This window comes from Rhinolophus sinicus, chromosome 17 (assembly GCF_057876585.1).
Source record: "Rhinolophus sinicus isolate RSI-liver-muscle chromosome 17, RSI-T2T, whole genome shotgun sequence".
Taxonomy (NCBI): Eukaryota; Metazoa; Chordata; class Mammalia; order Chiroptera; family Rhinolophidae; genus Rhinolophus; species Rhinolophus sinicus.
The window spans coordinates 420,305-563,132 of record NC_142517.1 but is presented as its reverse complement, the minus strand read 5'-3'; the positions used below and the strand labels follow the sequence as shown (position 1 = coordinate 563,132).

The following is a 142,828-nucleotide window of genomic DNA, read 5'->3' as shown; positions in this document are numbered from 1 at the left end:
CCCCAACAGTAGACTGCTGTCCTGAGGGTGAGAGTGACCGTTGTAAAGCACCCCGGGATCCTAGACAATGCCCAGGGCATAGTAAGTACAATGGGCAGTGCTTACATTCAACCCAATAAAATGCCTATCCCATGGCTGTACAGTGAAGGGACCAGGGAAGGATGACTGCGACTTGCTCTCCGGAAGTGCTCAGTGCGAATGAGCCAGGGCCGTCCACTGTCTTGCCTGTTGCAGGACATGGTTCCCAGGTCAGAGTCCCGCTCCGTTTGCCTTCATGTGGTTTTCTGTGGGTTCAGTCCCTGTGTTCTGCATAGTTGTTCGTCTTTTGCCAGTTGGATCTGATGGGGTTTCCTTTCAGGCTTGTGTTTGATCTCCACTTCTCCCAGATGGTCCCCAAATGTGACAGGAGAGGCTGTCAGGGCAGCTGCAACAGTGTTGTTCAGACTTCCCTCTGAGGCAGAGCACGTGTGGCATCGCTGGGCTGAGGATGGCAAGTTCTGAACTGCTCCAGGAGACAGAGGACCTATTTAAGCAAGACGTCCCAGACACAAAAGGGACTCTCCAGGTGTCAGGCCACACTCCACTAACTGGGGGAGCAGAGAGGAGCACGCAGACGCAAAGCGCAAGTTGGGCAGGGAACTGGAGTCAGCATATGGACTCCACGGCTGCTGTCTCTTCCAGGGGCCCTCAGACCCCCTCGCATGCAGCCTCCAGAGCAGAGGGGCTCCCCTGACTGCACATGCGCACAATGCAGGGGTGGGAGGGGCCCTAAATGTCTCCACGCCAGGCCCCGCCCCGCCCAAGTGGCTCCGCCTCTGGACTGGAGCCCAGGTGCGTGTAGTGCGCAGCCACTGACTCGGAGAAGAGGCCCAGCAACCTCACGTGTTCCTGCAGCCACGGAAACCAAACGAAACCCTTGGGCCAACGCCACTTGGAGGACGATGAGAGCCTCGCATTCCTTCGGCGAGGGCGGGGTGGAAACGCTACGATGCGGCCTCGTCTCCCAGACAAGTGTCCCGGAAGATGGAGTCCTCAGCTGTCGCCCCGGGCACGCGGCGCTCGACACCGGGGCCCAGAAAGCAAGCGGATGGGGCTCCAGGAGGAGGGTCTTCCTGCTACAGAGGCTGCTGCGCTCCCTACGCAGAGCCTGCGGCTGGTCCCGGCCTGACGGGACCCCCACAGGAGCCCCTCAGGGGACCCCGCAGGAGGACCCGCCTTCAGCCCAAGCAGCCCCGGCGCTCACTTCTCTCAGTGACAGGAGGGAAGCCCTGTCCTGGAGCCCCTGGAACTCCTTCACATCTCATTGGCCAGAGAGGCACCACGTGTGCATTTCTGAGCTAATCACAAGCTGGGAGATGTCCGTCCTGGCTCCGCAGAGGAGTCACCTTAGGGTCTCAGGGTGGGCCCAGCGCTGACGAGGCGTGACAACCCCAGGGGGCGTTGTTGAGAACCCCTGCCTGAGGCCACTCAGTCTGAACCCGGACCTGGCACAGCGGAGGGTGACTATCTGACCAGTGTGGGACTCTCCGAAAGGACGGGGGAGCTGGTCGGAGCCCTCGGCCTCTGACCCGGACACTCTCGCCTCCAAGTTTGCGGGCTTGAAGCTCTTGCACTTTCTGTGGTTGGTGCAGCCGTCACCCCCTTTATTGGAGGTTCCACAATGTGGTGCCCGTTCTTAGCGGTTCAGGCATGTCAGGTTGTGTGACTCCGCAGCAGCCGCGGCAACAGGCTGCAGCATGCCCACAGCACTGATGGCAAAACTGAGGGGCACACTAACTGGGGGAGCAGAGATGACCACATAGACACATGGAGAGTCAGTCCATTGTATGTCTAGTTCCAAAACCTGTGGTGCTGACGACCCCACCCACAGTCCCATGAGCATTCTGTCACTGCTCGAGGTCAGTCGTAGCTTAGCCTCTCCCGAGTCCAGCACCTTCACCCTCCGCGGAGATTCACTTAGGGATGAAAACCACGATCACGGTGTAGCAGCGTAACTGTGGGCCATGGCTGGGCACTGTGCCAAGTGCTCCCGTACGGCCGTCTTTTGAAGGGACTCATCCCTTTCTGTATTTAGCAGATGAGGAAAACGAGGCGTGGAGAGGTTGATCTTACCCAAACTGACAAACACGGTTAAAGAGCTGAGGAGCCAAGACTTGAATTCTGAGTACATCGCCACAGTCCAGAGTGGCTTTCAGAATGGTTCCTGGGCCAGGTGTGCCATTCATTCGCAGTCATCTCAAGTTTGTCCTAACCTTCCAGTGTTTGAATGGACTCAAAGCTCTCTCAATAGCAGGAACTTAAAAAACGAAAGAGTCCCTCCAGGTTTAAATGTAGGAGACTTTCCTGATGTGATTGGAGCAAAGTAATCCTGGTGAGGGAGGCTTCTAATTTCCATCTTAGCAGCATGAATCAGGTGGTGTGGACGAAGGACAGAGATTGCAAGACCTGAAATCCACAGGAGACTTGTAAGCTGGATAACGTTCTCTAGTGGGTTTCTGTTGCTGCTTGTTTGCTTTGCTGCAGTGACAGGCAGAAAAACTGCTTGGGTTATTTATTTTTATTTTTATTATTTTTTAAATGCTTTGCTTTAAAGAGTATCCAGGAAGGGAAATGCAGGGAAATGTGTCCTATACCTGCTGATGCCAGGAGGGATAGGGACCCCAGGAAAGAGCATTTCAAGAAATAGGAGATGAAAACACAGCTTGAAAGTGGCTTTGAGTTTGGCACGGGGAAGGCCTCATGTTTCCATGATGTTTTGGTTAGGCTGCCGCATCCCCCAGGACCCCCACTCGGCCTGGGCTCCCTCCCCACCATGTCTGGTGGGACAACGCAGCATAATGCTGGACAGGTGGCTTGTGGACAGGCTGTGAGGGCTTTGCATGACAGGCTTGTTCTCAAGAGCTTTATGATACAGTATCAAGTGCCTGGGCCCAGCAATACTTCATGTGTGTCTAAGGTATCAGTCAACGGAGTATAATGCCACAATGTTTTAAAGAATTAAAACTGGAAAGAAAGATAATATCCATCAATAAGAAAATGGCTAAATAAGTTCTAGACCATTTGTTCTGGAGAATATCAAGCAGCCATTACAAAGAATGGGAGAGCATCAGGGAAGTACAAGTTAAATTTTGATGAGGCTCTACTATACACCCAAGAGAATGTCAGAAATCTAAAAAGACTGAGAATACCAAATGTAGTGAGGATATAACAACTGCTGGAATATAAAGTGATCTCATTACCTGGGAAAACTGGCCATTTTTACTAAAGCTACATATATACTCCTGTCCCTTTGATATAATGATTCCACCCTAGGTAAAATTAGAAAAATTAGTTACATGTCTACTAAAAAACACATATAAGGTGTGATCAAACAATATGGTGAATGTTTAAATTTTAAAAATTTATCACAGTAAAAGACACTGCCATTAATCCCCTTCAAAATACTCCCCCTTGCTTCAAAGACAATTATCCCATAGTTCTTGCCACTTTCTGAAGCAGTTCTGGAAGTCTTCTTTTGTGAGTGCCTTTAATTGTGCTGTCATGGCTGCTTTGATGTCCTGAATTGATTCAAAACATTTACCTTTCATGGTCATTTTGACTTTGGGGAAGAGCCATATCCAGTGAATAAGGTGGATGAAGACACACTGTAATGTTTTTATTTGATAGAAATTGCCGTGTACCGGAAGTGATGTGTGACACGGAGCGTTGTCGTGATGGAGGATGATTTACAGCACACTTTAAAACACACCTCCCCTCAACCATAGCTCACACCCAACTGACTGCACCAAACAAGTTGAAACTTGTCGCACACTGTTACTAAGGTTCAACATGTCACTTCCCGTATTGAAGATCCCTGCCTTTCCATTGGGTGGCACTCGGCAGCAGCATTCACCATATTTTGTGATCACAATGGAAAGACTCCAGGTCACACATCGCTTCTGGTACAGCAATTTCTGTCAAACAAAAACATTATGGTGTGTCCTCATCTACCTTATTCACTGGATCTGGCACCATGCGACTTCTGGCTCTTCCCCAAAATAAAAATGACCATGCAAGGTAAACATTTTGAATCAATTCAGGACATTGAGGCACCCACAACACCACAACTAAAGACACTCACAGAAGAAGACTTCCAGAACTGCTTCAGAAAGTGGCAAGAATGCTGGGGTAAGTGTGTTCGAAGAGAGGGGAGAATTTTGAGGAGGATTAATGGCAATGTGTCTTTTACTGTAATAAATTTTTTATTTAAACATTCACCATATTGTTTGATCACACCTTATATAAGAACATTCAATGTTGGCTTTGTTCATAGCAAACCAAACACTGGAAGCAAGTCAGTTGTCCATCAACTGAATAATGCATAAATAAATTGTGGTATAATTCATCAGTGGAATATTATATTGCAATAAAAAATGACAGAGGCACATGAAAATATGCTGATTCTCATAGACATTATTTGAGCAAAAGAAGCCAGACACAATAAAGTACATAGTATATGCTTCCAATTAAATTAAACTCAAGAACAGGCAAAACCAATCTATCATGCTAGATATCAAAATGATGGTTATCTCTGGAAGGTAGTATTAACTGGGAAGAGTCATGATGTAAACGTCTTATATCCTGATCTGAGTGGTGGTCACAAAGGATAAATGTATATAAAATTCATTGGGTTGTACACTTAAGATTTGGGCACTTTGCTGTATGCAAACTATTCCTCAACAAAAAGGAAGGCAAGAGAAGTTAACAGTAGTTAACTTAGAGATTATTTTTATTTTGTGTGTGTGCTTATAATACTTTACCAAGTTCATTACTTTTGGGGGAAAAAAGTGTTTAAATTCTAAAATTATGAGGTAAAATTTTTTGTGTTCACAAACAAAGATATCCATGATATTCTGTTGACTGGAGAAAGCATGTAGCAAAATGCCAAGTGCAGGAGATTTCTGATTCAGATTAAAATAAGAAAGAACTTCATTCCCATGGGAAGAACATGAAAAACCTAGACAAAATAAAAATTGTACTTTTCTATAAAAGTAAAAAGAGGACAGGCCAGAAAGAAGCCTTGAGAACTGAATTCCAGGAAAAAAGAAACAAACAAACAAACATGAGTGAGCAGAGACACGACAGCTCCCTGCTACCATGCTGAGGTCTAGGTAGGATTGACCTGCCATGGATGAGAAACTGTGGGAACAAAGGACTGTCAGCTGGATTTTGGATGGTCGCATGGGCTGATGGGACAAACTGGAGTCTATAAGAGCCACAAAGGCACGATTAGAGCACTCGACCAGAACAATTTTCCTCCTCCCCCACTCCAGCTTTTGCCATGAAACTGGCACAAAGTCCATATTTTCTTTTGGTTAATAGATTCTATGCCACTGCCTGAGTTGAAACTGAATCAACCTGTTCCCAGCCCAAACAAAGACAAGATAAAAAAGACTAGAGCTCAAGATTTAAGGTTCAGCTAATCACAGATGAACTCAGCTTGAGGAAAGCTGCAACTTGTCTGGCTCAACTCAACATTAGGATAAAGCTGAGTTCTTATCTCCTCATCTTTACTACATTTGAAAGAAAGGGACTGCAATCTCTAAGGAAAAACAACATAACAAAAATACATCTGTCTTTATTATCCTTTTCTGCACAATACAAAATACAATAAAGACAATTATAAGACACACAAATAAGCAGAAAAAATATGACCTGTACTTCAGAGAAAATATGTTCTTTAAAAGAAAACATTAGACGTCATCAAAATGGCAGTGTGAGGTGAGCCTCTAAAGCTCCCCTAGAATTTGCAACTGGTCAAACAGCAATAACTCCGCAGGGGACTCCCTGCACAGCAGACGGGCAAGATGAAGAGGCCCACTACTGAATTCACCTAAAGGTGGGTGAATCATGCAAGCTGGGGAGGAGGGAAGGGAGAAGTGCGGAGACGGAGCCGCGCGGGCACAGGACGCAGACCTAGCTCAGTGCTCCGAGCTCGCTGTATCCCAGAACTATCGCAGCTGCGGGAGAGGGAAGAACTTGGACTGCTAGGGCTCCGCTTATGGCCCACAGGGCTGAGGGGGCAGCATATAACATGGCTGAACCCAACGCTCACGGCAGAGACCTCGGAGAAAAGACTGAGGGAAGAAGGCTGAAAACTGTGGTTTAAGCCCTCACTGCCGAGCAGAGAACGGAAGCCTTAGGCACTGAGACTAGCCGCCCCCTCCCTACCCTCCCAGAGCTCGCCCTGCCCCCAACTGCCCGGTGCTAGAAGCGGAACAGTAGTAGTGTCAGATCAAAAGACCAGAATATTTGCTGTTCTGAGAACTGTGGACCGCAGACACAACTAATTCCGCCCAACTAATTCAGGAGTAAAGAATAATGGGCATACCAGAAGAAGAAGAAAGAGCGAAGGGAACAGAGAATATATTCAAACAAATTGTTGATGAGAACTTCCCAAACTTGTGGACATAACTGGATCCTCGAATCCAAGCCCACAGGCCTTCTCCAAGGCACATGGCATTGAAGCTGTCTAAAATCAATGACAAAGAAAGAATCCTCAAGGCAGCCAGGGAAAAGAAGACGGAAAGCCCATTAGATTATCATCAGATTTTTCAGCAGAAACTCTACAAGCCAGGGGGGAGTGGAACCAAATATTCAAACTATTGAAAGAGAGAAATTATGAGCCAAGAATAATATATCCAGCAAAGATATCCTTTAGATATGAAGGAAGAATAAAGACCTTTCCAGACATACAGAAGCTGAGGGAATTTTCTAATACATGACCTGCACTACAAGAAATACTGAAGGAGGCTATTCGGCCACCATCAACAGGGACAATTTGTGGCAACCAAAACATAAAAAGGGGGAGAGTAAAGGCCTGAACCAGAATATGGGAATGGAGAAAGTAAGCGTGCTGAAGAAAATGGAATACTCTAAATATCAAACTTTCTTTTACATAAACTTAAGGGTAACCACTCAAAAAAATCCAGAACTGAAATATATACTGTAATAAAAGAAGAAACAGAGGGAAACATCATAGAATACCACCACACAGAAATAATAGACCACAACAAAAAGGCAAAGAAACAATGGAGACACAGCCTTACCAGAAAACTAAAGATAGAATGACAGGAAATCCTCACATATCAATAATCACTCTAAATGTAAATGGACTGAACTCACCAATAAAAAGGCACAGAATAACAGACTGGATCAAAAAACTAAACCCAACCATATGCTGTCTCCAAGAGACACATCTCAGCTACAAGGACAAGCATAGACTCAAAGTGAAAGGGTGGAAATTGACACTCCAGGCAAATGGTACCCAGAGAAAATCAGGTGTAGCCATAAAGATATCAGATGAAACAGACTTCAAGGTGAAAAAGATAACAAGAGACAAAGATGGACATTTCATAATGGTAAAGGGGGCTATACAACAAGAAGACATAACAGTCATCAATATTTATGCCCCCAAACAGGGAGCACCGAAATATACCAAGCAACTACCAACAGAACTAACGGGAGAAATTGACCAAAACACAATTATACTACGGGACTTAAATACATCATTGACAGCTATGGATAGATCATCTAAACAGAAAATAAATAACGAAATAGCAGCCCTAAATGACACATTAGATGAAATGGACATAATTGACACTTATAGAGCACTTCATCCTAAAACATCAGACTATACATTCTTTTTAGTGTACACAGAACATTCTCAAGGATAGACCATATATTGGGACATAAAATCAGCCTCAGCAAGTCTAAGAAGATTGAAATCATACCAAGCATTTTCTCTGATCACAAGACTTTGAAATTGGATATCAACTGCAAAACGAAAGCAGGAAAAAACACAAATACATGGAGATTAAACAACATACTTTTAAAGAACGACTGGGTCAAAGAAGAAATTAGAGAAGAGATCAAAAGATACATAGAAACGAATGACAATGAAAATACATCCTACCAAAATTTTTGGTATGTGGTGAAAGCAGTTTTAAGAGGGAAATTTATATCATTACAGGCCTATCTCAAGAAACAAGAAAAATCCCTAATAAATAACCTCATGTTACATCTTAAAGAACTAGAAAAAGAAGAACAAGTGAAACCCAAGGTCAGCAGAAGAAAGGAAATAACAAAAATCAGAGCAGAACTAAATGAAATAGAAAACAAAAAGACGATAGAAAAAATTAATGTGACAAAGAGCTGGTTCTTTGAAAAGATTAACAAAATTGACAAACCCTTGGCTGACTCATTAAGATAAAAAGAGAGAAGACACTAATTAACAAAATCAGAAATGAAAAAGGGGAAGTTATCACGGACACCACAGAAATACAAAGGATCATCCAAGAATACTATGAAGGACTATATGCCACCAAATTCAATAACCTAGAAGAAATGGACAAGTTCTTAGAAACATATAGTCCTTCGAGGCTGAACCATGAAGAACTGGAAAATCTAAACAGACCGATCACCAGTAACGAAATTGAATCAGTCATCCAAAACCTTCCCAAAAGCAAAAGTCTGGGACCAGATGGCTTCACCAAACCTTCAAAGAGGATCTAATACCAATCCTGCTCAAACTCTTCCAAAAAATTGAAGAAGAGACAGTACTCCCTAACTCATTTTATGAGGCCAACATTACCCTGATACCAAAACCTGGTAAGGACAACACAAAAAAAGAAAACTACAGACCAATATCTCTGATGCATACAGATACAAAAATCCTAAACAAAATTCTAGCAAATCGAATACAACAATGCATTAAAAAGATTATTCATCACGACCAAGTGGGGTTCATCCCGGGGCACAAGATGGTTCAACATCCGCAAAACCATCAATGTGATACATCACATAAACAAAATAAAGGACAAAAATTATATGATTATATCAATTGATGCAGAAAAAGCATTTGACAAGATACAACATCCATTTATGATTAAAACACTTAATAAAATAAGTATAGAAGGAAAATACCTTAACATAATAAAGGCCATATATGACAAGCCCTCTGCTAATCTCATAATTAATGGTGAAAAACTGAAGCCCTTTGCTCTACGTTCAGGAACACGACAGGGCTGTCCCCTATCACCTCTGCTTTTCAACATAGTGTTGGAAGTCCTCGCCAGAGCAATCAGGCAAGAGAAAGAAATAAAAGGCATCCAAATTGGGAATGAAGAAGTTAAATTATCACTCGTTGCAGATGACATGATGCTATATATAGAAAACCCTAAAGACTCCACCGAAAAGCTATTAGAAACAATCAACAAATACAGTAAAGTTGCTGGCTACAAAATCAACGTACAAAAGTCCATTGCATTCCTATATACTGACAATGAAATCTCAGAAAAAGAAATACAAAAAACAATTCCTTTTGCAATTGCAGCAAAAAAATTAAAATACCTAGAAATAAACTTAACCAAGGATGTGAAGGACCTATATGCTGAGAACTATAAGACATTTTTGAAAGAAATTGAAGAAGACACAAAGAAATGGAAAGACATTCCATGCTCATGGATTGGAAGAATCAACATAGTTAAAATGGCCATATTACCCAAAGCAATATACAGATTTAATGCAATCCCCATCAAAGTCCCAATGGCATTTTTTAAAGAAATAGAACAAAAAGTCATCAGATTTGTCTGGAACCACAAAAGGCCCCAAATAGCCAAACCAATCTAAAGAAAAAAGAACAATACTGGAGGTATCACACTCCCTGACTTTAGCTTGTACTACAGAGCTACAATAATCAAAACAGCATGGTATTGGCAGAAAAACAGACACATAGACCAATGAAATAAAATTGAGAACCCAGAAATAAAACCACATAAATATGGACAGATAATTTTTGACAAAGAAGCTAAAAACATACAATGGAGGAAAGACAGCCTCTTCAATAAATGGTGCTGGGAGAATTGGCTAGCCACATGCAAAAGAATGAAACTGGACTGCTATCTGTCACCATGTACCAAAGTTAATTCAGAATGGATCAAAGACTTAAGCATAAGACTTGACACAATAAACTGCAAAGAAGAAAACATAGGTACTAAACTTATGGACCTTGGGTTCAAAGAGCATTTTATGAATTTGACTCCAAAGGCAATGGAAGTAAAAGCGAAAATAAACGAATGGGACTATATGAAACTTAAAAGCTTCTGCACAGCAAAAGAAACCATCGACAAAATAAAGAGGCAACCAACTGAATGGGAGAAGATTTTTGCAAACAGTGCCTCCGATAAGGGGCTAATATCCAAAATATACAAGGAACTCATGCAACTCAACAACAAAAAAACAAACAACCCAATTGAAAAATGAGCAGAGGACCTGAAGAGACATTTATCCAAAGAGGACATACAAATGGCAAATAGACATATGAAAAAATGCTCCACATCACAAATCATCAGAGAAATGCAAATAAAAACCACAATGAGATGTCACCTCACCCCAGTCAGAATGGCTATCATCAACAAGACAAATAGTAACAAGTGTTGGAGAGGCTGTGGAGAAAAAGGAACCCTCATACACTGTTGGTGGGAATGCAGACTGGTGCAGCCGTTATGGAAGGCAGTGTGGAGGTTCCTCAAAAAATTACGAATAGAATTGCCATATGACCCAGCAATCCCTCTCCTGGGTATCTACCCCAAAAATCTGAAAACATTTGCACATAAAGACACGTGTGTTCCAATGTTCATTGCAGCTTTGTTTATGGTGGCCAAGACATGGAAACAATCAAAGTGTCCTTCAATAGATGAATGGATAAAGAAGTTGTGGTATATATACACAATGGAATACTATTCGGCGATAAGAAAAGATGATATAGGAACATTTGTGACAACATGGATGGATCTTGAGAGTGTAATGCTGAGCGAAATAAGTCAGACAGAAAAAGCAGAGAACCATGTGATTTCACTGATATGTGGTATATAAACCAAAACAACAAAAGAACAAGACAAACAAATGAGAAACAGAAACTCATAGACACAGACAATGGTTTGGTGGTTGCCAGAGGGAAAGGGGGGTGGGGGGTGGGGGGTGGGAGATGAGGGTAAGGGGGATCGAATATATGGTGATGGAAGGAGAACTGACTACTGACTCTGGGTGGTGAACACACAATGGGATTTATAGATGATGTAATACAGAACTGTACACCTGAAATCTATGTAATTTCACTAACAATTGTCACCCCAATAATTTTTTTAGAAAAAGACAAAAAAAGAAAACATTGATGGTGCAGTTATTGGAATAAGAATAAACTAAAACAATTATTTCAAACATGAGTGAACAAATAGTATATTTCAGGAAACGAATGGAAACACTTTTAAAAAGTGGAAAAATAGAGTATGTGAAAGAAAAACAATCAATAAATGGGCTTAGATTGGCTAATGCAGAAGAATAAATCAGTGAACTTGAAAAAAAGCAAATGGAAATTATCAAACTGGAGAAGAGACAAAAAAAGATTTTTAAAACATGACAGAATATCTGTAAAGTGTAGGGTCAATATCAAATAGTCTGAGATACAAGCATTTTGGAGTCCAAGAGGAAAGAGATAAATAATGCAATAAAAATATTTGAAGAATTAATGGCCAAAATATCCCATTCTGATGAAAAAGATCAACCTATATATCCAAGAAGTGAGTGAATCTCAAACAGGATAAACACAAAGAAATCCACGCCTCGCCATACACAAAATGCTGAAAGCGAAATATAGAGAATATCTTAAAACCAGACAGAGAAACAATATGTGTTGCATAGAGAGAATAATGATTTTTTTTTAAGATAGCTGATTTCACTGGAATCTTTGGGAGGAAAAAAGCAATGGGGGCAATATGTTTAAAGGGCTGAGAGAAAAAAATCTTCAACCTAGAATTCTATAACCAGCAAAATTATCCTTCAAAAAGGAAGGCAAAATAGGATGGCTATAATAAAAAGACAGACAATAACTAGTGTTAGCAAGAATGTGGAGAAATTGGAACCCTCATACACTGTGTTGGAAATGTAAAATGGTGCAGCCACTTTGAAAATAGTTCGGCAATTCTTCAAAATGTTAATCATAGAGTTACCGTATGATCCAGCAATTTCATACCCAAGAGAATTAAAAACATGTCCACACAACGGCTTGTACGTGAATATTCATAGCAATATTATTCATAATAGCTCTCAAATGGAAACAACCCAAATGTCCATCAAATGTTGAATGGGTCAATTATGTGGTATACCCACATGCTGGAATATTATTCAGCTATAAAAAAGGAATAAAGTATTGATACATGCTACAACATGGATGAACCATGAAAACATCATGCTAAGTAAATAAATCCAGTCACAAAAGACTACTGCATGATTCAAACTATATGAAATGTCTGTAATAGGGAAATCCACAGAGACAGAAAAAGAAAGTAAACTAGTGCCAGGGGCTAGGAGGATAGGGATGGAGCATAAGTGCTGATGGGTCTGGAGTTTCTTTTGGTGATAAAATCTGATATTAGATCATGGTGATGATCGTATAACTTTGTGAACATACTGAAAACCACTGAATTATATACTTTAAAAAGTGGGTTTTATGGTATATGAATTATATCTCAATAAATCTGTTACTAAAAATAGTGGAATATTATGAATTACAATTTACATCAATAAATTCAACAGCTTAGATTAAATGGATAGAAACCTTGAAAGACAAACCTTACCAAAACTGATCCAAGAATAGATAGAAATATAATTCATACTTTTAAACATTCCAACAAAGAAAAGTACAGGTTCATATGACTTCATTGGTAGATTATATCAAACATGTAAGGGCTAGATATTATGTATCATTCACAAACTTTTTCAGGAAAAAGGAGCATGGAATGCTTCCCAAATCATTTTAGGAGGCCAGAATAATCCTGATACCAAGTAGTCTTCATGAGGATTTTAACAAAATGTTATCAAATCAAACAGAAAAACATAAAGAAATGATAATCCATCATGACCAAGTGAGATATATTACAGGAATGCAATTCAAAAACCAATGAATATAATTCACTGCATTAACAGATTAAAGACAAAAATTAACAAAATAATCTAAATAAATGCATTAAGAACCTTGTTATAGAATTCAAAACCCATTCGTGATAAAACCTATCAAGACACAGGGACAAGAAAAGAACTTTTTCAATTTATAAACTTATAGATAACATCATACTTTATAGTAAAATGCTGAATGTTTTCAACTTAAGTTTGAGAATAAGACAGTGACGTTAACTCTTACCACTTCTGTTCAGCATTGTACTGGAGTTCCTAGCTAAGTGCACTAAGGCAAAAAAAAAAAAAAAATTATAAACACAGGAAAGGAAGATGTAAACCTGTTTTGTTGTTAGAGGATTTGATTGTGTGTGTAGAAAATCCTGAGATCAACAACAAAAATTTACAAGAATTAATAAGCTAATTAAGCAAGGTCATGGGATGCAAAGTCAATATATAATAACAAAATTAATTTTTATACACTAGCAAGAAACAATAGGAAAATGAACCATTTAATGAAAAATACCATTAATAACACCAAAATTTAAAAATACTTAGTATTAAATTTAATGAAAGATATGCAAGTCCTATTCACAGAAAAATATAAAACACTTGAGAAAAATTCAAGAAAACCTAAATAAATGAAAATATATACCATGCTCATGGATTGCATGAATCAATACTGTTAAGATGCCAATTAATATATAGATTCAACTAAAATCCCAGCCGTCTTCAAAAATATAGTTTTTTCTAAAGTTTACATGACAATGCCAAAGGACCAAAAATTTTTGGAAAAGAGCAACAAAATCAGAGAACTTACACTACCTACCAGATTTCAAGATTTAGTAAGGCTCTAGTAATTATGAGAGTGTGGTATTGATGTAAAGGCAGATAAATAGGTCGATGGAACATAATGAAGTCCAGAAAGAGACCAGCACTTACATACTCAGTTTATTTTCAACCAAGCCACCAAAGCAACTCAATGGGAGAAAGAGTCTTTTCAACAAATTGTGCTTGAACAATTGGCTAATCACAAGGAACAAATATGAATCTTGACGCCAATCTTACACTAAACATAAAGATTAATTTACAATATATCAAAAACCTAATCATAAAAGCTAAAATTATAAAGCCTCTAAAAGAAAATATGGAGAATATCTTTGCAACCTTTGGACTGACACGCTACATAGAAAGCACTAACCATGAAAGAAAAGAATTTATAAATTTAACTTTATCAAGATGGAAAACTTTTGCTTTTTAAAAACCATAATTAAAAAAATAGACAAGCTATAGAATGGGATAAAATATTTACAATACATATATTTGAAAACTGACTTGTATACATAATATGAAAAGAACCCCTACCACTCAATAATAAAAAGGAAACCGAATTAAAAGTGGGCAAAAGCTTTGAGGAATTGTTTCTGAAAAAAAGAAGATACAAATACAAAGATATCCAATAATCACACGAATAGGTGATCAAAATCATTAGTCATCAGAAACATGCCAATTAAAACCACAATATAATACCATGCCATACTAACGATAAGGCTAAAATTCAAAAGGCTGACAACACCTAATGTTGGTGATGACATGAAGAATTAGTCATGCATAGACTAACATGATACCATGAAATAAACAAGGTTCGTGATTGAAAAATTCTGTGTCCTTAGGTTCCCTTTAGATAAGGTATTTTGGGCATATGCTATTGTTGTATTTTTCCCTTAAGTTATGCACTTGCAAATTCAGCCCTACATATGGAGTGTTTGGCATGTGGTCTCCCAGCCAGATGTGACCCCAGGAAGGTTATCACAGAGCTCAGGGAACATTCTCAAAGCATGATGCAGGATCTGGCATCTTCTATAAACAGCTTTCATTTCAGGGAAATCTGCTGGATGGAGACTGTCTGGCATGACAGGATTTTCATAAGAAGAGATTTGGTTTCTTCCTTTGCTCTGAGCCACATGCTTTCTTCAGCTTTGTTGTCATTAACCTAAGGAGGGTCCCAGCACCAGTGTTACAGAGAACTAACTAGACAAACAGCGTACCTGAAATACTTACATCAAGAAGTTTAAGTCATTGTATTTTTAGTGAATTAATTTGTCTTTTCAGAGCCCTTCAATGCATATGCTTTGTTCTGAAAAATTTTTTAAAAGATTCTAAATTTTTTTTTTTAATCCACGTCAGCAGCACCATGATTTTAAGCAATTACAAAGCCAACAAGCATCATTCATAGCAGGGACCTAAATCTATTTGAAGACTGCCATTCTCCCAGTGCTGGAGGAAACTAGCCAACTTCCAACAAAAACACACCAAATACTAAAATGTCAGCCCCCTTCTTCAGCACTTGCTGGGAGACTTCTGGGGAACATTACTGGGAGGCTCTGGAATGAACTCACAGAGTAAGCCAGGGACTGGGTATCTGGCTTTCTTCCTTCTATAAATCTTTTTCACTCTCAGAAAAATAAAGATGGTGGTAGTCAAAAACAGCAACACCATCCACCTGGTGGTGCAAAGAGAAGCCTGACTCATCTCCTAACCAGAGGTGTCCTCAAGTCTGCACATGCTCATGGGGACAAGGAAGAACAAATCTCTCTCCTCTTATCTGTAGTCCCTTCTCCCTCCTCCTGACAGTGTGGGTCTGGGTGGCTCTAAAGTTTGTTTTTTACAGTCCCCCAACACCAGCCTCAACCACCTGTTCGCAGGCTGGTACTGAGCACCTGCCAAACATCTCCATATGCCCTATAAGGAAGATAGTGACACCTTCAATTTACAAATGAGAAGATTAAGCCTCTGAGACAATAACAATTTATCCAAGACCACACAATTATCAGTGGCAGTTTAGATTCCAACCAAGGTCTACCCAGCTCCAACGTCTGTTCTCTTTCAAATGAGCATCCATACCCCATGACACTGCATTGTCAACAAGGATAAGAAAAAAGGAAGAGAGAATCCCTGCCCTCAGTGAAGGTACTTCCAATTAGGGAAGAAAGAACATCATCATGGAAGTGAACTCCCTGGTTTCTTGCCCTTCCACATTACCTAAGACAGCCATAGATGCAGAGGGCAGACCACACTCACATGGGAAGAAGGCAGGACTGGAAAATCACTTCCTGGGGAATCCAGAGGCCTGCGTTCTCATTCTGGCTCAGGTGCCAACATTCTCTGTGGTCTCAAGGGATTCACTCCTTCTCTTTGCCTCAGATATAAAGCAGAGGCCAAATTTCAGGCAGAGAAAATGTCTATCCCTCAGACATAACATAGTATAACTACAGAACTTCAGGGATGAAGACAGGATAACTGCAAAGGAACAGACTAAAATCAGACTTCTCACCAAGATTAACAGAATCAAGAGAATAATGGAGAAACAGCTCCAACTAACAGTCTAGGATTTTATACCTAGCTAAGATTTTATTCAAGAGTGAGGATATAACAAAAACAATTAGGTGTAGAGACATAAATTAAATAAAGAACTGCTCAGTTTTCAGGTAGAATTTAGAGAAAAGAGTGCTCAGGACAATCTTTCCAGGCAGCAAACAGCTCTCAAAGCAACAAAGGGCCTTGGGGGGAAAGCTAAAGCCCAGGGCACTACAGGGAACAGTCTGAAAGGGTAAAGATGAAACCGAGGGTGTGTCAGCAAAATGCCTCATTAAGATTTTCATAGCTGGAAGTTGGGTGTTGCTGTAACAAGACTAAAAGTTTGTTAACTTGGAGAGTAGGTATCAAGCAGAACCCTTATGACCCTCAAGAAAACTATTGCTTAGGGCTTCAAGGAAGGTGATAAAAATGTCCTTAGTAGCTGGAGGAAAGGGAACTTGTTATATAGCATGGAAAGTTTGGCAATGCTCACCTGTAGTAACCTGGAAAACAGGATGTGTTCCTAATAAACGTGATGATCTAGCTAAGGAGATTTCTAGGCAAAGGGTTGTTGAAGGTTCTGCCTGGATTCTTCCAGTTGCCTATAAAAAAACACAACAGGAAAGAGATGAACTGAAAATAAACTTTTTATTTTTCAAGTAAAATTTAGAAAAATTAGAGAAGGACAGTCTTCCTTGCTAGAAAATGACTCTCAAAGTAGTATAGATCTTAAAAATAAAGATCAAGTCCAGGTCACAGTTTAGAAAATGTGGTCTCAGAGTAAAGGTGAAGCCAAGGGGGTGACTGTAAAACATCTAGTTAAGGCCTCAGAAATATTAAAAGCAGTGTCTCAAAGACCATTTCAAATAAACAAACAGCTGAGGGTCTTACAGGTGTGCCTTCCAGACCTTCTATGTTAACCAGTAGAGATCTAAGAATTTTAAGGTCACTGTCCTACTAGCCTCACAGAGGGCTAAGGGACAGGAGGATCTGTTCTTAGGTATGGCTTTTTTCTGATGCAGTTTATACAGATTGAACCCCACATGTTTTTAAGGGAATATATCATTGTGGCCTGAAGGGAACAGAGTAGTACAAAGTTAGAAGAGGTCTTGGGCTCCTGAACTTCTACAGGAAGGAAGCAGGCCAGAACATTCAGCTGCAGACATTGGTCATTTCTTATAGAAGATGAAGGATGACTCAGTGTCAAGAGAGCAGAGAACAGAGCTAAGGGAGTAGAGTCTCTCACAGAAAGAGTGTGGAGCCCTGATGGTGCCCAGCCCAGTGAGTTCAGACTTGCTATGAACCAGCCACCTCTGAGCGCCTCCCATTTTATTGCTCTTTGACAAGAGTGGACGATCCTGTCCCTGTCACCATTGCATACTGAGTGTGCAGGGGGAAGATAACTTATCTCCTTTGTGTGTTTTTTTTGTTTGTTTGTTTTGTTTTTTTGGAACAAGAGGAACTTTTCCCAAAGAACCAAACCTGAGGAGTTTTAGTCACACCTGGACTTGATTAGAGAAGAAGATCCTTGACTTTGAACATGTGCCTGAAACCATAATAATATGAAACTATCTGGGGAAGTCTTGGGAGGAAATGAGTATATTTTGCTTAAGGGAGGAAAATAAATAACTTTTGTCTAGAGAAAGACTGTAGCAGTTTTAAAACACGGATGCAAATTCTTTGGCACATCTTCCAACAGAGGTGGCAGTTCATGACCCTCTCTTCTGAGTCTGAGTGAGCTTGTGACTCCTTCCACTGATAGGGTACAATGGGACGATAGATACCATGTGACCTCTGAGACTGGGCCTTTATAAAAGGCTATGCAGCGTCTGCCTTGGAGCAGGATGCTTGCTCTGGTCACCATGTGAGAACACTACCTCAAAGCTGCCATCTTGTGAGGAAGCCCAAACCACATGGAGAGACCATATGTAGGTGCCCCAGTCAAGATGTCCAGTTGAAACCATCCTCTGAGTCACCCCAGTCCAGATACCAGGCATATGAGTAAAGAAGCTTCCAGGTGATCCAGCCCTCAGCACTTTGAGTCTTTTCAGCAGAGACCCCAGACATCATGCAACAGAAACAAGCCATTCCTGCTGTACTCTGTCTGAATTCCTGACCTATGGAATCTGGGAGCATAATACAATACTTGTTTACATCATCTCATTTCATTATGGTTTGTTAAGAAGCAATAGAAAACCAGAACAGAAACTGAGGGAACTTACCATCTAAATGTCCTCGTGAAAGGAAAGATGAAAGAAAGTAGTTCAACCAAAGGAAAAGAAATTTGAAAAGATGGCATGAGTTATAAGAAAAATGGTTAAATTGTGGCATCCATAATAAATTACTGTTTGAAAATTTTAGTTTATTAAAAAGGTTAAACTAACAGACAATAATAACAAGATGGGGCACAGTTCAATGGACAGTTAAATCATGCTAAGGTTTCATGTTCTGGAGAAGGTTAAAAATACTGAGTAACTTTAGGCTTTCTTAGAAAATTTCTAGTGTACAATGTATAATAAAATTTTAAGGTAACCTCTGAAACAACAGAAATCCCAAAGTAGCAGAGAAAGGGGAAAATAATTTTTTAAAAACCAAATCCATCAGAAGTCAGGAAAAAAAGAAAAAAGTATAGGAAAAAACCCTAGTAAATAGAAAACCCCAAATAAGTTGGTAGAAAAAAATGTATAAATATGTCTGCAATTAATATAACTGTAAATGGATTAAACTCATTTAAAGGATAAAGATCAGTAGACGATATGAAAATAAAATGAAATAATATTAGTTCTGCTTACATGACACACACCTAAAATAAACCACACTGACAATCTAAAACTAAAAGGAAAAAATATACAGATCAAGTAAACACTAAACAAAAAAATTGTCTATATTAATATTAGTCAAAATAGCATTTTTCAAAAATTACCAAGGATGAGAAAGGACAGAACAATCCCACCCTCTCTCACTCTCAAATAACCACCGCCCTTCACTTGGGGGTTACTGTTTGCAAACAGTGGGATGGAGACCTTGTGGCATCTGGGAAGTACCCCAACCTGGGTGGACAGCTTCATCTTGCTCCTGACTGCAATGACATTTTCTAGTTTCACTACTAAGTTTGATGCTAACTAAATTTTTAACAAATATCCTTCCTCAGTTTGAGAACATTTCCTTCTATTCCTACTTGCTATTATTTTATGTTTTGAGTGAGTATTGAATTTTATTAAATGTTGTTTTTGCATCTATTATCATCATCATTGTGTGGGTTTTTCTCTCTAATTTACTCTTGTGATACCTTGAGTTACTATGTCTCCTAGTGTTGAACAGGATCATTATTGCTTCTCTAAGGGACCAGTACCTTTTGGAACTGGTGAAGAACACACAAAGTCTTGATTGTATCTACAATGTTTTGTTTCTTAAAGAAAGCACACACATAAAATGCCAACGTATGTTAAGCCTAAGTGGTGGCTCCATGAATGTGATAACATTGTTTCTGTATTCTTTGACATACTCCACCAGTTTTTAAATGCAAAGAACAAAAAGCAGTTGGATTTTACAGAAAACCAGATCATTTCAAAGAAAGCTCAAGAAAATTACCTAGGATACAGAAGAGAATATAAAGTGAAAAAATAGGAGAGAAAAATGAAGATGTATAGAGAATAGACACAAAATATTTCATATAAAAGATCCTTCCTTATCTCACACCACATATAAACATGCATGTGCACACACACACACACACACACACACACACACAGAGTTGGACAGTTAGATATTGGTTTTAACTGGTGGACAAATAAATAAAAAACAGGAACTCAAGAATGGGGAAGACACAGGACACAAACTAAGATGGTGGAGTAGATAACTGCTGTGCTTGCTTCCTCCCATGAACACATCAAAATTACAACTAAATTATACAACAATCAACCTGGAGAACCATCTGAAGTCTGGCTGAACAGAAGTTTTATAACTAAGGACATAAAGAAGAAGCCACGTCAAGACTGGTAGGATAAGAAGAGATGTGAACCGGGCTGGTCCCACACCCACCTGTGGCGGTTGAAAATTGGGAGAGATATCTTGGCCACAGAAGTTCCCTATGGAGGAGCGAGGGGCCCCAGCCTCCACCAGGCTCCCCAGCCTGGAGTACTGATAATGGGAAGAGGAGCACCCACAACATCTGCTGGGAAAACAGGGAATTCCAACTGTCTGGGTGGGAAAGAAGGCTGCAGGAAACTTAGAGGTCCTGGGCCCACACACAGACTCACATGCAGGTACTCACCCTGGGCTCCGGTGGAGGGACAGTGACACAGGGGTATTGGAGACATATGCAGAGAGACTGAATTATGTAACTTTGGGGCAAGGACTGGAGGACAGTCCCCATTTTCCCTGTGTGGGACCCTGGCCCTGTGCAGCTGGCAGGTGGATGCCATCTTTCCTGTGTTGAGCCTGGCCCCTACACTTATGGCCAAATCTGAATCTGATTGGCCTGGTGAGCTCTGCAACTTTGCCCTGCTGATTCACTGAGACCCTGCCCCACCCAACTTGCAGACTGCAGGAGGCTTTATCAGTGGCTGAACCTTACAGAAGCCAGCAGGTGGCAGCAGGCCTTGGAGTATCCTGGCTTTTTGCAGAGCTACCCCAGACCCAGTACTGGTGGCAGCAAACCTTGTTCACAGCGTGGCCTCTCCCACATGCCTCTAGATATAGCACAGGCAGCAACCAACCATGGATTGTTTTGTAACTCCTACCAGATAGCCCCCCACAAGTCACAGGCAGTGGGTGACCTGGACCTGTACTGGAGCCCCTCCCAAGAGGCTCAAGAACCAACGTACTTGGAGGTTGGCTTCAGACCATAGCAGAGCACCCGCCCAATTAGCCCCACAAATGGAATAAACAAAGGGCAGTCTCAACAGGCACTAGAGCCCCCTTGGGTGAGTCCCACTCAGTGGGGTAAGCCCCACACACAGCAGCCTGTAGGCTGTGGACATGGGCAAACCCCACAGCCTATCAGTCTGAGGGTCAGTCCTACCCACGGATGTTTCAATAACAGTCAAAGCTCAATTATACCAGAAGGGCACACACAACCCACACAAGGGACACTTCTGTAGCACCCACTGCAGGTGATCAGGGAGACTATGCTGGGACCCCACAGCACACCCACTACATAAGGCCACCAAACCAAGACCGGGAGACATGGTAGATATATCTAATACATAGAAACAAACACAGGGAGGCAGCCAAAATGAGGAAACAAAGAAATATGTCCAAAATTAAAGAACAGGAGAAAACTCCAGAAAAAGAACTAAACAAAATGGAGGCAAACAACCTACCAGAGACAGAGTTCAAAATAATGGTTATAAGGAACTTAGTGAGAATTTCAACAAAGAGATAGCAAGCATAAAAAGGACATAGAAATAATAAAAAAAGAACCAGTCAGAAGTGAAGAATACAGTAACTGAAATGAAGGATTCACTAGAAGGAATCACCAGCAGACTAGATGAAGCAAAGGATCAAATCAGCAGTTTGGAAGACAAGGTAGCAGAAAATACCCAAATTGAAGAGCAAAAGAAAAAAGAATCCAAAAAAATAAAATGAATAGTTTAAGTGACCTCTCGGATAACATTAAGTGTAACAACATTCGCATCATAGGGGTACCAGAAGGAGAAGAGAGAAAGCAAGGGGTTGGGAACATTTTGAAGAAATAATGACTGAAATCTTTCTAACCTGGTGAAGGAAATAGATATAAAAGCCCAGGAAGCACAGAGTCTCAAATAAGATGAACCCAAACAGCCCCACAACAAGACACATTATAACTAGAATGGCAAAGATTAAAGACAAAAGGAGAATCCTAAAAGCAGCAAGAGAAAAGCAGTTAGTTACATACAAGGGAGCTCCCATAAGTCTGTCACCTGATTTGTCAACAGAAACTTTGCATGTCAGAAGAGATTGGCAGGAAATATTCAAAGTGATGAAAAACAAGGATCTACAACCAAGATTACTCTACCCAGCAAAACTATCATTTAATCAAAGGACAGATAAAGAGCTTCCCAGACAAGGAAAAGCTAAGAAGTTCATCACCACCAAACCAGTATTAAAAGGAATGTTAGAGGAACTTCTTTAAGACAGAAAAAAAAGAAAGATAAAAGACATGAATAATAAAATGGCAATAACTACATATCTATCAACAATTACTTTCAATATAAATGGATTAAATGCTCCAATAAAAAACATAGGGTGGCTGAATGGATAAGAAAACAAGACCCTTATATATGCTGCCTACAAGAGCATCACTTCAGATTGAAAGACACACACGGACAGAAAGTAAAGGGGTGGAAAATGTTATTTCATGAAAATGGAAACAAAAACACACAAAAAAAGTTGTGGTAGCCATACTTATACCAGATAAAATAGACTTTAAAACAAAACCTATAAGAAGAGACAAAGAAGGACTCAGTTTTCCCACTTCTGGGTATTTATCTGAGGAAACCCAAAATGCTACTTCAAGGGGACCTGTGCATCCATATGTTCATTGCAGCATTATTTACAATGGCCAAGATGTGGAGGTAGCCTGGGTGTCTGACGATGGAAGAATGGATAAACAGGAAGTGGTATGTATATATATATACAATGGAATATTGCTCAGCCATGGAAGGGAATGGGTTCTTGCCATCTGTGGTGACATGGATGGATCTGGAGGGTATTGTGCTGAGTGGAGTGTTAGTCAGAGAAAGACAGATGTAATGTGATTTCACTTATATGTGGAATCTAAGAACAAAATTAACAAAACAAAACAGAAACAAACTCATAGGTACAGAAAACATTTTGATGGTTGCCAGACAGGAGGGGGATTGCAGTGGTAGGTGTAAAAAGGGAAGGGATTAAGAAGTACAAATTGATTGTTACACAGTAGTCATTGGGACATAGGGCACAGCATAAGGGATATAGTCAATATTGTAATAACTATGTGTGGTGTCAGGTGGGTATTAGATTTGCTGGGGTGATAGATGGAAGAGAGTTGGGGGGACAGGGTGAAAAAGGTGAAGGAATTAAAAAGTAAAAATTTGTAGTTACAAAATAGTCATGGGGATGTAAAGTAAAGCACAGGGAATATAGTCAAAGATATGGTAATATCTATGTACAGTGCCAGGTGGGGACTAATCAGGGGAATCACATCTTAAATTATATAAATGTCTAACCACTATGCTGTACACCTGAAATTAATATAAAATAATATTGAGGGGGAAAAAGAACAGGGAAGACACAATATAAAGAAACTGGTGAAAAGTAAAAACTTAGTGAGAGTGGTGAGTTGCATTTAATTATTGCTGTTTTCCTGGTTATAAAACTTGACTAAAGTAAATTTTTAAAAGAAATCATATATTTAATCTTTAGGTTTGGTATGACTACTAGTAAAGCATCATTTATATACAAAACCTCAGATAATTTCAGCAAAAACCAGGAGATATTGGGTGTAGAATGACCTCATATTGCCTCTTTGCCACCAGCACTCAGAACATTTGTGGGCCGCTCTCTTTGCCCTCTCCTTATTCCACAGGCATGTCCGATGCCTATTGGAATGTCCCGGTGAGAGGCATACAGGTCACACTGAGGAAAGCAACAGTGGCTGTGCCGTAGCCCTCGGGTCTAAAGACTGTGTACCTCCTGTGGGGGGGCCTGGTCTGCTTCCCCTCTGTGTGTCCATGTGGTGAATCATGCAAATCACCTCAGCACCAATTTTTTAGACATCTCCAAGTGAGGACATGGGAGACATGAGATTTGACTATACACACAGGCAAGACGGTGACCCCAAGAAAGGGAACCTATTTAAATGGAGAAATTCTGCTTCCTCAGAGAGGACACACAGGTGGGGGGCAGCTTTATGGGGAAAGTCAGCAGGCGGAGACCCATGTCCCAGTAGGGAAGTGACCTGTGGCCCAAGGCCTCAGGGGCCAAAGCATCTGTCTGAGGTCCCCAGGTTCTCCAGAGAAAGGAGAACCAGGAGGAGGGGCTGGAGAAGACCCAAGCCTTGTTTCAAAGCTTCTGCAGTCTGGAAGGGGCCGTGTGGTCCACTGCCTTTAACATGGAGCTTCTGGAATGGTGGGTTCTCTCCAGCTGCTGCCCAGAACTATTTCCAGGCATCTGACTGGTGGCCATGGTGACAGCCCCAGGCATGTACTTTCAGTGTCCTCTGCCTCAACCCTCCCTCCACACCCTCCAAAGTCTCCAGGACCTCCCACCTGGCTGAAGTGCTGCCTCCAGAGCAAATGAGTGTGAGAGCTGTGGTCCTCTCTGGACAGCAGAAACCCTCCTCCAAAGTGGAGGGCTGTGCCTGCCACAGAGCTGCCCCAGGAGGCCCTCCCAGAGCAGAATATGTGTCCCAGGAGAAGAGCGTCCCCACTTCCTTTCACAGGGAAGTGTGGGTGCAGCCTCACTCAGCTCTGAGCTTCAGTCCAAGCACAGGGTCCCGGCTTCGGAGGGAGAGCCTGGGGTGGGAGCCAAGACCCGGGCCATGCTGCATCACCTGAGCAGATGAATATGGAGGCCATGAGCACCTGAGAGGCCAGTCCCAGAGGTGGGGTCATCCAGCCCCCTCCTCTGAGACTTGGTGTGGCTGGCTCTGCTCTTCCTGTGGAAAACGGGGGTAGCCGTGGTCCATGGCTCACGTCCCTGCATGAGGATGGAGCAGGGGTCCCACTGTTCCACACCACCTCCTGTTGAGAACGGGCAGCTGCCTGTGCCCACGCCCCCTAAGGGCTCCCACTGTGGGGTTCTTGCTTTGTGGGGACCCTCTGCCCGGTGGACAGGGAGACCCCATGAAACAAAGCAGAGTGGAATGTGTACAAACCCCAAGTAAAGTCATGTCGTTGCTCCTTATTCTACAACTGCTGGTTAATGGGGACGAGCCGGCGGCCTCTGTCAGGGGGTTGGGGCCTGTATCCCTCAGAGGGGCTGGGAAGCAGCGTCCCAGAAGAGGCTGAGGCTGAAAACAGCCATTTCCTTTTGGTTTCCTACTTGCTCACTCTCCACTTCAGGGGGCCTGGCTGAGTCAGGCTGGCAGGGAAGCTCAGGGGCCCTCGCGGGATCCAGGTGTCCTGGCAGAAGGAAAGAGCCAGTGACTGGAAGGGGTTTGGGGCTCATGTGGGGACACAGCCGTGACAGCGCCCACAATGACCAGGCAGGATGGGTGAGTGGCGCGCTGGGTGGGAGCTGCTGCGCCTGCCACCTGCTGCCCCTGGGTGGAGAAGTGACCCTGGTCCGGCACTGGGACCAGCGAGGCATCCCGAGTGGGGGGAAGGGAAGGGACCCCGAGGCGCTGAGGTCCGGCCTTGTCCCGGCCTCCACCCATCATTCCCCCTCTGCTCGCTTTGGGGACAAGCAGGACCTCATGGCCAGCTGGGCCAGTCCGCTGGGCCCCTTGGCTGGACCTGGACGCCACCCTCTCCCACGCGAGCCCTGGCGCACCCCTGCCCTGAGGTCTGGGAGTCAAGCCTGGGAGTCACGGCCCTTCCCTGTAACATGTCGCTTGACTCTAAACACGCAGAGGAGAGCACATCTGGACAAAGATTTCTTCGGAATCCGAAGCAGGGCCTCTGAGGAGGCGTGGGCAGCGGGTGGGGCTCCTGCACGCCCTTAGCTGTTCTTGTCTCTGCTGCTGCGAGTCCAGGATCCCAAGTACCCCACCCCCACCCCGTGCTGTCAGCGGGGTGTCCCCAGGAGCCCGCCTGCCCGTGCAGATGTCCCAAATGAGAACCTCCTGCTTCCTGGAAGCAGCCCCATCGCTGGGGTGCGCCCAGCTGCTGGCTCGTGTGCTGGGGCCTTGGTGCTCGGGATGAGTGAGCGCGTGACTCCCCGAACCACAGCAGTCAGGTCCAGGGTCCAGGGCCCAAGCCCAGGACAGGGACTGGAGGCTGGGGGCTGGGCAGGGCCAGGGACCTGGAAGAGCAGAGCCGAGTGCTGGCAGGGTCTTTCTAGAACCCGATGACCCTGGTCTTGACACCCGGTCTGGTGGCCATGGGAATAATAGCTACACTGTGGGTATGGGGTGGAGCTGCAAGGGCTGTTTCTGGGTCCCGACCTGCGGTAAGGGGGGTGGAGAAGCAGGGATGCTGTCATCATCCCCTCCTTACAGACAGGGAAACCGAGGCACACAGCAAGGGAGCAACCCTGGCTGAGGGTGGGACTTCCGGGCGTGCTGCAGTGATCCACAAAGGGACAGGCTGGGTTAGGCCACGGAGCTGCGGGCGTGGACGTCAGCCGGAGCCTACACCTTCGGTCCAAACCCTGTGTCCCACCACGCACGTCACAGGTGGCATCTGCAGGCATCAAGGGCTGCAGGGTCCCCCACGGGTCACCAACATGTTTATACACTGTACTGTGTGAGCACGCAGGGGTCGGTTCCCTGCAGACCCAGATGACGCCACGCAGGACACTGCGCACGCCCAGTGAGGACGCAGGTCTTGCCTGCAGGGGCATCATCCACTTCCAGTCCGTGCCTCTGCCTCAGTGGTTCTCTCTGTCCGGTGTCTGTCTTACAGGCCCCCACGCATACATGCGCACACCGTGGGCACGACCACAACAGGTGACCGACCCGCCAAGTCCCCCCAGCCCTGCCTTGCACTTGCTGCCCTCTCTCCCTCTCCCGGCTGAGCCCAGAACCAGTGCACCAGGATGACCCAGGTCCCTAAGAGGACACAGCTCTCAACATGGGGTGCTGGCCGAAGCGCAGGCCAGCTGAGGCTGCTGGAACCTCGTAAATATTTAGATTCTCAGTCTCCTGCTGGTGAATTGGTATTCTTTCAAATCCCTTCTCCCAGGACACCGCACAGTTGGGCCTCATCCTGTGACTAATATTACTTGGGTTCTTTTTCTGTTTTGACATTTTAATCCTCCCAGTTCATGAAAAATGAGGATATGAAGTGCTGGGCCCTCACGCTAGAGAATCAGGAATGTAAATCCCGCTCCTTCCCCTGTCTTCGCCCCATCCCCCACCCCATCGCAGAGCCCCAGACAGCACCAGCACCTGCTCTGGGCGGGACCACCCTCGCCCCCAGCCCATACCCTCACCCCAGCCCCCACACACCCCCAGCCCACACCCTTCCCCTAACCCACACCCTCCTCCAGCCCACACCGCCCGCCCACATACATCCCCCCCAGCTCACACCCCCAGGTTGGCCCTCCCCTCCACGTCTGTCCTGCCCTTTGCAGACTGAAGCCAGTGGGACTTGGAAAGAAAGCGAGGAAGGCTGCCTTCTCCCTGCTGTGGGCGTGTCCTCCAACAGTGCTCATTTCAATCTATTTTTTTAAACAGCAAGATATATTTATTGAAATGAAAGGGTTTATATTATGTATAAAGAGTTTTACATTATTTAATGTTGTTTCATGGGAAAAAGCAAGTTACAAACAGGTACCCGCAGAGGACTCCATTTTTAAAAGCAATATATGGATAAATGCATGCATAGAAGTGTTAAGGAAGGATATACACAAAAATACAAGTGGGTATGATGGGGTGCTGGGCGGGCTTCTGGTGATTTTTAATTTATTTTTTACACTGTTTTGTAGACTCGTCCACATTTCCTTGGGGGACATATGCAAATTCTTTTTTTCTTTTCCTTTCTTTTTTTAAACCAGGACTACCTAATTTTTTGTGATATAATTCACATGCCATAAACTCCACCATTTTAAACTGTATAGTTCAACGATTTTCAGTGTATTCAGAGATGTGTATCATCACCGCAATCTAAGTCCAGAATATTTTCACCACTCCAAAAAAGGGACCCTATACCCATTAGCAGTCACTACTGGTTCTCCCTCCCCTGGTTCCTGGCAACTATTAACCTATTTCCTGTCTCTGTGTTGCTTCCTATTTTGGACATTTCGTGTACAAGGAATCATACAACATGTGGTCCTCTGTGTCTGGCTTCATTCACTTAGTATACTGTTCTCAGGATTCGTCTGTGTTATATAGCATATGTCAGGGCTTCATCCGTTTTTATAGCTAAGTAATATTCCATTGTGTGGATAGACCACATTTTGTTTATCAATTGATGGACATTTAAGTTTTTTCCATTCTTTGGCTATTATGAGTAATGCTGCTGTAAACATTTGTGTGCAAGTTTTTCTGTGTACATTGTTTTAAATTCTCTTGGGTAGCTACCTAGCAATGGAATTGCTGAGTCATATGGCAACTCTATGCTTAACTTCTTGAAGAACTGCCAGACTGTTCTCCAAAGTGGCTGCATCATTTCTCACCAACAATGTATGAAGCTTCTCATTGCTCTGCATCCTCGCCAACGCTTAACAATATGCATGTCTTTTCTTCCAGCCATCTTAGTGGGCCTAAGGTGGTCTCTGTGTGGCTCTGATTTACAGTTCCCTCGTGACTAACAATAGTGAGTTATTTTTCATGTACTTATTGGCTATTTGTATGACTTCTTTGGAGAAATATCAATTCAAATCTTTAGTCCACTTTTTAATTGGATTGTTTTTCTTTTTATTATGGGTTGTAAGAGTTATTTATACATAATTTTAGGTTTTCTCTCATTCTGTGGTTGTGCTTCAATTTTCTTAATGTGTCCTTTGAAGCACATTTTTAATTTTGATGAAGTCTAATTTATCTATTTTTTCTTTTGTAATTCATGTTTTTGTTATCATATCTAAGAAACGATTACCTAACCCAAAGTCATGGACATATTGGATAACTATGCAGAAAATTATAAATACAAAATTAGAAAATATAATTGAAGAAAAGGGTCCCATTTGCAATAGCAAATAAATAAATAAAATAAGAAGATCTAATTTTAAAAGTATAAGGCCTACAAATTTTATCGATGAATATAAAAAAACCTAACTAAATAAAGAAACATACCTTTCCTGGTTGAGAAGACTCAACATTATAAAGACATCAGTTATTAATCAAATTTAAATCTATAAAGCTGATGTAATCCCAAACTAACAAGCTAATTCTCAAGTTTGTCTCAATGAGAAAACAGAAAACAATTGCCAAAAAAATTTTGAAACAGAACTTACTCTCTCAGTTATCAAAACATATAAAAGTATAGAAATTAAAAGAGCATGATGTGAATATAATCCCACTAGCAAGTGTATCTCCTAGAGAAGAATCATGTATATGCACAAAGAAGACCGTGTTGTCATTGTTTATAGTAGCAGAAATGTCTAAACAACATAAATGTATTCAAAAAGGAAGTGATTTAATTAAAAATTTTGGTGGTGCAATGGAGATTTATGTTATATGTATATGACAATATATTTACATATAACAAAATATATATTTATATATAAAACAGAAATGGATATACATACTTACATATAACAAAAAAAGTCATCAATACAAAATAATAAAAGGCCAGAGAACTGTCCCTATGCAGTGGATGGGAATTTATTATTTTAAAGCTGGCCATTAGATTGATTGAATCATATGAAAATACTAGTTTTGCAGGACAAAAGTGATTGAATATCAACATTTTGGATCTATTTATGTATAAATAAATGCATTAAAACAAAATAGAAAAGATACATGTCAAATTGTTCAAAGATGCCACCTCTGAGAAAAAGAAATAAAAATAGGCTACAAGAAAAAGGACTCTCAGAGTTTTAGCATTCTTCAATAAACATGTGTTCACATATAACACATGTAATTTTTAAAGATAAAATTAACATCCAAAACATAGAGACACTATAAACTAATAATAAAGGCATAATGATCCCCAAAAGTAAATAAAAGCACTAAGAGAAAAATAGAAGTGCATGCTAAATATGTGAAAAATGAAATCTATTGTTAGTCAAAAATACAGAGAACAATGAAAAATACCAGTGCTTGCAAAAAATCAGCAAGATGGGTGCACACACATACACATGCTCACTGCTGTTGGGACTACACAGTAGTTCAGTCTTGAAAGCAATTGAAAACTGTATCAAGATTATTTTAAAAGTGTATGCCAAGTGTTTGCTTCCAATTAGAATGTAGAAGGTCACAACAGATCATTCCTCCTCTGTAATAATAGAAAACACTGGACACATTAGGAAGCAAAAATGTGAAAACGTGGCAGAGCTGTTGGAGACAAGAGGTCAAAATGAATGAAATTCCAGACAGGGGTGGGCCCTCACTAGGGGAAGCGTGGCCACTCTTCTTCCTGAGCACGTTTTCAAATCTGAACCCAGGCAAATGGAAATCACGTCTCTCAAGGCAGAAGGACTCTCCTGGGGTACAGAGAAACCCCAAACCTTCAAATGGCTGAGTGGGTTGGCATGAGAATCAAAATCTGAAGGATTACCAAACACAAAGCTTGTTCTCCCGACTGCCTGGGGCCTTTCTGAACTCCAGAGCAAGGAGAGAAAAGCCAAGCAGAAAATGTTGGTCTCACTGAACTGAGGAGTCATATCAGAGTTAGGAAGGCTGAGGCAGCAAGAATTTGCAGAGCAGATTTCCAGAGAAGAAGGAGCTATGCTAATGACGTATGGTCTGGGAGGCTGCGGTCTGGGATGAAAAGAAGGCAGGAATACCTTTGTAATCTCATGGGGCTCAGAGATCAAGGTCCTGCTAGATAGAGTCACAAGGGACAGAGCTCAGCACCAGATACTCGAAACCATATGAGATCTGAGACTAAGTAAAGAGGCAGCCAAACTCAAACCCACTTCAACTCCTTGTATATGTGAGAGCTTATCCTCTTACCCGAAGGGACACTTTCATCTACTCTGTCTCCATGTTCTTCTATATGAAACATAGATCGTGCAATCGAAAACTATGAGATGTGTGATGAGGTAGGAAAATGTGACCCATAATCAAGACCAAAAATAAGTCAACAGAGGATTGTCAACTCTCAGATGACAAAGATGTGAGAATGGCCAGGCAAGGACTTTAAAATAAGTATTACAAGTAAAAATTTTTAGGAGAAAAGATCAAATGGGTGAGAAGATGGAAAACTTCAGCAGAGAAATTCAAACTTTAAAAAGAGAAGCACATGAGAGTTCTAGAACGGAACATATCAGAGTTTAGGAAGACTGGCAGCAACAATTTGCCGGGCAGAATTCCAGAGAAGAATTTGCTAGATAGAGAAAAAGCCCCAGAACACTGAGAAAGAGTCTTGAATTTGCTGTTGCATACTAAATTGTGTATGAGCACCATGATTCTCCACAAAGCTGGGCAGTAAGCTGAACACAGTTTAAAGGAAAACATGAACACAATGAGAGACATGGAAGATATTTAAGAGTCAAATGGAATTTCCAGAGCTAAAAATACAATATTCAAAATGAAAAATTCACTGAATGGATGGAATAGCACATAACATACTGAACGAAAGATCACCAGACTAGAAGATATAGTAATAGAAACTATGCAAATTGAAAAAGAGGGAGATTTTTAAAAATGGGAAAAAAAATGGAGTCTCAGTTACCTTCAAGACAATATCAAGGGGTCTAATATATATATGTAATCAAACCTCCAGAAGAGGAGAGAAAATAATTCTGAAAAATCATTTGAATAAATAATGGATTAATTTATCCCAAAATTTGATAAAAACTATAAACTTGCTCATGAAAAAAAATCAACAAACCTCAAACAGGATACACACAAAGAAAACCACATCAAGGTCCATCATAATCAGATCAGTGACATACAAATTTGCTAAACATTTTTGATTTGCTAAAAATCAGTGACATAAAGGGAAAGCATGACAAGCTGTCAGGACAAAAAGACACATTACTTATAGGGGAACAATGATAAGAATTTAAATAGACCTCATCAGAAACAATGAAAGCAGAGGAGAATGGAACGACATCTCTAAAGTGATGAAAGAAAAAAGCAAATGCTGTGAAGCTAGAATTCTGCACTCAGTGAAAATATCCGTCTCCGCAAAGATGTCCATATTTGATCCCTGTGAATATGTTGGTTACATAGCAAAGAGGAATTACGGTTGAATGTGGAATTAAGATGGCTTATCAGTTGACCTAAGAGAGGAAGGTTATCCTCAATTATCCCCAGGGCCCAGTGTAATCACAAGGGTCCTCATGATGGGAGGATCCGGAAGAGATCAGAGTCAAGCGATGTGAGAAGACTCGACCCCACCTCCAGCCGCTTAGAGGAAGGAGGAAGGAGGCTACGAGCCCAGGAAGTGGGCAGCTGCCAGACGCTGGAACCGCAAGGGACTGGATTCTTTCCTGGAGCCTCAGGGAACTCCAACACCTTGTGTTGGACTTTCAACTGGTAGAAATGTAGGATAACTGATTTGTGTTGTTTTAGGCTGCCAAGGAAGTTATCCAAAAGGCTCATAACCATCTGAAATTATTTATTTACCAGAAAAACGTGAATGAAAATCACCGGGAGATATCACTAAACTCTCACTGAAGTGATTGAAAGTGAACCAGACAGAGTTGGCAGGACATGGACCAACCGGCGTTCGGACTTTGCCCACAGCGCTGAGGGATCCAGCCGCTTACCCGCTGCATCACTGTGTCTGTTCCAGCTGAGTGCCTTCCGCTCCGGTGACACTGACGCCACAGTATCTGTGCAACAAACGCACACGCTCACTCCCACGCCCAGTCCACACCCGCACCCACTTCCACGCAACAACACACACACCAGCACTCCCTGCACGAGGCCAGACACTGAAAACAGCCTAAACGTCATGAAGTGAGGCCCTGATAGTGGAATGCGACTGAACACTATAAAGGGATGTGAGTGTCAAACCCACAACGCTGAGTGATGGACTCCAGACACAGAGAGCTGGTGCTTTATGTGACATTCTGGGGTGGGCACCAGGAGCACACTGCAACCTAAAGGAGAGCTGTGGTGATTGGATGTGGGACGAGGTGCTGAGCAGAGGGGCTGCTCCAGGGTGCCGGGGTACGGGCTGGGGGGGGCGAGCCTATGGGGAGCAGCAGTCTTGGAGCTGTGCGGTGGGACTTGCATTTTCTCATGTTGGAAATTAGATCTCAGTTTAAAAATAGGCACAAACATCTGCCATAAAGGTCATCCATTCCTCTGGAGACCAGAAACTCTTTTGAGGAATATTTACCAACGAATTAATCTGAAATGTAAATATTTACTCACATTTTGGAGACAATGTAAATGTCCAGTGTTACAGGAAACCTCTGGTCAGGACGGAGGGCCCTGGCACCTGGGGCTCCGCTGAGTTGCGCCCTCCCCACCTCCCTGCTGAGGGAGGGCATTCAGTTCCCCAACCTGTGCGAGGCCTTCACAGAGGTGCGCAGTGAATGTGGGGACCCACCAGGGGTGCAGGAGGCCTGGCCATGCTGCCCCCAGGCTGGGGCGAGGCCGGGCTGTGGGGTAGCAGAGGCGGGTTCGGGAAAGTATTGAGGCAGAAGGGCCTGATACTTGGGTGCAGGAGGACCCCGGCCCGGCAGGCTGGCTGAGGAGGACGGTGGAGCAGGTGGAGCAGGGAGATGTGATGGCCACTAGAAGTGCTGCGGGGAGGGGCTCTGGGCAGGTGGCCCCAACATGGGAGGGGGGGCCCAGTCCCTCCCATCCCCACTCATTCCTGGAGTTCATGGAGGGTGGGACAGCCCTCTGCTGACCCAGGAGGGAGACATAGGACTGGGCCCAGACTTGGCCCTCCCGGAAGCCCCACAGAGCTGTACTCAGACTTCCATCTCTGCTTGGGAAATCAGAACAACTGATAGGGATGGAAATGCAAGTCCATGGAGGAAGGATGCCCCTCCCAGTGAGTGGTGCTGGAGCCGAGGTCATCCCTCCACAGAAGGGAGGGGAACTCCTCTCACACACATGCAGAGAGATTCGAAGGGACCCCACACCCAAACGCAGAACTTCAAGCTGCACAACTTTGAGAGGAAAACAGGAGAAGACCTTTGGGACCCCACATTAGGCAATGAGCCTTAGAAAAGCCACCAAAAGCCTGGTCAACAAAAGAAAGACTAGAAAAATTGTACTTCCTCAAAGTTAAAAACTTTGCTTTCTGAGAGACCCTACTGAGGGACTAAAAAGACAAGTCACTGATGGGTGAAAGCAGTAGTGAGCCTCAGATCTGACCAAGGACAGCAGTCCAGTATCCAGAGAACCCTTAAAATTCAGCAATAAGGCAAAAACCAAATGATTTTTAAAAACGAGTAGTTTACAAAACGTGTCACCAAAGAATGTATGATGACAGGCAAGCAGAGGAAAAGGTGTCCAGTATCACCGACTGTTAGGGAAATGCAAATTAAAATCACATGGGACACTACTACACACCTGTCAGAACAGTTACAATTTTAAAAACAAAGCCCGTGAGACGAAGCAGGTGTCACCTGCGTTGGCATGCAGATGGGAGTGTGATGTCTCTGTCACCGCACACTGACCCTACCCTGCACACCCATGCCTGGGAGTCGTCCCAAGAAAGGAAAACCCAAGTCCACAGGAAGAATGCGTGTAGCCACCTGATTCATAAGCACGGGCTCTGGCACAGCACAGGGTGAAGACTGCAAGGGGATGGTGTGGGCTCACCCCACAGCTAGAGAGCAGGCCTCAGAGATGCCAGGCCAAAGGTGGGGACAGAATGCGTTCTGGGCACCCAGGAAAGGGGGGCAGGCACTGTGTGTCCACAGGGGCATGCAGGTGAGGGAGTGCGCTCTTGTCCCAATTGTGGTGGGGTGACAGCTTTAGGCATTTGTGACTGCTGGAAGTTTTTAATATAGTGGTACCTCAGCTCTCGAACATAATCCATTCCAGAAGACCGTTCGAGTTCTGAAACATTTGAAAACCGAGGCATGATTTCCCCATAGAAAGTAATGCAAAATGGGTTAATCCATTCCAGACCTTTAAAATCAACCCCTAAAACTGCAAATTTAGCATGAATTTTACCATCTAATGATACCATAGATCCATAAAATTTATGGCATTCGTAAACCGAAATGTTCATCAATGGAGATGTTCGAAAACCGAGGTACCACTATAAATTTTAAAAAGAAAACCAGTAGAAAAGATATCTCATGTAAAGACCGGGCAGCTCTTCTCGCTGCACTCAGCTGCACAGAGAGGGCCCGGCCACCTTGGGAGGTGCCGGCCATCGGGGACACCAGACGTGCTGAGTGGGCACCCATCCAGAGTAGGGGTGTCCTTGGCAGTTTGAACACGATCTCACATGGCTGTGTTTGTGAAGATTCCTACCGAAGGGACTTTGGGTTTTCTGTGGTGAGGGCTGGCCCGGGCAGAGGCCCTGCCCATAGGTGGGAGCCTGGCGGTATCTGTCCTGGGTGTGGCCCCGCGTCCCTGGTCATGCCCCCCAGTGAGGTCTGGGCATGGCGTGCAGGTAGGAATTTTGTCCTGAGTTCACAGCAACAAATCAACTCAGCATGGTGAGCTTATGGTTGTCAGCTTGAATAATTTCTTCACTGTTGGTGTGCCTGCCCCCCAAGATGATAAATCAGAAAATAGTGGCCCAGGCCAGGCCAGGGCTGGTCCCCCTACAAAGGGTGTGGAGGGAGGGGCAGTGGTCCCAACAGCCAGGACAGGTCGGGACACGGGCACTGAAAGGAACAACCAAGTGAGTGGTCCTGGGGCGAGACTCCAGGGCAGGGGAGTAGGGCTGCTGCAAAGAGCCAGAGGGGACGACAGCCTGTTGGAAGTTTTGTGTGTATAGGGGGGCATCTAGGAAGCCCCACTCTGAAGTGACCACTGGTGCTGGGGCCTGGGGACAGAAGCCTGGCCTTGTACTGGCCAGCCTTAGTGCCCCTCCATGGTGCCCTCTCTGCAGGCCACCCTCTGCTCTGGGCTTCATGCAGCCCAGGGCCTCCGAGGGTGGAGCTCCGCTGCTGGGCTCCGGCGTCACCATCCCTGCCACACTCCAGCTTCCAAACCACAGCCGCTCTGGGAGTCGTCCCACGGAGCCTTCAACTTCCTCAGAAAGCTGTGGTCAGGGAGGAGGTCTCCTGGCCAAGCCGAGGCCCCAGCTGGCCTCCATCCCCCTCACCACGGCTCCCTGGAGGACGAGACCCAGGCTGTCAGCTCTGGAACAGGGCTTTCTGAGGATTCGGGGTTTGCGGGAGAGACAGGGCTGTCGGGGCCCACGAATGGGGGCCTGGGGAGAGAAGCAACAAAAGAGGGAGAAATAATCTAAAACATGCAAATGGGAAAAAGAGCAGAGAACTACGGAGAGAAGCCAGAGAGCAGGGCTGCAGGGCCCCCACCAATAGGCGGCACTTGACTGCCTCCTGCAGCTTGCTGTCCAGAGGGGGGATGGGCGTCAACCAGATAATCCCCAAATGAAGAATTACAACCGTGAGGCGCTTCCACCCCAGTGGCAGTGACCGGCTGGAGGCCCCATCCACAGGGAGGAACCTGAGTGGAGCCCAGCAACCAGCCCCGGGGCACCACAACCTGACACCGCCCTGCCTCCGGGAGAGGGTGCCCTAGGTGCACATGGAGATGGATAGGCATCTTCCTGCTGGCTGAGCAGACCCCCCAGTTTCCTTCTTCTGGGGGAGGAAAGGGAGCGGGGCTGTACCTGCCCTGCCCCCAAAAGCAGGTGTCCCAGCGAGTCCAGAGTGGTCATCCACCTCCCCTGGAACAGAACACATACACATCCAGGAAATCATATGCTGGAAGACGCCCTCTAGTTGGGGAATTAACTCCCATGGTCACCGTGCACCAATCAGTTCCTCCCAGATGCCTCCTTTTTTGTTCACATCCACTCCTCCAACACCCTCTGGCAAGCATCGTCCCCACTCGCTGGCACAATGGCTAAAAACTTGCCCCAACTCCCACAGCCCATCATAGAGGAGCCAGGATTCAACCCAGAGTGGTCTGACTTTGAATTACTACAAAAATAATGTGCGCAGGATTTGATATACTGATCACAAATACTTTGCAAAATGCACAATAAAGGACATTACGTCTTAGAACCACTGCTTTAAGTGCATACAACAAACAGAGGTGCGACTAGAATCCACAGTGGGGCTATTTTGTGGCCTTTTGAGATGTTGTTTCAAGGCTCCCATGGCACATCGGCTTCCAGCGTGCTGGCCACCAGTGGCTGAGAGGGCTCAGTAAGGACTTGAGTCCTGCCCCAGAGTGTGCACATTCATGCTCCTAGAGGAAGGGGTGCCCAGCGGGCACTAGGAAGGGAGTTGATGAAAACAATGAATGAATGAATGAATGAATGAATGAGGATGAGGCTGGCGGTCAGCGAGTGATGGCATTGGGGCCTCTGAAGCTCTGGGCTCCAGGCACTGGACCTCCCTGGCCCCTCCTGGCTCAGGGCCTCATGGAGAACCATAGACAGCTTGTCCCCAGGCAGACCTGTCCTGCTCTGGTTAGGAGCTGGCCTGACTGTAAGGAGGGCAGGGGCCTCCGAGAGGTGCTGGGACAGCAGCATTCAACCATGGCCCTCATACACGAAACTACATGTGTCCTGCAGAAGTGGGCATCACACCCAGCCATGGACCCAGTGAGTCAGCAGAGGAGCCCCACTCACTGTCCCTGCAGAGCAGGGAACTAGACATGAGGGCCCCTTGCGTACCCGAGGCGCATGTGCCCGCGGACCCCCCAGGAGCTCTGTCTCTTGCAGCCAGGACCAGCCGACCCCCATGGCAGCCACCCCCATGCAGTGTGGCGCCAGACCCTATGGAGATCAACACATTCTCAGGAATCTCGACAGCCAGGTGATAAACAGCCATTACTAAAAATCAAATCACATAAACTTACAATTGAATCATATTAAAAACAAAAGTAATGCATACTCAAAGCTCCTCACCTCCTCATCAGGTGACCCCACTTTTTGGACATCCATGCCCCGTGGTGCTGTGCCACAGCCCGGCCCCCAGGCCACCTCTGTCCCATGGGGCTGCCGTGCATCCTGTCCACACTGGGCTCCAAGGCCTATTCCACAGGATGGATGCACATCCCTCATCCTGCCCTCTGCTCCACCTCCCAGCGGCCCCCATGTGCCATTGGGCCTCCCTGCCCTGAAGCCAGTACCTGAGGGGAGTCCACCTTCTAGGTAAGCCACCTAGCTGTCCCCTGGGCCTCCAGACCCCTGACCATCAGGCTGCAGCCAGGCCTCCGCACATGCTCAGGGGCACATGCTCAGGGGCCCTGCCCCAGGTCCAGCAGCTCAGAGCAGCTCTGCCTTTAAAATTTTCACCTGGAAGTGTCCTCTCTGGATGACTGCCACTTTGCCCCTGGCACCAGTGCATGGAGTGTCCCACCTCTCCTGCTCAGCTTGTCCCCTTGGTTCTGGCCTGCTCTCACCCAGCCAGGTCACAGCTACTCACATCCAGGCAGGCTCACCAGCAGATGCTCGGTCCCCCAGTACCAGGGAACACAGGTTGGGCCCGGAGAGGAAGGGGGCCTGTGAGGAGACACCAGCAAGGAGTGGTGGCTCTGGGCCACATCTTTACAGGCCGCTTGACTGCATCACAGCTGCTGATGCTGCAAACACACCCTAAAAGAAGGGTAAGAGAAGTTCTTCAGGCAAAAGAGAGACCTAGGATGGGAGAACAACAAATATGGGAAGTGAGACTCTTCTCCACTTCAGTTTTTTTACGTATATTTGATGATTAAAGCAAATACTGTAATATTGTCTCATGGGGTTTTCAGCTATGTCAATGTATTGCATAAGAGAGCTACGGCAGAAAGGATGGAGTGGACAGGAACCCACATTGTGGTAGGATTTCTACAAAACACTTGAAGTGGTAAAATATTGATTCTAAGTAGACTGTGAAAGGTTAAGTACGCTGTTGTAATTGCCAGGAAACTACTTAAAATTTACAAAGATTTGTACTCAACAATGCAATGGACAAATTAGAAGAGAATACTAAAGAATGTTCAAATAATCAAAATAAAGGCAAGGATGAGTAAACAAAAGAATGAAAAACAGAGAGGAAAAAAACAAATAATAAAATGGTAGGCCTGAATCCAAACATATTGATAATTACATTAAATCACATTAAATGTAAGTGGTCTAAATTTAAAGACAGGGATTGTCAGAGTAAATTTCTTAAAATTGCCCACTTATATTCTATCTACAAGAAACTTATTTTGAATATAATATTGGTACATTAGGGTAAAAAGGTTGGGAAAAGATATACCATGGAAAACAAATCAAATAATCGGGGTTCCTATGTTAATATCGGATAAAGTGGACTTCAGAGAAAAAAAAATTATCATAGATAAAGAGGGAAATTATGTGATGATAAAAGGGTTAATTCACCCCGAAGACATAACAATCCTAAATGTGTATGCACCTAACAACACAGCCTCAAAATACATGAAGCAAAAATCATGAAGACAGAACCAGAAAAAAATAGACAAATCCAGAATTATAATTGGAGTCTTCAACAATTCTCTCCAAGAAAAAATAGGAAGATAGCAAGGATAGAGAACTGACTGTCACTGTCAACCAATGGGATCTAATCGGCTCTTACTGAACATGCCACCCAAACAGAGCAGAACACAAATATTTTTAAAGTGCACGTAGAACATTTTCCAAAATAAGTGATACCCCGCACCATTTAAATCTTTAACTGAGTTAAAGGAATAGAATCATAAAAGGATATCCTCTACCATCATAAAATCAAACTAGATATCAATAATAGGAAGATAGAAGGAATATCTCTAAATGCTTAAAAATTGAACAACATACTTCTACGAGAGAGCGTATGACTACTAGGGGATAGCACGAGGGAGTTTCTTGGGGGTGACAAAAAAGTTCTGTGTCTTGATTGTGCTCATGGTTACACAAATCTGTACATTTGTCAACTCTACACCAAAAAAGGAAGGAGCGAAGGAAGGAAGGGAGGGAGGGAGGAAGGGCGGAGAGAGGGAGGGAGAAAGAGAGAAGAGATGGGAAGGAGGAAGGACAAGCAGACAGAAAGAGAGAACTGGTGAAATCCAAACAAGTTCTGTGGTTCAATGAGCAGTTCAGCACCAGTTCAGTTTCCTGGTTTGACATGCTTTGATTTTGATGATGTTATGTAGGATGGTACCACTGGGGAAACTAGGCAAAGGTACATGGGGACGCTAATATATTTGCTACCTCTCTGTGAGTCTAAATTTATTTCAAACTACAGTTTTTGTTGTTGTTGTTGTTTTTAAAGGAAGGCAAATGATTTAAACAGACACTTCACAAATGAAGACAAACAACTGGCCAGTGAGTTCATGAAACAGTGCTCACCATCACTAGTCATCAGAGAGATGCAAATTCAAATTGCAGTTGGATAGCACTATGCACCCACAACAGTGGCTAAATTTTACAAGACTGACAACAGCAAATGTCTGCTGAGAATGTGGGGGAACTGGAACTCCCGTACACCACCGGTGGGAACGCAAAATGGTGCAGCCACTTTGGGGACCTGGCAAGTTCTTAGAAAGTTAAGCGTGACCCAGCTGTTCATTCCACAGATTTACCCACAAAGGATGCAGACACATCCTCGAAAAGGTTCGAGCATGAGCATTTAGAGCAGCTCTATTTTAATGACCCCATACTGGAAACCAGCTGATAGACTGGAAATGTCCATAAACCAGTGAATGGATAAACAAAGTGTAGTATATCTGCATGATGAAGTACTCAGCAGTTAAGTCTGAATGCATCGCAAAGCATGTATGCAGCAGCCAGAAGAATGGATATTGTCTTACTCCAAGCACGTGAAATTAACATGGAGAATGAATCACAGTTACAAATGTCAGTCAGTGATTGTGTGGGGGACCCATTGTTGCAGAAGGGTATGAGGGATCCTTTGGGAGCGGTGGGCATGTTCTCCATCTTGACAAGCCTAATGGTTACAGTTACATCAATTTGACAAGATGTATCAACTGTATACTTAAAATGAATGCATCTTATTGTATGTACCGTGTTTCCCCGAAAATAAGACCTAGCCGGACAATCAGCTCTAATGCATCTTTTGGAGCAAAATTTAATATATAAGACCCGGTCTTATATAATATTATATTATATAAGACCGGGTCTTTTAGTAAAATAAGACCAGGTCTTAATATTAATTTTTGCTCCAAAAGATACGTTAGAGCCAATGGTCCGGCTGGGTCTTATTTTCAGGGAAACACAGTATACCTGCATACCATACACATGATCTGTCACTGTCTTTGATCTTTAAAAGCCGCTCCCACATTTCTCACTGCCCCCATGAGGTGACAACCTCCCCACCCCCCACTGAGAACCACCACTCTGACAACTACTATTACAGCCCGGTGGCACTTGCTTATGGCTTTGTGACTTGCCCTTGAGACTCTCCAGGACAAGGATGGTCTTAGAGCCATCGCTACAGGGAGACTCTTGTCTGTCCACTCTCATCCACCCCCTTTCCTCATGACTAGCTCTGGTGTCATTCCCTTGTCCACCCTCCCCTGCATGGCTCAGCTCCAGGGAGCACAGCTAGGTCCTCCCCGCCATGCTCTGCTTCAGAGAGAGCACGTGACCCACATCTGGCCAGGAGGTGAGGGAAGACTCTGCTGGGAGCTTCTTGAAAGACTTTCTGGCTCCAAATAGCATTCCCAGGGAAAGGCATTCCCAAACCAGCAATGGGTCCTTCCTCACTCCTGTCCCCAGGAGACCAGGAGCCAGGGCGCCCAGCTGGCCGGCAGCCAAAGGAAGCTCATTCCAAAGCCCCCTTGAGTAACTTCCTTTGCCAAAAATGGGAAAGAGTCTTGCACAACCAGACATCTGCGAATCCAAAGTTCAGAGGAAATTCAGGCAAATGCTGTGGGGAGTTGGAGGAGGAGTCACGTAGAGCAGATGACGAGCGGCCCTGCCTCCCTCCCCCTCACCGGAAGCACTTTGCAGCTGTTCTTTTTTTTTTAAGATATTTTTTTTTATTGGGGAAGGGGACAGGACTTTATTGGGGAACAGTGTGTACTTCCAGGCCTTTTTTCCAAGTCAAGTTGTTGTCCTTTCAGTCTTAGTTGTAGAGGGTGCCGTTCAGCTTCAAGTTGTTGTCCTTTCAGTCTTAGTTGTGGAGGGTGCAGCTCAGCTCCAGGTCCAGTTGCCGTTGCTAGTTGCAGGGGACGCAGCCCATCATCCCTTGCGGGAGTCGAACCGGCAACCTTGTGGTTGAGAGGACGCGCTCCAACCAACTGAGCCATCCCGGAGGTAGCTCAGCTCAAGGTGCCATGTTCAATCTTAGTTGCAGGGGGTGGAGCCCACCATCCCTTCCAAGACTCGAGGAATTGAACTGGCAACCTTGTGGTTGAGAGCCCACTGGCCCATGTGGGAATCGAACAGGTAGCCTTAGACGTTAGGAGCATGGAGCTCTAACCGCCTGAGCCACCGGTCCGACCCAGTTTGCATCTAGTTATCAGGGGGTTGGGGAGAAAGCTAAACATGGAGCTCGAATGGACAGTTATACGGTTGATTAAAAATTTTACCCATCTCTTCAAGAACATTTTATCAGATTTGTTCTTTGCACAATCTTCCATTGCTCCCTTCCAGTGGGGGAGGGGATTTATTCTTTTTCTTTTCCTGTAGGTCTGTTATTTATAGGTGTTCTACTCTTATTTTTAAATGTATAGTTATTTTCAGCCAGAAAAACGTAAATTCGAGATGCATACTTGGAGACTACCTGTCCCCAAGGAGAAGATGTTAGTTTTTCTTGGCGCACAGTTTTTAATGGGTGACATGGATGATCATGTTACTTTTGTCTTTTTTTTATGTTACTTTTTTAAACAAGTGTTTATAGTCCCATGACCAGGGGTCGGGAGACAGCCAAAGAGATGAAACCCCTCCCTTCCTCTGGCCAGGACACGTCCCAGCACCCCTGGTAACCCCCACATAACGTACGCACCGGTGACCCCAGCTCTCAGGACCTGGTGACCTAGGATGGGGGAGCACTCCCTCAAGGTTTGCAGACAATGTGTGCTGGGGGTTCGACCTGGAAAAGGGCACGAGGAGGCAGACAGCTCAGAAAGAAGCTGCACTCTCCACGGCCTGGCAAGCACACAGCCGTGGACCGATGTGTGTTTAGACAAAGGGCCTTTGCAGTCACACATACATACACCCAATCCCACATAGATTGGGTCTTCTAGACCAAGCAGCCCTCCCTGGGGAGGGTCTGAGTCCCCTTCGCCTTTGCCCTGACAGGCTCGAAGGTGCACAGGGCTCACCAAGGCCCACCAAGTCCAGCATCCTTAACCCCCAACCCTGTGGAAGTGCCTCTTTGGCAGCCTGCAGTCCCTCCCACTGCGTCTGCCCTGGGCCCTGAGATCTCCCTCCTTTCCCTCCCCTAGGCATGCTGCTCGGACCCCAGAGGGGGCCAGCAGGGGTGCTTCAGAAGCTGTGCTGCTCAGTGCGGTGACTGCGCACGGAGGATGCCATAGGCCAGTAGGGCTGCCATCCAGCAGCGGTGGCACAGAGGGTCCCTGGGGACAGCCTAACGCAGCCCACAGTGAGTCACAGGGAGATGTGCATCTGGAACCCCTGAGGTCTGCCAGAGGACTGGCACGCAGGCTCCCCTGAGATTGAGTTGCAGGGCTGGTTGGCCGCCAGCCCCCAGGACACGATGGAGTGGTTTCCCTGTGCCTCGCCCTCTTTCTCTCTCTCCTTCAAAAAATGGAGCTCAGGGGACTGCCTTTCGCTATGGGGTGCTATGATGGGGGGAGGGGGGATATGGGTCTGGGAACAAGGCAGACCTGGCTGACTCACCTTCAACAAGTACAGAGAGGGCAGGTAGGCCAGGGCCTCAGGAGCCCACTGACCCCTCCAGGCAGGCCACACCATGGAAGGATCTCACAGGGAGCCCTGGACTCTAGACAGGCCCCCATGGGCTTAGATTTCCTACAAAGCATGTGCCAGACCATGAGAGTCCCAGCAGGGAACCAGCGCAGGGCTTCTGGAGACCAGGTGAAAAGGTAACCTGGGGCTCGCTGGTATGTCTGGGAAGGGGGCTTTAGGGCCTCCTCATCTAGCAGGACCAGTGGAGGAGGGGTGAGTCTGCTGGTGCCCCCCCACACCTATTACCTTCCTCTTCCTGTTTGGTATTCAGGGCAACAAGCGCCATCTAGAAGATAACACGTACTAGCCTCTCTTGCAGCTAGGCTTAGCACCTAAGCCGTAAGTGGAAATGTGCGGATGTCTGAGGAGGCCACTGGGAGGAAGCCGACTCTTTCAGTAAGAGCTCCCTCTGGTCTCTCCCTGATGTTTCTTTCTGTCCTCCTGGGATGCAGAAGTGAGGGCAGCAGCCCCAGCTCATCACAGGCCATGAGGTGACTATCAGGATGCAAGTCACTTACTGAGGGTGACAGAGCAGAAAGATAGGATGATGTGAGGAGGAACCAAACTGCTGTGTGAGGTAGTAGACACTGTGTGGCCTGCTCACTGCCAGGCTCTCACTGTCAGGAAACATGTTGAGTGCAATTTTAGACTTGGCGGGGACACACCATGATGAGTGAATGAGGCTGCAGAGCTGTGAGGTGGAGTGTGACCGCATACCTGCTCCTTCCTTACCATCACTCCCCCTTGGCTGCAGGGAGGCTGAGCACTCTGGGGCCTCCCTGTGACACTCAGCTTTCCTCTCTCCCCACCTTTGGCTGCCTGCTCCCCCCAGCAGTGGGTCCTGAAGCCAGCTGACCCCAAGGCTCACCTGGGAGTTGTATAGAAATGCAGATTCTGCAGCCCCACCCAGAGGTCCAAAAGGTCCTGTCTGCTCAGAGGACATTCCCACCCACCGGATGACAGCACAGCAGTTCTCAAAGTGTGGTCTGGGGACCGTAACGGTTCCTGTGAGGAAATCCCTCACGGGAACTTGTGTTCCTTTCCGGGGTCTGTGAAGCCAAACATGTTTTGATAAAAAACTAAAATGTTGTTTGCCTGCTTCACTGTCATTCTCTCACCAACGTGCAAAGAACAAAAAAATGCACTGATTTGGTTTCAAATCACACATTTCAGCACACCTGTAAGAAATGACCTTTTGTAAGGTTTTGGTGTCCAACCAAAGAATATCCACAGTTATCTTTAAAGACCCTCAAAATACTCTTCCCTCCAGCTACTTGTCTGTCTGAGGCCAGGTTTCCTTCACAGACTTCACCCCAAATGATCTACCAGAAGAGTCTGAGCGCAGACCTGAGAACCCAGCCCCCTTCTCAATGTTAAAGATCTGTGAAAACTTACATCAGGCCACCCGCCACAGGTTCGTGTTTTTGGAAAAAACTAGTCTTTTTGTTAAAAGTATGTTATTTATGTTAATATGTAATGGGGTTATCCTTTACATATTGAAATGAATCAATAAATCAATATTTTTAATTTCTACATAACTACTGAGAGATGTGACCTTTACAAACAGCTCTGTGCAGCTCCTACCACCTGCCAGAATGGAATAGGGTCATGACACCAGAGTGTGAGAACTGCTGGCCTACCCAGCTGAGGTCCCACCCCTCAGTCACTGCCCAGGGTGGTGGCCCCACAGCATGGGGCACCTGGGTCCAGGATCCCTGCACGAAGGAGTTGCAGGACAAGGGCTCCCACACAGAGGAGGGAGGTTGCAGGTGTTGCTCAGCATCCTTTTCCAATAGAAAACGCCTCCCTTCTCCCCTAAGGAGCCATGACACCCAGTTATGTTCTTAGCCCTGTACTCTGACCCCGTTCCTATGCCAGCCCCTTCCTCCTGTCACCATGGTTTCTCCTTGTCTTCAGCGCACATCCCGATGGAAAATGTAGTGTGTAGCTGGCGAAAGATGCAAGACCATGGTGGTGACAGCTTGCCTCCCCCTCACATCCCACCAGCAGGCTGCAAGATCACTGGCCTTGAGTGGCTGGGTTCTCCACAGCCCTTGCTACAGCCAAGGACACGCGGGCCTCACTCGGACTTTACAAACAGTGCTGCCTTTCTTATAAATTGTAGAATCAATTTTACTGAGGTGCAGTTCATGTAAAAGCAAGTAGTCTGATGACATTTTACAAATGCACACAGTGTGTAACCGTCACACCCAAGTACAGACCGCTAGCCTCACCCTGCACCCTGGGCCATTTGCTGACCGTCTCCCCACACTCACCGCAGCTGGACACTGCCTGCTCCCCGGGCACTGAACATGACTTTGGCCTGCTCTAGAGTCTTACAGGAACGGAATCACTTCTTTCCCTCAGCAACGTATTGTGAGGTCCCCAGGCTGCTGAATGCATCAGCAGCTGAGCCGTGACCCACTGTGGATGGAACACACTTGTAGCCTCTCTCTTGTTAACGGACTTGGGGTTGTTCCCATTTTCTGTCACAAATAAACCTCCTGTGAGCATCCTTGTAGAAACATTTGTGTGGAAATATGTTTTCATTCGTCTTGAGGAAATACTCAGGAGTGCAATGGCTGGGTCATCAGGTAAGTATAAATTTAACTTCATACAAAATTGCCAGTTTCCAAGTGGTTGTGCCACTTTAAACCCTCACCCCCACTGTTAGCACGTGAGTTCCAGTTGCTCCCTGACCTCACGAACACTCGGTAGTATGTCAGTCTTTTCAACTATAGACAGTGTAGTGGGGGTGTAGTAGTGTCTCATTGTGGTTTTAATTTACATTAATTTACATTAAATTAACTACCTACATTATCTTTATATATAATACATAATATTAAAATTTATCGGGGCCAGCCCGGTGGCTCAGGTAGTTGGAGCTCCGTGCTCCTAATGCTGAAGGCTGCCAGTTCGATTCCCACATGGGCCAGTGGGCTCTCAACCACAGGGCTGCCTGTTCAACTCCTCAATTCCTGCAAAGGATGGTGGGCTCCGCCCCCTGCAACTAACAATGACAACTGGACCTGGAGCTGAACTGCGCCCTCCACAACTACGATTAAAAGGACCACAACTTGACTTGGAAAAAATCCTGGAAGTACACACTGTTCCCCAATAAAGTCCTGTTCCCCTTCCCCAATTAAAAAAAATTATCAATATAATATATATATATATATACATACTTATACCAAAACCACAGTCTTAATCATTGTAGCTTGATAGAAAGTCTTAAAGTGATTTAAGACTTCCAACTTTGTTTTCCTTTTAAAGATTATTTTGTCTATTCAAAGTTCTTTGCATTTCCATATAAATTTTAGAATCAGCTTTTCAACGTCTACAAACAAGCCTGGTGGGATCCACTGAGGTCACATTACATCTAAAAATCAATTTGGGAAAACTCTGAGCTTAAATATGTCGCATCTTCCCATCCATGAATATGGTATATTTCTCTGTTTGTAAGTCTTCTTTCTTCTTAGCCATGATTTTCAGTTTTCAGGGTATTGGTCTTGCACCTACTTTCTAGATTTACCCCTAACTAATGTGTATTATCTGATGGTGTTGTAAATGATAAGATTTTTAATTTTTCATTGCTGGAATGCAGAAATCCAGTTGGATTCCTATATCAGAGTGGCCTCCCGCAGGACAGCCTGGGTGTACAGTTTGTACGGTCAGCTCTGCTCTGACACAAGCAGATCAGCAGGGTGGTGGGGAAGAGTTCCAAAGGCAGTGGGCCAGTGCACAGCCTGGGCCCAGGGGCCTCTGACCTGTGGCCTGTGATGTGCTGATCCACTTTCCCTCTGCCAATCTCATTCCCCAGAGCCCCAGAGGTCAGTCTGTCCCCATGGTCTGTCTCTGCTGGAGTCTTCTCCCACCCCAGGCACCCCTCTGGCAGGATTTCAGAGGCACCCATTCTCTTGCTCTCCCACATGGCTGACATCTGCAAACACAGGCGCTCCTTCCCACTCTCCCTTCTCTGGATGGAATATGGTTTGTCCCCAGCCCAGCCCTTTGCTTCCTCTCTGCCTCCCATGTCTTCCTCACCATCCCACAGGCCCCAGGCACACTCAGCTCTCTGTCACTCACCAACAATAGAGAAACCCCTCAGGCTGAGTGGTCCAGCTGGTCCTCCATCATGGAGCCCGGAAGTGAGGGCCTGAGCAGCAGCTGCCTCCCAAGAAAGAGCTTCACAAACCCTCCATCCTCCACCCTGGACCCACCTGTAGACAGCTCGTGAGCATGGTACCTCCTAACTGGGTCTCAGTCACCCAGTGAGTGACTTCTGCGTGGTGATCTGGACCTTCACCTGAATTTCTATCTATTGCATCTTGGTCCCTCAGTTGAAACTTCAAATTTAATATCCCTTATAAGTCCCCTGTGGCATGGAGCCTTCCCAGGCCAGAGCTCAGAGCCAAGTTCAGTCAAGAAGGTGAGCTCCAGGTCCTCCCGGCTGCTTCCTGAGGTCCGTGGGGAGCCCCCTGCTCGACGCCCACCTGCCTGACGGCCATCCAACGGGAGAAGCCCAGAATCTCTGGCCATCATGTCAGGAGTCAGATGTGCCTCCCTCTGAATCCCTGCATCTACTCTGCCTGGCGAGTCCTCCCTCACCTGTCAGTTTGCACAACCACGATTGCCCATAGCAGTACTATGCTGAGGCATTGTAGAATCTCGGCAGAGAATTGGGATAAATGGGAAACAAAAAAGAAAGAAAATGCCATTTGAAACAAAAAAAAAAACTAGGTCCACATAGCAATAGATTAAAAACTTTTTAAAATAAACATTAAGTACCTCTCTTGTCTGTTTTTCATTAAATTGACTCAAACTGTTGCCGTTTGTTTTGTTATGTGTACAAACATACCATCTGTGAGTCTATGTGGAAATAGCTTGACTTTGGTTTTTGCCAACATCACTCAGTCCTCACTTTGAAAAAGCAAATCCTTTTTCATTAACTTTCAACTGACTTTAAGGAAGTCAAACTTGAGATTTCCTTTTCCCAACTGAGAATCTTCCAGTTTAGCCGTTTACTAGAAGGCAGTCTGAGAGAGCTGGGTGAGTAGCTGCTGGTGCTGGCATCATGTTCACCGGCGCCCCATCCTGACAGCCCTCCCGAGACGACGGGAGCCAGCACCTCGGGACCACGCAGGCTTGTCTTTCCTTCCCTTGGCTGCTTAGTCATCTCCCAAGTCATTTGGCAGTTGTCTGCAGCCCCTTCCAATGTTTCCATGTATGGTTAGAATTTGTTCTTCTCAGTTCAGTCCCACAGATGGGAAAGCTTAAGTGAACAGACAGCTTTAAGAGCTTCTCTCAGGAGCGGCGGGAATGAGGGCCTGGGAGCTCGTGGTGAAGGGGGGGGGAGGCCTACACTGCAGCTGTGACTAAACAGACCACATCAGGGCAGGGGTGGCCACGCCTGCCAGGAAGTCTGCACCATTGTTGCACCCTCCCTGGCACACTTCGCCAGCTCCCATCATACATGGAACACATGTGTGGGTCAATCACTGCCACAACTGGGCTTGGTACACTCAGTTTCATTGCCTAGTTTATTCCATGTTTATTCCATGTGTAACCCCCATGAGACTGTACGTGTCCCTGGGGCAGGAACCGCCCTGCCCACTTTGGCGAGGGGCAGATGGTGAAGGGTGGGGAGCCCCCCAGACTGGTCACTGCCTCAGCCCAAGTGTGAACCCAGCCACCCAGACTCCTTTTCCCATTTGTCACAGGACTTGCAGTTCCATGAATAGATAGAGGAAACGACTTTATTTTGAAGGAGAAAAGCAATCCACGCAATACCACCGCCCTGAGGCACCCGCCTTGCCCTTCAAGTCCCTTTTCCACCCTCAAAAGTGTCATTGTGAAGCTGAGCATTTCCAGCTTTAACTTGCTTCATTTTGCTTTGCTTTTTCATTGAGAAGGTGACGGTAGTGAAACATAAGTATCATGAGAATCCACTCAGCCAAAGCTCACAGTGGAAAATGGGTCACAGGGTGACCACAGATGAGTCATTCTGGACAGGGTACAGCACACACACCCCCGCCCCGGGCTGCCTGGGTCCTCGGGGAATTTCCAGGGGAAAAGTCTCTGCTTCTGACCGAGAAGAACGGGATAGCCTGTCCTAGCGGGAATACTTCAGGAATGTGAACCCCACTGGTTCGTGAAATCGTACTGTCAGCCACGCTGCCATAAGAGTGCAGCACAACCAAGCACTCGGCACCGCCCTGAACCTCTGGATCCAGGCCGCAAGCCCACGCGGCTAAGCCCTCGGGCCCTGCAGCTGTCGGCGGCCCGCGCTCGGCCCTCGCTGCGCGGCCCCCTGGACAACGCCGCCCTCACGGCTCGCTCCCTGCGGCAGCTTCGAGGCCTTTGTCACTGTGGCCCCACTGTGGGCCGCCAATACCCGACGCAGGCAGCCCGCCCACGCGAGAACCCAGGACTGAGCGGTGGGCCTGGCGTCTGGCCCGAGCCTCGGGGAGCAGAGGGACCCCACCCGTGACCGCGCCCCAGCGTAGGAGCCGCGCATCCCCGCAGTGGCCAGGGCACCTCGGACCCCAAATGTGCTCAAGACGCGGCCCGACAGGCGGGGCCTCCCACCTCGAGTGGAGCCCAGGTTTTCTCGCCAAAACACGTGGCCGCCGAAGCCCGCGGTCACAAAGGCCCAGCGGCGGAAGCCCCGCCCCGGGCGTCACGGAGCCACGCGCGGGCTCCTCTCCGCGGACTGCAGACGCCCGGGGCCGGTTCCGCCCCGCGGGAAATCACGTGGACCAGGCCGGAAGCCCGGGGAGCCGGGTGGGTGTGGAGCCTCGGGTCCGGCCCCCGTGGAGGAAGCCGCCGTGGCTGTTCCGCGTCCTGCCGGCGCTGCCGGAGCTTGTTCGGACTCCGAGCTGGGGAAATCGCTCCACCGCCCCGTCGCTGCTGCAGAAACGGGGTAGCAATGCCAGGGTCACATTCTCAAGGAAAACGTGGCCGTGACTTCATTATTCCCAACGGCCGAAGGTGGGAGCAACCCAGGCTCCACCAACTGCTGAACAGATGAATGAAGTGTGGGCGCTCGTCTCGTGGGTATTGTTCTGTCACCGGAAGGAGTGAAGTGCCGATACACCCCGCAACGGATGAGCCTTGAAGCATGTACAGTGAGAGTCCAGCTGCAAAAACTCACATTTGTAGGAATTGTCCAGCATGTGCCAATTCATAGAGATGAAAAGCACATTGGTAATTGCCAGGGGTGGGGGGACTGGAGGAGTGGGGAAGGGAGCTGCTGCTTAACGGGTACACGGCCAGGTTTCCTTTTGGGGTGCTGAAACTGCTCTGGAACTAGGCAGAGGTGCTGGTTGCACATTGCGACTCTACTGTCAATGAATTGTACACTTTAGAATGGTTAAAATGATACATTTTACTTCAAAGGAGGAAATAAAGGAAGGAAAGGAAGAGAGACACGAGGGAGGGGAGGAAGAAAGGGCCCTAAGCAGACTGTCTCCATAGTGAGTGCCTTGAGGCCAAGCGCTGTGTCCTTACCTTTTGGAGGAGCCCTCCCTTGGGGGGCATTAGCCATGGTGCCGAGAGTTGTGCCAGAGTAATAGAAATGTACATGCTGAGCCCAGAGGGGGCGACAAGCTGCTTCACAGACAGACAAGGGCCCAGTGACTGCCCAGAGTGATCAGCTGGCAGCAGAGCTGAGGCCCACCGAGTGGCATGCTTGCTTGGCACCCTGCATGTGCTGCCCTTCCCTCTGGGGCCTGGTGAGAAGAAGACTGGTCCCACCCCATTCCATGCCATGCAGAGGGCATTAGTGGGGCTGGCACCTCATCCACCCTGTAAAAGGGCCGTTTCAGGTCCTGTGGGATAAATGACAGCCCCTCTGGCCTGTTGAGTTTGGCTCCTTGCCTTTTCTTTAAGTCAGAAGGGACCAGGCCTCCTCCTTTCCGGCCCCTGAATTCCGACGCTTCCTGGGCTAATAGCAGACCCTGCCCTCCTATTTATAACCACTTAATAACGCAGCCCAGTGTGTCTCTGTGGTTGGGCGGCTTTATTTCACCCGCTGAGTAATCTAATGTAACAGTAGGTGCAGTGTGTTTCTCCTGAGTGTTACTTCATGTGGCAGCACCGCTCCTGGCACTGAGACCAAGGGGCAGCCCATTCGCACATGGAAAAACCAACTTGCTCTTCCGCTTCTGTGTATAAGTGAACGTGTGTGCATTTTGGAGTGGGGGTAGGGCCGCCCAGCGGGACACAGAGCGCCGTCATTGGCTCACAGGCTGTCCCTCCTTTCCCCATGCACACAGACCTTCTGGAAGTCAGTTTGGATTTTTGTGGAAACTTCATTTTTTATTCCTCCCTCTTGTTTCTCTGGTAACATCAAAAACAAACACACACAGCTGTGTCATCGGCTCCCAGCTACATTTTTCCAGCAGACACCTAGGGTTGGGAACTCAGCAGGATGTGGCCTCCAGAAACCCAAACCACCTCTCCCTAACTCCTTTTGTCCCTCTTCATTCTGTGCCGCACCCCCACCGGAGCCGGCTGGCAGGCGCTCTGGTTCGGGGCACCAAGGACAAAGGGCCCTGGAGCTCTTTCCTCCACCCTGGGACAGGCCCCCCAGGCCCGTATAGGGAGCTCTGCGCCCAGGTCATCCACCCTGCTCATGAGTGAAAGTTCATAGCATTTGCCTCCTCGCTTTCTAACAACCAGAACTTCCTTTCGATGGTGGAACAGGCTCTATGTGCCCTGAGGATCCCTTGTCTAGAAATCACAGAATTTGGCTGCTAGGGAAATATTGTTCCTTTATTCCAATTATTTCATTGTAAAGTGAAGCCACTAAGGAGCAGAGATAGCTGCACTTCAAACTAGTGACAAAGCCAGAAAGAGGAACCCTCATTCCTGCACACTGGGTGGCTGGTCCCACTGAGAGAAGACAGTCTGCAAGGGCCCCAGGGCCCTAGGCTGCTTCACCAATTCTGTTTTTGCTGACTTGTTCTATTTTTGTCCTAAATAAGGAATTTCAAATTTCTACCCAGTTTTGAATCTCAAATATGTACTCTGACAGTACAGAAATATTTCTGACACATACTTAGCACATCAGTCAAATGGCCCCTTTTACTCATTAATTCACCAAATGGCTATTGAATACATACCCTGAGCCCAGCACCATGTGCTGGGAATGCCAGATGGCTAAGGCCAGGTCTGCTCTCAGGAGCTCCCGGGGCTCGCAGTCCCCTGCAGTGCAGCAGACACACGTGCGTGATGATAGTGCCATGTGACCACAGATGCCAGCACGGACCTGCATGGAAATTTGCTCCCTTCTGCAGTATTTTACCAGGGGAGACTATCTGTTGCTTTGGCTTTTCAGTCAAACAATTTAATGCATTATTTTATTCCTACCCAAAGGAAAGAAAATGTTAAACCAGTTACAAAAGTGCCGAGAAGTTTGATATCTTTAGTGCAATCATTTCTCCCAGCTCCCCTTTGCTTGTGTCACCTTTGACAGTTGTTCAACCACTGTAGGCCTGCTGGATCGGGTAACAGCAGAAAACTCTCAGATTATCCTCTTCCTGTGCTGAACAGGACCCTACTGAGCACCTACATTTCCTTCAATGAGAATATATACAAAGACAAATACACTGTAGTTTTATGGTGCCTTACAGCTTACAGAGCAGTTTGGGCAGAGGATTTCCAGCAAACTAGTAATTTGAAAATCAACATCTAACTTTCCCAATATTTTTATAGGAGTCCTGTAAAAATATCTGGGCTAGAAAGTCCCCACCCCTCTCAAAGATGCATGCATGCTGGAAGCCCAGGGAGAGGCTGGCTGGTCCCTCTGTGTGAGCAAGAAGCCATGAGCACCAGCTGAGGCAGGCCGGCCACGGTTGTCCTCCTGCGAGTGACCCAGGACACAGGGCCAGAGGGAGGGCAGGCCTGGGACAGGGGGGGACAGAGATGCCCAGACTCTTGTGTCTCTGCTGAGAGGTGGCAGCATTTGGGTCACAGCAGCAGCTGGGGAGACCCAGCCTGTTCCTGGACTAGCAGTCCTCACTGCAGGTTCTGCTCCCTTCCAGAACTGTCGCCGCTTGGCTGCCACAGCCTTCCTCACTGCTGCTGGGTCATATGCTGCACATGCACACTCAGTCTTTCTCCCTTGTTCAGGCTCAGGAGGTTCCCCAGGGGGATACTTGAGTCTCTGACAGGGCCCATCTCCGTTCTGACATGACTATAAGCAATAAACCATTTAGACAGACTTTCCTCAGAAACCCTGAATAATCACTGGGCATAATAAAACATGCTACCATTGGAAAAAAGAGTCAAGAAGTGCTAGTTCATGTCCTTCGAGAGGCAGGAGCCAAGCAGGGATTAGTGCAGGTGTCTTGGGGAAACATCTGTGAAAGCTAAAGGGGAAGGGGCTGGGCGTGGTGTGGGGAGGAGAGCACGACGGGCAGGCAGTGGAGGACTCAGGCAGTGGAGGGTTCTGGAGCCCAATTCCACCTTTCATGGGATCCGGTGTGTCACAGGAATGACCCGCGGTAGTATCCCCACAAGCTGAGTCACTGGGCGGGAGCCTCCCCTTGAAGTGTGTCCCGGGTGCCCCGTGGAAGGTCCAAGAGGGCACCACGGGTTGTCAGTCACCTCTGCTGCCCTAGCTCACCCTGCATGGCTGCACGCTTTGCACTGCAAGGATCCACTTCTCTACTCAGGGCTGGAGCAGCTCCTCCAGGATCCCCGGGGGCCTCTCTTTCAGGGGTACTTAGAGGAGGGAGGGCAGTGGGGTGAACCCCATCACAGCAGTAGGTTTCAGGGCCACGACACTTGTCCTCTCCCTCCTGCACCGCTCATTCTGAACCCCTTCACTCTGGGAAGCCATCACCTGGGGGAGTGACTCCACCTTCACTCTGGGCCAGTGGCTGCCCGTGTCCATTCAGTTACGATGGGGAAAGGGTGTGCCTGCAGGTGACCTGCGACCACCTGGCTTTCACAGGTGTCCTTCCAGCACCAGTGGCGTGAAAGCCTCCTACGTCTCGATGATCAGAGCAGTTACCCTGCCAAGCTGGTGACTCCTCTCCTCATCTGCTGGACCCTGGACATCAGGAGTCCAAAGTGCCCTGGTGGCCGGAGGGGACACTTTGGGGGCCCGACCATCTGGCCTGTAGAGCCCAGAGTTGCAGCGACAGGAAGCCAGTGCGGGTGGTTGCAGGTGGGGCTGCTTCCATGTCTACCCTGTGTTCCTGGCCCCCTATAGCCTTCCTGCTGGGGACAGAGCACCATGGAAGTAAGTGTCTGTGACACTGCGTCCTGAGGCGGGCTCCCTCCTCTTAGTGTTGCTGCCTCACTGTTTTCCCAGAAAGCCTTCCTAAGCCAATGTGAGGCTGGCTGACGTGGGCGGCACTGAGCCCACTCCCGCACTCCTTCACTGTGAAGGGGCCCCGCTCACATGTCACACTGCGAGACCCTGTGCCCGTGGATCAGGCGCTCTCCACTCGGGGCGGAAGCCTGTGCCTGGAGCGCTTCTTACCGAGCCCGGCAGGATGGGGGGAGCCCATGGTCGCTGGCCTGCCCCCAAGTAGCCAGCTGGTCTCCTCGAGGAAGAACGGGGACCCAGGACTGTCCTCTGCTGCTGAGAAGTCGGACACTCACAGGTAGCTGGTTCTGCCTTGGAAGTGGGAGCTGATGTTTTTGGGTCCCTGTCCCCACCACGGTGGCCACCCCATCCACGTGCCCGGCACATCGGGTCTGAGTGACTGACAGTGAAGACTGGCCATGTCCACTGGCCACGGCAGTGTCTACTCACTGGTTCAGGGCCTCCTCCATGACCGAGATTTCCTGGTGGGTGTCAGCAGGTGGACAAAGCCCTTCACACATCACATCCACTCCCACATGTCCACTCACGTGCCTCCATCTCGGAATTCCTCATCCCTGATCCTACCGGTGACCTGGGCTCCTGACCAGACAGCCAGGCCATTGCACACTGCCCAGGAATCTGTACCTACTCTCATCCTGGCCACTTCTCCTTCTGCAAAGAGTAGGTGACCAGCTGCTTGAAGCCCTGCCCAGTGGGCAGCTTTCCTTCCCCATTGTCTTCAACGATACCCTTGACAGTGGCTGCAATGCAGCTGCCATCCATTTCCAGCTTGCTCCCATAACAAGCTGACCCCATCTCTGAGTATAAACCCAACTCAGACCTTTTCTTTCTTCTTCATCTGGTCACACAGAGCCACGCACACAGTCATAGGTGTGAGCTGGGGAGAAGCGCTGCTGTTGTGGTGAGACAGTGGGCAGGGCACCTGCCCGTGCAGTTGATGCGTAGCCTCTTGACCATCTTTCGAAAGACTAGTGCTGGACCCATATGGCCTTAGGACATGGCGACTCCAACAACTGTGCCTCAGCAAGGGGAGTTCCAGACACAAGGTCACTTGTTATCCCCTGGTCAAGTATTCTATCGCATCAAGGCCATTAACATTCAGGAGCTATGTGTCCAAGTGCACGTGGTTCTGTGCTGGAGGTGGCAAGGGCCTGACCCAGAACCCTCTCTCTTATCCTGCCTGGTCAGCGTGAGGTCATCAATGTAACTGGCCAGTATCGGCGTCCATGGGATGTCCAGGCAGTCCAGGTTTCTTTGGACTATATTGTGACAGAAGACATAAGCGATCCCAGAACCTGAGGAAAAACTGTCAGTGGACATTATAGTCCATGTCACAGGATTACAGACTGTCTCTGACAGGCTTTCTCACTGGAATAGAAAAGAATGCAGGGGCTGCACCAGTGGTCACATGCCGTGCCTGAGGTCCTCTACCCGTCCTTCCTGGCTCTGGGGAGCCCCACTCAGCAGGGGCCATGACAACACGTCAGGTCTCTGAGTAATTCACCAAATGGTTAGTGTCAGCCCAGGCCCTGGGCCCAATAGCCCTCAACATGCTTGAGTCTCTTCCTAGGGTTCATTTAGCCTTGCTCTCTTATCTATAACTCCCGTTTTGACAGTGAGAAACTGGCTCCCACCTCAGCTCCCACGTATGTATTTGTTCAGCCCTAATGTACATGCAAAGTGGTTTTAGAACTGTTAACCTGAACCTGTGAGAAACAAATTTACCCAGAGGATTATGCTTCACAGGATGACCTGAAGACACGACGCCCACCAAGGCCATCATAAACACTGATGGGAGGGGCGCTTGAATCCCTCAGAAGTTCAGTGGTGGCTCCCATCTGCAGGCCAGGCTAGGAGATATGGTCACAGAGCTGGATGTGCTCATATCCATGGGGTCTCGTGGGCCCCAAATAACAGGCCAGATGGCAACACCTAACGCCCAGGGCCAGGCTGCCACTATCTCAATGGCTGGCGAGGCTATCATTACAACCAAAGGCACTCATGGAGGTGGCTAATAAAGCATGGCATCCTCAGGACAGGCAGTGGGGACCACAAGGTCCAGGAAGTTACAGGTGAGCTTAGCTGGCAGGGGCCAGGTGCACAGTGTTCCTTGAACCGTCTCCAGGGCCCAGAGCCTGCTCAGGATTGGCTTGTGAAAGTGCCGAGCGCTGGCTTCCCCTGGCCTCTCTGCAAGCCCCAGTGTACCTGGAAGCCCCTGGCGTTGCTGTGTCTGTGCCGATGGCTTGGTCGCTCACTGCCAACTTCTTTGAAAGTAGAGTCTCCATACCTTTCAAATGAGCCATGTGTGGTCACATCTCCTTAGGTTGGCTTATGCCTCCTCTTGAAGACACAACTATTGGTGGAAAGTTAACACCCTGAGGACTGGATGAGCTTGCATTTCACTAAGGGGCGTAGGTTTGGGTGTAAGAAGGTGCCAGGGCTGTGCGGGCTGACCAGGCCTCAGACTGGGCTCTGTGATCCAACAAAAGGTCAACTGCCCTGTCACACACCCCCAACCCTCCGTCCTCACTGTGACTCCCTCCTGGGGCCTGAGGCACTGAGAAGAGTGCATCTGTTCCCTGCGTGGGACGACATGCCTCACATTAACGAGGGACACTGTGGGCCTGGCACCTGGGACAGCAGGCTTGGATTGGAGCGGGCATGGCCCCAGCCAGGTATGGTGGTAAAGGCCCACGGAGTCACGAGTGTGAGAGGACAGGTACCCAGAGGTGGGCCAGGAAAGACAGAGGCAGCGCTGAGAGTCCGACGGCAGCCTGTGCACAAGCCCCTGAGACCTGAGCTGCTCCAGTTACTCTCAGGGAGACCTGGGATCAGAATTAGGAGCCCTGGGGCCTCGTCACAGGGCCTTTTACAAGCGAAATGTTCACCGGTTCATGAGCATGAGGACAGGAGAGAAGTTACATAAGAAAGACCCACATGGCACGGCTGGAGGCAAAAATATGCAACATCGGAGACAATAAAGAATGAAAAATACATTAGGCACCAGAGATGAAAAGATCACTGAACAGAAGAATAAGCAATGGAAACTGCCCACAGAGGGAAAAAGTAATAAAATAAGACCAGAGTATCAGAGAGCGAAGGGACAATGTCAGCTGATCAGACACGGCTGTAATTAGAATCCTGGGAGAACGGCATCAGGAGAATAGTAGATGAACTTTTTCAAAGTTGAGGAGAACTAGGAAGCTACAGAAACTCAACAAACACCAAACAGCAAAAAGAAAATAAACACTAGGCCATATGATCGTGAAATTGTCTTAAGAGCGGTAGAAAGAGAAATCTAAAGCAGTCCTGGGAAAAGAGACGGGTCCTGCATGGAGGCTGGGGAGAGACGTTACAGGCAGGAAACGGCTTCTTACAGCAGCCATGCAAGCCACACACAATAGGACCACGTAGCTAGAGCAATGACAGGGAAAGCCCACTAACCCAGACTTCACTAGTCAGCAAACTCATCTTCAACAATGAAAGCAGAATAAAGACATTTCAAACAAACAAGAGCCGAGAGAACCCTTCACTCACAGAATGGTACTTACAAGAAATGATAACGGAGGTTCTTGAGAAGGAAGGGAAATTAGGCCAGATGGAAATCCAGATCTATGTAAAATAATGCTGAGAACGGTGGGTAAGTATAAAATTATAAGATAACTGACTGTTTAAAGCAAAAATAACAACAGTGTCCTTTGGGTGTAGTGTAAGTAAAATTTATAACAGCAGTGGCCCAAGTGATGGATGGGGGACATAGGGGCTCAGCACTGTAAGTTTGTCACAGTGCACGTGACATGGGACGTTTGAAGAAAGGAAGATGGGTCTCTAGCCTGCAGATGTCAGAGTGTGGGACCTCTTGGCCTCCATGGCACATAAGCCAATTCCTTATAGTAAATCTCCTTATGTATAAGAAGTTCTGACACTTAAGTTTGCGAACTCACCCTAGGAAAAGTGCTACATACCTCATTCCTGAATATCACTATGGTCACCTTCAAAGTGCTTCCCTTGGGAAGCTATGCACCGATGCCAGTGCCTAGTGCACCCTTCAAAGCAATTTTGGAACTCTTTTTCTGGAATGGCCATCAGAGCTGTCATCGTACTACCCTTGATGTCCTGAATGTCATTAAAATGTCTTCCTTTCAATATTTCCTTTATCTTCCATAAAGAAAGAAGTCATTGGGGGCCAGATCAGGTGAGGAGGGAGGGTGTTCCAATACAGTTATTTGTTTACTGGCTAAAAACTCCCTCATAGACAGTGCCGTGTGAGCTGGTGCATTGTCGTGATGCAAGAGCCATGAATTGTTGGCGAGAAGTTCAGGTCGTCTAACTTTTTCACGCAGCCTTTTCAGCACTTCCAAATAGTAAACGTGGTTAACTGTCCAGTTGGTACAAATTCATAATGAATAATCCGTCTGATATCAAAAAAGGTTAGCAACATCGTTGCAACACGTTCACCAACTTAATTGTCAGCCTCGTACCTAAACAAAGAGATACGTAAATACGTCCTATAGATCCATACACACTTAGGCACTTAGACCCCACTAGTTCCGTTTCTGGCGAGAACGCTGACACACCCTTGCCACGGTCCCACAGCCTGGAAGCGCAGAGCCAGTACCAGGCAAAGCCCTCGGCATCCTTCTGGATTATTCCTGTGCCAGATCACGGCCCTGAGCCTTCCTCCTCACTGGCGACCCTGGCAGCCGCCAGACTGCCCTGCGAGGCCCACGGCACTGCCCTGGAAAGAGTCACCGGTGGCTTCTCTGTGCATCTCCCAGGCCTCCTGATCCCTGCTCACACAGGAAGCAGCAAACACGGGCCTGTTCTGAGTTTCATGTTTCAAAATCTTAGTCCCTGAGGGGGCTAGAAGTATCTTAGGTAGGGTGGAAGGTTCTGGAAAGACCCACCTGGGGAAGGCGACCTTGGCAGGGAGAGTGGCCTCCGGGATGAGGACCACCTGGCCTGCGGCCTCCTGGAGCTCCCTTACCCGACAGGGGACGTCCCCAATCCCTGAGGGGCCTGACCAGAGAATGTGAGGTGACCGCTGCAGCCTGGGACTGAGGCACTGAGACCCGTCCTGGGCAGTGGATGCTCCTGGCTCCAGCCCAGGCAGAGGCCCTCACTGCCCACGCCCACGCCTCACGCCACAGAGGCCTCCTAGATTTTCTAGGGAAGGGTCAGAAAGTTCCCGGTAACGGAGACAGAACAGCCATGGTCCCAGGGGCACAGAGTTGACTATCCACTGAGCTGAGTTACAATGAAATAAAGAACATGGTGACCTGTCACTGCTGAGTGTGGGCTCCAAAGGGCCAGCCACAGGTGCCTCGGAGGGCCAGGCCCCACTGGGCTGGATGAGCTTTCAGGAGGGACCCCAGGCCCACTGAGCTTCCCTGCCCACCTGTCCACAAAACCCAAGGATTCGGACGAAAAACGCTTTTTATAATAATGACTTAAAATGTCAAAAGAACTGAAACCCAAAAAGAAAAGCCTGAAAAATGTAATAAAAGTATTCATTCAATTGCCAAAAAAAATCTCCTATAAACCAGTAAGAAAAAGCACAGCACATACATGTGCAAGTCACAAAGATTAAATATAGATGGTCATACATATGAAAAAAAATTCTGCTTCATTTCTGCTAATAATAAATGAATTACAAAATTTTTAAGAAGTAACAAACAAGGATCCAGGCCAAGTGGTCCCAGATGGGGGTTGTAAGTGCTGACACACAGCCACTGTTGAATGGGCCCCACTCAGGAGCTCCCAGCAACCCAGAGTGCCAGGGCATAAGGGGTTCACAAAGCTGTGCGAGGCTCACCACCCTCCCACGGGCCGCTCTCCGCCAGCGGGACATGTAATTGGAAACAGACCCCATGCGTGACTCAGAAGAAGCTGGCGCCTCCCTCCCCCACACAGGCTTTTTAACAAGGGGGTTTACTTCCTGTGATCCCCCGGCACGGTCTGGCTGACATGTGTGGGCCACACAGCTGATCTCATCCAGCTGGAGCGTTCTAGAATGCTCTGCACTCATGCACATCCTCCCTGACTCAGAGAGTTGTCAGCACAGTTCCTCATCCCCACCAAGAGCACCTGGCTGCATGTGTGCACCTACATATGTGCACAATACACAGAGATGGGCACATGCGTACACATGTGTGCATGCACGCTTACACAGTGCACCAACATGAGTGCACATACACACACTAACACAGAGACACGCTCACATACATGTGTATGTATGTGCACATGCACACACGTGTGTAGGTGTACACATGCATGTGTGTGAATATGTGGGCATGCACAAATACATATACATACACATACAAACACATACTGTGGGCATATACACATACACACATACATGTGCGTGCTTATATATACATACATACACACAGCACATTCTACCAGCTCCTCACACCTGTGAGGCCATAAGACCGCAGCACACTGAAGTGACCACTCAGGACTCCCACCACCATGCCCCGGGTTTCACTCCAGGGATGCTGCTTTGGGAAAATGCAACAGAGACAAGCTGTCTACCACAGGGATGTGAGGAGCACCAGGTAGACAAGACTCTCCCTCATCCCCTGTTGAAAAGCAGCCTTCATGCTCACAGCAAATCAGCCCCTGCTCTGTGGCGATACAACAGGGGCTGTGTGACCATGGGAGGTGTCAGCACCATGCAGTGTATACACTATCGGGAGGTATGAGCACCAGGGGGAGTTATGTGTACCATGGTAGGTGTGAGCACCATGGGGTGTGTGCACCATGGGGAAGTGTGCACTATGGGATGTGTGTACCATGGGAGGTGTGTGCACCATGGGGAGGTGTGAGCACCATGGAGAGGTGTGAGCACCATGGGGAGGGGTGAGCACCATGGGATGTGTACACCATGGGAGGTGTGTGCACCATGGGGAGGTGTGTATACCATGGGGAGGTGTGAGCACCATGGGGAGGGGTGAGCACCATGGGAGGTGTGTGCACCATGGGAGGTGTGTGTACCATGGGGAGGTGTGAGCACCATGGGGAGGTGTGTGCACCATGGGAGGAGAGTGCACCATGGGGAGGTGTGAGCACCATGGGAGGTGTGTGCACCATGGGGAGGTGTGAGCACCATGGGGAGGGGTGAGCACCATGGGAGGTGTGTGCACCATGGGAGGTGTGTGTACCATGGGAGGATTGTGCACCATGGGGAGGTGTGTGCACTATGGGGAGGTGTGTGCACCATGGGGAGGTGTGAGCACCATGGGAGGAGTGTGCACCATGGGGAGGTGTGTGCACCATGGGGAGGTGTGAGCACCATGGGAGGTGTGTGTACCATGGGGAGGTTTGTGCACCATGGAGAGGTGTGAGCACCATGGGGAGGTGTGAGCACCATGGGAGGAGTGTGCACCATGGGGAGGTGTGTGCACCATGGGGAGGTGTGAGCACCATGGGAGGAGTGTGCACCATGGGGAGGTGTGAGCACCATGGGAGGAGTGTGCACCATGGGGAGGTGTGTGCACCATGGGAGGAGTGTGCACCATGGGGAGGTGTGTGCACCATGGGAGGTGTGTGTACCATGGAGAGGTGTGAGCACCATGGGGAGGGGTGAGCACCATGGGAGGTGTGTGTACCATGGGGAGGTGTGAGCACCATGGGAGGTGTGTGTACCATGGGGAGGTGTGAGCACCATGGGAGGAGTGTGCACCATGGGGAGGTGTGTGCACCATGGGGAGGTGTGTGCACCATGGGAGGTGTGAGCACCATGGGGAGGTGTGTGCACCAGGCTGTGCCCTATGCTGCATCCCTGATAGAGGACGCATACCACCTGTCCCCAGACTTGCCCCATCAGTCCCAGCACCTTTATCTCCTGCAACCTTGTTTACCTGCTCTCAGTCCCTGGAGGATGGCCCTGGTGGATGGCTCTGCCACACCCATCTAACCTCTGGCTTCCCAGCGCTAGAACCCACTGACCGCGAGAAGCTCTGCTACTACTATTGTTCTCATTTACTGAAGTAGAATTGACATACGCATGTAACATACTAGCTTCAGGTGGACAATGTCATAATTTGATATTAGTGTACATTGTGAAACGGTTACCACAGTAGGTCTTCTTGGCATCACCACACACAGTTACTAAAAAGAACTTTTAAGATCTGCTGTCTTAGTAACTTTCAAATACACAATACATTTACCATGCTGTAAATTATATACCCATGACTTATTTTATAACTGGAGATTTGTACCTTTTGACCCCCCTCACCCATTTCACATACCCTCCCCCCACCTCTGGTGGCCACCACTCCGTTTTCTGTATCCATGAGCTCAGTTGTTTTGTTTTCTGTTTTTTAGATTCCACATATAAGCGAGATTACACAGTATTTGTCTTCTCCATCTGGCTTATTTCACTGAGCATAATACCCTTAAAGGGTCTATCCATGTTGTCACAAATGACAAGATTTCATGCTTTTTATGGCTGAATTATATACATGTATCACATTTTCTTTATTCATTCATCCATCGATGGACACCCGGGTTGTTTTTGTATCTTGGCTGCTGTAAATAACGCTACAGTAACATAGGGGTGCAGATATCTTTTCGAGTTAGTGTTTTTGTTTTCTTCAGATAAATACCCAGAAGTGGCATTGCTGGGTCGTAAGGTAGTTCTCTCTTTAATTTTTTGAGGACCTTCCATACTGTTTTCCACAGTGGCTGCACCAATTTGCAGTCCCACCAACACAGCACGAGGGGTCCCTTTTCTCCACGTCCTTGCCAGCGCTTGTTGTTTGTTGATTTATTGGTGATGCCATTCTGACAGGTGTAAAGTGACATCCCATCGTGGTTTTGATTGCTTTTCCCTGATGATGAGTGATGCTGAGCACATTTTCATGTGTCTGTTGGCATCTGTGTGTCCTGTTTGGAACGTGAGCTTCTTACTGGGAGCTCGTGAGTGGGTGTGGTCCCTGAGGTGCTGTCCAGCAGGGTCATACAGGACAGCTCCGTGGGCAGGGCAGATGTGAGAGGCTGCCAGCCTTGCAAGAAGATCTGGGCATGGCAGGGCACCTCAGAGTGAATCAGTTTTCCATAAACTGCATCTTGAGCGGCACCCACTCACCCCACAGTATGCAGGTGAGAAGTCTGGGGACTCGGCTGGTCCCCACAAGCTGACATCAAGGCGACAGCTGGGCTGGGGTCCCACTGGAGGCCCTGAGAACCCTCTTCCAAGCTCATTTGGGTTGTCACCCAAACTCAGCCCCCTGCAGCTGGAGGATTAGGTCTCCTGGCCGGGGCTCCCTCAGCTCCTTGCGTGGCTCCTGACTCCATAACAGAGACCCTCCCCCACACTGAGCCCCCAGGACTGTGTGGTCAGGTCAGGCCCACCCAGGTGTCTCCCATCCTAAGGTCAACCACTTGGACACCTTAATGGCACCTACAAATGGGCATGACAGTCACAGGCCTGGCCCCAGGGGCTGCCTTAGAACTCTGCCACCACAGACACCAGCTGGGTGCTGAGCTGGGCACCAGGACAGGTGGGCGCGGAAGTGGTGTGAGCCAGTACAGACCCCCCCATACCCCCCACAGGCCTCGTGAGCACAAAGTGACCTCACCAGGACGGGACGCAAAGGCACTCCACAGGGAGGCCTATTCTGCAGAAAACTGGGCGTCTGCTTCCATAGCGACTCACAAACGCCAGATTCCTTCCTGACAAATGAGCTGTGATGTATCACCTGGCCTCCAGCACCTCCACCACGTTTTCGTTGAGTGACTAATACCGCTCAATGGCCCAGGGCTGAAAAGTGTGTCATCACAGCTATAGCTGTGGCCCATGCCGCTGGTTCTCAGGGAAGGACTGTGAGCTGTCACTCTCCCAGCAGTGCCACTCTTCCCCCAGGCTCCACGAAGACCCCATCACCAACCCTAGGGCCGAGTGGTGGGCCCAGAGCAGGGGTGGGGGAGGGGAGCCCTGCCTCGGGGCCTGTGCTGTGGTGGTGCTGGCGGGCTCGCCAGTCACAGCATCTCTGGTGCCCAGGCTGCTGGCACTCCCCGGCCTGGGCCACCTCAGCACCTTCCAGCACAGGCAGCTGGGATGCCCGTGCCAGGAAATGGCACACAGAGCCCTGATGTCTGGCACAGCCGTGGGGACGGCCACCGACAGGGGTCCGCAGTTGGTGTCACATGTGGAGCAGGACAGAGAAGTGGCCCCGAGGACACTGTCGTGGGTCCTGTGTGGCCAGTAGTGCCCCCCACCAGGACGGCAGGGAGAGCAGGCGTGCCCCGGCCTCCAGGGCTGCCTACGGAGTATCATCAGGGCAAACAGATCAGGTTCACGATCCAGTTTCCCCCAGCAGCGTACAGAATGGGACGCCCCTCGTCCTCGCTGCTCATTCACCAGCTCTGTCAGCGGAGCCCCCCACATGGGCTAGGAGAGCCACAGCTCACAGCCAGTAGCACCTGCGTGGTCTCACATGACCCATATGCCCATTTCACTGGTGGGGACACTGAGGCAGCCTGGGGTTGTGCAGCAGAGGAGTGGGGACTCCGGGCTCCTGGCTGCCCCTGTGGTGCCGTGTGTGAGCAGAGACCAGAGGGCACAGACACCAAGACTGGACTCTGGGGACATGGAGTAAGAGCCTGACAGGTGGACAGACGGCCCCGCCCACTGTGCAGGGGCCCAGAGCCTGAGGTCCAGAGTGATACTGTCCCTCCATCATGCTGCTGCCACGTGGCCAGGACAAGCTGACCGGCAGCTCCAGCATGGACAGTGCAACTGTCCACCCACAGGAGGGCGGGCCCCTCCTTACATCCAGCTGAGAGGGCAGGACAGGAGGGCCTGCAGGGGGCACCTCAGTGGCTTTGCTTCAGGAATGGCTTTCTGGGTCCACAAGCCTGGCCACCCACCCTGAGCCACTCACCCTGCATCAGCCGCAGCTTGGACAGACGAGGGTGCAGAAGGCGGCACCACCGTAGTGGGGACCCTAGGAGGCCCTGCTCAGTCGTGGAGTGTGTGGCGTGCAGGCCAGGCAGACTCTCTGGCCCCTCACCCACTCGCACACATATCCTCCCAGCACCGCTATGCCCTCCAGGGCCACCAACATCTGCCTGCCCTGCCAGCCCCCATCTGACCTCCAGTCCAGGGAACCTGGTTCTCAGCCAGGGGAGCCAGGCCCCAGTCGAGACTCGCTGTGGATCCAAGGAGCACCCAGGTGGTGCTCTCAGCCTGGCAGCCCTCTAGGCCCCCACCATCAGAACCTGGGCTGCATCACAAGTGAAGCAGGGGACCTTGGGAGTTGGAAGCAACTTCAAGGGCTCCGGGATGTTCTGAAATGGAACGCAGTCCCCACGTGAGGTTGCTCACTCCTGAGACCCTGGATGGTGCCACCTCCCCTGCAGATGGAAGCAGTGACAGCCAGTGTCTATCCTGCACCTGCCACCACATCTACACATGGGGCGGGTTATGTGTGTGGACAACTGAGTGGGCTGAGGGGGCATGGCGTGCTTGCTGCTGTCCTCACCTCACCTCGCTCAAGGTGGCCCTGTGCTTGGGACCACGGACAGACTGCAGCCAAGGGCCACACAGCAAAGGCTCTGGGTTTCGAGGTGGCGGTGGCAGCCAGAACCCCTCCCGCCTGGGCATTCTGGAGCCTGAGGGGAAATCACTGGGCCTTTGCAGCATTTCGGAACACCCCGGAGCCCTTGAAGTCGCTTCCAACTCACAAATCTGTTCCCATCACCGCCCACCGCGCTGCTCACCCCCAAATGCTGGTCTGTGGGAAGTCAGCTGCTCACTTGTTTGGGTCTCAGGGCCGTTAACCCTCAGACAAGCTGTCTCTGCTTAGGGCTTGGGTTGTCAGGCAATTTAAAATTTTCTTCCTGCCAGAGAGTGGCTCCATCAGAAGGAAGTAAGCTTTCTCTGCTGCTGGTGTCACTGTCTCCCCTCCGCCCCCAGTCAGCCCAAGGGGAGTGGGGGCTGAGGCTTGTGAGGATGCAAACCAGGGGAGGGATCTGCATAAGTGTCCTCAGAAAACCCCGCCAGGCACAAAACGGGCTCTGTCACAGCCTCCCGCCCTTCCTGACTTCAGGGAGTGTCACAGTCTGGGTGGGTGAGGGGCTACACAGGGTTCCTGAGCCCTGGCCCTGAGGGAAGAGCTGGGGGTGGGGATCTGTGCAATGGGTGCCCCTCCATATGACCCCGAGGTCCCTTCCAGGCAGTTTCTTAGTTTCCAGAAAACACTTGGCCATGTACCTGCTCCAGGCCACAAGGGGCCCTCTGCCTCCTGACCCCCTTCCACATCGGCAGTGGGGACCTAAGTGGCAACAGCAGCCTGACTTGGAGACTGGGTATCCATTCACTGGGTCTAAACTGACCCCAGGGCAGCTTTGGCCCCCGGCCTCTCGCTCCAGCCCTAAAGGAAGACCCAGGGCCCTGTCCCAAGCTCGTGACACCCTCTCACCTCTAAGACTAGAACAAAGCGAGGATGTCCTTGGTTCCCTCCCTCCCACGAAGCTCAGCCCTCCCCACCCAGTGGTCACCATCGCTTACCTCTGCCCCCCCGCCCTGGGACTTCTTGTGAGGTGGGGACACTGCGCCTGTGTTCCCAGCAGTCCCCACTCCTGCCATTCTGGGGGACAGGCAGCAGCCATGTGGAGGAGAGGGGAGCATGTGGGCACATGGCGGCTGCCAACTACACAAGGGATTGAGCTGTGCAGCTGACACAGTGACACAGTAGGGACACAGGAGGCGACACAGGAGCGCCACAGTGAGAGGAACAGAGGTGAGTCTGGTGGGAACAAGTCACCATGCCAGGCTGCAGTTGGAAAAATAGGGAACATATGGGAATGCGTCCTACCCAGTTTTCTCTAATCATGTGAGAATGAGTTTCATCAGAAACGACTGCTGTGTGAGGCTAAGTGCATCATCAGCCTCTCTTAAGCCAATGGGAAGTTTTTCTCCTCTCCTCTCTTATGGGACACAGGTATGTTCCCCCAGATGACACATGTGCTCCGAGCTGCTGACATCGCCCAGTCAGCTGGGGAAGATGCCCGAAGGTTCAAGACACGAACCAACATTGGCAAAGTTATGTACAAGGGGCAGCTCACCTGACAGGGGTGCTATGAACAGCCCCCTCTGACAGGAGAGGAGCCAGGTTCAGGTGGCTCCTTGCCTGGCCAGCCGGGCAGGGCTCAGGTGTGACTCTAGAGTGATGCCCTTCATCACTGGTCACTTGTGTGCACTGGCCTCATCATCGTGACCTGTCGTCATGGACCAGCCTGAGGAACTGATCTCCCCAGACAGAATGGACTGTGCCTATTCACCATCCCAGATAGAGAGACAGGCACAGCCGCACAGGGACGTCAGGCTAAGATACGTCAACACTGAAGAAGAACAGAAAAATGAAGACAAAATCAACAAAACAAAAAATCTGACTCTTTGAAAAGAACAATAAACTTGATAAAACTCCAGATACACTGATTTTTAAAAAGAGAAAACTCACAAATTTTTAATACCAGGAATGAAAGAGAAGACATCACTAGACAACAGACGTTAGAAGGACAATAAAGAGATAGGATAATTACATATTTAGTTGGGAAGAGAAGAAAGAAGCATCAGCAAAATCCTCAGAAAACTGTCAACACAATAAGAATTACGCTCGAAAGAACCCTGGGCTTACAGATTGAAGATTTGCTTTATTCCTGGCTCTTATACAATAATGTAGACAAGTCTTCTCTGGGCACTTCATTTTCAAAAACATAAGAAAAGGAATCTGACGACCAACCTCATGGCAATTAATTTAGACAACTTATATTAAATAAATAAATTTCTTAAAATATACAAATTTTGTAAACTCTTTAATAAATATTTCTTTAATAAATATTAAAGAAATTGAATTCATTATCTGAGAGGCCTTCACTAGAGAATTCTATCAAACATTTAAGAAAGAAGTAAAACCAATCCTATGTAAACTCTTTTAAAATATAGAGAAGGGAATATTTCATAACTCATTTATGAGGCCAGCATCACCCTGATACCAAAACTAGACAAAGATATTAAAAATAAAAAAAAGCACAACATCCCTCATGAATATAGACACAAAAATCCTTAACAAAACATTAGTAAATTGAACCTATCAATTTATAAAAAAGATAATATACCATCATCAAATGGGTTTAATACCCAAAACGCAATTTTGGTTTAAGGTTTTTAAAAATCAAACAATATAATTCACCACATTAGCAGAACAAAGGAGATGAAACATTTGATCTCCTCAATAAATGCAAGAAATATATTTGACAAAACACAACAGCCATTTATGAAAGTACCCTAAGAAAACTAGGTATTGAATGTGACTTTCTCAACCTAATAAAGAATGTCATGAAAGATCCAAGATGGTGGAGTGGATACACACTGTGCTTGCCTCATCCCATGAAACATCAAAATTACAACTACATTATAGAACAATCAACCTGAAGAACCATCTGAAGTCTGGCCTAACAAAAGTTTTATAACTAAAGATATAAAGAAGAAGCCACGTCGAGACTGGTAGGAGACATGGAGACACGAAATGGGCTGGTCCCATAACCACATATAGCGGTTGAAAATCAGGAGAAATATCTTGGCAACAGAGGCTCCTCACAGAGGAGTGAGGGACCCCAGTCCCACACCAGGCTCCCCAGCCTGGAGTACTGGTGCCGGGAAGAGGGCCCCCCACAACATCTGGCTGTGAACAACAGTGGGAATTCTAACCATCTGGGTGGGATGGAAGGCAGCAGGAAACCTAGGCATCCTCGTAAAGGGCCCACGCACAGACGCACTGGCTCATAGGCCCTCACCTTGGGCTCCAGCGGAGGGACAGTGACTCTCAGGGCATCGGAGACAAACAGGGGGCAGACTGAGTTGTGTAATTCGGGGTGAGGACTGTAGGGACAGTCCCCATTTTCCCTGACTGGGGCTCTGCTCCCACGCAGCTGGTAGGCAGACACCATCTTTCCTGTGTTGAGCCCACCCCCAACATTTATGGCCAAATCTGAATCTGATTGGCCTGGTGAGCTCCACAGCTCCGCCCTGCTGACTCACCCAATTCGCATACCTCAAGAGGCTCTCTCAGCAGCTGAAACTTATTGGAGCCAGCAGATGTCAATCCTGAGATTAGGTTACAAAAAATGTTGGCTTCTCTCCTACTAGACCTCTCCCTCACTCCCTTTCTCTTTCTCGCTCTCTGGCTTTCTCTGTGTCCCTCTATGTCTCTGTCCCTTTCTCTCAGCCCCCACTCTGGGGGAATCAAGCTGCCATGCGGTATGTGGGGAACTGTGATGAGAAGCTACTGACTCCTGCCAACAGGGGCTGAGGCCGCGCGACTGAGCTTGGAAGTGATTCTCCCTGTCAGGCCTTACAGGGAGGGCTGGGAGCGAGGCTGCCTTTTCACCCCATGCCCTGCTGCACTTTCTGAATTTTGTGCAATGAACATGCGTTATCTGCTCCAAAATAAATAAATAATATTATAAAAGTTTAATATCAACCATTAGTAAAATTTAAAAAGTAGTAAAAATTGAAAAGGCAAGGAGTAGTAACTAAACACAGCTGACACAGAGGACACTCCTGCAGGTGGGCACACTACTCTCCTGCATCAGACAGAGGCCCCGCCTCCTTCCCCAAGATAGGAGAACCCCAGACCCTCTTTCTCCTTAGAGTTTATGAGTGTAACTGAGGTATATGTCATGAGCACCCCAACACCATTATTTGTCCATCATGAATGTGTCTTGTATCATCACCTTTGAGAACAGAGGCCATATCTTTCCAAGACCCAAGTCACTGAAAGGGTCAGAGCCTGCCTGGGGGAAAGGGTGGCGAGGACAGACGAAGGTGACTGATGGAGGCTATGATGGGCATCGTAGAGACCCACTATGGTCACAGCCCACCAAGAGCGGCAGTGAGTTCTCCATTCCTTGAGTTGTGGCTGGCCTTGTGTCTTGCTTTGACCAACCAAATGTGGCAATGTCATGTGGCAGGAATTCTGAGTCTGCACCTCAAAAATCTCTGCACTGCTCTCATCTGATCGCAATGCTGCCACCACGAAAGCTGGTCTGGATTATCCTTCTAGAGAAGCAACAGGGCAGAGGACCAAGACCCTGGCCAATAGTCAGCCCTACAAAACCTACAGCAATGCCATCCTAGATCAGCCAGCCCCTCCAATCCTCCAGCTGACTGCACTCAGGTGAACCACCAGGTGGCTGCCCAGCTGAGCCCAGCCCAAAGTGCCAATCCACTGGAGCAATAAAATGGTTGTTTTAAGCCATTAAGTGTTAGGACGGTTTGTTATGGAGAAACAGGTAACTGCTTCAAGTAATGATAGTGATCAACATGGTGGTGACAGTGGTGGTAGGAGTGACAGTGGGTGGTGATGGTGGTGTTGATGGCATGGCTTGGACCCACCTCCTAAGACATCAGAGGAAGATTAAATTTAGTTCACTATGGTTCTTGTGTATTTCTGTGTCCCAGTTCTTTGAAACTATGCACTGCCTTTAGAGTCACATGTACCTTTGGGAACTTAGTGAGACCTGTGGGCCCTCTTCCCAGGAAAATGCACATAAGGCAAAGTTTTGCTTAGACTCCAGGGATTGGTGACCCTGCGCCTGGGGCAGACCCCAGTGAGCAATCCCATGGTGTGGTCACCTGGCACTCTCACCCCACGGGCCAGGCCAGCCCCTGGAGCATTTGTCTTTGTGGTCTTCCTGAGCCAGCAGAGAAACGACCTGCACGACGTCCTGGTGATGCTTCCGGTTTAGCACAGCACGGCTGGTTAAGAGAAGCTTCTCATGAGGCATAAATACTTGGAAACTTTGTAACCTAACTTCTGGTAGTTTAGATACACTCAGAGATGGTGGTGGGAAATAAATTCAGAGACCTGAGCTTTTCTTCCCCCACCTGTCCTCCCCGTGAGCATCCGTCTCTTGTGAGACTATCATGACGCAGGGTCCAGTCAGACCAGCTGTGTGCAGGGAGCTCTACGGACACCACGATGGGGTGCTGCTATCCTCAGGCTGGCTTCACTTTTGATCAATGGCCTTGTCTCCAAGGCTGACGTGCGGGAGCCTCGCCAAATTGGACGGAGTCCTCTGAGCGCACATGGCTCCTTTCCATCGAGGGGAAGCTCTTGACGACCAGCATGAGTCCGTCAACCTTTCTGTCACCAGGTGCCTTCACCCGACCCATGAGGGCCCCTCTCCAGGTGCCCGACGCTTGTCCCGGCTGCTACTGGAGATGTGAACTATCACACAGTGTGCAGCTGCGTCACAAATCAGAAGGCCAAAACACAAGCGTCCTGCCACCCAAGACCAGGTAAGACTGTTGAGACTGGTGATTTAGTTTTGGCTAAAAAAAAACAAAGCCCGCTGCTCTACTGCCAACTTGGAGCACACACTGTGACACACAGCCCATTGCCCGGTAATGCTGGGTTTTGTCATTTCTGAATTGTCCCTGCAGAACGTTGAGAACCATGGGGGTGGGGGAGGAGAAAATTACTCACAACCCCACGAGAGAGCAAAGGAAAATGTGAGTGCACAGTCATCTTCGGAAATGTCTTCTTAAATGCGTTTCTAAGGCAACGCCCCACTACGGCGAATGGTCCCACAAGATGTGCTGAGCACAAGAAAGCCGTGGAGGACTCATCCACACGGAAGCACTTCGGGCATCCCTCGCCAGAGAACATGTAGGCAGCGGAAGCGGCATGACTCAGTTCTCCCTGGCCAACAGGCCCAAGACAATGCTCCATCCCTGATGGCTTGCATGTGTCTTCCTTGAGGCATCGGTTAGTGCCAGAAGCCTCAAGACATATCTGTGTTACTCACCTGTTCACCATCAGCATAGATTCGACAGTAGTGGAAAGTCACCGGCATGTGACCTCGCTGGAAACTGGGAGCAGGGGAAACACGTGGGGTGCTGGGCATTGGATAGCCCACCTCAGGGGGGCCTGTCACGAGACATCAACCCACTCAAAGCCTGCCCGTGCCCACCAGGAGGGACGCCTGGTGGAGGCAGGGCTGACCTGGGTGCCCCTCCATCTGTCTGCCCCTCAGGCTCCTGAGCTGTCCTGCGTCTGCCTTCAGGAACAGGGGACAGTGGGAGCACTGAGGTGATTGTGGGCCCGGCAAATGGGGATGCTGAGAGGGGTGTGACGAGGAGGAAGCAGAAGCCCAGCTGCAATTTTAAACCCTCAGAACGAGCCGGCCTCTTGTCACATCAAGGAAAAGAAAGCTGGGATAGACAAGTGACAGTAAAGAGACAGTAAGGCGGGAGTCCAGTCCCTCCAGGGCTATCTTGAAAAGCTGCAGTGGGTGGCCCTGTTGGTTTTCACGGACATATGGGGCTGCTGTCATTGCTGTGGTTTGAGGTCACCCCCACGCCCTGGCCAAGAGTGGGACGCACCGCTGCTTGAACCCAGACGACAGTATCAGGGTCCCCGTCCCCCTGTGCCTTGTAGCTGTGAGGGAACGTAAGGCGGGTCCTCGCCGTGGACCTGACCCTCTACCAGCTGTGTGGTCTAGTGAAGGTCACTGAGCTCTCAGCCGTTTCCTCTACAGTCAGGATGATCAGGACAGGGTTGGGGTGCGTGAGCTGCACACACAGTGTCCGGTGCAAGCACACTCTTCGTGAGACATGAAGCTGTGGTATGGCTGATGCTGTCATCCCCCCCTGGAGAGGCAAACGGAAACCCAGCACAGGGCCACGGGTTGACGGCCGTTACAGTGGGATCCTCCATGGAAGGCAGGGGCGGCACAGCAGCCTCCCAGCAAGGCCACAGAGCAAGTGCCCAGCCTCTTCTACAGTCCAGCCCCAAGCCAGAGCCTGGTGTCTCCAAGGGCAGAGGCAGTAGTCTCTGCAGATGCAGGCCTGCTGCAGACCCCAGGGTTTGGCTGAGCCCCACAGGGCGCCTCTTCCCACACTGCCACCTCCTACAGCACAAATGTCCCCGCTCCTGACCCTTCTAAGCTGGCTGCCGCCGTGTCACCTGAGGTATGGGCCAGAGCTGTATCCCTAAGAGTGGACTGTGTTGCCTTCAGAACCCAAACAGGTCCGCAGGCCCAGTGCTTCCTCCTTTGAAGTGTGGGTGCAAGATGCCTCAATTAATCTTTTACTTTCCCCAAAGTACCTGGCACGCCCAACCCGCCAGATCCCCAAGAACTCCAGAGTGCAGAACTCTGGATTTATACAGGGTCACCCCCAACTCGGGGCTCATGTGTCCTGTGGCCTCCAGCACACATGGCTCCTCTCCCTGGTCCCTCCTGCCTAGTCAGCATGAAGTCGTCACTGTTAGATGTGTCTGGTGTCTGGGGGTTGGCCAGGTGGCCCAGGTCACCTGGACTGTATTAGGACAGAGCAGGCGTTAGCTCAGCCCTGGGGCCAACCGTGAATGAGCACTATTGTCCCTCCCATGTGAAGGCAAACTGTTCTGACCTCTCTTCTAATTAGGATGGAAAAGAATGTAATCGCCCATCGAGGGCCTTATTAATCTGCTGTGACAAGGACAGTACATCTGGCAGATGGGATTTCTCTTCAGACCAAAGAGGCTTCTGATCATCACTCAACCTCTCACTGGTCAGCCGCTCGGTCCCGTCATCCCCCGCAAGGCCATCGTGCCCTCAGCAGCCGACCCTCCAAATGCCTGAGTCCCTGCACCTGCAAGGTGCTCCCTTCCCCGGGGATGGTTTCCCAGGTCACCCCTGGTGAAATCTAGCAATTGGGCCCCCTTGTACCAACCAGGACAGTGGCCCCTCCTCCTGCCAGTGGTGGGCCAGCAGGACCTCCTCCTGCACTCCCTGTGTCCCTGGGGTTCTCTGAGAAGGATGTGATCCGAGATCTATGGGGCAACAGCCATGAAGGGTCCAGGAGGGGTGGAAGATGACGGGCATGCAGGTGAGACCCCTGTGAAGGACAGGCAGGGGGCCGGGGGTGGGGGGAAGCAGTGGCAGGCTGATGGGGGCACCTGCAGCCGAAGTAACCCCTAACTAAAGGAATGGGCCTGCGTTGGGACCCTGGGGAGCAGCCCCATGGGGAGCACGGCCCGGTGGGAGGCAGGTGGACGCAGAGGCCAGCACACGGGACTCAGCCAGCAGGCTCCTGGAGCAGAACCTGAGCTTTGCTTCTGGTCACCACGGGGCCAGCACACTCGTGCACGTGTACACACAGACACACAGACAGTCGCACTCACAGGTGCACACTCACCCTCTCCAGTGCCCCCTGGCTGCAGGCGCCCATGGCCCACAGAAAAGGAACTGTGGCTGAGGACAGTGGTCACTGGCACTGCCCGGGGAGAGGCGCTGATGGGCGCCCAGCCTGAGGGGGCTCTGGGGGCCGGGAGCAGGTGGGAGTCTGTGGGGGACCAGGGCAAACTTGTAGGACTTTGGATGGCAGAGCAGGGGTGGCCTGTCCCCTGTCTGCTTGAACAGTCACTGCTGCTGGCTCACTCAGCACACACTTGCCTCCACAGACCCCTGCCCCCGGCCACCTTACTGTCTGGCCAGGAGACGGCACGCTGGTGCAGAGTCAGGGCACAGATGGAAAGAAGTGGTAGGGAAGACCAGAGGGCATGCACACAGACACCTCCCGGGGCACACACAGGGGACCAGGAAGCTCTGGGGTCTCTCTTCTCCTGGGGGCAGGGGACTAAACCAGAGATTTGCAAAGCTGCTCATCTGAGGCTGGAGCCCCACTGCGCTGTCTGGCACCCCCAAGGATGGCAATGCTGTGGCCTAGCCCCCAGGCCTGCTTGCACTCCATCTCAAGGAGGAGCTCTGGTCCTGGGAGGCTGCCCTCCAGGGTTGGGAGTGGGGACTCCCCTCTCACCTTCCCCCAAACTCCGCTCAGAAAGGGACATCGCAAGCCCCAGCGCCAAAAAGGCATCTGCGGGGTTCTTGCTAGGAAGAGGGCCCTCACACCCCACCCAGAGCACCTGAGGCTCGGGCTATCCTGGCCTGCAGCCCTCGCCCCTCCCAGCTGGCCCTCGCTCTCCCTGACCGCGCCCCAGAGCGCAGGGCACAGGGGAGACACCGGGCAGGGGACACTGAGCCAGGAACTGCTCGCAGGCGGACCTTGCCGCGCTGCCAGGGGCAGTCTTTCTAGGGGGAGTCCGAGGCGCCCCCTCGTGGGCCCTCGGTGCTGAGCGTCGTCCTCAACGCCCAGGACGGGAGGGGACGCGGCCCGGCAAGTGGGGAGGGGCTGTGACTTCGCCCAGGACTGTTTCTGGAGAGGTGGCAACGCCCCACATTCGCCGTGTCTCCTGTGGGGGCCCATTTCCTGCAACCCCCCACTCCCTTCGGCCCTCCCGGGTTCCCCCCTCCATCCCTCTCTCTCCGTCCCCTTCATACCCCCACCGGTCCATCCGCAGGGCCGCAGCGCCTCCCGGTGGCCGCGCGTCAAGGGAGGGGTGGGGAGGGCTCGGAGGGGGCGGGGTGGATATAAGACGACGGCCCCTCCCGCGGTCCCCTCCCTCCTGCCCACTCGGCTCCCGCTCTCGCTGTCTGGACCCGGAGCCTCTTCCGGACGGGTCCCGCAAGGGCGCCCCGCACGCGCTGGAAGTCAGGTAAGCGCCCCTCCGGCCTAGGACCAGGACCCTCCTGCGTGGGGACCTGTAGTCCGGCCCTCGGACCGGGGCAGCCGGCCTGGAGCCGCGTCCTGCTGATTGGCAAGCCCTGCCGGACAGACAGGACAATGCAGGAGCGCGGGGGACCCAGGTTGGGGGCTCCCCTAGGCCGGCGCCCTGACTGGTTCTCCTCGAGGTAACGAATCTCCCGACGGGGTCTGGGGACCCACGCCCGCCTTCTGGCCCCACTTCAATCACTTGGCCCCGGGTCGAAGCTCTGCTCGTCCATGTCTTTGGTGCCTCACGCATTGGGACCAGGGGGCGCAGTTAATTGTGTGCTGCCTCCTCCTGGCCTCTTCTGGGGCTGAGTGGGGGGCTTCTTCCCTATCCCTGGGCTCCGTGCTAAGACGCAGCACTTCTGCTCTCTGCTGGAACTTGCCACCCCAAGTCACCAAGGGCTGGAAGGGCTCAGCATCTAGTCAGACCCCTCCCGGGTCCTGGGAAGTTTAGTGTCATCTCTCGCCTGGAGGAGGGTTGAGGGCCCAAGTCACCCCCTGGGTGAAGCCTCCTTTGACGTGAAACTGGGTACAGAGTCTCCAGTGGTACTGGCCCCTCTCCCCTGGACCCCAGGGAGACAGTTGTCCTCCTTCTGGAAGGAGTGGTGGGGGCTAGAATGAGTTCCTGGGGGCAACAAGAGAGGAGGGGGTTCTCTGACACCCGGAGGGAGGGTATGGGGTGGGTGGAGAGCACAGGTCACATAGCCCCTCCCCTGGGAATCAGCAAAAGCTCAGCCTGCCCCCCATTCCTCTGAGGCTGGAGGTGTCCCCCACACATACACCCTCCACCCGACCTCCCCCACAAGTCTACTGGGGAAACTAAGCAGCGGGTTGAGTGGCTGCCACAGAGTGAGGTGGGAACCCCGCTGATCTCGCCTGTGGTGGCTCCTTTACATCCTGGCCAGGACTCCTCACAGGGCCCAGCAGAGCCCCGGAGGGTGGAGCCCACAGGGTGTGGAGGTGTCAACTGCTGAGAGGCTTACTGATTTTACTAACATGGTAACAACACCGAAAACAGCAGGGCATGGCCCGGCCATCCCACTCAGTACCCACCTGGAATATGGCCCCTGTGCCCAGGGAAACAGCTCCGGCTCCCATGCCCACACCCACCCACCTCCCCCATCTACCCAGCTGTCCCCAAGGAGAGGATCTTCATTTTTAGATAGATGCCCAAAAAGGAGGCTTGAGAGCCACAGATTTCCCTATTTTCTCCTTCCAGTAGAGGAGTCAGGCCAGGAGGCCATCTCACATTTGCTTAAGAAGCCAGGCCCAGAGGCCAATAGGCATCTGGGCTCCCGGAAGGAAGCTGCCTGCCTTCCTCCCATCACTGGGACGCAGGAGAAGGGGGCTGGGGAAAGGGCCTGGGCCCCGGGCATACGGGCATAGTGACGTGGAATCTCCTGGCCAGACTGGAGGGGCTGGGCACCCGGGGACCAGGCGTGTCCCCTCGGCAGGACACGGGTCTCAATAAGCCACTGGCCACTCCAGCCGCTTTGAAGCTGTGCTGGTGAAAGTGACCTGAGAGGCCTGTGAAGACCGCAGTTGGTCGGGGTAGGTGGGCACGTCTGCAGTGGAAGCCACATGGAAAGCAACGTCCAGGGGGAAAGTCGGGCTCCATCCACTGTGTCACCTGGTCGGGTGAGGTGTGGTCGTCCGCACCAGGCAGTGCACACCCACGACGGCACAGATGGCTCCGTTGTGCAGGGCCCAGCTGCAGTCCCTTGGGTGTCATGGGGAGCCGTGGAGAGCCGTAGGCAGCAGAGCTGCCTTCAGACAGCTCCCTGGGGTGGGCCAGGACAGAAGGAACCGCCAGTGTCTGGGAGAAGGCCCTAGGCCCCCAGGCGCTTCCTGGGGCTGCAGCAAAAGGTATGGCCACGCCCACCCGCCTCCCCAACCGGCGCTCTCTTGTGTACAGCAAGGTTTGGGCATCCATCTGCCCTTTACCTGCCGGGGCCGCTAGGGGTCTCCAGGTGCGCGAACTGTAGGTAGACCATGTCAGCAGCCACAACACGTTTTATACTGCTCGTGTGATTATTAAGAAAAACACCAATAGTTTGATTCTTTCCTTTTAAACACACCCTCACACTTCAGTGGGGTGGCTCCTCCTGTGGCTCCTTTCGCACATTTGTGCAAAGCTGGGTGGGGCCTGGTGTGCGGCACAGCAAAGAAGCAGGGTTCATGGGAGGTAGCTGGAGGAACAGGCCCTGGGGGCCCTGGTCCCCACCCGAGGGGCACACGTTGGCATTGGGCCTTACCATAAAGCAACATTCTCCACAGACTGTGCAGACTCAGCCGGGACATAAAACATGTCAACGCCCCAGGCCACACCAGTGGGTCAGCCTCATGGTGGCCCATTGTAGATGCTGTAATGAGCACATAGAAGGTGGGGACCCCAGCTTGGAGGGGCCGTGCTCCAGGACAGCAGAGTCAGATGCCCACCAGAGGAGTGGAGAAGGACCCTGGTGCTCATCACCAGGGAGAGACAATGAGCAGTGTCACTGTCTTTTTCTCATTTGCCAATTTCACAGAGGAGGGTGGGCGCCTTGTTGGTTTGTCTGCGTGTCATTGATTTTCGTGTGGTTCAACATTTTTTGATCACTGACAGTTTGTAGTGTTGTTACTTCCCTGGTTATGATTTCCCCATGTTCTTTACGGATGCTGATTTTTTACTAATTTGTAAGCTTCCCTCCCCCATTTTTAAAAAGTTGTGGTAAAATACACATAATGTAAAATTTACTATCTTAACCATTTTTAAGTGTACAATTCAGTGGTATTAAGTGCATTCATATTGTTGTGCAACCATCACCACCACCCATCTCCAGAACTTTTCATTTCACAAAACGGAAACTCTGTCTCCACTAAACAATAACTCACCGTTCCCCCTCCGCCCAGCCCCTGGCAACCACCATTTTACTTTCTGTCTCTATGATTTTTGAGATACTAAATATCTTATATAATTAGAATCCTACAGTATTTGTCTTTTGTGACTAGCTTATTTCCTTGGCATAATTTCCTTAAGATTCATTCATGTTGCAGTGTATGTGCTAGAATCTCCCTCCTTTTAAAGGCTGAATATGTAATACTCTATTGTGAGCATGGACCACTGTTTCCTCCTTCATCCATCAGTGGACACTTGCTTCCACATTTTAGCTATAATGAGTAGTGCTGCTATGAACATGGGTGCACAAATGCCTCTTTGAGACCCTGCTCTCAATCCTTTTGAGTATATACCCAGAAGTGGAATTGCTAGATCATATGGTAAATCTATTTTTATATTTTTAAGGAACCATCATACTGTTTTCCATCGCAGCTCTCTCATTTTCCATTCCCACCAAACAATTCCAATTTCTCCACAACCTCTTCAACACTTTCTATTTTCTGATTTTTTTGATAGTACCCATCCTAATGTGTGTGAGGTGGTATCTTATCATTTTGATTTGCAGTTCCCTAATTAGTGATGGTGAGCTGATTGGCCATTTGTATGTCTTCTTTAGATAAAAGTCTATTCAAGTCCTTTGCCCATTTTTGAATAGGGGTATTTGTGTGTGTTTTTTGTTGAGTTGTTGTTTTTGTTGAGTTTTAGTTCTCTATATATTCTGGATATTACTCCCTTACCAGAAAAATAATTTGAAAATATTATCTCCCACTCTGCAGGTTGCCTTTTGACTCACAAAAAATTTTTATGAAGTCCAATTTGTCTATTTTTACTTTAGTTGCTTGTGCTGTTGGTGTCATATCCAAGAAATCATTGCCAAATCTAATGTTGTGAATATGTTGCCCCGTGTCTTCTTCTAAATTTTTATAGATTTAGGTCTTCCATTAAGTCATGGGTCCATTTTGAGTTAATTTTTGTGTATAGTGTTAATTAAGGTTCCAGTTTCTTTCTTTTGCATGTGGATATCCAGTTTTCTCAGCACTGGTTTTTGAAAAATTGTCTTTCCCCCCATAGAATGGTCATAATACCCTTGTTAAAGGTCATTTCACTACATGTGCAAGGGTTATTTTTGGACTCTCTATTCTATTCCATTGGTCTATATATCTGTCTTTATGGCAGTACCACACTGTTTTGATTAGTGTAGATTTATATAAGTTTTGAAATCAGGAAGTGTGAGTCCTCCAGCTTTGTTCTTGTCTTTTAGGATTGCTTATTCTATTTGCAGTCTCTTGAAATTCCTTATGAATTTTAGAATGGATATTTCTATTTCTGTAAAAATCATCATTATTATTCTGTTAGAGATTGTACTGAATCTATAAATCGCTTTGGGTAGTATTGACATCTTAATATTAAATCTTTTAATCCATGCACATGGACTATCTTTCCATTTATTTATATCTGCAATGTCTCTCAGAAATGTTTTACTTTTCAGGGAATAAGTGTTTCACTTCCTTGGTAAGGGTAATTCCTAAGTATTTTATTCTTTTGATGCTAATGTAAATGGAATTGTTTTCTTTATTTCCTTTTTGCATTGTTCATTGTTAGTGTACAAAAACACAACTGATTTTGAGTGTTGACTTTATATCCTGCTACTTTGCTAAACTTATTTATTCTACACATAAGTATCTTTTTGTGGAATCTTTAGGGTTTTCTACATATAAGATCATATCATCTGTGAACCAATCATTTCTTCCCTTCCAATTTGAATGACTTTTATTTTTTTACTTGCCTAATTGCACTGGCTAGGACTTCTAATACTATGTTGAATAGAAGTGACAAAAGTGGGCATCTTTATGTTGTTCTTGTTCTTAGAGGAAAAACTTTCAGTCTTTCACCATTGAGTATAATGTTTGTTACGGGATTTTCACATGTGGCTTTTATTATAGTGAGGTAGTTTCCTTCTATTTCTAATTTTTTTAATGTTTCTATCATGAAAAGATGTTGAATTTTATCAAAAGTTTTTTTTCTGTACAGATTGAGATGATCATGAGGTTTTTTTCCTTTATTTTATTAATATGGTGTGTCACTCTGATAGATTTTTATATGTTGAACCATCTTTGCATTCCAGGAATAAGTCTTACTTGGTCATGGTGTTTAATACTTTTACTATCCTGTTGAATTCTGTTTGCTAATATTTGGTTGAGGATTTTTGTATCAATGTTCATAAGAGTTATTGGACTGTAGTTTTCTTTTCTTGTAGTGTTATTGTCTGGCTTTGGTATCAGGATAATGTTGGCCTCATAGAATGAGTTAGGGAGTATTCCCTCCTCTTCAACTGAAGTTTGGTGAATTGCAATTGAAAACTTTGAGAAGTATTAGTGTTAGTTCTTCTTTAAATGTTTGGTAGAATTCACCAGTGAAGTCATCAGGTTCAGGGTTTTTCTTTGTTAGGAGATTTTCAATTACTGATTCACTCTCCTTACTATCTCTAGGTCTATTCAGAATTTCTATTTCTTCATGATTTTGTCTTTATAAGTTTTGTGTTTCTAGGAACTTTCCATTTTATCTAGGTTATTTGATTTGTTGGTGTACAACTGCTTATAGCACTCTCTTATAATCCTTTCTATTTCTGTCGAATTGGTAGTAAAGCCCCCAATTTCATTTTAGTAAGTTGAGTCTTCTCTCTTTTTCTTTCTTAGTCATTCTAGCTAAATGTCATTGTCTTTGTCATTCTAGCTAAAGGTGTCAATGTTGTTGATCTTTTCAAAGACCCAACTTTTGGATTCACTGATTTTTCTCTGTTGTTTTTCTATTGTCTATTTTATTTATCTCTGCTCTAATCTTTATTATCTCCTTCCGTCTGCTAACATTGGGTTTAGTTTGTTGTTCTTTTTCAGGTTTCAATAACCTACAACGGGTTAGGCTATTAATTTGAGATGTTTCTTGTTTTGTTTTGTTTATAAACATTTATAGCTGTACATTTCCCTTTTTAGCACGGCTTTCACTGTATTCCATGTTTTGGTATATTTTGTTTTCATTTTTATTTGTCTCTGAGTATTTAATTTCTCTTGTGGTTTCTTCTTCAATCTGTTGGTTGTTTAAAAGTGAGTTGTATAATTTCCACAGTATTGTGAATTTTCCCATTTTTCTTCTGTTATTGACTTCTAACATTATTCCATTGTGATCAGAGAAGGTACCTTGTGTAACATTTTCTTTTTAAACCTATCAAGGCTGCGACTGTTGTCACACTTTCACCCATCATGGCAAGCCCCTTCCTCTCTGGCTGAATTGACTTCCAGGGAATTTAAAGTGTTGGCATCTTTTTTCCCCATTTATTTTTCTTTTTCTCCTTTTGGGATTCCAACAATGAAGACTAGGGCATTCAAAAGCAACTGCATGTACATGCCCAGGGGAAGGTGCAGGCGCAGAAAAGACCAGAGACCAGCTTACATTTATGACCCAGGCTGACCACTGGCATGGAGAAAGCCTACAACAATAAAAACAAACAAACAAACAAACAAAAGCAAACCTTGGGGAAGAGAAAGAATCTGATTTCCAGAGTTACCACATTATTGGATTCAAATGTCCAGTTTTCAACAACCAAAAAGTCACAAGACACACAAAGAAACAGGAACGTATGGCCCATTCAAATGAAAACATATAAACCAACAGAAACTGTCCCTGAAAAAGACCTGATGGTGGATCTACTAGACAAAGACTTTAACACACCCATCTTAAAAATGCTCAAAGAACTAAAGGAAGGCATGGAGAAAGTCAAGAAAACAATGTCTGAACAAAATGGAAATATCAATAAAGAGATAGGAAACCTAGATAGAACCTAAAAAGAAATAATGGACCTGCAAAATACAATAACTACAATGAAAGAATTCATTCAAAGGTATTTGAACAAACAGATGAAAGAATCAGTGAAGTTGAAGATAGGACGGTGTTCTAAGGAACAGAAAGAAAAAATATTTTTAAAAAGTTAACAGAGCCTAAAGGACCTGCATACATGCTATGGAAGTAAAAGAGATAAGAGACAAAGGGGCAGAGAAAATATTTGAAGAAATGATGGCTAAAAACGTCCCAAATTTGATGAATGACAAATTTCAACATTCAAGAAACTTGGTGAATTCCAAGTAGAGTGAACTCAAAGAGACTGTCACACTGATTATAATCAAACTGTCAAAAGACAACAAAAGCATTTTGACATCAGCAAGAGGGAAGTAACTCATCATATCCAAGGGAGCCTCAATAACATTATCGGCAGATTTCTCATCAGAAACTTTGGAAACCAGAGGCAATGGGCTGATATAGTCAAAGTGCTAAAAGAAAAAAATAACTGTCACCCAATAATCCTACATCCAGCAAAACTGTCCTCCAAAAGTGAGGGCAAAATTAAATCATTCCAAGATACAAAAGCTGAGAGAGTTTGTCACCACTAGACCTGCCCTGCAAGAAATGCTCAAGGGAGTCCTGCAGGGTGACATGAAAGGCCACTAGACAATAACTTGAAGCCATAGAAGATAAATACATGAGCAATTATAAAAACTGTTCCTATTGTAACAATGGTGTGTAACTCCATTCTTTGTTTTCTACATGAGTTAAGAAATGAATATATTTTTAAAATAATTATTAGTCCAAAAGCTAGTATTATTGTAACTTTGGTTTGTAATTCCACATAATTTTTATTTTCTACATAATTAAGGGACTAATGCCTTAAAAATATTTGCTTATGTTTTTGGACATACAGTATATAAAGATGTCATTTTGTGACCGATAACTGAAAGGGCTGGGGATGGAGCTGTACAAAAGCAAAGTTTTTGTATACTGTTGAAGTAAAGCTGCTATAAATTCACATTAGAGTGTTATTACTTCAGGATGTTAAATGTAATCCCCATGGTAACCACAGAAAAAATACCTAAAGTATATACACAAACAGAAATGAACAAGGGATGTAAATGTTCCACTACAAAAATCAACTAAACACAAAAGAAGACAGTAATGCAGGAAATGAGGAACAAAAAAGCGATAAGGTACAAGGTGTGATCAAAAGATACAATGAATGTTTAAATTTAAAAAATTATTGCAGTAAAAGACACAATTTCTGTCAAATAAAAACACTACAGGTGTGTCCTCATCCACCTTATTCACTGGATCTGGCACTGTGTGACTACTGGCTCATCCCCCAAGTCAAAATGACCATGAAAGGTACACATTTTGAAACAATTCAGGACATGAAGGCAGCCATGACAGCGCAACTAAAAACAGTCACGAAAGAGGATTTCCAGAACTGCTTCCGAAAGTGGCAAGAACAATGGGAATAAGTGTGTTCAAAGCAAGGGAATATGTTTTGAGGGGGATAAATGGCAATGTATCTTTTTTTAATGTAATATATATTTTTTAATTTAAACATTCACCGTATTTTTTATCACACTTCATATATAGAAAACAACAGTAAAATGACAGAAGTAAGCCTCTCCTTATCAGTAGTTACTTTAATTGTAAATGAATTAAACCCTCCAATCAAAAGACAAAGACTGGCAGAATGAATTTTTTTAAAACATGATCCAATTGTATGCTGTCTACAAGAGATTCACTTTAGATCCAAAGACACAAATTGAAAGTGAAAGGATGGAAAAGATTATTCCATGCAACGAGGAACCAAAAGAATGCAGGGGTGGCCATACTAATATCAGATAAAATTGACTTTAATAAAAAACAGTAACAAGAGACAAAGGAAGACATTATATATTAATAAAAGGTTCAATATGGCAAGAAGATACGACAGTAGAAACATTTACACACCTAATAATGGGCCATCAAAATGTTTAAAGCTTAAGAATATGAAATTGTGCTCACGCATTGGGAAGATTGTTGCCTGGCTCTCGGTGTTTTCACTCTTTTCATGTTGCTCTTGCTGTAATGAAAGTCGTATGTGGGAGCCCAGTTATCAGGAATGTGAACCTGGAACCAAGCTGCCTGGGTTTGGACCTCATCTGTTAGCTGAGCACCTTGGACCAGTTACCTACACTTACTCTCAGTTTCCTTAGCTGTGAGATGGGTACTATTAGTCCGAGGGCTGTTGTGAGTCTTAATGAAGAGATATAGCTTAGTGTCTGGTGCAGAGTAACCACAGAAAATATTTCATTGTCCTTTCATCCTTTCTATTTTTTTCGAAGGCTTTTTGGTCCATGTTTTGCACTCAGTTACTTACTTCTCCTGGAATTTGTTTGGGTGCTCTATGTGAGGTCAGATTACCTTTATTTCTCGTCATGGTGAACTCTTGTGCCAGCCCCTTTCACGGCTCTGAAAGCCCACCACATCATTTCCTCAGTTCATGTATGTTGTTATGCCTCTTGCTGTGTGATCTGTCAGCCCATTCCAACACCAAGACCACAATTCTTAATCACTGCAATTTTATTGTGCTGTTTGCATTTGCTAATGCAAGTTTCCTCATCGCCCTTCATTTCTTTTTATTTTTCTGAGCTACTTTTACTTATGCTTCCAGGTGAATCTTAGATTCATTTTTGTCAACACATACTACCAGAAAGAAAAAAAAGATTTTAATCAAAATTACATTCAATTGTAGATTGTTAGAAATAATTAATATTCTTAAATATTGTGTTTTTCATCCAAAAACGAGATGTGTCTCTCCAATGTGTTCCTTAGAAAACTTATTTCTGATCACAACTGATCTTTGTGATATTTCTGGCATTTAATTTTATGCTTCCTGGCTCTTTTTCTCTTCATTTTCTACATTTTGCTGTATTTCTCGTTTCTTTGCTTTTTTATTTATTTGTGTTCATTTCTCTGTTGTCTGCAGAAATTCCTTGCAGAATTTTTTAGCAATGGCATATAGCTGGCATAGACCTGAGCTCATTTTTACCTGAGACTTTTATACATGAAAGATAAGCTGGCTGGGAAGACATCATCGGGTCATTTTATTTTCCTCAAAACTCTGATGTTATTATCTCATTGTCTTCTGTCCACAATACTGTGGAGAAAAGTTTGATGCCTCTATTAGTTATCTATAGCTGTAATGAAAATTCCCTCAAAACTTAGTGATTTAAAACAATAAACATTTACTACCTCATAGTTTATTTGGGTCAGAAATTTAGGAGGGGCTTGGCTGGGTGGTTCTAGCTCAGGGTCAGCCCCTCATGAGGTGCAGTCATGATATTGACCAAGGTGATGGTCACGTGAAGTCTTGACTGGGATGGGAGACCTGCCTGTCAGGTGGCTCACTCGCCCAGCCCGCGGCTGGAGGCCTCCATTCTTCCCCTGAAGGGCTTCTGCAGAGGCTGCTTGAGTGTCTTCCTGTACAGCTGGCTTCCCTATCAGCGAGCCAGGCAAAAGCCACATGTCTTTTATGACCTAGTCTTGGAACTCACATGCCATCACTTCATGTTATTGTCGGTCACAGGCCAGCAGTGATTCAGTGTGTGAGAGGACTCATGAGAGCATGAAGACCAGGAGGCAACAGTGCTCGGGACCCCTCGGAGGCTGCCTAGCACAATGCCAGATTTTTCTATTTAGGTGTTTCCTGTGTTGTTGCTATTGTGTTTTTCCTGTGTAGGTATTTTTCATTACATTTGAGAATCTTTCCACCAGTACACTTTATTATGTGGGCATCTTTCCATTTATGTGTGTGACGGTGTGATGTGTGTGCAGTGTGTATGTGGTGTGTGTGATGTGATGTGTGGGGGGGGTGTACATGGAGAGCAGTGCCAATCTGGGTGCAGTCTCCCTGGCCCATCGGTCCCCTCCTCCCTCACCCGTAGCAGACAGGACAGGGTGGCACCTTGGTGCCCCCACTGGAATCTCCCCCCATGGGGGCAGCAGGGTGACAGGTAGTAGAGGATGGAATGTGCCCACATCTGTGTTCAGCCCTGACCGGTCCCCCTAAGGTCTCACAGTGGCCGTCACTAGTGGTTGATGGCCCTGGACCCCTTGGTTCTGATTGTCACAGCCCAACTCCCTCGTGGCTTCTGAGTTCGTCACGCCCTGGTCTGCCTCTCACCCCACCTCCTCAGCCCCCACCCCAACCGAGTGTTGCCCCCAGCCAGTCCCCTGGAACCAGCCTCTGCTCAGCCAGGAGCACTCTTCCTTTGGGTCCTCAGTCTGACACATCTATCACCCTCCTGGATCCCCTGAGCTTGCTTTGACCTCGGCAACTGTCACTGTCTACAGGGTCACGGCTCTTACTTGCAGCATCATGGCCTCTTGTCCCAACCATGACTCCACATCGGGGGAGGCAGGGCATGTCCTGTTCACCTCTAACTATGCCAGGACTAGCCCCTCTTCACCTTAAACCCAAGTCTGGTGGCACCTGCCCACACATCTACCTCCTCTCAAATATAAGAGGTCCCCACAGCATTGAGGGGCGTCACCAGTTAAAACCGCATTGAAGTGCCCCTGATGCGTCTGCTTCCCCCCAAAGCTGTCCAGGCACCACCCCTCACCCCAGCCCTGCAGGGCCCAGCTGGCCACCACTCCCCACCAGCAGGGCCCCAAGTTCAGGGGTAGAGACGCCAGGTCTTCCTTTGGGTCCACCCTCTGTTCTAGGGGCTCCTGGGAACAGCAGGGGTTTGTGCAAAGCAGGCTGCAGGGGCCCCTGCCAGAAGAGCTGAGCCAAGCCCCTTCCCCACACTCCCAGAGAGGCCCCATTCCTCCACGCCTGGTCCCCAGAGCCTGCCCGCCCAGCCCAGCCCCAGGTCCTCTGGTCCTGGGTTGGGCCTGGGCACAGAGGCAGCAAGCAGCAGGAAAACCTCCAATTCAAGGAAACATGCCAGGCACACCTTCCCTGGCTCTAGGGAAGGTCCCCCACCCCGAGCTCCCCAGGCCTGCCTGTGTGGCGGACCCCACGTTCCACCCCACGCCATTCTTCCTACCTGGTCAGCATGCGGTCAGTTGGACAGCTGGCATCAAGTACCAAGGCCCACTCTGCCTCGCCTGGGCTTCTGTCCCCTCCCGGTGCCCCTCCTCCCAGTTGCCCCCAGCTGACCCTTCTTCCCTGCCCCCCCCACACCCCTCCCCCCACCCTCTTCACGATGCCCGTCACTAGCATTTCAGTTCTGGAAAATGCGCCCATCTGCCTAGCGACCCAGGCTCCAGGGCAGGGACGGCCGTGAACGCGCTCATCCCACCCAGAACACAGCCAGAAGCGTGTGGTCTCTGCGTCGATAAATGTTTGTGGCCCCCACCCAGGGTCCCTGAGCCTAGCTGCTGGCTGACACACTGTGTGTTCCACCCCCACCATTGGGGGGAGGGCTCTGGGGACAGGAGGGACTCATGGAACGGATGTTGCGTGGGACGCCGTCTGCAGTGGCCACTCCCCCCCGGTTGCAGGACGAGGACGTCAGGGCGCACCGGTGCCGCCGAGATGCTGCGAGGCCCCTGCTCCGCCCTCCTGCTCTGGGGGCTCCTGGGGACGCTCCACGCCCAGCAGCAGGAGGTCATCGCACCCGGCACCTCTGAGAGAAACAGCTGCCCAGGTACCGGCGGTGGGGGGCTGGGAGCCCGCGGGTGGGCAGAGGGGTGTGGCAGAGCCTGGCGGCGGGGAGGCCAGCTCACCGCCGCCCTTGGTCCGGGTCCCCAGAGAAGGCCGACTGCCCCGTCAACGTGTACTTCGTGCTGGACACCTCGGAGAGCGTCACCATGCAGTCCCCCACCGACAGCCTCCTGTACCACATGCAGCAGTTCGTGCCGCAGTTCATCAGCCAGCTGCAGGACGAGCTGTACCTGGACCAGGTGGCCCTAAGCTGGCGCTACGGCGGCCTGCACTTCTCCGACCAGGTGGAGGTGTTCAGCCCACCCGGCAGTGACCGGGCGTCCTTCACCAAGAGCCTGCAGTCCATCCGCTCCTTCCGCCGCGGCACGTTCACCGACTGCGCGCTGGGCAACATGACCAGGGAGGTCCGGCAGCACGGGGCCAAGGGAGCGGTCAACTTCGCGGTGGTCATCACCGATGGCCATGTCACCGGCAGCCCGTGCGGCGGCATCAAGCTGCAGGCCGAGCGGGCCCGCGAGGAGGGCATCCGGCTCTTCGCCGTGGCCCCCAACCGGAACCTGAACGAGCAGGGCCTGCGCGACATCGCCAGCACGCCCCTGGAGCTCTACCGCGGCAACTACGCCACCATGCGGCCCGACTCCACCGAGATCGACCAGGACACCATCAACCGCATCATCAAAGTCATGGTGAGCAGCCCCCGCCCCCGCCGGGGGTGGAGGGCCAGCCTCGGTTTACCCCTTGTGAGTGAGGCGCCTGAAAAGGATAAGCCCGGGCAGGGTCCCGCTTGCTCCGATGTCCTGCGTTCCCCACTAGACGCTCCGGCTGGGGGCTAACCAGGCTTTCTCTCTGTCTTTCCTACAGAAACATGAGGCCTATGGAGAGGTGAGAGGCATTGTGGTCCTTGCCAGTCCTGTGCCTGCCGCGTGCCCTCGGGGCCTCTGAGCTGACTCAGCAGAGATTACACATTGCGCCTGACACCACCGTGGTGTTCCGGGGGCAAGGGAGAGAGATCCCTGTGCTCCATGTAGGGCCGGAGACGGGTTTGAAGGAAGGGCACCTGACCCAAACCATGCTGCTGAAATCCAGGAAGTCTGCATTAGTGTCGGTGTTAGGGTCAGCATTAGGGTCACCCACCAAGCAACTGCCAAGTGGACAAGGTGGAGGGTGGCCCTCCGGACTGACAGGCTCTGTCCCCCTGAGCTAGGCCAGGAGAAGACGGGTGCGTGGGGTACCCAGCAAGGGATCTGCTGCCTGGGTCCCTGACGTTACCCTTGGCCCTGTGTGTCCCAGCACCAGCTCACAGGAAGGAGTGCTTCCCAGTCCGCTAGGCTCCTACAAGCACAGCCTTTCCCAGAACAGCTGCTCACAGCACTGAGTTAACACACAAGCATGAGGTGCCTAGCCACCCGCTATGTGACCCTTGCTGCTGTCAGCCCAGCCTCGGTTTCTAAAATTTGGCTAGAACTTGTGTAGACCCCAGCCCCCTGGTGGGCGCCTCCTGAATCTAGTCCTTCATCCAGCCCCATGCTCAGGTTGGCCCACTACCCAGCGGGCCAGGGGCCTGGGCAGTGTCCTCCCTACCCCCACCCCCAGCTGGGACTCCTCATGCTGGCCTCACACTGCCCTTTGCTTCTTGTTTCAGTGCTACAAGGTGAGCTGTCTGGAGATCCCTGGGCCCCCTGGCCCCAAGGGCTACCGTGGACAGAAGGTAAGATGCTCAGACCACGCTGGGGTCCGCACTGCCAGGAAGCCCCCAACCCCTCTTGAACTACAAATGTAGAGTCAACTACACCACACGGGCTCAACATAGCTGACCCTGGAGGAATTAAAATTCAGTTTGTATCTACTTCCTTTTAAATAGCATGTTTGGGAAAAGAAGGAAACCTTTTTTATTTTTAAAATTTGCCTTTAAAATACTCTTCAAGGAGAACAATCCAAGATGGCAGAGTAGATACACGCTGTACTTGCCTCATCCTGTAAAACATCAAAGTTACAACTAAATTATAGAACAATCAACCTGGAGAAACATCTGAAGTCTAGCTGAACAAAGGTTTTATAACTAAGGATATAAAGAAGCCACCACAAGACATGAAATGGGCTGACCCCAAACCTCCTTGTGGCAGATGAAAATTGGGAAGGATATCTCGGAGATGCCCCACGGAAGAGCAAGAAACTCCAGCCTCACACCAGGCTCCCCAGCCCAGAGTATTGGTGCCAGGAAGAGGGGCCCCCGCAACATCTGGCTGTGAAAAACAGTGGGAATTCTGACCATCTGGGTGGACTGGAAGGCTGCAGGAAACCCAGCTGTCCTCTTAAACAGCCCGCACATAGACTCACTTGCTCACAGGCACTCACCTTGGGCTCCAGTGAAGAGACAGTAACTCGGATGGCGTCGGAGACAAACGGGGCAGACTGAGGTGTGTGACTTCAGGCGGAGGCCTGGAGGAGAGTTGGCATTTTCCCTGTGTGGTGTCTTCTTCCTGTGCAGCCAGCAAGCAGGCGCCATCTTTCCTGTGTTGAGCCCGCCCCCTATGTTTACGGCCAAGTCTAAATCTGATTGGTCTGGTGAGCCCCGCAGCTCCACCCTGCTGACTCACTGAGATCCCGCCCACCCAACTCTCCCAGTGCTGGAGGCTTTTTCTGCAGCTGAACCTTATGGGAACCGACAACTGGCCACAGGCCTCAGAGTGTCCTGGCTTTTTGTGGCGTTACCCCAGGCCTGGTACTCGTGGCAGCCAACCTCGGTTCAGAGTGTGGCCTCTCCCACATGCCTCCAGGTTTAGCACAGGCAGCAAACAACCGTGGATCGTTCTGTAGCTCCTACCAGGTAGTCCCCAGGCAGTCACAGGCAGTGGGTGACCTGGGCCTGCACTTGAGCCCCTTCCAAGAGGCCCCAGAACCAACGTACTTGGAGGTTGGCTTCAGATCACAATAGAGCACTGCCCAATTAGCCCCACAACTGGCATAAACAAAGGGAGGTCTCAACAGACACCAGAGCCCACTGGGGTGAGTCCCACTCAGTGGGGTAAGCCTTCCACACCGCAGCCTATAGGCTGTGGACGTAGCCAAACCCCACAGCCAGTCAGCCTGAGGGTCAATCCCATCCACTGATGTGCCAATAGCAACCAAGGCTCAACTATAACAGGAGGGCAAACACAAACTATACAAGGAACACTCTTGGAGCACACAGCTCAGGTGACCAAGGAGATTGTTCAGAGCTCCACAGGGCACCTACTACATAAGGTCACCAGGCAAGACTGGGAGACATAGCAGGTCTACCTAATACATAGAAACAAACACAGGGAGGCAGCCAAAATGAGGAAACAAAGAAATGCATCCCCCCAAAAAAAAGAACAGGAGAAAACTCCAGAAAAAGAACTAAATGAAATGGAGGCAAACAACATACCAGAGACAGAGTTCAAAACAATGGTTATAAGAATGCTCAAGGAACTTAGTGAGAACTTCCACAAAGAGATAGCAAGCATTAAACAACAACAACAAAAAGATATAGAAACCATTAAAAAGAACCAGTCAGAAGTGAGGAATGCAATAACTGAAATGAAGAATGCACTAGCAAGAATCACCAGCAGACTAGATCATCAGAGGATCGAATCAGTGATTTCGAAGACAAGGTAGCAGAAAATACCCAATCAGAACAGCAAAAGAAAAAAAGAATTTTTAAAACTGAGGATTGTTTAAGAGACCTCTGAGAAAATATCAAGTGTAACAACATTTGCATCATGGGGTACTAGAAGGAGAAGAGAGAAAGCAAGGGATTGGGAACCTATTTGAAGAAATAATGACTGAAAACTTGCCTAACCTGGTGAAAGAAATAGACATACAAGCCCAGGGAGCACAGCACACATCTTGTCCCAAACAAGATGAACCCACACAGGCCCACACCAAGACATATTATAATTAAAATGGCAAAGGTTAAAGACAGAGCGAGTCTTAAAAGCAGCAAGAGAAAAGTAACCAGTAACTTAAAAGTAACCCCCATAAGATTGTCAGTTGATTTGTCAACAAAAACTTTGCAGGCCAGAAGGGATTCGCTGAAAATATTCGGTGAAGAAAAGCAAGGACCTACAACCAAGATTACTCCATCCAGCAAAGCTATGATTTAAAATCAAAGGAGAGATAAAGAACTTCCCAGAGAAGAAAAGCTAAAGGAGTTCATCACCACCAAACCAGTATTACAAGGAATGTTAGAGGGACTTTTTTGAAAAGGAAAAAAAATATCAAAAGTATGAATAATAAAGTGACAATAGCTGCATATCTATCAACAATTACTTTCCATGTAAATGGATTAAATGCTCCACTCAAAAGACATAGGAGGGCTGAGTGGATAAGAAAACAAAACCCTTACATATGCTGCCTACAAGAGACTCACTTCAGATTGAAAGATACACACAGACAGAAGTAAAAGGATGGAAAAAGATATTTCGTGAAAATGGAAATGGAAAAAAGAAAAAAAAAAGAACCTGGGGTAGCAATACTTATACCAGACAAAACAGACTTTAAAACAAAGGCTATAACAAGAGACTAAGAAGGACCCAGCAATCCCACTTCTGGATAATTATCCAAAGAAACCCAAAATGCTACTTTGAAGGGACGTGGGCATCCATATGTTCATTGCAGCATTGTTTACAATGGCCAAGATGTGGAGGCAGCCTGGTGTCTGTCTATGGAAAAATTGGTAAATAGGAGGTGGTACATACATACAATGGCATATTGCTCAGCCAGGGAAGGGAATGGGTTCTTACCATCTGTGGCAGCATGGATGGACCTGGAGGGTATTGTGCTGAGTGGAGTATATCAGACAGAGAAAGACAGATGCCATATGATTTCGCTTATATGTGGCATCTAAGAACAAAATAAACAAAACAGAAACACACTCATAGATACAGAAAATATTTTGATGGTTGCCCATTGGGAGGGGATTGGGGGGCTGAGTGAAAAAGGGGACGGGATTAAGAAATACAAATTAGTAGTTACACAGTAGTCATGGGGATGTAGAGTACAGCATAAGGAACATAGTCAATAATATTGTAATGACTGTGTGGTGTCAGATGGGAACTGGATTTGTCAGGGTCACAGGAGGGGTTTGGGGCAGGGTGAGAAAGGTGAGGGGATTAAGAAGTACAGATTGGTAGTTACAGAATAGTCAGGGGGATGTAAAGTGAAGCATAGGGAATATAGTCATTAATACGGTAATAACTATGTATCGTGCAGGTGGGTACTAGTCAGGGGGATCACTTTTTAAATTATATAAACACCTAACCACTGATGTATGCTATACATCTGGAGTTACTACATAATAATATCGAATGTTAACTGTAATTGAAAAATTAAAAAGGGAGGAAGGGGGGAGGGGAATACGAGGTCCACTTTTCAGGTATAAAACTGGCAAGTCATGGGGATGTAAAGTACAGCATAGGGAATACAGTCCATAATATGGTGACAGCTGGGACAGTGTCAGCTGGTTGCTGGACTTACCATGGTGATCACTTCTTTAGGTCTATAAGTGCTGAATAACTATGGTGTGCCCCTGAAACTGATATAATATTGTATGTTAGCTATAGTTTTTAACAAAAATCTTTAAAATACTCTTGAAAAATAAACAAGCAGGTCAAGTACGTCAACGAAATGTGGAGGATGTTACTGTTAGTGATGTGAATTCATACAAAGACCACTTCGGTCGCTTGTTAAACAAGACGGTTAAGGGGTCTGGTTGCCCTGCATTTTCCTAACAGACCTGTACAAAATGAAATCGTTCCAAAATTCATACCAGAGTATCAGAAACGCCATAATTCATGTAGAACATTATGGAGAAAGGCAGACGGGACAGAACCTCACCTCTGAGGAGGCGAGACAGAGTTTGAAACACTGTTACAGAGAAAGTTTCTGCCAAGTAGCTTCCTATTTTCTTCCTTCTGAACTCGGAAGTTAGCTACCTAGACGCAGGTCTGCAAGGCCGCTGGCCAGGCGCTCCCACAGCCACCCTGATCTCCCCTGTCCTGGGACAGAGCCACCTGCCACAGTCCAGGAACAAATCTGCTACCTGAGCAGCTAGCTGTCCCCTCCCTGCAGGGCGGTGACTTGGTCCTCCTGGGTGGGGGTCGCTGACAGCATCGGAGCGGCAGTGAGCTTGGGGTGCACACAGAGGGAACCCCAAAACAGGCACAGCAGCTTCAGAAGCCTCTGCCCACCCACCTGCGTTGTGTTCTGTGCTCTCCTTGCCTTTCCTTCTCCTCTTCCTGCCCCCAACCCTCCCTGTTCTCTCCTCTGACCACCCTCTCCCACCTCCCCTCTTCTCTGCGCTTCTGCACTGAAATTGGAAGTATATTAATAAATAGATGCATTTGAAACTTTAATTCTAGGAAGCGTGACCTCTCGATCGTTTCCTAAAGTCCTGATCTGGACATGCTACTTAGGTGCCCCCACCCCGCGTCTAGAGGAGTTGGTGTCTCGGTTTGAGGGTGGGTGCCGCCCAGGCTGGGAGTGAGCCACTGCAGAGGGGCCTCGGTGGGTGTCCACCCTGGGCTGTCAGAGCTCAGAGAAATGGGGTCAAAACGGGCCCTGGTCTGACGCAGGGCAGCTGACCTGACTCTGGGACATCCTGATGTGGCATTGCCATCGTCACCTGGGAGGGACCAGAAGCCTTGGCCACACTGACTCCGTGACAGGGTCCCTGGTGGCCCACCAACCTCTCCTTGCCTCAGTTTATCTTTTTGTTTGCTTTTAGGGTGCCAAGGGCAACATGGGTGAACCTGGAGAGCCTGGACAGAAGGGACGACAGGTGAGGGTCCTCCCACCCCATCCAGCGGCCCGTCCCCAAGACTGGGGTTACACCCACGGCCCTCTCTTCTTCTTCCACAGGGGGATCCAGGCATCGAAGGCCCCATCGGATTCCCAGGACCCAAGGCAAGTTGCCCTGAGCCCTGCCCCAGTGGCTGGGGACATGGGGACAAGCCAAGGGCTACCTGGCTCCATGTGGGGCCGGCCCACGGCGTCAGCCCACCCTTCCTGCTCCAATCCAAGGAAGTGAAGCACCTCAATATTTTAAATGTTGTCCCCAAACCAAGTGACTAGCCTGAGCCCCAGTCATGCCCTTCCACCTGAGACTGGTGACCACCACCCGCTCTGATGGCTGCCTTCTGGCTCCTGCACACACCCATCCTAATGGCTTTTCTTTCCTCCGACCTCAGGGTGTTCCTGGTTTCAAAGGAGAGAAGGTGAGATTCTGACTGAGCAGCCAGACCTCCCAGCCCCTCCCCGTGTCCTCAGTGAGCCTGTGGTCCCTGCTGGGGGCACGCCACGGCCTGGTGCCCGGGTGGTCTTGTTCTGGGGACCCTCTGGCCTCGTGTTCGGCTGAGGGCAGACGTGGGTCCCTAACGGGTGGGGTGTGTGATGCTGGAGACCTGAGCTAATGGCCTCATTTTCCTTCTGCGCAGGGAGAATTTGGAGCCGATGGGAGGAAGGTAAGTGGGGTGGTGGGCCAGGCGGGCTGGGCATCCCACCTTCCGGCTGCTCCAAGGGGGTGGCAATCGGGGCTGATGGCGTTCCCTTTTCCTTCTCCCTCCAGGGCGCCGGTGGCCTGGCTGGCAAGAATGGGACTGACGGACAGAAGGTAGAGTGCCCTCAGGCGTGTCACGGGTGGGGCGGGAGGGCAGTGGGCAGCATCTCAGATGCCACAGGAGTGAGCAGAACCTCCTCTGACACTCGGGTCCTTCCCTGAGGCTGGCCTCTGGGCACACTGGCTACTGCCCACGACCTGTGGCTTGGGCAGTCCCAGTTTGCACTTGTCCAGGGGACACAAGACAAATAAGGACATTGCAAGAGCAGGATGGACATTTGCTTCTGAGAACCACGGCCCAGCCCTGCAGGAACTCCCCAGCCTGCCCTGCAGAACCCAGCTGAGCCTGACTGGCATTTCACAGACATGTGCAGGCACATCACAGGTGCACATGCCTGCACGTGCACACACACATGCACACATGTGGGGGGCACTCTAGACACTCATGCTCCCAGCTGAAACCAGGGACTGTCCCACCTCCACAAAGGTGTCGCCATGACAGTCAAGCCATTGAAAGACAGGGTCACAGGCCGCGTGCCCGGTGCACAGAGGCCGGCATGCGCTGGGCCCGCCTTTCACCCTCGTCACTGGGGCTCATCATCCCCACATCTCGCCGCTGACACATTTTTGCTCCCTGTTCTCCTTCAGGGCAAGCTGGGGCGCATCGGACCTCCTGGCTGCAAGGGAGACCCCGGGAGTCGGGTAAGTGCAGCCTCGGCTCCTCCCACGTTAAACCCCTGGTTCTGGAGGCACCGGACCCTAGGTGGGGCAGGGAAAGCTGGAGTCCCTGAGCATGGACACTGCCTGCAGCCCTGCTCTGCCTGTCCCTGACCCCCGCCAGGGTTCAACCAGGGCTGAAGTCACAAGAGGACAAAATGGCCTTGGGGGCACGTGGGTCCTGTTAAGGGTGGCTGCTTCCCAGAGTCCTGAAGGGCTCAGCGCTGAGCTTGTCTGGTCTTCCCACCCAGGCCCAGTGGGTCCAGGCCGCTGAGAACAGGGTGGAGTGTCCAGTCCAGAAAATGGGGGCTGGTTACCCTCCCCATGTCAGCTGGCCCTGGGCTTATGGGGAGACCCCGAGTGCAGCCCTCCCCTCTTCTCTTGCAGGGCCCCGATGGCTATCCAGGGGATGCAGGCAGCCCTGGGGAGCCAGGAGACCAAGGAGCCAAGGTAGGTGGCCGGACCAAGGTGGCAGCGGCCAGAGCAGAGCTGGGTCACCGCCCTGCCGGTGCCTGCGCCCTGCTGTAGTGCCCCGCCTCTGGGGGAGGCCGCCGGGCCGGGAAGGACAGGAGAGGACCAGTCCCTGTCATGGGCAGGGGGCCTATGGTTGTCCTGCCCGGGGCTTCACCAGCTGGGGTCTAACTCTGCACCAGGCTCTCAGGTGCCTGTGTGGTTACTGCCTCTTAGGCCACGTGAAGTGTCACTTTGCCTGCCTGCGTCACTCCCCTGGCTACCCAGAACACTGGGGGGACAGGAAGAGCAGCCTTCCCTGCCCTCCCCCTACCCCCACGAGAAGCCAGCATCAGACGGGAGTGTCTGATTAATTCATCTGTGTGGCTGCCCAGGGCCCCTGCCCCCAGAAATGTGCTCTGCAGAGGGGGTGGGGGCCCCAACAGGATCCTGTCCCACGACTGGCATCTGAGGAACATGAGGCTGACCTCTCCCAACCCTTCCAGGGGGATGCTGGCCGCCCAGGACGCAGAGGACCCCCAGGAGACAACGGGGCCAAGGGGAGCAAGGCAAGTGCCCCTGAAGTCCCACCCCAGCCACACACCGGTGGTGCCCACAGAGGGGGCCAGAGGGACGACAGGCCCCCTCACCGGCCCCCTGCCCTGAGCAGGCCACCAGCCTCTCTGTCCCATTGCCATGTGCCGGGGCGCCCACTCCCTGAGGCAAACACGGTCCCACCTGCCCGAGTGTGGCCCAGGTGCTGCCGCCTGGCTGAGCTGTCCCTTCCCCACAGGGCTATCAAGGCAACAACGGAGCCCCAGGAAGCTCTGGTGTGAAAGGAGCCAAAGGCGGGCCTGGGCCCCGAGGACCCAAAGGCGAGACCGTGAGTTCGCACCCCTCCCACCCGCCTGCCTGGCCCCTCCTGGCTGCTGCCCTGACCCGGGCCCCTTTGAGCCTGAGGCGTCCCCAGGGTGCCTCCATGACCCCACTGCAGCAGGGGAAGGGCTGGGCCATATCCCTGCTGGATGCTCAGTGCCTGTGAAGTGGCACCGCGTCACCCTCCTGCCCTCCCAAGGGCTGAACGCAGCCCGCACACACTCTGTGGGGTCCCAAACAGCGTTCCCAGCCCACCCCACCCGCCCAGGGGTGTCCCACCTCGGGGCCGATCCTCCTGGCCTGGCCCAGAAGTGAGCTGAGTGACCGTGCTGAGCAGGGCCAGGCCAGGTCCCCGTCATGTCAACTAAGGCTTCATCCAGCCTGCCTGCTGAGCAGGGGCTCTGCCAACATTTCCTAAATCCTGGGCTGGGACCAAACCAACCTGCAGAGGATGAGGGTCTGTGCTGAGGCCAAGTGCAGGGGCCCTCAGGCCCCAAAGCCAGAGTCCTCATGGGGAGAGCCGAGTGAGGGGTCCCTGTGTGGCCCCCACCCACACACCCACTCTCCACAGGGGCGCAGGGGAGACCCCGGAACCAAGGGCAGCCCGGGCAGCGAGGGCCCCAAAGGCGAGAAGGTGAGTGTTCACCTCTGCACATGGGTCCCTGTGGGTCCCACACAGCATCCCCACCCTGGCGCCAAGGGTCCCAGGGACAAGGAAGAACAAAGGCCGCACAGCCCGTGGGGGTGCACCTGCCGAGGAACCTCAGGGGGCTCGGCCAGTCCCACGTGTGCCGTGCACAGCTGCACAGGCCCCCGCCCTGGCACACATGGCCTGTAGCCGTGAAGGGGTCTGTGCCTTTGGGGCAACGTCAGAGCTCCCCGGGAGATGTGGGTGAGGAGCTGGAAGCAGGGGCTCCCTCCTCTGGAAATGGGTGGGGTCCCTGCCAGGCTGCATGAGACCAAGCGGGCAGGGCTGCTTCCAGTGTCACCCTCCTCAATCTGGGGTCCTCCCTGCTAGGGAGTTCTGTGTTCTTCCTCACCTCCCACACACACACTCCAGACTAACTGGGCCTCTCTTCTCACAGGGGGACCCTGGCCCCGAGGGGCCCCGGGGCCTGGCCGGGGAGGTTGGTGGCAAAGGAGCTAAGGTAAGCAAGTGGCAGGCAGCACCCAGCTCCCTGGCAGGACAGGGCTGCACCTGGGACCCCCTGCCCCTCCCAGCCCTTCTCCTGCTGCGGGCCCTGCAGGGGGGCAGTGGGGGGCACTGTGCTCAGGGCTGAGGACCAAGGCCACGCCCAGGACCTGCTGGAGGGCAGCAGGCCCCCCCACCCTGCGACGTCCCCATGTTGACCACAGGCTCTCAGAGCTGCCCTTGTCCCCTTTCTCTGCAGGGAGACCGAGGCCTGCCTGGACCCAGAGGTCCCCAGGGGGCTCTCGGGGAGCCCGGGAAGCAGGTCAGTAGCAGGACATCTGGGAGGGCCCTGTGGCCCTGCGGCTCAGGCCCCTGTACTGCCACTTGGGTCCTCCTGTCCTTGGTCAGGACACTGTCCCCATTGGCAAACTCAGGCAGTGGGACAGGGACCAAGGGTCCCCATGCACCTCAGAGGGGTCCTGCCCTGAGGGGTCCAGCTTTACCCGGTGGGGCCTGGGAGCCAGGAGGGGGCATGTGGAAGAGGGGCAGCAAGGCAGTGTTCCTGGTGGTCAGAGGTGGACACGGTCAGTCTACCAACTCCCTGCTTTCTCTGACCTCAGGGATCTCGGGGAGACCCCGGTGATGCTGGTCCCCGTGGAGACTCGGGACAGCCTGGCCCCAAGGTACGCCCTCCCCTCGCCTGGGGGTTGGGGGAACGTCAGGAGACCTGATAGAGCTCCTGTTCTCACCTGGGGGATGGCATGCCTCCCCAAGGCCGGCCCCACCACCTTCAGTCCATGCTGACCACTCACGTTTCCCACTGGACCTTCGTGACCGACTCTCTCTCTCCCCTCTTCCAGGGAGACCCTGGCAGGCCTGGGTTCAGCTACCCAGGACCCCGAGGCACACCCGTAAGTCCTGGCATGGGATGGAGGGAGGGGTGGGCATTGTCCTGGGAGACGGGACGAAGGGGCGGGGGGGGTCACATGTTGGGTGCAGACACAGGTTCCCTAGGAATTGTCTCAGACACAGTGCAGGTGGCATTCACCCAGATTATTGTAACTGAGACCACACCCCACACCCCCACACCCCCACCCCCCCTACCCCCCCCACCCTACCCACCCCCCCACCCCCCCACCCTACCCACCCCCCCACCCCCCCACCCCCACCCCCGTGAGGGAAGGGCGGGGGCTGCAGAAAACCTTCAGGTCCCCAGCTATGCCCTAGGGGTCAGCGTGTCTGCTCTCGGGGATCTGTGCTGACTAACCCTACCTGTGCTTGCTTCCCAGGGAGAGAAAGGCGAGCCAGGACCGCGTGGCCCCGAGGTATGAGGGGCCCCTCTGCACCCACCTGGGGTGGTCTGTGCCCTACTCCCCAGGTGGGAACGCCACATCCCCTCACCTCCCGCTGGGCCAGCAGCAGCTGCCCCCAGCTGAGCGCTGAGTGTGCTGGTGGCGCCCAGCACTGGTCTCCCTCTAACCGAAAACCACGGCCACCTGAAGGGCCCTGAGCTGTTACCATCTAACCAACCCCAACAGCAGGCCCAGGCTCTCCAGCCAAAGCACATCTGTCCCAGCTGACTCACGGGGGGTTTTGGAAGGCTGGGAGGGGGCATCAGAGCTCTCCAAAGACGTTCCCTCCCGGGGGCTCACATGTGTCCTGTGTCCCAGGGGGGCAGAGGCGACTTCGGGGTGAAAGGAGCACCTGGGCCGAAAGGAGAGAAAGGCGAGCCTGTGAGTGTCCACTCCGTGTCCCGCCTCCCTCCTCCCTCTCATCCCTCCTCCTCCTCCTCCCTCCTCCTTCTCCTTCCTCCAGCCTCCTCATCCCCACAGCCCAGGGCGGTGTGCAGGGACCACCCAGGGTGTTTGCTGAGCCCCCCTTCCCTTTTTCTTCTCAGGCAGATCCTGGTCCCCCTGGTGAGCCAGGCCCTCGGGGGCCAAGAGGAGCCCCAGGGCCTGAGGTAGGTCAGTTGCCGGTCCCTGGGCCACCCCGGCTAACATGCACCCCGAACCACAGGTCTGTGCCCGTGGTGGAAGCATGGAGTCAGTGTCCAGGGTTGGGGACATGGAGGGGGCGGGGACCCTGCCCAGCCTCAGCTGTGACAGTAGTCACCTCTCACTATGGTCCTTCCTCCTGCAGGGAGAGCCCGGCCCCCCTGGAGACCCTGGCCTCACGGTAGGTGTCAGTAGGGGATGGAGTCAGTGTCCTCCCTCCTAAAATCGAAACGCGAGTTCAGAGGGCAATGTCAGAGGGCGAGGTCAGAGGGCAAGATCAGAGACTGAGGTCGGAGCAAGGGGAGCATGCCAAGGTCAGAGGGTGAGGTCAGAGGCTGAAGTCTGAGGCAAGGGGAGCAGGGCTGCAGGTTCCCCACAGGAGCGCCCTTCGACCCCTCCCGGGTTCACTGTGCTGGCCGGGCTGACCTCTGTTGCAGGAGTGCGATGTCATGACCTACGTACGGGAGACGTGCGGGTGCTGTGGTGAGTCTTGGCTCCCACATGGCAGTGGAGCATGGCTGCCCCCGGGCCAGGACACTGTGTCCTCGGGTGCTGTCATCCAGGGGTCGGGGTCATCCTCCGAGTCCCGCCCTCCCTGTTGCAGACACGGTTCTCAGCCATGCCCCTGGCTGTGTGCCCCTGAGGTCTGGGGGGTGTGCAGCTGTGGTGAGTGCACACAGCTGGTGCCCTTACCCCGCCTACAGACTGCGAGAAGCGGTGCGGTGCCCTGGATGTGGTGTTCGTCATCGACAGCTCCGAGAGCATAGGCTACACCAACTTCACGCTGGAGAAGAACTTCGTCATCAACGTGGTCAACAGGCTGGGGGCCATCGCCAAGGATCCCAAGTCCGAGACAGGTCAGCTGTGCCCACAGGGGCCAGGGCGGGTGGCCAGCAGGCCCTGAGACCTGGTTCCAGGAATCCGAGGATGGACAGAAATGCAAGGGAGGGACGTTAGCATTGCCAAGGGTCCCAAGGCCCCCACTTGAGGGTGGCGAGTGTGGGTGGTGACAGCGGGCACAGGGCCAGCCCCCTCATACCCACGACTGGCCCCACAGGGACCCGCGTAGGTGTCGTGCAGTACAGCCACGAGGGCACCTTCGAGGCCATCCAGCTGGACGATGAGCGCATCGACTCGCTGTCCAGCTTCAAGGAGGCCGTCAAGAACCTCGAGTGGATCGCAGGCGGCACCTGGACGCCCTCGGCCCTCAAGTTCGCCTACAACCAGCTCATCAAGGAGAGCCGGCGGAAGAAGACCCGCGTGTTTGCGGTGGTCATCACTGACGGCCGCCACGACCCTCGGGATGACGACCTGAACCTGCGGGCGCTGTGTAACCACGAGGTCACCGTGACAGCCATCGGCATCGGGGACATGTTCCACGAGAAGCACGAAAGCGAGAACCTCAACTCCATCGCCTGCGACAAGCCCCAGCAGGTGCGCAACATGACGCTCTTCTCTGACCTGGTGGCCGAGAAGTTCATCGACGACATGGAGGACGTCCTGTGCCCGGGTGAGCGGCCACCAGGCCCTTGTCCCTGCAGTAGGAAGGAGACTGCACGACGGGCCCGCGGGGCGGGGCGGGGGGCGGGGCTGGGAGTGTGTGGGGCAGCGGACACTAACCAGGACCCCGGCCTTCTTTCCTCTCTCCTAGACCCCCAGATCGTGTGCCCTGACCTTCCCTGCCAAACAGGTAACGCAGGGCAGGGCGCTGCCGAGCCCCGCCCCAGACTAGCGGCTGCCCAGGTCTGGGGGCCTTGCAGGAAAGTGCGCTGTGGCGGTCCCTCCCCAGCGAGAAACCTTCAGATCAGTCTCAGACCCCTGGCCCCAGCGTGTCTAAAGAGGGAGCTGGGGGGCCCAGGGTTTGGCACCTCGAGCTTCACCCACCCCCACCCACCTGGTACATGTGGGGAGGGGTGCTGCGGGCGCCCAGGTGCTCGGGTCTTGTGGTCCCCACGGCTCACCCGGGAGGGACAAACACCCAGGGCTGTCCTGGCCCCCAGTTGCGGAAGTCCCGGATCCAGTAAACGAAAGGGTTAATTTAAACCGATCTGGGAGCAGCTGATGGGCTCCCTTGGACCCCACGGGCACTGAGCGGCGCTTGGCGCGGGTGTCGGTCTTCCCCCTGGGAGCAGACTCCAGCGTGCGTTTAGGAGGCGGTGCCGCCGCCCCACGTGGTGCGTTGTGTGAGCGGCTGGAACGCTGGGGGCGCACAGAGACTGTCCCCAGGGGTCCCAAGGGGGCCTGGGAAGGGCAAGATGGCGTCGTCTCTCCTCTGAGCGTCGTGCTGCCACCTCAGCAGGTGCACAGTGACTGGGGCCACATAGCCCACGCAGGTTCGCCGGGGGCAGAGCCCCACTCGGCGAGCCTGCCCACTCCCACCTGGGTCCTAGAGCCACCGCAGGCAGAAGGGCTCTGGGCCTGTCCCTTCAGGGAGGGGGCGGGGCTGCCGGGAGGTGGGGCCGTCGTGGAGGGGGCGGGGCTGCTGGCAGTCAGCTGAGGTCACAGGTCGGAGACCCTGTTGAAGCCAGGCTCCTCACTGGACGGCGGCAGGTCACCTGGCAGGTCTGGGGGCTCTGCGGTGGCCTAAGGGAAGAAAGGTGTGGAGAAGGGGGAAGGGTCCCCTCTTACTCTGACAGAACTAAAAGGAAATGCTCTCACGGTTGTACCTGCGACCAAGGTCTGGGATCATCCCAAAGGCTGCCTGGGCCTGGGGTCCCCAAAGTCTGCTGGGGACGGCTGTGTGTGGTGACCGGAAACCTGAAAGCTGAGACACTGTCCTGAGAGCGTTGGCCCTCCCGAGGCGAGGGGGCTGGGGTCCACACAGAGACTCCAGCAGCCTGCAGACTGTGCGCCTGCCCTCAGGGGGCCCTAACCAAGTCCTCCGGGTGGGTCCCATGGTCAGTGTGGCCTCTCGAGGACACAGACCAGACCCCAGCCCTGGGCCCAGGCCAGCAGTGGCCTGGCATCCTCGCCCGGCCCTGCTCTAGCGGAAATCTTCCAGTGTGTGACCGTTGTTGCATGTTAGCTGCTCCTGAGCGGCTGAGGAAGGTCCGTCCCTCTGCCCCTCGTCAAGACTCCTTGTCGTGAGTGGCACTTTGTCAGACGCTTTGTCTGCGTCTGTTGACTCAATTGCGAGGCTCTTCAGGCTGTTGACGTGATGCATTGTGTTGACTGCTTTCGAATGTTGGATCAGCCTTGCAGAGCGAGATAAACCCCACTGGGGCGTGGAGTTTAAGTTTTTTTATGTCTTGTCGGATTCCATTTGCTAATATTTTGTGATTTTTGTGTCTGTGCTCATGAGAGGTCTTGGACTGTAGTTCCCTTTCTCGTGGTGCCTTTGGTTTTGGTGTTAGAGTCACACTGGTCCCCAGGATGGTGATTCCCCTGAGCCTCCAGGACACAGCCCCTTTCTCACTACACCCTGCTAAACTCACAAGCTCCTCCTCCTGTAAAATGATTAGAAGTTTCTAAGTAGACATTGTGACCAGAGAGGAAGAAAACAGATGTCACTATAGACCACGCTGTGACATGTGGGGACTCTGGCCTACCGCAGGCTGGGTGTCCTCCTAGGCATTTGAGGGCTACAAACAGGACGTTGGGTGGACGCTGCCAGCTCTGGCATGGTCCTGACCTCGTGGGCCAAATGGCCTTGTCCACAAGAGGCCCAGCCATGCCTGGGCTTGGACCAGGCCAGGGGGCGGCTTGATTGTGTCAGAACCACAGGGTATCAAAGAGAAACAAAGCCAGACTGCAGGTAAAGGCGGCAGACAGATTTTATTCTAACATCGCTACTGCAGGAGAGAGGAGGTCCAGGGTAAGCTGAGCTCAGCTCCCCCAAACAAAGGCAGGGGACCTCTAAAGGTTGGTGCACAGGGGGCCTGGGGAGGGGCCCACGTGACGAGGCCCCTGGGGTTTGCTGACTGACACTCACTCAGGGGAGAAACAGACTTCTTGTATCTTTCAGAGGTACAAGTGTTTGCTGCTCCTGGGTCTTTGGGGGACCATTCTGGGCTGGGAAAGGCTCACATCTCAAATGGCACAGAAGGGTTTATAACTGCAAGCTTTTAAAGCAGCTGTTCCGAGAGGGGTCCTAGGACCATGATTGGGCCGCAAAGACAGTCCTTTCTCCCGGCAGCATGGAGCATTTTAAGGGCCTGGGGTCATCGCAGGGCACTGCCTCCAGCGGTCAGTGGCCATCCTAGAGTCCGGTAGGGTCTGTGGGGACCAGAGGTGCATCCCCAAAGCCCCACTTAGCTGTGCCACCGCTGTGCCGTGCCCCAGTGGGGGTGCTGCGGCCTCCCTGTCTCCTGTCCGACGCCTCGTGAGCCTCAGTCCCATTCCTGGCTCTGGTCCTAACTTGTCTTAGAGGAGAGAGGCCCAAGGAGGGCGGCAGGAGGCCCGCTCACGCCGACTGTGTCCCTTAAAGCCTTCTCTGGATGCCCGCAGATGGACCGCGGCCTGGCAGCGAGCCCCTGGTCACCTTCCTCCGCACGGAAGAGGGCCCAGACACCTCCTTTCCCACGAGCATCCCCCTGATCCAACAGTTGCTAAACGCCACGGAGCTCACGCAGGACCCGGCCGCCTACTCCAGGCTGGTGGCCGTGCTGGTCTACACCGCCGAGCGGGCCAAATTCGCCACAGGAGGCGAGCGGCAGGACTGGGTGCAGCTGTTCATTGACACCTTTAAGCTGGTGCACAGGGACGTTGTGGGCGACCCCGAGACCACACTGGCTCTCTGCTGAAGCCACAGGGCCACTGCTCGGAGAGGCTGGAGCTGCCCCCACTGGGTGCCTGCTGGGCACAGGTGGCTGACGACAACAGGAACCTCTCAGTCTGGAGGCCTGATGCCAAGATCCCGGTGTCAGCAGGGCCCTGCTCCCTCTGGGGGCTCCCGGAGGGTCCTTCTTGCCTCCCAGCTGCTAGCTGCCTGCACGGTCGCATGGCCTCCCCTTCTGCAGCCTAACTTCTTTCTCCCTTATAAGAACGTAGGTGGCATTTAGGGCTCACAGATAACCCTGGACAATTTCCCATCTCCGTCTGTAATTTTGTCCCATCCGCAAAGCCCTGTTTGACCACAGAGGGTCACATTCGCAGATTAGGACGTGGGCCGCTTTGGAAGGACAGTATTCAGGTGACCACACCACCCCGTCTAGCTGAGCTGTCTCACGCGTCTGGGGGACGTAAAAGTCCCCCATTAGGTCAAACCCGGCTGCCAAAACTGCTGGCTGACAGTTGGGGGAGGGACTACAGACACCATATACTCATCTTTCTCCAGCCCCAGGCCCCTGGGAGAGGCAGGGAGCCCCATCTCAAAGGCTTCGAGGACGCTCAGACACAAACATGCCCGCTCCCCCAGAAGCCGGGTTAATTCAGAGGAGTCCTCATCCTGGGGTTGGGTCCCTGTCACTGCTTCAGTCTACGCCCCCTCCTGTTTCCTGGGGCCAGGCTCTCACCCCCACGCTGGCTGCACAGACTCTGTGCCACAGGTGGGGGTCATCAGAAGGAACGAAGGGGAACAGCAGAGCCTCCTAAACACCCCAACACCCCAGGCTTAGCCTCCGGCCTCTGTGCCCAGTCACCGTGTTCAGGAGAACGCCCCAAACCCCCTCTCTTGCATGTCTGTCTGCTTGTAGGACTAGAAGTCAAGGCACCTGGAGAACCTGCCGAGCTCTCAGCTGTCCTGGCTGTGCATCTAAAGGCTGTTTTTTCTTTGCACTGCCACCAAAATAAGCTACATCATTAATAAGCTCCTTAGAAAAGTGTCCTGTGTGCTGGCCCCCAGCACCACATGGTGACACTCCTGGGGGTCGTCCTTCAGATGATTTGAGCACACCTTCAACATCCTATAAAAGCTGGAAAACAATGGAAATACCTTGCTCTGGTCGAGTGATGTGCTGGGGTGACCTGCTGCTGGCTGGGGGCTGGTCCCGGGCAGGTAGGCGCCACCCAGGACCCAGGTCCTGGGCAGAGGCCCTCAGTGCTGGTGCTGTGGATCAGGAACCCCTTCCTGACAGAACCCCCACGCTCATGGCTGTGAACAGTCCTTTCCGGCTCACGTCCAGGCAGGGTGCCCATGGGGCTGAGGAGCTGGATGCAAGCAGGAGGACCAGCCCCGTCCCTGCCCAGCCCTCATGGCGGTTAGAGTTGAGGTCTCAGGCAAGGACTCGAGGGAGGGGCCTGGCTTTAGTGTCTGTGGTGGGTGGCCCATGTCCCAGCCCATGGTCCCACGTGTGTGCGGAGCAGGTTTTCAGGCTGTGTGTGGTGCCCACATCCCCCAAAGGCTCAGTCTCAGTCCTGGCTGCAGCCCTGCCCCCACGCTGTCCGTCATGTCCAGGGCTGGTCACTGCTCAGAAGGGGGCAAGGATCTCCTCAGGTAACAGTGAGTCACCTGGGCTGCCGCAGGGTTCTGGCCACACCTGTGCCTATTGCCCACCAAAGCCTTGTCCAGTCAGAGGGGACACAGGCCCCTTCTCTTTCTGATACTCCAAGGGCCAGGAGAGATGTGGCCTGGCCAGTGCCAGGCAGCTCTGGGACAGGGGAGTGACAGGGTCACGGCTGCAGGTTGGTCCTTGTGTCCATGGATCTTCAGGGCCGGGGTCTTCGTGAGGTCTTTCTACACAATTACAAATGTGATGACAGCTTCCCTGCCCCCCCTCTCCCAACCCCTCCCCACGGTCTATGGCCCTTCTGGGGGTGTCCAGTTCTTGGGCCAAGTGAAGGGCCTTTGCTGGGCTTGGCAGAGGTGCTAGGCAGGAATGGTGCTCGCGGGGCAGAAACCCCTGTGCCCTCAGGTTTGGGGACATTTCCTGGTGAAAGCACAGCCAAGAGAGACGGTGATGGTCTCAGGAGACGGGGTGGGACTCTGGACCCCTCCCCGGGGACTGTAGCGGGAAGAGGGCTCCCAACAATAGGTGACTTTGGGGGCAGCCCCCCCAAAGCTCCAGCAGTCCATGTTGCTCCAGTGAGCAGGGCCCATAAAGAGATGGGGTGCAGAGTGTGGCAGATGGGCTTGGCCAGAGTGGGGTAATGGCCTGGCTGGGTTATGATACTTGGCCAGGGCAGGGCCGGGGGTGGGGCTCACATGGGTCACCCCCGCCCACCGCCCCTATTTCCCCCCAGAGCTGTACGTGGCCCAGTGCACACAGCGGCCAGTGGACATCGTCTTCCTGCTGGACGGCTCCGAGCGGCTGGGGGAGCAGAACTTCTACAAGGCCCGGAACTTCGTGGAGGAGGTGTCCCGGCGGCTGACACTGGCACGCAGGGACGATGACCCACTCAATGCACGTGTGGCCCTGCTGCAGTTTGGGGGCCCGAACGAGCAGCAGGTGGCCTTCCCGCTGACCTCCAACCTGACAGTCATCCATGAGGCGCTGGAGAGCGCGAGCTACCTCAACTCCTTCTCACATGTGAGCTCAGGCATCGTGCATGCCATCAACCAGGTGGTGCTTGGCACACGGCCCGGGGCGCGCCGCCATGCTGAGCTGGCCTTCGTGTTCCTCACGGACGGCATCACGGGCAACCACAGCCTGGAGGAGGCGGTGCACTCCATGCGCAAGCAGAACGTGGTGCCTGCTGTGGTGGCTGTGGGCGATGACGTGGACATGGACGTGCTCTCCAAGATCAGTCTGGGTGACACAGCCGCCATCTTCCGCGAGAAGGACTACGACAGCCTGGCTCAGCCCGGCTTCTTCGACAGGTTCATCCGCTGGATCTGCTAGCACCTCCCCCGCGCCCGCTCCCGCCCAGCCCACGGGCGCTGCCCTCCTGTCCACGGTGCTACTCGGACCCACCGAGAGAGACCCAGTGCGCTGCAAACTCCATCTCTCCAGGTGTGGGTGTGGTCAGGAACAGAGGACCCCCTTCCATCCCAGCTCTTCCCAGGGTCCTGCAGCCCTGGGTACTGATGCCCACATCCTTCCTCTCTATCCTGTAGCATCCTACCCTCCACACCCACCCTGGACCCCAGAGGCTTTCCAGGGCACACTTCAGACCCTCATCGACAGGCCCCTCTTTCCCCTCGGCCTCCCTCAGCCCAGCCCCTTCCCTGGGCTCTCATCTGCCTTTCAGCACCTTCCAAAGCCTCTCTGACAACCCCACCAGCCCTCCTGGACTTCCTTCCAGGTCTCCGCCTCACCTGTGGGGGTCACCTGCCCCCATCAGGCAGAGCTGTGACAGCAGGCCCTGAACGTCCCTGTATACACATGCCCCAGTCCAATAAAGGCTTCAAATCGCCTCCTGCTCCCCAGCCTCCATGTGTCTGTGCCTGCCAGGGACACCTTCAGAGGCCAACTGGACTCATACCATTCACACACCCACCAGAATTTATCATACCCCCTACCCCATCCCCTCCACTTGCTCTGTACACGGAGATGGTGCCTGGCCGGGCCTCCTCTCGCAGGAACAGGTGCTGCCTCCAGCACTGGCTGCCCACTGCCCCCAAGTGCACAGACTGGACAGCCTTGTCAACCTTAAAATAGCCAGTTATTTTACCAGCAAAAATGGGTTGATTCAGGAATAGCTGAGGAATTGCAATTCCAGACACGCAAACTAGGGCAAACCATAGGAAAATCCTGAAAACAAAGGAGAGTCTAATATTATAGAGAAAAAGGAGGGAGTTGGGAGGGGTGGTTATGAGCAGAAGTCCATTGGAGGAGAGCAAGAGTTCAGCGTGGTGGTGGCTTCTCATTGGCTGAGTGTGGTGGTCTCTCATTGGCTAGCCTGTTGCTGGGCCAGGAGAAAATCTTCCTTCCACCTGCCTCAGTAGTGAAGTGGGCTTCTCCCTCTTGGGGAGAACAAGGTACCGTAGCTTCTTCCTGCTGGGGCCCCACATGGCAGTGGGTGGTTGTGTGTGTGAGAGCGCCCCTTTCAGGGCTTCCCCGCCCTGATTTTAATGAGGTTTCCTTTATTCATTTTCCCAGCCTGAACCATGGAATCCACAGCTGTCTAGTCCGCTTTCAGCTGAAAACGATGCTACTTGGTTGGTGAAGTCTCCATTTAGCCTCAAACCAGGGCTAACGTTTTTAAAGGATTCTTGTTGGTTTGCACAAAGACATCTTGTGGATAGCTAGATAGATTTTTTTTTTTCTGGCAACCTCAGTGATTTCTTGTTCAGACTCCCAGGTCTTTCAAGCTCACCCTCTCGGAAGGGCCCAATTAAACCACTGGCTCCCACAGACAGGAGCTCTGATGGCGCTGTTTATAGTTTTCTGGGGCTGCCCTAACCAAGTGCCATAGGCTGGAGGCTCCCTCAGAGGCCCTGGGAAGGCTCTGCTCCAGACTCCCTCCAGCTCCCAGAGTGCTCAACACACTGGTGTCCACAGAGTTCTCCATGGGGGACCCCAAACCTTGTCAGAGGGCAAAGGCACCAACCCTCTCTCGGGGCTACACTCTGAACCCCGTGTGCTCTGCCCTTGGTGGGACCCTCAGACATACTGCCTGCTACGTGTGATATTTGAGTTAGGGTCCTATGACGGTTTCATACAGGATCCTTCACTTCATACATACTGGACACCCTCAGACCCTCCACCATGGCTCCGGCTGGCAGGGCCCCCTGATCTGCCTGCTCTCTGTCCCCTGGGTGGTTTATCTCCTGTCCAGCCTCCCTTCCTCACACCTGACCCTGGACAGGCCATGAGGTCACCCAAGTCCTGAGCGGTGGATGAGAGGCAGGGACAGTGGCCAAAACCCGCTGCTCACCCATAGTGGCTCGCAGTCCTGTGGCCACCTGCCGCCCAGAGCGTCAACCAATAGCAAGGGTGGAGGAAGCCGCTGTTCCCTCCCTGCCCCACAGAGGCCACCTGCTGGAAAGTGTCAGTGTCTGTGGGCCTCCCCAGGCTCCTGCAGGGACATTATCATCAGCAATGACACCTGCCTGGTCCCTGAGCTGGTGAGTGACAGATGGAAGGGGACCCAGCACTGGACCAGCCTCAGTCATGGTGGAGGGTGGGGATTGAGCAGCACACGGTGACATGAGTCCCCAGAGGACCCACAATAAAAGGACAAGGGGGAGACATGAGCTAAGCAGCTAGACACCTCCTGGGGCCACTGAGCAGAGCCTGTAGAGCTGGTGCCAGCACTTGGTTCACACCCCGGCTTGGGCCCGACACCACCAGCCTCAGCTCCATCCATAAAGCCCAGGGTGGGGGACGGCTGCCAGGAGCTGAGGGATGACGCGGAGCATGGCACACACCCGGTGGGAGGCCTCCGTGATGCGTGTCTGCTCTAGCCGGGGTCAGCGCAAACACTGTGTAGATTCCAGATCAGACAACGGGGTTCCCCCACCTCGGCTCCAAGTGCAACCCCCATCGACCTGCTCACTCACAGCAGCAAGGGTGACCTCGGGTGTTTCGTATGGAGAAGTCCTCGAATGTGGGTTTGCTGCCACAAATGCACACCACACAGAAGATACACAGTAAAGGTGCGAGGGACACTCCCAGATCCCCTAAACCCTCCCTGCCCAGAGGCAGCCATGCTAGGGACATTCCAGGGACAGCTGAGGTGGAAGATGTCCCTGGCAGGAGCTGGAGGCTGGTGGATATTAAAGATTGGACAGTCAAGCGCCAATAGGAAACCAGGCGACGACATGGACAGGCCACAGAAAAGGAAACACATCATCAATGACACGAAAAGATGGTCATCCTCAGATATAAAAGATAATGACACTATACTGACGCCCATCTTTCACCTCTTGGGACAAAACCCCCGAAGTGTGAGGACACACTCAGTTGGGACGCATATCAGTCAGCTCCTGCTGTGTAACGACCAGCCCGAGGCTCACAGATGGGACAGGTAGCACTGACTACATCATGGATGGGCAGAGCAGCTGCACATATGACTCCAGGCAGCTCTGGCCCCACTAATGCCCTGTGGTTCACTGTGGGGCTAAGGCCGCTCGGGAAGGGTTCGCAGGTGGCGCTTGGAAGCCCCGGAGGGGCAGGGGGGACAAGTGAGTCTCCTGAAGCCAGGCAGGCACTGCACACGTCCCTTCTGCCCACATTCCATCAGCTAAGCCAATGTCTGGGAGCTGGGGACACACTCCATCTTCAGAGGTGAGAAACGGGGCACCTGTGCAGTGGGCACAGGGGATGTAGGGAACATGGGGCATGTAGCCACTCGGGAGGGTGACGCCCCACAACTCAGCAGTTCCACCCACCTGTGAGCCTCATGCAGGATGTCGGTGGTGCCAGAACCAGATACATGGTACCCAGAGCACTTTCTTCCCGTGAGGAGCACGACAGCCCAGCACCCAATGGACAGGGATGCACCTGCGATGCTAAGAAGCAGCCAGGCACGCAGGTGGGTCGTGGATGCCGTCCTGTGTATTCAAAGGTCAGCAAACAGGGAGAACTGGACTGTCATGTCTGAGGGCATGTTTGTGCCAAGCAGGTCTGCAGTACAGCAGGGTCGTGGGGTTAGGGGCCAGGGGAAGGGGGATTCCGTGATGGAGAGATGGCCACTCAGGACAAGCTTTGTCACAAATTGCTGAGTAATGGTCATTGTTTTGAGCACCTTTCTGACGTATCTCATATTTCACGATAAAACATTAAGAAGATACAGGAAGGATGGGTGAATAAAGCAACTGCCAGCAGGCGTCTGTCTGAATACAGACAGGGACGAGCTCAGCTGTCTCATTCAGTAGAACCCAGGCATCATGCATGACCTGCTCTCTGCCTGGTGACAGTGATGGGAGACTAAGAATATGCATGCACCTGTCGTGCCTGTGACTGTGGCTGCAGAGACAAACACCACACGGGCACAGAAGGGACTTCAGCAATTTCCTGGAGAGGCTGCGCAGGGGCGCTGCAGGGAGCAAGTGGGGAGCTGCTCTGCAGAACCCTGACATTCCGGTTTTTGAACTACCAAATACAACCTCCCTGCCAGAGCTGGTGGGGCGTGGCCCTCCCAAGCCCCAGGGGCCACAGGGCCACCTGCCTGGGCCGCTCTACACCAGGCTTCCTCAGCCCCAGCCCCAATGCTGCAGCTCACATCCCATGGTACACCTGGCCTCCTCCACCTGGGGCCCCATCCAGGATCCCTTGACCCCTCCCTCTGGTGCCATCGTCAGCTGGCATCTGGACCTGGACACCTGGATCTGGCCCGTGTGGGGCTGGGTCTTGTCTCCTTACCCCAGGTGTGGCCTTGCAGGGGAGGCCGCAGCAGGCAGAGGGGCTGGGGGCAGGGGGACAGCCATCCTGGGACCCCATCACTGGGCCTCAGACCCTCAGCCTCTGTAACAGAAGTCAGCATAGGCCTCCTGGGACGCCGGGCGTGACATTTCACCCCCACCCAGCCAGGACACGGGAAGTCTGCATGTCACTATCGCCCCCCCCGGGCATCTAGCTCACCTGCTCCTCCTCACGCCGCCTCACTGATACCTACCTGCCACCCCCCATCAGGAATGATGCAACAGGAGGGGACCCACTAGCCCCTGGGGGTCCCACTCATGCACACCCCACAGCCACCTTGCCAGACAGCCCGCACCAAGCCCCGGGCACTGAGTGACCACTGGCCAGGCTCAGGCCCTGCCACGTCTCACACATGTCCCCTGGTGTGCCGCCATTTCCTTCAGTCTCCCACTCACTGTCACCAGCCCTGTCCCTGCCCAATCAGCTCAGCCCTTTGCCCCAAACCCCAAACACACTCCACAGGCACAGGTGTGTTGTGACTTTACTGAAGGCCGCAGGTGACAGAGTGACACTGCCAACCCCAGACAGGCCCCACCTACCCCCATGCCCACTGTCTGGACCTCAAGAAGACCGTGCCGGAGGCCATCCTGTCCTGTAGGGCGAGCTGGGCCCTCTGGGGGTGCAGCATCCATGAGGTCCCACCCGCCGTCACCCCTGCCGCTCCTCCAGGCGGTCCAGCACCAGTGCCACCTGGGTCTTGGCTTCCTGAAGGAGGCTGGTGATGCGCTGCAGAGTCTGACAGACATAGCTCATCAGCTCCCGTGCCTGGACCCTGCCTGCCAGCTCCCTGTGCCCCTCTGGCCCGTCCACTCTGGGCTTCCTCGCAGGCCTCCTGGGGAGGGTGGAGGGACTCTCTGTAGGTCCTGAGATTTGGGGACGCCAGGCCCCATACCCCCCTTCTCCTGATCTTCCCACTTTAGCCACACCTGCCAAGGGTAGAGCTGTGTCCCCAAGGCCCAAAGGGGCAGCAGTCATGTGGCCAGTCCTTTAACCTGATGTCCACGTGGTGGGCAGTGAGTTCCCTGGAAGGCCAAGCTCAGCCTGGCCAGGGACTGGCCCCTGAGAGGCCATAGTGCCCCCTCCTCACCATGAAATTGTCCTTTAAAGATTATCCCGAGATGGCGCAGCCGGGCAGGAGCCGGGCAGGGCCGGGGACGGGTGCCAATGGGTGAGAGCTTTCCTTTGGAGTGACAAGAATATTCCAGAACTAGATGAAGGTGGTGACTGCATAATGCCATGTTGCACAAAGTGTGCTAAAGCCATGAACTGTACGTTCTCAAATGGTAAATTGTATGTTCCGTGAATTTCACCTCAATAACAATAGCAATGCAAGTATCGTGACTGCTGAAGCTAATTCCGTAGGTGGGCCACTGTTCTCTGAGGCCCTGTGTTGCCAGTGCCCAGTGTCGGGCCCGGCCATGCTAGGGGACGTCAACCCTGGGCAGCCCCACTGGGCAGGTGGGCACGGTGGCCACACTCGGCGTGGCCGAGCCACAGCTCCACGGAGGGTGCAGAGGCCTCGATGCTGCACCTTCCCGGTCCCCCAGCCAGGAACGTCTGAGCCCCACCAGCAGGGGAGAGGAGGTGCTACCACAGAATGCCCGAGGGAAGACAACAGACTGTCCTGGTGCGGTGGCCAGCCAACCAGGCGTCGCCCATCCCCAGAGGCTGATGACTGTCTCATCAGACAGGCTCTTCCCTTGGGGGCCTGCTGTCTGCGAACCACGGCCCTTGGGCCACCTGCAGGCCTCTCCGTGGCCCTGCGCTGAGCACCTGCTGCTCACCTGGTCCTTGAACTTGTCGTCAGTGATGTCTCGCAGATTGATGAGCACGTTGAAATACGCACCAAACATGCCCGTCTCCAGGGCTTTGGCTGCCACCTGCAGGGTGCGGGGACAGGGTTTGGGGGCAGCGTCTGGGCCCTCCCCACAAGCACCCCCCCGAGCCTCATACCTCCTTGGTAAGGACAGCAAACTGACCACGAGGGTCCCCCAGAGGATGGAGGTAACAACCGCAGCCCGACTCTCCCCCTTCGAGCTCAGAAAGCAAGGCCCCTCATCTGAACGGGGTCAGCCTCTTAGGCGTGAGCTCCAGGGAAGGCTGGGCCCCTTAGGTCACATTCCAGCTTGCCACCTGCCGGCCTCGGGGGTGTGGAGGTGACCAAGAGTGAGCAGGGTGGCCGGTCACTCGGGCAGAGAGAGCATCTGGGGCTGGGGGACCCCGTCCCTGGAGAGAATCATGGCCCTCCCTAGGGGTTCCCAGCCCCATGCCATCAAGTGTGCAGAGAGCCACCCTCAGCTGACTGTCAACGGCACAGGCCTCAGGTCTCCCTGACCCCATGCACCGAATGCTGCCTTGTGCCCGGCCCTGGCCGGAGCTGGCCACAGGTGGGGTCCTTAAAGAGTGCCAATGTGTTAGCTGTTCACAGAACCCTGTGGCACCAAGCAGGAGCCCAGAATGGCGGGAGCCATGGCCCCTGTGCCCAGGCCACTTCTGTTCTTGTCAGCCCACTGGCAGCCACCTCCCCAGGGAAGGACGGGACACTTCTCTGCAGCCCAGGACCAGACACTGAAAACAGGTGTCTTTCTTGTAAAGACCCTGTAAACTAGGCTCTCAGTTCGGGCTGCAGAAATCACAGACCCGGGCCCTCCATGCACAGGCTGTGGACCGTGTGATGTGTGTGTACCTGTGATCTGTCCTTGGTGTTTTCTAGAACCAGCAGGGGAAGGGGAGGGGGAGGCACAGGGAGGGAAGGATGAGGAAGAGGCGCCAGGATAGTCAGCGGTGGACTCTGGAGACACATTTGAGTTTCTGCCTCTCTGCTCTGCAACCTTGAACGAGATCCTGAATTCTCCACTTTCAAACAAGATGCATATGCCAGCCCGCTGGGCGGGACTGGCCGAGACCGCCAGTTTCAGGAAATGCCCATGAATGGCTCTGATGGCCCCTGGCCCACCACTGTCTGCACAGCAGCTGCCCGCCAGCGGGAGGCAGGGCCCCAGCACGTACCTGCAGGTCGGACCTGCAGGCCAGGTTCACACACAGGGCCAGCTTCTGCAATGCTGGCCACAGGGAAGCCACCGTCTCCGCCAGTGCCAGGGGCACCGCCACTGCCTGCCTCAGCCCCTCCTGCACAGCAGCCGAGCGCCTGAAATCAAGGGGGGCCAAGGGTCAGAGGCCAGGTGGCCCAGGGACCAGCCAGGGATGCCCAGACCCCACCCTGCCAGCTCAGTGCAGACAAAACCAGGGTGGAACAACAGGAAAACCATCCATTAATCACAAACACACACCCAGGGGGTGGCTTCAGTGGAACTGAGGTCCTTCCCAGGCACCTGATGTGCTCCCGACCTTAGGGCGCTCACCTGTCCCTTTCCTCAGGTGTGCTCCTGGGCAGCTTCATCGCTTCCTGCCGGAACAAGGCACAGAAACGCATGTGGTGAGGGGCTGGCTGTGCCCGGAGGCCAGGGGTGTCCTGGGAGGTCTCTGCGCCCCACCCCTCCCACAGCACCCTCCTCCAGTCATTGTTAAAAAGTGATGTAGGCAACAGTGTGACCCCCCCCATAAAGGTTCAAACTGTGTCCCCCACCCATCAAGGCGCCTCGGCCCAGGAACAGTCACGCCAGGTCTGTCGCTCTCCGCCCTCTGAGCTCCTGCTCCTTTGGTGGCTTCTGGGCAGGCTGCCGCCCTGTGCTGTGAGCACCGTGTCCCCACCTGCCCTCCTGCAGGACTTCCGGACACGCCCAAGGGCACAGCTGGCTGGGGACCGCGCCCATTCTACTTTTGTAGATTTGGCCAAATCTCTGCCCAAGTCATTACTAGTCAACAATGCCATCAGCCCTGCGAGAGGAGGTGACCCTGGCCCCAGCCAGACCTGGATCCTGCGTCACCCAAAGCTGCAGCTGACGGACACCGAGGCCCATTCCGGTGACCAGCCCCGCCTGTGTCTCCCTCTCCAGGAGTCCTGTCCCTGTAGGTGGCAGCAGGTCCTACGTGTGGGGTGTCAACCCTGGGCTGTCACAAGCTGCCGCCAGAGTCCCATCTGCTGAGGGCGCCTGCCCATCAGTCAGTTTTGTTTTCTCACTTATTGTGAAGGTTGTCGGGGGGCAAAGGGGAGGGCTAGCTAGCTTTTTGCTCCATCTGGAAATTAATTATGTATTTGGTGCAAGATAAGGATGCTCTGGTTTTTTTCCCCAGAAGTGCGTCTTCTTGCGGCTCACGGGGACTTACGCCAACAGTGTCGTCCCGCCCACACCCATGTGTGTGGCTGCCGACTGTCCCATCCCACTGTCTTATTTCCGGTTTTCTCCAACCACACACCTTTGTGATTGGTTTTCATTTTCTTTCCAGGTTTTTGATTGGATTTTCACTTTCCTACTCCCCTGGCCAGTTGTTTTCTGTTTATTCATCTGATTTCTAATCTCCAGTTCAGATGGTTACCTCTTCCCACTCACGGCTTATTCAGACGACACTGTTTGGGGCTCTTGTGCAGAACCGGCATTCCCTTTGTGGGCACACAGCACATGCAGCGGTCCCCGATGTCACCAGGGGTCACCCTGAGGACACCAGTGTCCCGACTTCTGGGTGGTGCAGCGTCCCCTCATCCCCTCACACCCAGCCTTCCCGCAAGGTGCTTCTGTCTGGAAACCTCTGGGACATCTGGCCTGCACCGCACGCCTTCTCGGGCACGTCCTCGCTGGTCCCATGCTGAGCTGCTCTCATCCGCCACAGTCCCATGTCCTAGCGGGAACCTCTTGGATCCACAGTGGGGCTTCTTGACCTTGAGCGTGAGTCCCTTGTCCCAGGTTCTCAGCCACACCCCTCCCTTCTGGGTCTAATCCACGGCCTCCCCTTGCTGTCAGGGTGAAACTGTCTTCTCCAGTCTCTCCGAGACCCTCAATCACCAGCTTTTCTCCTTTTAGGGTTTCTGTGGCTGCCCTTCCTGGGATGTGACCTTTTTTGGGTGGACCTCGCTCCCTTGTGGTGTCTGCAGGACTCAATGGACAGCTGGTGGAGGGGGAGGTGGGCCTGGGCTGCCCCGCAGGGAGGAGCCCTTGTCTGCCTCCCCCCAGACCCCCCCGCCCCTGCAGAGATGTGACCGTGGGTCAGCCTTCGCGGAACCCTCAGACCCACTGGACTCAGCCCTACAAGCAGGAGACAGAGGGGGAGGGAGGGGGGAAAAAAGGGGAGGGGAGGCCAGGCCACTGTCCCCTCCCCCAGCCCCTGGCCTCACACCTGTGCTTGCAGCAGCCCCTCCCCCAAGCTGGCCGCCCCAGCTCTCTGGGGCCCTGGCTGAACTTTCTCTCCTCTGGATCTCAATGTCCACTGACCACGCCCACCGGTGTGACCCTCGGGGCACTCACCAGGCAGGCCGCAAAGGCCCGGGCGTCCCTGTCCACCAGTGCTGTCAGCTGGGCTGCAGCCGCGTGGAAGGGCGGGATCAGGCGTCGCATGGTTGCGTCCAGGTGCTCAAACTGTCGCCTCCCGTAGGTCATCAGGCCGGCCATGCAGGCCAGTGAGGCGCCCTGGGGACAGTCACCCAGGGATAGTTCGCTGAGGGCTGGAGCCCCGCTGCCACCTGTCCCATCCACGCCCCCAGTTACCCCTGTCCTGCCATTGTCCCTACCCCACTCCTGTCCCCACGCAGTCCCTGTCCCCATTGCCATCCCTGCCCCACTCCTGTCCCCACCCCCATTCCTGTCCCGGTCATCCTCCCCATCCCTGTCACTATCCCCAGCCCTCACTCACCATGGCCGCACTGGCTGCTGCCACCGAGCCACCCCCTGGGGCCGCTGAGCGGGCACCCACCTCGCGGACAAATGCACACAGGGGCTTGTCCACCAAGCTCTGCTCAGGCCCATCATCGGGGACCAGGTACCTGTGGGGCCCGGGAGAGACAGGGGACAGAGTGCTGCGTCGTGTGAGGATGGAGATAGGGGATGGGCTCCTGAGTCACTTGGGGACATGCTGTGAAGGAAGGTCTGGCTCAGACCCTGGTTCCTGACTCCAGCCCATCCCCCCACCAACACAGGACAGGGGATGCAGCCCGGCGTGGGAGAGGCTGTGACCCCCTGGGAACCCCCATGAGGACGGGGCGGGACCTTGTTGGGACCTCACGGCATCCCCCAACCAGCCCCACACCTGCACAGCACCCTGGGGTTTGCTGATGAACAAGTGACCAAGCAAAAGGCTGTAGAAGGACTGAGGCTGGGGGGAGGGCAGAGGGGTTTGGGTGCTGCTCACTCAATGATTCGTTCCTTAGGGTTGAAGGGGGACAGGGAGTCTAGACCCAGCCGGTTCACCACCTGGAAAAGGAAGGGGACTGGTGACCGACAAGTGACGAAGGCCACCGAAGGGTCAGTCCAAACTCAGCTCACGGTGCATCCCCGCCCTGCCCCGGCCTTGGTGTGACACAGCCGGCGACACTCTCCCCCACTACAGGCCCTGCTGACCACTGGCTCCCCATCCAAATTGGGCCCACGTGGGAGAACACCCAGCCCAGAACAGGCACCCTGGCAGACTTCCTAACACGCCCACCCACCATGTCACCCCACAGGGAAACTGAGGCCCAAGGAGAGGAGCTGCTCACTTGGCCCTCGTTCTGAACCACATGGGCCTTCCCACGACACCACATGCAGGAACCCACCACTGGAAGGGGCCAGCAACACTGCCTCTTGGGACAATGTTTTATTGACAAGCTCGAGTGCCAATGACAGATCGGTACTACACTGCAGGAGCTGCCTGAACATAAGACTCGTTATGCGAGGAAAAGTGGATTTTACCTAAATTCAAAATAAAGTTGGAACAATCGCCATTTAAGATGAGAATTCTTTCCAACAAAAACATTCAAACATGTGATGGTGCCAGTGACACATTCCAAGCTCACTCAAGGTGACAACTCCACAAAAACAGGTGGTGACAAGTGCTGCTGAAGAGGAAGGAGCCAGCGGGGTGGGGTCCCGGTGTCCCTGAGAATGCGGGAATGGCTGGAGACCCCTGGAGAGTCACCTGTGGCGTCAGTGAGCAGCTTGGCAGGGCACTGCTGGTGCAGAAAACCTCCCGAGGAACAGAACTTTTCAAATGGAAGTGACGCCCAGGGGGCGGGCAGAAGGAAAAGGAAGCCTTTCAAGGCCGGGACGGGCAGGAAGATGACCAGAAGGGCCAGCTCACCCTGGAGCTGGGACCCCTGGGCACATCTGAGCACCTCTGGCAGACACTCCTGACTGGGGGCTCAGCCTTCAAAGAGTGGGGGCAGACTGGAGCCCCTGAAAGGTGACATCGCCAAGGGTGAATTAGAAGAAATGCCCACTGAAGGACGCACTGGCATTGTCCCCAATTTGGCCTGCCCGCAAGCCACCCTGCTGAAGGAGACAGGCTCACATCCACCTCCCCAGATCGGAGCTCCAAAGCTGCAAGCACAAGCCTCAGACTAAAGTGGCCGTGTGGTAGTGTCCCCAAGCACCTAGAAGGCAAACACAGGCATGGCACCCAGGGGTCCGAGAACGACCACAGATAAAGTTCTGAAGAACCCACACTCACAACCCAAAATCACAAAACACAGGAAGAAGCAAGTCAGGAGACAGAACCAGTGGAAACAATTGTCAAATCAGACGCAAAAGAGTGCGGCATCAGAACTTTCAGATAAACCGCGTGAAATATACGTTGGAGAATGGAAGACAGCACCAAATGTGTTACTACGGAGTAGATAAAGGTGGCAGAGGTGACAGCTTGTTCTGAGAAGCAGCATGAAGTCGCTGGCCACTAACACCTGTGGCTGGAATTTTGAGAGGAACAGCCTATTTGCAAATTCCAAAAGGACCTTCCCACCGAGCGCTCTTCAATCACGAAGGGAAAAACAGAGAGACTGCAGTGAAAACGCTGGCAGGGGACAGCACCTCCCCATGGACAGAGTTACAGCCTGAGATAAATGGGTACCATGGACTCCTGACACCACGATCCGAGGTCACCACGTCACTTCTGTGCTGCTCCTGCCACCAAAGTGGGACCACATCTAGTTGTGAGAAATGTCAGGTCAGCACCCGTGAGGGACACTTCACAAAACATCTGGCCCGTACTCTGTCTGTCAAGGTCGATGAAAGGCAGTAGGACCGAGGAACTGTTCCCGGTTGAAGGAGACAAAAGACATGACCACTAAATGCACAATGTCACATGGATCGGATCCTGCAGTGGAGGGTAAACAGTGTAATGGAAACTATTGGGACACTGATACAATTAATTATGGCCTGCAGATTAGGCGCTAGAATTGTATTAATGTTGCATTTCCTGAGTTTGATCATTGCTCTGTGGTTGTGTTAAGAGAATGTCCTTGTTCTTAAGAAACACAGTCTGAATAAATTAGGGGGAAAGGAGCACAGTGTTTTCAACCTGCTCTCAAATGGTCCAGACAAAAAAATACTATGATTATGGGAATACAGCGAGAGCAAAAATGCAAATGGAGCAGAATGCAAACAGCTGGTGAGTCTGGACAGAAGAAGGTTTTCTTGCACCTTTTCTGTAAGCAGGAAGCTACATCGAAATAAAAAGTACACAGACTATTAATATTACAGGTTGAGGAGATCCAAGGCGACGGAGTACACAAATGCTGGGCTTGCCTCATCCCGTGAACACATCACAATTACAACTAAATTATAGAACAATCAACCTGGAGAACCATCTGAAGTCTCGCTGAACAGACGTCCTATGACTGAAAATATAAAGCAGAAGCCACTGTGAGACTGGTACGAGGGGCAGAGACACGGAACGGGCCGCACACCTGCGTGTGGCGGCTGAGAATCAGGAGGGACATCTCAGGCAGGGAGGTTCCCACAGAGCAGAAATGGGCCCCAGCCTCACACCAGGCTCCCCAGCCCGGAGCACTGGTGCTGGGAAGAGGGCCCCCCACAACATCTGGCTGCGAACACAGTGGGGGTTCCAACCAGCCAGGTGGGACGGCAGGCGACGGAAAACCCTGCCTTCCTCCTAAACGGCCCGTGCACAAACGCACTCACTCGCAGGCACTCACCTTGGGCTCCAGCTGAGGGACGGTGGTTCAGGGGCCTCGGAGACAAACGGGGGCAGACTGAGGTGTGAAGCCTCGGGGTGGGGAGGGGAGTCCTGGAGAACAGTCAGCATCTTCCCTGTGAGAGATTCTCCTCCAGAGCAGCCCTCAGGCAGGCGCCATCTTTCCTGTGTTGAGCCCGCCCCTACGCTTATGGCCAAGTCTGAATCTGATTGGTCTGGTGAGCTCTGGGGCTCCGCCCTGCTGACTCACGCACTAGCTCTCGGCAGGAACCTTTATCAGCTGACTGAACCCTACAGAAGCCAGCAGGTGGCAGCAGGCCTCGGAGTGTCCTGGCTTTTTGCAGAGCTACCTCAGGCCTGGTACTGGTGGCAGCCAACCTTGGTTCCCAGTGTGGCCTCTCCCACATGCCTCCAGGTACAGCACAGGCAGCCGCCAAACATGGATCACTTTGTAGCCCACTTTGTAGGCAGTGGGTGACTTGGACCTGCACCAGAGCCCCTCCCAAGAGGCCCCAGAACCACTATACCTGGAGGTTAGCTTCAGACCACAGCAGAACACTGCCCAATAGGCCCACAAGAAGCACACAAAGGGTGGTCTGAACAGGCACCAGAACCCACTGGAGGTAAATTCCACTCAGTGCTGTAAGCCCCCTGCACAGCAGCTGTGGACATGGCCAAACACCACAGCGAGTCAGCCTGAGGGTCAATCCCACCCACTGACGTGTCAGTAGCAATCAAGGCTCAACTATACCAGGAGGACACACACACAATCCACACAAGGGACATTCCTGGAGCAACCAGAGCAGGTGACCAGGGGGACTGTACCAGGGCCCTACATGGCACCTACTACATAAGGCCACCTGGCCAAGACTCAGAGACATACCAGATCTACCTAATACATGGAAACAAACACAGAGAGGCAGCCAAATTGAGAAAACAAAGAAATAATTCCAAAATGAAAGAATAGGAGAAAAATCCAGAAAGAAAATTAAATGAAATGGTGGCAAGCGACCTACCGGATACAGAGTTTAAAACAATGGTTAAAAGGATGGTCAAGGAATTTGGTGAGAACTTCAACAAAGAGATAGCAAGCATAAGAGAGGATGCAGAAACTATAAAAAAGAACCAGTCAGAAGTGGAAAAAACAACTGAAATGTAGAATGTACTAGAAGGAATCACCAGCAGACTCGATGAAGTAGAGGATTGAATGATTTGGAAGACAAGGCAGCAGAAAACACCCAATCAGAACAGCAGAAAGAAAAAAGAATCCAAGAAAATGAGGGTAGTTTAAGAGACCTCTGGGACTACATCAAGTATAACAACATTTGTATCGGGCATACCAGGAGGAGAAGAGAGAGAGCAAGGGATTGAGAATCTATTTGAAGAAATCATGACTGACAACTTTACTAACCTGGAAGGAAATTGACACACAAGCCCAGGAAGTGCAGCGAGTCCCAAACAGGATGAACCCAAACAGGACCACACCAAGACACATTATAATTAAAATGCCAAAGGTTAACGACAAAGAGAAAATCTTAAAAGAAACATGAAAAAAGCAGTTAGTTACCTACAAGGAGACTGCCAGCTGATGTCTCAACAGAAACTTTGCAGGCCAGAAGGGACTGGCACAGAATATTCAAAGTGATGAGAAGCGAGGACTTATAAGCAAGATTACCCAGCAAAGCTATCATTTAGAATTGAAGGACAGATAAAGAGCTTCCCAGACAAGAAAAAGCTAAAGGAGTTCATCACCACCAAACCAGCATTACAAGGAATGTTAGAGGAACTTCTTTAAGATGAAATATATATATACAAGTGTGTGTGTGTGTGTGTGTGTGCGCGCGTGTGTGTGTATGAATAATAAAATGGCAGTAACTACATATCTGTCAACAATTACTTTCAATGTACATGGATCAACTGCTCCACTCAAAAGACACAGGAGGGCTGAATGGATAAGAAAACAAGACCCTTACATATGCCGCCTACAAGAGATTCACTTCAGATTGAAAGATACAGACTGAACGTAAAGAGATGGAAAATGTTGTTTCATGATAATGGGAACAAAACAAACAAACGAAAAATCTGGGGTAGCAATACTTATACCAGACAAAATAGACTTTAAAACAAAGGCTATAACAAGAGACAAAGAAGGACCCAGTAATCCTACTTCTGGGTATTTGAAGAAACCCAAAATGCTACTTCAAGGGGACGTGTGCATCCATATGTTCATTGCAGCATTGTTTACAATGGCCAAGATGTGGAGGCAGCCTGGTGTCCCTGAATGGATGAATGGATATAGAGGAGGTGGTACATATGTACAGTGGAATATTGCTTGGCCATGGAAGGGAATGGGGTCTTGCCATCTGCGGCAACATGGATGGACCTGGAGGGTATTGTGCTGAGTGGATTGTCAGACAGACAAAGACAGACGCAATGTGATTTCACTTATATGTGGAATCTAAAGAACAAAATAAACAAACAAAAGAGAAACACACTCATAGATACAGAAAACATTTTGATGGTTGACAGACAGGAGGCGGGTTGGGGGTGAGTGAAAAAGGTGAAGGGATGGAGAAGTACGAATTGGTAGTTACAAAGTCGTCATGGGGATTAAAGTGAAGCATAGGAAATACAGTCAATAATAGGGTAATAGCTATGCACAGTGCCAAGTGGGTCCTAGACTAACTCAGGAGGATCATTTCCTAAATTATATGAATGTCTAAGCACTGTTCTGTACACCTGAAATTAATATAAAATAATACTGAATGTCAACTGTAATTGAAAAATTAAAAAGGGGGAAAATGTGAAGGGGAATACGAGGTCCACATTTTCAGGTATAAAACAAACATGTCATGGGGGTGTAAAGTACAGCATGGGGATACAGTCAGTAATACTGTGATAGCCTAGGACAGTGTCAGATGGTTGCGGACTTATCATGGTGATCACTTTTTTAGGTCTATAAGTGTTGAATAACTATTCTGTACACATGAAATTAATATAGTACGCTAACTACATTTTTAATAAAATTCTTTTTAAAAATAAGAAAATAAAAGTCCTTCAGTACTATTCGATTCTTAAAAGAAAAGTTATACAAACTCTTACAAACGCTAGAGAGAGAACAAACTGGCCATGAACTGTGTCAGTGGCTTGGAAGTGAGGGCTGAGGAAACCACATGAATACAGGGGAAAATAAATGGAAAGAAAGTAGAGAAAAGATAGACTATACAGAAGGCTGAAAATGCTTCTAAAATGTAATCGGTGTCCCTGAAGTCAAAGAACCAAATAAGTGGGTCAAAAATATAATAGAAGAGAAAATTGCTGAAACTAAGCAGGAATGGAATCTATAACCACGGGAACACTTTCCAATGGAAAAGGTAACGTAAAATAATCAGCAGCAACACGTACAAGGCAGGCATTGAATTTCAAGGACAAGTAAGGAATTCCTCAGATGTCAGGGCGAAAGCACAGGTCACCTGGGTGGGGGGGAGATGGCCAGGTGGCCTTAGACCGACCCCCCACCCCCACCCTGTGACACTTATTTCCGGAAGATGGTAAGGATACGTCTGCAGCATTCTCCAAGGAAAAGAAGTGACTTGGAATGTTGGTTGTCCAACTGTCTTGTGAGAATAAAGTCACAGAAGGACATTCTCCAGCCACCAGGATCCACAGAGTGACCTCCCACGAGGCTTTCATCACAACTCTGTTTAATGTGAGCTGCAGCCAACAAACAGACGAGGAAGGAGGCCGGCAGGAAAAGAGAGCGATGCACATGGACCTCACTTAGGTATAGAGCTAAGATTCGTTACCGGTGCATATTTCGTAGGTTTGACACATGTGGGTATGGATACAGAAGGTCAATGTTATATATCTGACCATCTAAAAATAACAACATCACACTTTAAATGTGGAGCAGAGATGACCGTGCACACGAGTGTATGAATTTCCTTGTCTTTCTTCACCGAGTCAACAGACGTTGTCTAGTCTTAATAAAGTACTGAAGGGTTAAGAGTGTTATTTAAACTTAAAACGTAAAACACTTCGAACTAATAAATGAATTCAGCAAAGTAGCTGGGTACAAAGTCAATGCACGATAGTCAGCTGCATTTCAACACAGGAACAGTGAGCAATCGAAAAAAGAAATTAGAAAACAATTTCATTTACGATTGGTCCAAAAAGAATAAAATATTTAGAGATTAATTAACCAGTGAGGTGAAACACTGCACACTGAAAACTACAAAACACTGCTAAAGGATTTATGTCAGTAAATGGAAACACGTCCCAGCAGCTGCATAGAAGACTTCCTGATAAGACGACACTACGACCCAAAGTGATCGCAGACTCCATGTGATCACTAGCAAAATCCCAACCATGTTTTGTGCGGAAATAGAAAAACCCACACTGGCTGGTGGTGGTGACTGCACAGCGTGACGAATGTATTTAATATTACTGAACTGTACAGTTAAAAACGGATAAGATGGCAAAAGTTATGTTCTGTGTATTTCTTGCCACAATAAAAAAAAGAAAAAAATTAACCACCAAAAGAATCCCTCTAAAAAATACTGTAATTAAAAAAAAACAGGAAATAGAAAGAAGAAAAGGTGGGAGTAAATACTGTGTGCGTGTATTTCTTTTTTCATTTTCATAGAAAGCAGTCAATGTACTGATAAAAATTGATAATCTGAAAATTTGGATATAATTTTAGAATTGAAAAAATCCATAAAAAGAGGGACATATATTAAGTTATAACAGTAATCACCAGAATACCTACAAAATAGACTTACTCTTCCATATATAGTAACCAGAAGGAACCACCCCCACACACACACCCCATACCTGAAAACAAAACAAAACTAAGTCCAGACATAACTGCTAACCCGGCAAATCAACTACCAGACAAAAACTTTCAGAGAAATCCAGTCATGTGCTCAGTGTAAGAAACCCTCAAAACAAAATGGCTCAGAAGCCAGAGCGACAGAAGCCAGGCCCTTGGCTGGTGGAACTCAAGGCAAGGGTATCCCATGGGACAGATGGAACTGCGTTCTAAAGCCAATGGACCCAAGGGTCAGACCCCGCCTGCTCACCTGGAGGGTCCCTCACCCACATCCCAAAGGGCGAGGAGACCGGGAAGCTCCAGGACGATGCCAGAAGCCAGGGACACGCTGCAGGCGCCCCCAGCACCCAGGCCCGCTCCCAGGAGCGTGGGGCTCACTCAGGTCCCACTCCCACCGTTGGCTGGACACTCGCTCGGGGCTCACCCACCAGCCGGATCCGCTGCTCCTCCTCCAGGACAAAGAGGTTCTCCTTCTCGCAGTAGAAGGTTGCGGCGTCCAGGATGGCTTGCAGGGGCACCAGGCCCACCAGCTGTGAGCCCACCACCGGGAGGCTCAGCTCCTGCACGTGCGGGTCCATGTCAGCCCATGGCTGGGCTCGAGAATGCCGGGGGGTGGGGGAGAAGTGCCCCACTCACCTGAGCGTCCCCTCCCAGAAGGGGACACCACCCTTCTCACCTGAGCGTCCCCACCCAGAAGGGGACCCCACCCTTCTCACCTGGAGGGTCCCCACCCAGAAGGGGACACCACCCTTCTCACCTGGAGGGTCCCCACCCAGAAGGGGACACCACCCTTCTCACCTGGAGGGTCCCCACCAGGGAAGGCCGCCACCCACTCACCTTGGCTTCTCTGCAAGTCTCCTCGTAGACTGTGTGCAGGGCCGTGACCTCAAAGTCCAGCAGGTTAGTGGACACCTGAGCCAGGTTCTTCTCATCCAGGTACCAGCCAATGCCCTGAACCTTCTTCAGACGTCCTGGCTGCAAAGGAAAAGCCTTTCCCAGCCCAGGCCCTGTCCCTCCTCCCCTTGCCCTGCATCCCCCAGCTGCCCGGGGAGGCCCCCCTTCCTCCCCAGAGGCCTGGATGAGGCAAGTGCTTTGACCCACTGTGGCCTGCAGGTGTGGTGCTGCCCCATGGACGGTGTGTGTCCCTCCACCTTGCTCTCTTACCTGAGCCAGCAGGAAGGGGTCTGCCCTCCACAAGGAAACTGAGGCCCCAAAGGGCCAGGTCCCAGGATGCCCGCCCCCATGGACACCAGGCTCAGACCAAACCCACCTTCTGGCCAGCACTCCACCCACACTGTGTCCTGGGGGCCAGCCTGGGGCCACCCCCACCCAACTCCAAACTCCTGTGTTTGGTCCCTTCCTCCCATCCCACCCCTCAGCCCAGCAGGGCTCGCAGCCTCTCATCCTTGGAGCGACTCAGCCCACCTGAGGAGGGAACTCTGACCCCCAACTTCAGCCAGAGCACAAAGAAAGGTTTGGGGTTCTCCATGCTTTTGTGTTATTCTTACACAATGGCCTCTGCGGGCCAGGGAGCTGGTCTCTGGGTGGGGGACTAATGGGTGAGCAGGGCATTGCCCCACCCCCTTCGCCAGGTATCCTTATGTCTACCTGTGTGTAACTCAGACTTTGTACAGGAGTGAAGCTCAAACTAGATGACAGATGCCGTGGCAGACGACGTGAGTCAGGGCACCTGAGGGTACCTAGGCATACCTGGGGGCACCTTGGAATACCTTGGGGTACCTGGGAGTCTCTGCGGGTACCTGGGAATACCTGGGTATACCTGGGAGTACCTGGGGGTACCTGAGAGTACCAGGGTGACCTGGGCATACCTGGGGGCACCTAAGAGTACCGGGTGACCTGAGAATACTTGGGTGCACCTGGGAGCACCTGAGGAAATCTGGGGGCGCCTGGGGCTCAGGAAGTATCTGTCTTCCTGTCAGCACGGAAATGCTGCAATATTTCAACCACAGGTATGGCCCTGCCTGCGTCCATGGAAAGTGTCCTTTAAAGCAAGTGCTCCCCCACTTCAAATGTGGCAACCCCACCCAGTCTGGTCCCACATACATGGACACTGAGGCCCAGCCTCTCACCCCATCTTTCAGCCCCTGGGGTCCATGGGGACCTGCCCAGCCCACGGAGGGCACGCGAGCCAACTGCCTCTCACCTGGTCGGGCCCACGGCCCTGCTCCCGCAGGTTGAGGGCTATGCGGTGCGCCTGCTCCTTGGTGCTGAGCAGGTTGATGTTAAAAGCGATGAGGAACTTCCGGGCCCCCGTGGCTGTGGCCCCCCAGCTGGGGACGAAGGAGCTGGGGCCAAAGTCGGGCGCCCACTCTGCCTGCTTGAGCTGTGGGGACACTCACAATGGGGCAGTGTCCCATGGGAGGGAGGTACCCGCAGGGAGGGGATGCCCTGCTGGGTTGGGGGGAAGGAGGAGGGCACCCACCCCTGCGGGGAGCCCCCCAGACCCGCCCTTGGGGGGAGGGAAATGGCACCTTCTCAGGCAGGGCCTCGTACTCCCCGGCTCGGATGGCCGGCAGGGTCCGGCGGCTGGCCGTCTGCGCTGCCTCGCCGTACAGGTACACTGCAAGGGGAGCCCGGCAGCTCAGCGCCTGGTGGCCGTGACCCAGAACCCCCTTCCCAGAGGAGAACCCAGCAGGGTACCTGGGACAGACCTCCCTCGGCTCCCTCCCTCTGGGAGCGCCCTTTCTCTGTGCCTCGTAGGATGGGTGTGGGCGGTCACTGCTGGACACTCAGGCCAGGCCAGGATCCCTCCTCTGCCCACCCAGGGGCAGGGCAGGCCCCAGCTCTGCTACTTCCCCACACACAGACGCCCCTAAAAAGCCATCGCCCCGACCACTAGAGTCAGGAGCGGACATGGGGGCATGCACTGGAAGGACGCTCACATTCTTTCTAACATGTATTTCCGTTGTACAATAAAGATGACCACAAATGAAGGAACACAGAGAAAAGAAAACGGAACTCACCACCAGCCCCAAGACCCACGTGAGCACAGAGACATGTGTGCGTGTAGGTGTGTGTGTGCGTGTGTATGTGTGGTGTGTGATGTGCATGGGGGGGTGTGTAGTGTGTATGTGTTGTGTGTGTGTGTGGGGGGGGTGCGTGATGTGTGTGTGTGCATATGTGTGTGTGGTGTGTGGGGGGAGTGTGTCTGGTGTGGGTGTGGTGTGTGAGCGTGTGTGTATGTGCATGTGTATGTATGTGCATGTGTGTGCATGTGGTGTGTATGTGTGGTATGTGAGTGTGTGGTGGGTGTGCATGTGTGTGGTGTGTATGGTGTGTGCACATGTGTGCATGTGTGAGCATGTGTGTGCGTGTGTGAGCGTGTGTGCTTTGCGTGCAGGTGTGCACGCGTGTGTACTTGTGAGTGTGTGTGCACATGTGTGAGTGTGTGTGCACGTGTGTGAGCATGAGAGTGTGTGTGCGCATGTGTGAGCGTGTGCATGTGTGTGTACGTGTGTGTCCATGTGTGCGTGTGTGTGCACGTATGCGTGTGTGAGTTGTGTGACCATTTGTGTGCACACCCCCACGCGACCCCTAGTCTGTGCTCACAAGCCCTGTGCCCCCTGCTCCTGAGGGCCTTTGTTCTGGGGCATTTTCTCCCCAAGTGAAATGATCCCTAGGAGCCACGTGGGCTGTCACAGTTGTCCCCACACCTGGCTAAGTCACTTTACACAGCGGCTGTGGTCCGCTGCCCCGAGCATGTGTGAGAGGCCAGGACCGCCCTGAGGCTGGGCTTCCCCTGGGTCAGTCACGTGATGCAGGACAGGGACAGGTTCCTACATGCCATTTGCTCATTCACGGGAGGCAAGTGATCTTTTAAGAATCTGATGGAAACTGAAACCGAGTGAGGAGGGGCTGGCTGGGACCCCCTCCTGGAGACACTCACCGGGCACACCCAGCTCCTCTGCCAGTCGCTGTCCGAAGGCCTGGGCACAGAGCACGCACTCCTCCATGCTGACACCCCTCACTGGGATGAAGGGGCACACGTCCAGGGCGCCCATGCGAGGGTGCTCCCCTGCAGAGAGATGGGGATTGAAGGAGGCGGCCTGGCTGTGGGCCGTGAGCAGGGGCTCATCTGTGGCCCCATCTGCCAGCCATCTGCGCACCCAGCTGTTTACACCAACCACAGGGACCCTCGAGAAGCAGGCCTCAGCGCTCTGGCACCTCTCTGTGCTAAAAACAGTGTCAATGGAGCCGCCTAAAAATGGAGCGGGGCTGCCGTCCCCGAGTTGCTGCCTGGCCCGTCTCACTCCTCAAACCTTGGAAAGTTAAAACAGCACAAAACAGCCCTTGCACTGGGACTGAGCAATGTGTCCCCAAGAGCTGTTTGCAAGGGTAACAGGAAAGCCGCCATTACGACTCCGGGACTGGACGTTAAAGACGCTCATAGAACCCGTGTCACTGTGCTGTCACCTGCACTCAGAGCAGCCTTCCTTCTACGGATGGAACCGCCCCCTGCCCTTGTCGTCCGCACCCCGGCCTGTCTCCTCTGGCGGCCACGGCTCTGCCTGAACCACGCTGCGTGAACAGCTCTTCTTATGGATCCCAGCAAAGGCTCCCCAAGGCCTCGCACTTGGAAGGCCTTGGACTTTCAAGGGCTCGCTATAAACCCAGCCCTCGCCCACCAGCCACAAAGACACCTCCCCTGGGCTGCCAGGTTCCCGGTGAGTCCTTGTCAGCTGCAAGGCCGCCTTCGCCCTGCGCTGGCCGCCCATCCCTCCCTCCCCTGGCAGCTGCCAGTCCAGGCTGCATTCCAGGGCGTCCTCAAAGGCCAGCAGACCCCCAGGGTGGGCCATCCCTGTCCCCAGCACGTCTCCCCTCCCCCAAGGTGGCTTCTTGCTTTGAGATGAGCCCAACTCTTCAGCACTTGGGGCCACCTACGAAGTTCCTTCCTGTGGGCCTGGACTCCCCCGTGAGCGGCCAGAGACCTTTGAGCTTGCCCGTCACCCTGACCGTGTTTGCCTTTGTGGGCTGTTGACAGGTTGGTTTCCAGCAAGGCCATGTCCCTTGACCCCCCAGCCCCGGGCCTGCTCAGAGGGCATGAGCCTCACTGCCAGCCCCACACGGAAACGTGGGCGGGAGTTGCCACGCACCGTCGCCCCGCACAGCGGGTTCACCCTTCAGAGGCCCTGGGGTCCTCCGAGGAGAAGCTCCACACCCCACGCCATGCCCATGGGCGAGGACGGCCCCCACCTTTGTGCATGCGCATGTCTATCAGCCGGAAGGCAGCGCGGGCAGCATTGAGGGCCCCATCTACCACGTCCTCCGGCCGCCCCACGAAGGTGTAGACGGTGCGGTTGGTGGAGGGGCCGGCATCCACGTCCAGCAGCACACAGCCCGGGGTCCGCACCACAGCCTGGGAGATGGCTTCGATCACCTGGGGACGAGAGCCCCGCCCAGTTCTCGATTTCCCCACTTGGAAGAGGGGCAGGAGCTTCGGAGGTGGCCATGCCTCTCCTGTCCCCAACACCCCCAAAGCTGTGCCTAGGAGCTGGCGCTGAGCCTTCGGGAATTCCTCAAAGAGTGGGAGCCTGGGGAGACCCGCTGCTGGCTGTAGTCACCACAGAGGGGGCAATGGTGGCACCCTCCAGGAGAAACGGACGCAGGAAGCAGAACCCAGGCGGAGGGGCTGCAGGGGCTCCGAGACGGTGACCTGCAGGCCAAGGTCACAAGGCTCAGGGCTCCAGTGGGAGCATCTGCATTGGGGGAGGGGCATGAAGGGCCCGGAACCTTCTGAGGTGACAGGCAGGCCCATGGTTGGAAGTGGCCTCAGGACCCAAAGTGCTCTGTGGCCCTCAGTAGCCGGTCCCAAAGCTCTGTGCCTCAGTTTCCCTGATGACGTGAGTATAACAATAGTGCTCACCTGGTAAGGTGTGGGGGGGAGGCAGAGGAACCATGGTGGGGACCCTCAAATAGCCCCGTGGGTTGTGCTTGGGGTTGGGGGGGGCATTTCCATAAGAGACCAAATGATTGGCCCAAACCTGGAGGCAGGACCCCTGCCTGACTGCCCCACCGCTGCCCCCTTCCTCAGCCCTGGGTCAGTCACTTCTAAGTCCCCCTGTTCACAGAGCACGTCCCTGAGGGCTGACAGGAGTGGTGCCTTCTGAGGGAAGACAGTCCCCACACCTCACACCCAGGAGGCCCCCGGGCCCCATGTGCTGCCCCTGGCCTGCTGCCCTCACCGGCACCTCACCTCTTGGTTGTTTCCCTCCGAGAAGTTGGGGACACATTCCACCAGGCGGGACATGGTCTGGGCCTTGGTCCTTGATGGGGACGCTCGTCTCACAGGGTAGGAGGTAGGCGGGAGGGACTGGATGCTCCAGCAGCCGGTGGGGCCTTTATACTCGCCACCCGGCTGCTTATTAACGACCAGTCACGGTGGGGAGAGGGACAGGCCGGGCCCTGTGCAAACATGGAGCGGTCCGGGGAGGGGCTGAACCAGGACGCCCACGATGTGATGACAGAGGAGGAGGGATCGCTGTGCCCAGGTGGCCGCCCTGAGAGAAGAGCCTGTGACCTGGCCCCCTCAATGGGGAGGTCATCCACAGACTGTGACCTCAGGTCAGCACAGACTGCAATCCCAGCGTGGCTCACAGCCACCTGGTGGCCATGTGTGTGACCTCGCTCATGAAACTCCCGGTGACGCTCTGGGCCTCTGTTTCTTCACGTAAACACCCAAACCTCAGGGCAGCGGGGGGGCAAAAGAGGGGCTGCGAGGACCCAGCCCTGGCCCTGCTCTCGGCAGAGCTCAGCTCGGCTGTCAGGTAGGGGCCTGGGAGGGGAGTGAGTGTGTGCAGGTGTGTGGGTCCCCAGTGGGGCAGGTGGCCAGCCAGGCCCCAGCTCGCCAAGGCTGGAGGCTCCCCCTGAAGGGGCAGCTCTTCCACAGCCAGCAGCACAGGGCTGCAGCTTCCCTATGAAGCCACTGGGGCTGTGGGCAGGGGCTGACCACCCCACTGCGAGGGTAAATACACATTTAGAAGAGAACTGAATCTTCTGTTGCAAAACGGAAAGGGACCTTTCCTCTCCTCCCTTTCCTTGGCGTGTCCCCTGGGAAACCTGGGGTGCTCCGTCCTTTCTCTGCCTTTGAGAGGGAAAAACATTTAAAGAGACCCTATTCTGGGTCCCTAGTGTTTCCCTCTGAATTTTAGGATAAGCTTGTCAATTTCTGCAAAGAAGCCAACTGGGATTTTGATAGAGATTGTGTTGAAATCTGTGGAACATTTGTGGAGTTTCGCCATCTTAATGATACTGTCTTCTAATCTGTGAACACAAGCTGTCTTCCCGTTTATTTAGTTCTTCTTTAATTTCTTTCAACAACGTTTTGTCGTTTGCAGTATACTCCTTCCCTAATCACTTGGCAAGGCTACAGAAGTTTCCCAGGAGTTGAAGCTGAGAACCAGACACAAGACACAGAAGCAAGTTACTGCAGACCAGACGAGGAATGTGGTGGAGGAGCAGAGTGCAACCCCCTGCTGTATTAGTGCATGCCTCTTCCTCTCGACAGGAATCAGTGACCTGCCCTCCCTCCCTCCCTCTCTCTCTAAAGCATAAATTAGGTGGAAGAAATGAGCTACCCCTGAGATGTTCTAGAAATCATTCGTCGTCCAACCTGGGCCTTCCAAGATCCACCCAGAAACCTATTCTTCAAAGAAAAAAGTCAATAAATTTGATAAATCTCCTTTACTACAAAAAAAAAAAGGACACAAGTAACCACTACCAGAAATTAGATATGGCATCACCACAGACCCTCCAGACGTAAAGGATAATGACAGAATATTAGGAACAACCTTATGCCAATAAATTTGACAACTTAGATGAAATGGACCAATTCCTTAAAAGACACAAAAGCTCACTTTTGTGGTAGAACTACCAAAGCACACTTAAGAAGAGATAGATAATTTGAATAGCCTTATATCAACTAAGGAAATTGAATTTGTGGAAGGGAAATATTCCTACAAAGAAAATTCAAGGCTGAGATTAAGAAGTACAGATTAGTACTTACAGCATAGTCACGGGGATATAGGGTGTAGCAGAGGGAATCTAGTCAATGATATGGTAATAAGTATGTATACTGCCAGGTGGGGACTAGACTTACAGGGGTGATCGCTTCATAAGTTATAGATGATCTAACCACTCTGCTGTGCACCTGAAACTAATATGAAAGAATGTTGAATGGCAACTGTAACTGAAAGTAATAAATAATAACAAATAAAAAGCAATATCAACAAAAAGAAGAAAATTCAAGGCTCAGTAGTAAATTTTACCAAATATCTAAGGAATAAATAATACCAATTCTATACACACTCTCCCAGATAATGACCGAGCAGGAGCACTTTTCACCTCACTCACTGAGGCCAACACTAACCTGCCACCAAACCAGAAAATGACATTACGAAAATCTACGGACCAAGGTCCCTCACACAAAGCAGAAATTCTTAACAAAAATGTAGCAAACTGAATCCAACAATACAGAAAAGTAGAATACATCATAACCAAGCACAATTTATCTCAGGAACATGAGGGTAGTTTTAAAATTCAAAAATCAATCAACTTGCCATATTAATACACTACAAGTGAAATACACTACAAATGCTCATCTCAACGGATGCAGAAAAAGCATTCAGCAAAGTCCAGCAGCCATCCATGATAATTCTGAGCAAACTAGAAAGTAAAGAGCAGTTCCCCAACCTGATGAAGGCGTCTAAAAACCTGAGCTAACATCACACTTAATGGGGACAGACTGAATGCTTTCCCGTCAGGAGAAGAAACAATGCCGTCTGTCACCATTTCTATTCAACATTGTTTTAGAGGTTCTAGCCAGTGCAATCTCACACATGCACACACGCATGCATGCGCATGCACACGCACACACGCACACACACAAAATGGCATGTAGATGAGAAATGGAAAGACAATCTTGTCTTTATTCATAGTCAGCACAATCGTCCATCCTAAGGAATCTTCTTTTATAAGCTGCTGGGACAAATAATTGAGTTCAGTAAGGTTGCAGGATACAAGGTTGCATTTGTCAGGATTCTCCAGAAAACACTGTTATGAAAACGGAAATGTCACAAACTGGGAGACCCTATTTGCAAATCACATACTCAAAAACAGGACTCCTATCCAAGCTATATAAAGAACACTTACAACTCATAAGAAGGTAAGCAACTCAGTTTTCTTCAATGGGCAGAAGATTTGAACAGATGCAGCCGCAGACCCCGGCCCCCAGACACCGGGTCCTCCCTGTGCTGGGTGGATGGAGCACCTGTGCCCGGGTGGGTGGAGCAGCTGTGCCCAGCTGGCCTCCCCGACTGCCGGCCACTGCCCTGCGCCCACAGGTGCCCGCCCCCCGCCATACCGTTAAGGTAGTAACTCCTCCTGGTCCTGTCGCCCAAGGGCAGGCTGCTTGCCGAGAAGCACACCTTCTTGGGCCGGACCACCTCCCTGGGCTCCAGCAGGCTCTTGTCCACCAGAGGGTCCTGCAAAGGGCCCAGCAGCGGGGACAGCTTCCGGTCAGGGCTCTGGGGTGCACGGGGCTCCGCGGGGCTGAGGAAAGCCTTGAAGGGCACCTGGGAGGAGGGTACACAGCCGGGGGAGGCGGCGTCGCTGGAGAGGGGGGCCTGTGAGCACAGCAGGTCCTCCAGAGAGGACGTCTGCAGCTGGACGGGCACGTCAGGGATGCCGGTGAACCTTCCAAACGCTGGAACTGCGACAGGGAGGAAAGGGAGGAGCGGTCAGGCTGCTGTTCCCAGAACACCCCAGAAGTGCAGAGAACACTTTGGGAACACGCACAGCCCCGCCCCAAGCTCTGACACCTGCTCTCATCCCCCATCTCCAGAGCTCTCCCCCTTCCCCTCTGAGAAGATGCCCATGGGGGTGATGAGGCTTGGGCCCAGCCCCTGCCCAAGGAAGCCACCAGCCCCTGGCTTATGGGCACAGCGAGCCTGCCGGCCCCCAAACGCTCCCACCCGACTGTGTGTCCACACCCGGTACAGTGACCGGTATGCTTTTCCAAGTCTGAACAAATGGTGTCATCCTACGCACGTTTTGCTCTGCGGCACACCTTCTGGCTGCAGCATTATCTTTTCAGAGGCCCACCCATGTTGAGTCACCTGCAGCCACCTGGTTCCTTTAACCATATGTGGCATACCTGCATATGCGCACACAGCACAGTGATTTTTCTGTCTGGTCCCTCCCGAGGTACGTGGACTGTTTCCAGGTCTCCGTGTAAACACCAAGCTGTGATCAGGGTCCCTCGGCATGGCTCCTGCTCGCAGCTTCCACACCTGGGCTCAGGTGTGTGCATGCTGACCTTGGTTTTCTACACCAGCAGCGGTGGTGCCCTGCACACCAGCGGCTTCTGACCCACACTCTCAATACCCCTTGGCATGTGCAGTTGGGCTGGGGACGACACGTGGCTTTTCCCTGACTCCTGGTGAGCTAAACATGTTCACGTGTTCACAGGCCTCTGGGGTAGAGGCTCAGAATTATCTGTGCCTCTTCTTTACCCATTTTGGGGGGTTGGGTAGTCGTTCTAATTCTTTGTAGCAGTTCCTTTTGCATTCTGCATACTGATGCTTTGTTGATGAACTGTACCACTCCCCGCCCTGGGCTTAGGAAATGACTGGATGTAGAGTGGGATTTACAAATCAACCGCTTTCCAAAATACATCAACTCTGATGACTCGGAAAAAATACAATGGAAACAGAAATGCATAATTGTAAGGAATAACACAAGGTTCTTCAGGAATACACTTACTGACAAAGGCAGATTTACATGTGAGAAGGAAAGAGACTTGGAGACCAGGAGCCAGCTCAGCTGCAACAAGTGCAGCGGGGAATCACCTCTGAGCGTGTGCAGAATAAGTCGATACAGCACCGCAGGCAAGTGGAAGAAGAAATGTGGGAAACCAAGTTACCGCCTCCCCAGCCAGTGCTTCCACTTTTAGGAAAACATACCCGAAGGAAATAACCCTAAATACGAAAGGTTCTGTCTGCTGTGTCATTTACCTGAGGGTAAGAAAGAACTAATTTCAATATGAGGAGAAGACTTCATTAAACTAGTTCAGAATGCTGCACAGAAATAACTGTGTCACGACATTAAAGGGAAGAGACAGCGAGTTGTACATAGAAGATACTCCAAACTGCTTAAAATCATCTCCACCCAAAACAACGAAGAATCAAGTGAGCGGCTGAAGGACCCCTGAAAACTGAGGCGGGGGCCCTGGGTGGCCTGCCACTCCTTCTGGTCCCTTTGAAAATGTGCATCACGCGCTGGGAAACCCAAGTAAAGGACACAGCCCTACAGGTTGTGACAGGCCGGTAGGTTGCGTGCGGACCCTTCCCTGGGAGCAGGTGTGGCTGTCCCGGGAAGCTGGGTGTCAGGAAGGTCCTGGAAGGCTCCTTCTCTGGCAGATTTGTCTATTTCAACATTTCAACCACACATGGCCTTTGACACACGGACTTCCCGGGCAGTCACCCCTGCAGCCTCTCAGAGGCACACGTGAGAGCACACAGCTGGGAGGCCAGTGCCTGTCATGGGGGCAGGCTGAGCAGATGGGAGCCCCACAGGGAACTGCTCCCAGGGGTCAAGTGCATTTAGATCTACAGGGGAGAACGACCAACGGGCGATGGTAGGGAGATGCCCAGCAGCGGCAAATCAAAGAGAAAGCAAAGATGCCTAGATACGCCCATGACCACCTGTCAGTAATGCCAAACCGCACGCACGGCGCACAGAGGCTGGCTGCCTTTGGGAGCCGGCCAGGAGCACGTGCTCGACCTCAAATGTTACAGCCTTCTGGGTCTTGCTGAGTTCCACGCGTGTGCATGTGGCTTCGTAAGAACGATGGGCTTTTAAAGCACATCCTGTTTGGAAGGCAGAGGCTGATGGACAGGGAACTATGAGCCACTGCTGCGAGGTCCCCTCTGTGACAAACTGCTGCTGCTTGTGCAGGAGCTCCCGCTGCCTCTCCGAACTCCAGGTCCCAGGTCCAGGCTACAGCCCAGATGCTGTGGGTTGGGGCCCGGCCTGGATGCAGCCGCCCTGCGGGTGGCCAGGACCCAGCTCAGTGCCCTCCCTGAGGTGGAGGCGTCCACGCTGACCTCGGCACCCGCCCCGCGCTGGCGCTTCAAGGCCTCTCTGGAGGCCTCAGCTGGCCAGGGGCTGGGGCTCCCCCTAAGGCTGGTGTCCAGCTAGATCTGGGCTTGCCCCTGGCATGAAAGACAACAAAGCAGCATGAGGCTCCTGACTCAGCAGCTGTCACAGGCTGGCAAGGCTTGGGGACAACTGTCTCTTGCAGCCACCGCACGCTAGGTGTCGCTAGTGGCTGAGAAGCAGCGCTGACCCTTAGCAGGCTATCACACCCAGGACATGGCACTGAGTCCAGCCCCTCCTCAGCAAACGTCTGGTGACAAGAATGTGCCTTGGCTGCTGGCGGGAGCTCAGGCCACGGGTCTGCGGCTGGGGGCACAGTGTTTCTGCAGCTGCCCCTCCTGGTATATCGCTCTCTTCCCACCACCCGCCATGAGGACCTCATGCTTATCTGAGTTCTCTCTTCAAGGTCCCCTTGAGTCTCACGGTGTCCAGATGCCAACAAGGGCCCTTGTACCCCAGGGCTTTGTGCCCACGAGCTCCACACAGCCACCGTCCACACGTGCTGTGCTTGTTCGGAGGTGGGGCAGGCTTTCCAATGGACTCTGAGAAATGATGACAGCCGATGCAGGGCCCAGCAGCCAGTTACTGGAGCATCCGCTCAGGGACCAGCAGCGGCTTTGCAAACAGCCTCAAAGGCGGGAAACATCCCACAATCAGCTGAACGGCTTGTGCTGTGATAGCAGGTCCCAAGGGCGTTGGCCAGGCCAGTCAGTTGTTCCGCTATGGCCCCTGTGCTGGCCTGGTGTGTCCTCTGTCCGCCTGGCCAGATGACATACGATGTGAGCAGGCCCTTTTCCGGGAGCTCGCTTGCTCCCAGGTCTCCATCCACGATCCATGTCCAAACCACTCCTGCCTACCAACCAAACCTACGTCAGACTTCCTGGGTGTGAGAGGGAATTTTCCCACAGAAATGTTTAAAACAGAACGACCTACTTCTGCAGCAAGTGATCAAAGCCTGTTCAGACCATTGGAGTGGATACCGTGTGGGGAGCTGGGTCACAGCTGTGCGCTCGTGTGCACCCGCCCCGCAGGTGCCTCTGCAGGGTCCTCCCACCTGGTGGCACTTCCTGCCCTTGGCGCTGGGCCCAGCCACGTGACTTGCTTTGTCGATGTGCGTGAACAGAGGAGACAGCAGCAGCTTGAAGCTAGCGGGGTTGGCACATCTGCCCCCTGGGTGACACGAGCAGGACCAGGCCAGCCCGCTGGTGCCAGGGAGGTGCCCGCACAGAGTACAGTGCTGCCTGGCTGGGCACACGCCAGGGGACCTATGGCAGTGCTGTGTGCTGTTACTGACGGTTACAACCACCAGCGGGGTGACCAAGCCACCGAACCCCGTCTTCTAGGTGTGGGTTCCCAGCCTCAGGGAGGAGGGGGCCTCGCGTGAGGACACACAGCAGAATGGTCACCTGGGGCCTGTGGGAACAGAGGGAGGGCACGCGGGGACCACCCACAGGAGCAGGCCTCACCTGCGGTGCCCGGGGAGCAGCCCTCAGTGTAGATGGGCGCCTTGGCCAATACGGCGTCACGGGCCCCCTGGCTGCCATCGGGGCAGCTCTCGCTCAGCAGGCGCTTTAGCATCTGGTTCTCCTTCAGCAGCCGCACCTGCCTCTTCAGGTCGGCATTCTCGCTCAGCAGCCTGTCCATCAGCTCGCTCCCCTCAGCCATGGCCAGGACTTGTGCTCACCCCATGCAGGTGGTGCCCAGACCCCGAGTTCTGGGCCTTGTGATGTCGTCTTAAAGAGGCGGCACTGCCCGCCGCCCCTCCCCCACCCCACTGCACTTAAATCCTAGTTCTTTCCATTTAAACCCCAGTTCTTTCCAGGCCCAGGAAAACCCTCTGGGTTCCATGGCCCCAGTCTCGGGCCAAGACATCTGCCAGTTTTCTCATGGTGACGCGCACTGTCCTTTCAATGTGCGCCTGATTCAACTTGCTGATACTTTGTTAAGTGCTTTCTGTGTTTGTGAGGGGAACTGACCCGTGTCTCCTCTTCTTGTAATGCCTTGGTCTGGTTTTGCTATTGAGGTTCCTCCTCTGTTTTCTGGGTATTTGTGTTACTTTCTTTTTGAAATGTTGGATAAAATTTACCAGTGAAGCCATCTGGGCTTAAAGTTTTCTTCTGGGAAAGGTCTGAATATCAGTTTCTGAAATACAGATAAGGCCACTTAAATTTCCATTTCTTCTCATGTCCATCTAGATAGCAGTGGAGTCTTTGAAGGAATCTAGCCATGTCATCTACGTTGTGGACAGAAGCCACAGTGGGAAATTGCAGAAACAGCGCTGGCAGTTTTGTGCAGCATCAAGATATGAGGCAAACGGGACAAGAGGAAACAGTGTGATCCAGAGAGAAGGGGGGCAGGCTGGACAGTAACCTCACGGGTGAACAGGCCAGAGCAGTAGGCCGGCCAGGGAGACCAGACCATGTGGTGACCAAGCCAGGTCATCAGGCCCACAGTGACCAAGCCAGGTCAACAGCCCCAGGGTGACCAGGTCCGCAGGCCTGGGGTGACCAG

At 51.1% G+C, this 142,828-nt stretch overlaps 3 protein-coding genes across 5 annotated transcripts; 1 reads left to right on the top strand and 2 right to left on the bottom strand.

The window, feature by feature from the left end:
* Positions 1–76,788: 76,788 nt before the first annotated feature.
* COL6A2 (collagen type VI alpha 2 chain) lies at positions 76,789–110,341 on the top strand. 2 transcript variants are annotated; one of them, XM_019717583.3, is made up of 28 exons: positions 76,789–76,919; positions 89,202–89,347; positions 89,452–90,050; positions 90,226–90,246; positions 91,007–91,072; positions 96,110–96,163; positions 96,244–96,288; positions 96,573–96,599; positions 96,819–96,845; positions 96,950–96,994; positions 97,589–97,642; positions 98,045–98,107; positions 98,614–98,676; positions 98,901–98,990; positions 99,555–99,617; positions 100,069–100,131; positions 100,375–100,437; positions 100,736–100,798; positions 100,976–101,026; positions 101,405–101,440; positions 101,786–101,848; positions 102,013–102,075; positions 102,255–102,290; positions 102,547–102,592; positions 102,814–102,966; positions 103,167–103,619; positions 103,761–103,799; positions 109,229–110,341. In XM_019717583.3, exons 2-28 carry the CDS (start codon positions 89,236–89,238, stop codon positions 109,825–109,827), a joined length of 3,057 nt encoding a protein of 1,018 aa, XP_019573142.3. In that variant the 5' UTR covers positions 76,789–76,919; positions 89,202–89,235; the 3' UTR covers positions 109,828–110,341. The 2 variants fall into 2 exon arrangements, with proteins under 2 accessions (XP_019573142.3, XP_019573141.2); XM_019717582.3 differs by lacking the exon at positions 109,229–110,341 and adding an exon at positions 106,556–107,978.
* A 4,416-nt stretch (positions 110,342–114,757) lies between these two features.
* On the bottom strand, positions 114,758–134,535 carry FTCD (formimidoyltransferase cyclodeaminase). Of its 2 annotated transcripts, none has more exons than XM_074321039.2 (14): positions 134,358–134,535; positions 133,358–133,541; positions 132,051–132,179; positions 130,636–130,724; positions 130,308–130,487; positions 128,981–129,118; positions 128,572–128,703; positions 120,535–120,596; positions 120,040–120,169; positions 119,655–119,816; positions 117,657–117,700; positions 117,304–117,442; positions 116,079–116,174; positions 114,758–115,126 (listed from the first exon to the last, which is right to left on the bottom strand). In XM_074321039.2, exons 1-14 carry the CDS (start codon positions 134,409–134,411, stop codon positions 114,830–114,832), a joined length of 1,836 nt encoding a protein of 611 aa, XP_074177140.2. In that variant the 5' UTR covers positions 134,412–134,535; the 3' UTR covers positions 114,758–114,829. The 2 variants fall into 2 exon arrangements, with proteins under 2 accessions (XP_074177140.2, XP_019573143.3); XM_019717584.3 differs by having other exon boundaries at positions 114,758–115,029; positions 134,358–134,533.
* Positions 134,536–137,343: 2,808 nt separating this feature from the next.
* SPATC1L (spermatogenesis and centriole associated 1 like) lies at positions 137,344–141,982 on the bottom strand. Its single transcript, XM_088794026.1, has 2 exons — positions 141,784–141,982; positions 137,344–137,870 (listed from the first exon to the last, which is right to left on the bottom strand). The coding sequence occupies exons 1-2, from the start codon at positions 141,980–141,982 to the stop codon at positions 137,344–137,346; spliced, it is 726 nt and encodes a 241-aa protein (XP_088650152.1).
* Positions 141,983–142,828: the final 846 nt, after the last annotated feature.

Bases quoted from the DNA above. Each gene is read 5' to 3' on its own strand.
- COL6A2 (XM_019717583.3), top strand. From the start codon at position 89,236: ATGCTGCGAGGCCCCTGCTCCGCCCTCCTGCTCTGGGGGCTCCTGGGG. The intron at 96,164-96,243 runs GTGAGGGTCCTC...CTTCTTCCACAG, and splicing joins CTGGACAGAAGGGACGACAG to GGGGATCCAGGCATCGAAGG. The intron at 102,291-102,546 runs GTAGGTGTCAGT...CCTCTGTTGCAG, and splicing joins CTGGAGACCCTGGCCTCACG to GAGTGCGATGTCATGACCTA.
- FTCD (XM_074321039.2), bottom strand. From the start codon at position 134,411: ATGTCCCGCCTGGTGGAATGTGTCCCCAACTTCTCGGAGGGAAACAAC. The intron at 129,119-130,307 runs GTGAGAGGCAGT...TTTCCTTTGCAG, and splicing joins AGGGCCGTGGGCCCGACCAG to CCAGGACGTCTGAAGAAGGT. The intron at 128,704-128,980 runs GTGAGTGGGTGG...CCGCACGTGCAG, and splicing joins AGACTTGCAGAGAAGCCAAG to GAGCTGAGCCTCCCGGTGGT.
- SPATC1L (XM_088794026.1), bottom strand. From the start codon at position 141,982: ATGGCTGAGGGGAGCGAGCTGATGGACAGGCTGCTGAGCGAGAATGCC. The intron at 137,871-141,783 runs GTGAGGCCTGCT...TCCCTGTCGCAG, and splicing joins CTGCTCCCCGGGCACCGCAG to TTCCAGCGTTTGGAAGGTTC.